Source organism: Antennarius striatus, chromosome 16 (assembly GCF_040054535.1).
Source record: "Antennarius striatus isolate MH-2024 chromosome 16, ASM4005453v1, whole genome shotgun sequence".
NCBI classification, from domain to species: Eukaryota; Metazoa; Chordata; class Actinopteri; order Lophiiformes; family Antennariidae; genus Antennarius; species Antennarius striatus.
In genome coordinates this window covers 4,315,771-4,453,642 of record NC_090791.1, presented here as the reverse complement: position 1 = coordinate 4,453,642, position 137,872 = coordinate 4,315,771, and the positions used below count along the sequence as shown (strand labels likewise).

At 43.7% G+C, this 137,872-nt stretch overlaps 11 protein-coding genes across 26 annotated transcripts in view; 4 read left to right on the top strand and 7 right to left on the bottom strand.

The window, feature by feature from the left end:
• The window catches only part of fmnl1a (formin-like 1a), an 8,753-nt gene extending 4,597 nt beyond the window's left edge, over positions 1-4,156 (bottom strand). For 2 of the 4 annotated variants that reach the window (XM_068336040.1, XM_068336043.1), the window contains exons 1-10: positions 3,777-4,155; positions 1,960-2,043; positions 1,589-1,839; positions 1,420-1,503; positions 1,185-1,334; positions 942-1,047; positions 659-735; positions 494-587; positions 220-294; positions 22-132 (exon numbers count right to left, since the gene is read on the bottom strand). In XM_068336040.1, the coding sequence (XP_068192141.1) occupies positions 22-132; positions 220-294; positions 494-587; positions 659-735; positions 942-1,047; positions 1,185-1,334; positions 1,420-1,503; positions 1,589-1,839; positions 1,960-2,043; positions 3,777-3,962 (1,218 nt within the window). In that variant the 5' untranslated portion in view covers positions 3,963-4,155. Of the gene's footprint in view, positions 1-21; positions 133-219; positions 295-493; positions 588-658; positions 736-941; positions 1,048-1,184; positions 1,335-1,419; positions 1,504-1,588; positions 1,840-1,959; positions 2,044-3,776 lie in introns of all 4 variants that reach the window. The other 2 variants (XM_068336042.1, XM_068336041.1) reach the window with 2 other exon arrangements.
• A 53-nt stretch (positions 4,157-4,209) lies between these two features.
• On the top strand, positions 4,210-8,674 carry mlx (MAX dimerization protein MLX). Of its 3 annotated transcripts, none has more exons than XM_068336045.1 (8): positions 4,210-4,416; positions 6,306-6,345; positions 6,452-6,541; positions 6,720-6,829; positions 6,917-7,019; positions 7,169-7,268; positions 7,357-7,558; positions 7,652-8,674. In XM_068336045.1, exons 1-8 carry the CDS (start codon positions 4,354-4,356, stop codon positions 7,706-7,708), a joined length of 765 nt encoding a protein of 254 aa, XP_068192146.1. In that variant the 5' UTR covers positions 4,210-4,353; the 3' UTR covers positions 7,709-8,674. The 3 variants fall into 3 exon arrangements, with proteins under 3 accessions (XP_068192146.1, XP_068192147.1, XP_068192148.1); XM_068336046.1 differs by lacking the exon at positions 4,210-4,416 and adding an exon at positions 5,083-5,268; XM_068336047.1 differs by lacking the exon at positions 4,210-4,416 and adding an exon at positions 5,086-5,268 and having other exon boundaries at positions 6,309-6,345.
• Positions 8,675-8,776: 102 nt separating this feature from the next.
• Positions 8,777-10,963, bottom strand: psmc3ip (PSMC3 interacting protein). 2 transcript variants are annotated; one of them, XM_068336049.1, is made up of 8 exons: positions 10,845-10,963; positions 10,394-10,494; positions 9,952-10,041; positions 9,721-9,832; positions 9,418-9,563; positions 9,272-9,325; positions 9,116-9,175; positions 8,777-9,027 (listed from the first exon to the last, which is right to left on the bottom strand). In XM_068336049.1, exons 1-8 carry the CDS (start codon positions 10,861-10,863, stop codon positions 8,971-8,973), a joined length of 639 nt encoding a protein of 212 aa, XP_068192150.1. In that variant the 5' UTR covers positions 10,864-10,963; the 3' UTR covers positions 8,777-8,970. The 2 variants fall into 2 exon arrangements, with proteins under 2 accessions (XP_068192150.1, XP_068192149.1); XM_068336048.1 differs by having other exon boundaries at positions 9,418-9,832.
• A 3,446-nt stretch (positions 10,964-14,409) lies between these two features.
• On the bottom strand, positions 14,410-21,111 carry retreg3 (reticulophagy regulator family member 3). Its single transcript, XM_068335939.1, has 10 exons — positions 21,049-21,111; positions 20,553-20,829; positions 18,879-18,985; positions 18,665-18,695; positions 18,432-18,558; positions 18,213-18,297; positions 17,517-17,654; positions 17,349-17,428; positions 16,525-16,657; positions 14,410-16,437 (listed from the first exon to the last, which is right to left on the bottom strand). Exons 2-10 carry the CDS (start codon positions 20,798-20,800, stop codon positions 15,890-15,892), a joined length of 1,497 nt encoding a protein of 498 aa, XP_068192040.1. The 5' UTR covers positions 20,801-20,829; positions 21,049-21,111; the 3' UTR covers positions 14,410-15,889.
• A 1,336-nt stretch (positions 21,112-22,447) lies between these two features.
• On the top strand, positions 22,448-28,906 carry tubg1 (tubulin, gamma 1). The gene is made up of 11 exons (XM_068335940.1): positions 22,448-22,609; positions 22,933-23,045; positions 23,270-23,437; positions 23,536-23,604; positions 24,751-24,830; positions 24,928-25,054; positions 26,070-26,156; positions 26,824-26,973; positions 27,058-27,210; positions 27,290-27,451; positions 27,858-28,906. The coding sequence occupies exons 1-11, from the start codon at positions 22,561-22,563 to the stop codon at positions 28,053-28,055; spliced, it is 1,356 nt and encodes a 451-aa protein (XP_068192041.1). The 5' UTR covers positions 22,448-22,560; the 3' UTR covers positions 28,056-28,906.
• A 283-nt stretch (positions 28,907-29,189) lies between these two features.
• Positions 29,190-58,238, bottom strand: plekhh3 (pleckstrin homology, MyTH4 and FERM domain containing H3). 2 transcript variants are annotated; one of them, XM_068335937.1, is made up of 13 exons: positions 57,619-58,238; positions 53,368-53,423; positions 45,080-45,174; positions 42,119-42,301; positions 40,206-40,363; positions 37,788-37,911; positions 36,619-36,916; positions 34,578-34,785; positions 34,269-34,396; positions 33,604-33,724; positions 32,671-33,159; positions 32,399-32,590; positions 29,190-31,537 (listed from the first exon to the last, which is right to left on the bottom strand). In XM_068335937.1, exons 1-13 carry the CDS (start codon positions 57,751-57,753, stop codon positions 31,361-31,363), a joined length of 2,364 nt encoding a protein of 787 aa, XP_068192038.1. In that variant the 5' UTR covers positions 57,754-58,238; the 3' UTR covers positions 29,190-31,360. The 2 variants fall into 2 exon arrangements, with proteins under 2 accessions (XP_068192038.1, XP_068192039.1); XM_068335938.1 differs by lacking the exons at positions 45,080-45,174; positions 53,368-53,423; positions 57,619-58,238 and having other exon boundaries at positions 42,038-42,152.
• A 16,143-nt stretch (positions 58,239-74,381) lies between these two features.
• On the top strand, positions 74,382-83,456 carry cntnap1 (contactin associated protein 1). Its single transcript, XM_068336317.1, has 24 exons — positions 74,382-74,412; positions 74,469-74,570; positions 74,659-74,852; positions 75,143-75,296; positions 75,575-75,778; positions 76,159-76,343; positions 76,482-76,631; positions 76,741-77,002; positions 77,098-77,247; positions 77,340-77,514; positions 77,876-77,982; positions 78,101-78,223; positions 78,432-78,635; positions 78,747-78,903; positions 78,987-79,114; positions 79,213-79,386; positions 79,462-79,680; positions 79,787-80,026; positions 80,104-80,343; positions 80,461-80,588; positions 80,974-81,067; positions 81,184-81,414; positions 81,501-81,545; positions 83,201-83,456. Exons 1-24 carry the CDS (start codon positions 74,382-74,384, stop codon positions 83,398-83,400), a joined length of 3,897 nt encoding a protein of 1,298 aa, XP_068192418.1. The 3' UTR covers positions 83,401-83,456.
• Positions 83,457-86,301: 2,845 nt separating this feature from the next.
• ezh1 (enhancer of zeste 1 polycomb repressive complex 2 subunit) lies at positions 86,302-96,393 on the bottom strand. Of its 5 annotated transcripts, none has more exons than XM_068337923.1 (20): positions 95,799-96,393; positions 94,497-94,665; positions 94,269-94,394; positions 93,981-94,103; positions 93,733-93,850; positions 93,341-93,562; positions 92,697-92,799; positions 92,331-92,494; positions 92,125-92,216; positions 91,871-92,030; positions 90,770-90,954; positions 90,142-90,233; positions 89,947-89,975; positions 89,731-89,856; positions 88,538-88,716; positions 88,366-88,461; positions 88,196-88,277; positions 88,041-88,121; positions 87,811-87,936; positions 86,302-87,706 (listed from the first exon to the last, which is right to left on the bottom strand). In XM_068337923.1, exons 2-19 carry the CDS (start codon positions 94,659-94,661, stop codon positions 87,848-87,850), a joined length of 2,232 nt encoding a protein of 743 aa, XP_068194024.1. In that variant the 5' UTR covers positions 94,662-94,665; positions 95,799-96,393; the 3' UTR covers positions 86,302-87,706; positions 87,811-87,847. The 5 variants fall into 5 exon arrangements, 4 of the variants coding, with proteins under 4 accessions (XP_068194024.1, XP_068194023.1, XP_068194021.1 ...); XM_068337922.1 differs by having other exon boundaries at positions 87,852-87,936; positions 96,046-96,393; XM_068337920.1 differs by having other exon boundaries at positions 87,852-87,936; positions 95,799-96,392.
• Positions 96,394-99,395: 3,002 nt separating this feature from the next.
• On the top strand, positions 99,396-103,973 carry ramp2 (receptor (G protein-coupled) activity modifying protein 2). 4 transcript variants are annotated; one of them, XM_068336538.1, is made up of 6 exons: positions 99,396-99,529; positions 100,034-100,099; positions 100,172-100,201; positions 102,079-102,111; positions 102,251-102,428; positions 102,539-103,973. In XM_068336538.1, the coding sequence occupies exons 1-6, from the start codon at positions 99,487-99,489 to the stop codon at positions 102,786-102,788; spliced, it is 600 nt and encodes a 199-aa protein (XP_068192639.1). In that variant the 5' UTR covers positions 99,396-99,486; the 3' UTR covers positions 102,789-103,973. The 4 variants fall into 4 exon arrangements, with proteins under 4 accessions (XP_068192639.1, XP_068192640.1, XP_068192638.1 ...); XM_068336539.1 differs by having other exon boundaries at positions 99,433-99,529; positions 100,037-100,099; XM_068336537.1 differs by lacking the exons at positions 99,396-99,529; positions 100,034-100,099; positions 100,172-100,201 and adding an exon at positions 100,814-101,577.
• Positions 103,974-109,968: 5,995 nt separating this feature from the next.
• apnl (actinoporin-like protein) lies at positions 109,969-111,989 on the bottom strand. Of its 2 annotated transcripts, none has more exons than XM_068336797.1 (3): positions 111,482-111,989; positions 110,863-110,993; positions 109,969-110,771 (listed from the first exon to the last, which is right to left on the bottom strand). In XM_068336797.1, exons 2-3 carry the CDS (start codon positions 110,964-110,966, stop codon positions 110,351-110,353), a joined length of 525 nt encoding a protein of 174 aa, XP_068192898.1. In that variant the 5' UTR covers positions 110,967-110,993; positions 111,482-111,989; the 3' UTR covers positions 109,969-110,350. The 2 variants fall into 2 exon arrangements, with proteins under 2 accessions (XP_068192898.1, XP_068192897.1); XM_068336796.1 differs by having other exon boundaries at positions 111,486-111,989.
• A 150-nt stretch (positions 111,990-112,139) lies between these two features.
• On the bottom strand, positions 112,140-114,074 carry LOC137609640 (bryoporin-like). The gene is made up of 3 exons (XM_068336795.1): positions 113,940-114,074; positions 113,583-113,691; positions 112,140-112,823 (listed from the first exon to the last, which is right to left on the bottom strand). The coding sequence occupies exons 2-3, from the start codon at positions 113,684-113,686 to the stop codon at positions 112,388-112,390; spliced, it is 540 nt and encodes a 179-aa protein (XP_068192896.1). The 5' UTR covers positions 113,687-113,691; positions 113,940-114,074; the 3' UTR covers positions 112,140-112,387.
• Between the last annotated feature and the right edge of the window lie 23,798 nt (positions 114,075-137,872).

Below are 137,872 nucleotides of genomic sequence, written 5' to 3'. Positions count from 1 at the left end.
TGTTATTTATTTTACACTCACCTCTAAATACTTGTCTAGGCCAAGGTGGGTGAACTCATACTGCAGGTGAACGCGGAAGTTCATGTTCTCCACTGAATGCACCACGATGTTTATGAACTGCATGCACGCCACCTGGAGGCAAAGAAGGTAACTGAAGCGCATCCATCACAGAAAAGTCGCTTTACTCTTTAAAAAAACAAAAACAAACTGTGAACCTACCATGAAGTCGATGTTGCTGTCATCGTTGATGAAATACTCCATCAGTTTCTCAAAGCGGTTCTTTTCTTTGCTCACCTGGAGAAATAAAAACACGCCAACACACAGTTTAGTCTTAAGAAGGGGGGGGTAAAGGGGATCTAATTCAAACTCACATGAATGGAGTGTTTAGAATGACTGAGTCACGCATGACTAACTTTAATCACTGAGAGGGGGGGGGGGGTTGTCTGTCCGACATGAGATGAGTAATCAAACGGGTTCATAGTTCTCCTCTCACCTCTTTGAAATTGTCAAAAGCAGCCAGGATGATGTTGTGTCCTCCTCTGACGAGACACACGGCCGCCAGCAGCTCTAACACCAGGGCTTTGGTCCTGAGGCGGGAGCAGGAGGTTAGACACGGTTACCGGCGCACGGTTACAGAAACACACCTGAGCCGACTCACCTGGGATTCCTGCTGTTGAGGCCCAGTGTGATTTCATTCACGCAGCGCGGGTGATTCATCACCAGGTTAAAGCCAGACTGAAAGCAGAAGCAGGAATAACAGAAATAAACCCACGTGTTAGTCTAGATACCACCACCACCACCACCACTAACCCCCCCCCTGCAAGAAAAAACTAGTTTGAGGACAATTTGCACAAAAAACAGCAGGAGGAAAAAGCTGAGCGGGGAATAAATCCACCTCCCGTCAGGCTGTTTGTGCATCAGAATGAAAGCGGAGGCTCTACCTGGTAGTTCATGATGGCTCGCAGGCACATTATGCACACGTGCACGTCGTCTCTCTGGGTGGGACTGGACTTCTTGTGCATCCTGTTCACCAGGGTGGAGCTGATTCTGCAGAGAGACGACAAGCGAGTGAACATGTGGAGGAGAGGAGCTGCTAAGAACGCTGATGGTCTGCAGAGGATTTTAAGGAAGGATGGTGAGGAGGAGGAGGAGGAGGAGGAAGATCTCCACGCCTGGTTTCGTACCTGACTGTCAGGGCTCGAGCTGCTCTGGTCACCCCGTGTCCTGGGGAGCCGCCGGAGGTCTTGGTCAGGTCTTCCATGGACCTCACGGCTCCTCCTCCTCCTCCTTTGTCGGACAGGGTGCCGCCATTTTCAACGCTCTCAACGTCAAACCTGAAGAGTTCACACAAAAGAAAAACGATGAATGATTCCATCGGTCTCAGAGGGAGCGCTCCCATCCCATCCCGCCGCTACTCACGGGGCGTCGCTTCGAGCGTGGGACAGGTATTCCACCAGAACGTCCAGACCTTTGTTCTGGTCGTTGAGGAACTCTTGGGCCCATCTGGAAAGGAAATGGGGGAAGCTAAGTTTAACATGAGCGTCACAATTTTAGCATTCAGGATCTCCAGGATTTCTCAGATCCTCACCCGATGTGATTTGTGCGAAGGGATATCTCTAAATCTTTCAGGACCTGCGTGGCATCTTGGATCCGTTTCTTCAGCTGGAAGAAAAAGAGGAGAGAGGAAAGGTGAGAATCATGACATCGTCCTGGGAAGTAAAAAATGAGACAAAGGCGATGTTCGCTGCTGACCCTGCGGGTCACCCCTCCTTGATCCTGGTAGAAGCTCTTGATCTTGGCCAGGTAGGCGGACGGGGGGCTTTTCACCTGGAAACGCTCCTGGGGGAGGAAAGATACACAGAGCATGGATTTAATAAAAAAATTTAAAAAGACAAAGTTGAAGACATCTGAAACTACGTTAACCTGCGCTTGTGAACACAACACGTGATTTAAAAGCACCTGATCGCAGACTAACTCCCACTTCTTCTCGTTGTCGTACTGACTCAGCAGTTCCAGTTTATCTGGAGGCAGGTTCATGTAGCTCTGGAGGAGAAGAAGAAGACACAAGCTGTCATCAATCACCATCTTATCGCCCCCACCCCCCCCACCTCTGTGGACGAGGATGAGTCACGGCTTTATCTGCTCCGCCTAAACGCCAAAACGTTCAAATGTGACAAACCACAAACTGATTCTGAGCCTCAAGCTCCAGGAAGTAAAGATGACTGATGGTGGGCTGTTATTTTTCTGTTGGGGGGGTGGGGGGGGGAAGGAGGCTTTGCTCTCGGAGAGGTTAGAGTGGGGTCAAACTGTCAGTTTAGGTGCGTTTATGGGTAGAAAAACTTAAAACACAAATACTGGGAGGCTGTATATTGTCGGTACAACAAATGACATGAAGGGCGTTCCTCATTCTCTCGTACGAAACAAATGGAAATGTTTCAGCTAAAAGAGGAAGTGAGATCATGTTTCAAATAATGCGGGGGGGTAGTTGGAAAAACCACCTTTTTGTCCTGTGTGTATGATGACGTAATAAAAAAAAGCCTCAGTAGAGTCTCGTGCTTTCTCATATGACAACAAACACTTTAGCAGAAGAAGCTTTGATGATACAGTTATTTTCTTCATGTTTAAGATAAATTTGAAAGGAATATTTGGAGACTTTAGATTAAAAAGCTTCAAAATCTTCTGTCACTGCTATTTTTTTTGTAATTGTTAACAATAAGTCTGGTTTTTTTTTAATCATCCCACATGAACAAATGTTACATTAAACTTAAAGCGTAGCATCTTATAATGAATTAAATCACAAATAAAGTCCGTGTCTAACTTTCTTTCTAAGCACTTTGTGAAGGAAATCTCCCCCAACTTTTAAATCAAACCGAAAAAACTGTTTAAATTTTACCAGACTAAATATTAACATTAATGTTCAGTTAACGCCGCATCTATTGAGCTGCACCTGTTCAATTCTATTTACTTGCTTCTTTTTTTTATTTTAGTTGTTTTAGCCGACGATGTCCATGACATGTAAAAAATATGAAATTACTTTTTAAATTACAATATCTTTTGAATCTTTAATCTTCATTGGGTCTTAAAACACTTGAGCATCTCATCATATTTTTTTCCCCCAACTTGCTGTAACACTTTTGAAAGAGTGGTGAAACCCTTGTTTTCCGGTCTGACGGTGTCATGCGTCTTAAAACTTGTTGCTCAACTTCCCCTGGAGGCCAGCTGCCTCGGCGTGAGCAACGCACCCATTTCTCAGTCTGATATTTTCAGATCTAAGAGGGAAGGATTAGTCTGATGGAGCTGGGAGCCCATTGAAAACTGTGATTGTTTGCTGGTTCGACAGGGTTGCTCAAATATTGATGTACAGATTTACTTGAAACGCAGAGGAAAGATTGGTCTTAAGCCAGAATAAACCCTGTTATATTTTCTTACTGATCCAAATAAAGGATATATATTTTCATTATTTTTCTTTTTAAATTGTGAGATTTTCTTACATGTATGAATCTTGATGGAAGATGAACCGTCACATTTAGGTTTTTAACTTTTTCAACTGCTCTAGAGAAACAGCAGGTATTCCTGTTCCTGTACTGAACTAATATCGTTTTTAAAGTTTATCCATCTGTAAAAATTACATATTTAAATAAGACCAAACAAAACAAAACAAATTTAGTACCAATTGGTCTTTGACAGCAGGAATTCTTCCTCAAATCACGACCCAGAACAAACTGATGCTGCTCTCTATTCCTGATTCAGACAGATCCGTTATCGCAGACACTCACCAGCACCATGTTGAAGCGCTCCTCCAGCTCCTCCTCTGGGGGCATGGGTAGATTGGGGGGAGTCGGCTGCTTTTTCTGTAAAGTTGGAGCGGGGTCGCTCATTCCAGACGCCGCGCCGACCGAGTTCCTGACCTCTCGGCCTCCAGCCGGTTCTGGCTCCAAGCCTCCGGAGGCTGCATTCCCCATCACTAATCTCCACAAGTAATCCAGCAGGAAAGCTTTACGCAAACTATTTTTTCTTGAGAAATCAGTTCACCCGCAAGAAAAGGTGACACAAAGTGAGATCACTCCAAATGAGAAGACCAAAAGCGACCTAAATCTGACTGAGGGGCTATGATGAAAGAAGGGACGTCATCTTCAAGATGGTCCTCACGTCAACTTTACCCCCCAGACTGAAAGTGTCTCAAAAAATAAGGTTACAAGCCTGGTGGGGGGGGCTTGTAAGAAAAACACCCACTTAAAATGACTCTTCTCTGTGCAAGTTGACAGAAACTGTTAAGCGAGCATAGAGGAAGGAGAGGGTGTAGAACAGTCAGAAACCACAGAAACGCAAAAGCAGAACAGTAACTTCCTGTGCATGTCAGCAGCGCTCCTCGGGTGGAAGGTAAACAAGGGAACTGACAGGTCGGCTGTGCGTGCAGTAAGTAGATGGTGGTGAGATCAAAGGATCAAAGGAATCAAAGGATGGGGGGGGGGGGTCAACGGTTAAGGACAGGTAAATGCCTTAACCCAGCCGGTAAACGTTTAAAACTGAAAATGAATGAGGAGAACGTCTAACTTTACCATGAATTCACTCTAACCCTGACTCGCTTCATCTGCGGCCATATTGATGAGGCAGTCAGGTAGTCGTAAGGTGGGGCTAAACGTCCAGTAGCGCCCCGCTGCGTTTGAAAACTGTAACTACCAAAGGGTGCTCCATTAAGGGTCTGCTCGGAAAATAAAAGTCTTAATAGAAAGTAAAATACAGTACTGTTCTGTAGTTTGTTTGTTTGTTTTAGATAATGTAGCCAAAGGACTGATTTTAATGATGAAGCGTACAAGGGTGCAAAATGTTTTCCTTTGAATTTGCTTGTTAGTTAAATATTCTTAATTATACTTACATTTTTTTAAAACTTCAAATTAAATCTTACTTGCAAAACAATAGATATTTGCAACAATGTACAGCTTGGGTGTTATCAACCTTTACAAAAACTGTATGATTTTTTTGTGCTACAATAATACATGAACATTACTTATGAATGTTGTCATAAATATTATTGCTTCTATATTGATTTAATGTCAATTCATTCTTTTTGGACAGCTACTTTATGACTGTAACAATGTAAGAAAGGCCAATTCATAATAATACATTGGTACTCTACCGTTACACTCTATATGGATAGACTTTGAGATATTGTATTTTACGAAAGTACTTGAACGCCACTTAGTGGTAGTGACTGTTTTGCATTCCAAAATGACGGATCCGACTGCGTCTCCAGAGGACTACTGGAAGGTAAATCAAGCGTTTTATCCCGCAAGCACTGCTTTTTCACAAAATTAGTGAACTTTTATGGTCGATACCATGAACTGGTTTGTCAATTCAGTTAGGTAAAGTTTCTAAGAGCCGACGCTCTGATGACAAAAGGCTTTGTTAGCACGACAGCTAACGTTAGCGAACCAGCTTGCTAACTACTTTCGTGAACGTAACGTTTGGCTTTCTATTAAGAAACCGTCATGTTTTTTAAATATCTGTCCATAAATAACATATAAACTCGCTAAAAAAAATAACATTTCTCTCTCGTAGAAATGCAGGAAATGTCACCAGTTTTGACTTTAAGCTTGAAATTTATAGTAAGAGCAGCCCTGCGACAAGTAAATACCACTTGTAAACATTGTGCCCAAAATTGAGCAACTTAAGAAACACACACACACACACACACACACACACACACACACACACACACACACACACACACACACACACTTTATCACGAAGGAAATTGTGTATATTTCCCAGTACAGTAGTGAGGGAATAAATAACAACAACACTTGTCACCGGGAAACGACTTTATCCACTTTTCTTGTGGCCATAAGTACCAACCAAATATAATCCTTGCAGTAAATATAGAAAATTATCTGTTTTTGTAAATTTAAAGTCATGTAAATACACAAGTGTGTTTGATACAGCTGTCTTTAGAAAGGGAGTTCCCAGTCCTAATGTTTGGAGCTTTTACATGAAGCTGTTGATCATTGAAATCTCTTGAGAGGGAATCATTTGTGCGCTGCATATTGTATTCCATTGTGTTACAATGGTGCTCTAAATCAGACAGTAAATATTCTATTAAAGGAGTTATTTGGTGCAGCTCTTTATTATTCTGCACGCTGGAATTGGACAATTCAGGACAAAGCTCAGTGGGGGTTTCGACAGGTTTAGCTACTGGTCTCTTGTTGGTGTATTTTGGGCAACACAATTTCCTCTCGTTATATAGTCCAGCCTCTAAACCTCTATTTTTTCACTCTTCCTTCATGCGTTCTGTGATGATGGCTCAGCAGACCGACGGAGCTTTCAGCGACAGCGGTTTTGACCCTGGTGAGTATTCGGTTCTGTTCATCTCTTCTTTTTCCTTTGACGTTCATGCTATGTGACGGTTGTTTCAGGATCAATCAGGACTCGTGTCTTCTGTCTTGTTCTGTAGGTTTTTTTGCTGAAACGCCCAGAAAAGGAACAGTTGTGTCCAGGGCTAACAGCATCGGCTCGACAAGCGCCTCTTCAGTACCTAATACAGGTATTATGTCTGTTTTGGACTAATTTGTAGCCTCTCTCATGAGGATCTAAAAAGAGAGCATTAAACACATATTGTATGCAGAGCTGTGCTTCATTTTTGCAGCACGGTTCTATTTAGCAATGAGTCTTTTCAGTATTCTGTCATGTTTCGTCATCTGACTGTTTATTTTCTTGAATAGACGACGAAGACAGCGACTACAGACACGAGACGTCGTATAAAGACTCGTATAAAGATCGACGGAGACAAGCACACACACAGGCTGAGCAGAAGCGGAGGGATGCGATCAAGGTGAGGCTGGCCACAGATGCGTCAGACCACACGTCTAAGATCTATAGTCACAATTTCTTTATGAATAGATTCTCTTTGTTACTTTAGAAAGGCTATGATGACCTCCAGTCCATTGTGCCGACCTGCCAGCAGCAATCTGAGTTCGCAGTGGGCGCGCAGAAGATCAGCAAGGCTACAGTCCTGCAGAAAAGTAAGATGGCATTTTATCAAAAAGATGGTTACAAAAATCAGAGTACGCTTAAATATGCGCAACTGCAAGGGAGGAAGAGGAGGAGGGGACTTAAAATATCCAGTCACTGTAGAAATCCCTAACTGGAGCGTTTGTGTTTTGTCTCACAGCGATCGATTACATCCATTTTCTTCATAAAGAAAAGAAGAAGCAGGAGGAGGACGTGTCGGTGCTGAGGAAAGAAGTGCTGGCCCTGAAGATCATGAAAACGTAAGCTGTCGTTTCACCGACATTCTGGCCATTTAATTAAATCTTACGTTTTGCGATGCCAGTTAACAGCGTTCGTCTTTCCTCACAGGAACTACGAGCACATCGTGAGGGCTCACCAGAACAACCCACAGCAGGGAGAGGATCAGGTGTCGGACCAGGTCAAGTTCAACATCTTTCAGAACATCATGGACTCCCTGTTCCAGTCCTTCAGCAATTCTGTTTCAATGAGCAGCTTCCAGGAACTCTCCGCCTGCGTTTTCAGCTGGATCGAGGAGCACTGCAAGCCACAGGTAACCAACTGTTGACGCATTAACGCTCATAAAGGCGGCTCGTGTTGCCTTTGAGGTCGTTGTAGATTGCTGTTTTTTTCTGTTCTTTCCTAGACGCTGAGGGAGTTTGTCGCCGGTGTGCTCCGGCAGCTCAACGGTCAGCTTTACTGATGGAGCCAAACCTCCACACAGAACTCTGATATAAACTTTGGGCTTTCTTTGGCCTCTCAGGGTGGAGTTTAAACTCCAATCAGTCTCACAATAACTTAAACTCATCGGTGACTCCCTGGTTGCAAATTGATAACCTCACCCCTCCCATGTCATAGGATTAAACTGAAATTTCAGTCTAACGGATCTTTCGCAGAGATCACTTCCTGATACGAGAACATTTCCCACTGTTCTTAAAAAAACGGCAGACTTGCTTTGATCGTAGCTGTAGCTCCATTGAGATGTCTCTAAAACCAAGACTGAATTTCATCCTGTTGCATTTGAAACGTAAAAGCCTGACAAAAACAGAAAGGAGGAACGGTGAAGGCGAACGTGTGCGGACACAAGTGCCTTCTCCATTGATGTCAGAGCTCCAACACAAGAGTCACTGTTCCGCTCCGGTGGCAGACGTCCACACTGCTGCAGGGTCCCCGTCGTTCCTCCCGACTACACAACCTGAGGAGCGAGCTCTGTGGCGCTTCAGTATTTAATCAGATTTTATTGACAATTGTGCAATACAGGCAGCACGGTGCCAGACCCGGTGAATGATCGCATTGACTTCTGCAGTAATTCTGCGTTGCCGTATATTGTGTTAAGTGTTAAAATAGTTTAGTAGCAGGTATACGAGATGTTTGCGTGACAAATCTTTTAGTTTATTCTATGCTTGAAGTGAAAAATCAGTGGCTTTTGTCAAGTTTCTTCCAACGATGCAAGTCACCGGATTAAAAACAATGGTCATGTAAAGATTTACATCTGCTGTACTGTATTGTTTTTTTAATATTCAATATGATGTAACTCAGACTTTCATATGGCTGTCTGTTTATGTGGCTAACCTGTTAAGTAAAAGTTCTGTTGCAACTTAGAAAATCTTTTGTTTTCTTGGGATTCTTAAATTTTTCTGCTGTGTCTCGTCACCCAAAGAGCAACAATCATGTCCTGCTTAATTTTCCTCATGGAAAATGTAAATTAAATGTTTAACAACACATTGAAGCTCTAAAGATAGCTGATAGTTGAGGAAAAGTTGACTGAAGATTGCTGTCAAGAACATTTAATAATTTGAAACAGTGAAAACAAAAAGAAAAGATGAGAATACCTGAATGTCATCTGTGCTTTTTAACATTTCAAAAACATTGACAAAGAACTTAAGTAACAGCTATAAATGTATTCTAAACAAAATGCTGTTCTGGTTCACTTTGGTGAATTAGATGAATGATTTTTCCCGTCTTTCAAGTACTTGGGAGAACCGCCTTACAGTCCTCGTCTGTCTCCACTCCAACTTCTTCCTGTGAACAGCAGCAGAGGTTCATTCATCAGTGAAGTGAAACATGAAGAAGCTGGCTGGAAGTTTAGAAAAAGATTTCCTTGGCTCACCAGGAACTCTCTTTTGCTCTTAGGATACCCTTCCAAGATTAGGTTCATCATGTCTGAAGCCTGACAGCAACAAAATGAAAGAGTAGGCAGAAAAATAAGTACAGGTATTTAATTGAAAGTACAAAAAGAGTGTTTCACATCTGTTTAATAAGTTACCAGTCTCTTCCTCTTTCTCCACTCCTTCACGTACAAATCCCTCTCCTTGTAGACCTGTATATCCAAACATGTCATAGTTCCATGCTATCAATAGTCTTGTTTCACTTGGTCAGCAAGGTATTTTTTAGAATAAATAGATTTCCAACCTTCTCCTTCTCCTCTGGTGTGACGTGATTTGTGGCTGACTTTATCTTCTCCAGTCGTGCTATGTGGTCGGCACGAACTGTTTTCAGCTCTTGGATCTGTGAAATGACTTCTTCTGTGGTGAGGGAGCTGGTGAGCTCCTTCATCTCTGTCAGGGCAGATCAAACACAAACTGACAACATTCCTTTTCAAAGGAATGCCATGTGACAGAAGAGGCAGCTTCAGACGTACCACGTAACCCAGCCACGGGGCAACATTTATCTTGGTGCAATATAAACTCACAGCTATCACTGGTTTACCCCCACCTGCCTCCAGCTGTCTGCAGCTCTGGGTGAGGGTCTGCAGCTCGGCTGTGAGCTCTGAGATCTGACCGTCCATGGCCTTCAGGTCTGCATCTTTTACATCTTTGAACTGAGCCTGAGGGAGAAACCACCAGATATCAGACTCAAAACACATGGAGATCATTAAAAGTAAATTTGGGACACTTTCATTCTTACTTTTCACACCAACTCAGTCGTTAGGAGGAGTAGACTAACCTGATCGGCAAAGTAGATCTTCTGCTTTCCATATGTTTTCTCTTTTATCTTCCCCTCCAGTGCCAGCAGCTCCATGGCTTTGACAACAGCCTGGTAAAAATAAAGCAAGCAGTAGGAAATGCAGGAAAAATGAAAAACCATCATGGTAAATAAAAATCTAAATATTACAGATGTTGTGATCAGTAGAGATATAGTGATCTCACTAGATTATACACTATATTACTTGTCAGGTGGTTTCAGCGTAGTTATTTATAGTATTTAGCATAGTTAAATTTAATGTATGAATGTTCAGTTTGAGACACCACCTGCCGAAAACAAATTCCTTGTCTGTTTTTCAACAAACGATGGCCAATAAAACTGATTCTGATTCTGATCTTCTGTTGGTTTACCAACATAATAGAGTATATTCTTCAGTGGCTGTGTGGAGAAGAGTTCGTCTCACCGTTTTTCCCAATCCGTGCTGCTTTTGTAAATTAGTGAAGACATCCTGCGCGCTGTACGGCCGGTTCCTCTCATTCAGGTAGGCGAGAATCAGGGGCGCACCTGAGAATAACAACCGACCGTATGAACTGACGCAAACGTTTATAAATGTTTAATTTAATGAATGACACATTAAATACCCCGAATACAGCTCAATATTTTTGTTAAATGTACTTTAGGGGTACGTAAGTTTAAGAATTCCAAAACTATGCATACAGTATTTTTCCTAGCTTAACCTCGTCCAACAGTTGGAAAGCCGTGAGCTAGCTCACCATACTAGCTACGTAGCTGTAGTTAGCTGATAGCCACTTAGCTAAACCGTTTTGATAACCACATCCTACGAGCATTGTCAGCTCAAGAATGATGTGAGAAACAATACGCAGCTACAAGATAAACCAAAGCTAAAGCCTCACCGTTGTCTTTTTTACTCATTTCGAAAACCTTCGCTTCAACTTTAGCTGCTTGGACCAAGTTTAGCGCGGAAAGTGCGTCACTTCAAAGATCGTTAATGATTAAGCTGTATCACTCGTAACGAATAGTGTGGAAAAAACAGTTTAACTACTGAATACCTCTCACGAGCAACTGCCCTTTGAGTATTCATCTGCAATATTCTTACTTATTTAATTTCCCGAAAATATTTTACTATATTTATAATTAATCCTTGTTTTACGATGTCGGGAATGCTAAAATGAGTGAGACCTCTGTAACTTAGGCTATCTTTGTGATGGTGCATTGTGGGTCCTGGGTTAAACATGTAAACATGTTCGGGAGACAGCTAACTGGTAGCTAACAGATAGCTAACAACAAGTAGCAAACAGCTGTGTGTCCTCTATCAGAACATCCACTCAGAACCGTCCCCTGTCTCTGTTTTGTCCCCGGTTCCAGATGTGGACGTTCCTGAACCCGGATCAATCAAACATCCTCAGGTTCATCGATCAGTTTGAACACAGAGGTAATTCCTATCTAGTGTTTGAGCTGCTGGACAAAACCGCTGTCCTCGAACGAGATCCGGCTGATCGCTCAACAAGTGGGTATTGATACGGAATCAATCATCTATTGACTAGCTTTTCATCCGTAGCGAAACCCCAGTCCTGCCCACAGAACACATAAAACTCAGCCCACCTTTACTGGTCAAACAAGTGTTTGGATCAAAACAAGTGTCAATGGATTCACTGATTGATTAACTGATCGATTCATTGATTGATTTACTGATCGATTGTCATATTTGTTGCAGTCTAATCGCTGCTTGGGCCAGAAACCCCCCCGCCCCAGAAACCCCCCCCCCCGCCCCTTCATAACAGAAGCTCCTCCCACCACCAGGAGCTTCAGGAAACAGACTGGACAATTGATTTTTCTATAAATATTCGACTTGAACTATTTATTATTCTGTTGTGTATTATAAAATATTAATAAAACTCTGTTAGTTAATATTTTTTGGTTCAGTGTTATTTTCTATTTAACCCGAGGACCTCCTGGCTGTGAGGGACCAGCGTCACAGCCCCACCGTGCTGCCCTGATAAGAGGACGCTTCCAACATCATCTAAAATCCAAAACCTTCTTTTGACTCTACTGACTTCTGTTTTATTTGAAATGTTTGGACATTCTTCCTCTCATTGACCAGTAGATTTCACCCACAACTTTAACACTTTTATACAAGAATCTAACAGATTTTGACACTTTAATGAATCTCCTCACTTAAACCTCCCTACGCATCTTTATTTGGACGTTAACAATCGTCACCAGTTTTTGGTCGTAATTTTTTCCTGAAATGAAATGAAATACGATATTTCCTGTTCGTTTGTTACTTTTATTTTGAACGACCACCGGACATGAACACATATTGGTGACACTGCCCTCTTGTGATCAATGGTCGTATTACATATTTTAGTATTATTCGGTCTTCGTGTCCGAACCCAGACGAACAACTTTACCTTTAGGAAACTCTAACGAAAACGGAGAGGGGGTTACTGCTATTTGGTATTTCAAGCAGTTTTACAAATTGCATACATTTCAAATAGTAAGACATGTTAAACTCACTTGCTCGTAAATATTCAGAAGGCTCTTGGTGGTAAATGCGTTTGATTCCCTCTTGTGGCCAAAATGAGAAACTACAAATGCTTCATTTCAGGTTAGGGTATGGTTAGGATTAGGGTTAGGGTTAGGGTAGGGTTAGGGTTAGGGTTAGTGTAGGGTTAGGGTTAGGGTTAGATTAGGGTTAGGTTAGGGGTAGGGTTAGGGTTAGGGCAGGGTAAGGGTTAGGTTAGGGTTAGTGTAGGGTTAGGTTAGGGTTAGGGTTAGATTAGGGTTAGGTTAGGGTTAGGCATTAGGGTTAGGTTAGGGGTAGGGTTAGGGTTAGGCATTAGGGTTAGGGTTAGGGTTTAGGCATTAGGGTTACGGTTAAGGTAAGATTAGGGTTAGGGGTTAGGCGTTAGGGTTAGGGTATGGTTGGGGTTAGGGTAGTGTTAGGGTTTAGGATTAGAGGTTAGGGTTAGGTTTAGGGTTAGAGGTTAAGGGTAGGGTTAGGGTTAGTGTAGGGTTAGGATTAGGGTTAAAAAGGGTTAGGGTTAGGGGGTTAGGGTTAGGGGTTAGAGTTAGTGTTACCATCTTGTGGATATAATGGGTTACTACAAAAACATTGAGATAAAGTTAGACGATGTTGATGATTGTCAATAGCTTCTGGTTGTGACTATCCAAATAATTTTAATCAACGGAACTAATGCATGTTTGCCCACCCCCATGTCACAACACTTCATCTTGATATTTCATGATGATTTCATGATTTTACATTTCCTGTGATATTTCAGCTCACCTTGAATGTAGAATATGTCATAGAACGTTAGTTGTTGTGATTGGGTTTGTTGTTCGTTCATTATTTGTGTTAGAGGGTGCCTGCTATGTTCTATGATCGCCAGAAGATGGCAGCAGAGCATCGCAGTATGGAGTTATGTCGAGCTGGCTGTGGTTTACTAATACATGTGACTGTGAATGTTGAATGTGATGACTGTGTGCGTATAAATATTATTGTAATTAAACACAAACCACGATGCGATCATTGAGGGTGACCAACAGCAGAGAATAGCTGGCATGCTGTGGTGCTGTTGAAGCCTGTGTCCCGACCAACACTCAGTTTATTCCTGTGTGTGGTTGATTGTTCTCAGGAATAAATACACAACTGATCCATCCACCTCGACTCCTGAGCCAGTACTTATCCAACCAGCACACATATATTATAGGTGGTCACACATATATTGTAGGAAATTGATTTATGATCCTTGATCCTTCCATGAAACAATAAAAGATATAGATCACATGTCCATGCATGTATATATAATATAAATACATACATGTGTGTTTGTGTGCGTGAGTTACATACCGATTCCTCTTCCTGGACACGATTTCCGAGCTTCTGTGATCTACCCAATGACTAATAGTTATGTATAGTTATAAATACAAATAAACCCCTTCAGCCAAATTCAATTATTTGCCTATCCTGAGAAGATGCAGCTGGTTCTGGCTGAGCGTCGGTTGACGCCGGCGGCTCCGCTTCTCGGGGTAGTGGCGCAAAAACGCCGCACACTCGGACCTGAAGCGACGCACAGCTGACTCGGCATTTGCAGGATTCTGGAAACCGGAAGTCTTGAACCTGGGATCAAGGAATGAGGCTAACGAAAACCCGCTTGTAGTCTCTATCCTACAGAACTTCATCAAAACTACCCTCTGCGTATTCATCAACAATATTGATACTTATTTAGCATCCCAAAAATACATATTTTTTTTAATCTTTATGAATAATCCTTGTTTGCGATGTCGGGAAAGATCCAATGAGTGAGACCTCTGTAACTGAGGCTATCTTAATGAAGGTGCATTGTGGGTCCTGGGTTACACATGTAAACTTGTTCGGTAGTCACATTTCTAAGGTAATACTAACACGTTTAATGTAAAGATGGGGGGAAAAAAACACGCTCGACAGACTTAATTGCAAACATTTTATTCAAGTCTATCAGCACACCAAAACATATCAAAAGCAGTTACAGAGAAGAATACGCTACTTATACAGATGACGTCATCAAACACGGCCGATCACTCGTACTGAGGAAGTGACGTCATGGTGAACTGAGGCAAAAGAAATGAAACCAATGTCCTCTTTTTATGGACCTGAATCCCAGCAATTTACTATCAGTGCACATTTTTCCTACTTCATCGCCACAAACATGGATCCAGCAGATTTTTACTTAATCTCATGTTATTTATCTTTAGAAATAAAACAATTGAAAGAGCAACAAGGTCTTTCTCTACTTGGAAGTCAGTATCTTTACACTTTCTGATAAAAGGATTTGAATCTCAACTGAGGCTTGTTTGTTTAAAGAGCCACATCCAAAGAAATAACTCCACCCACAAAAAAATCACTTACACACTAACACTAACAGGATACATTGCTATACCCAATTTTTCATGTAAACATGTTTCCCAGTTCGGAAAGTAAATGATCCACACCAAAGGATCCTCTATGAAGTTCAGCATGGCTGTCAGCTACATGAAATACAGAGAAAATAAATGATACACATGTTTGTTGAAATATTACTTTAGAAAAATCACACATAGTTGGTTCAATATATTAAACATGAACATAATGTGCTATAGAACTGTATTAAAGGGCTGGGACATTAAAAATATTCTGATTTCATTCACAGAGAAAAAGGCAAACCTGCAACACAAGTTCTTTAAAACAACAAATGTAACACTTCATTCCTCCAGGTCGAACATCTTAAGACTCAGACGTGACATTCTTTAAACAAATAGCATAGATGAGGATCACTTCCCAAATAAAGATGGAAAAAAGTGCGAAAAAACAACAACTCCTTAACAGATCACAGCCAAGCTACTTGAAAAGACAGCAGAGAATTCTATTCAACAGCTACACAAACAGCTGCTTCTTCGACAAAATGATGGAAAAATTATCGAATCACTGAAGGGAACTTAAATATATTATCAAAGAAACATGGTTAAACCAAAAGGAATGTCATGTTTGGTCCCATGTTAAATAGCCCTCTATGTGTCGACCTCTAGGTAGAAAAGGTTTTACGGGCTCTGTGGTTTATTCATAGTCACTAAGAGGCACCTCTGTAACTTCTAGGTGCTCAATAATGCTGGTTTATTTAATGTCTTGTGTTCTTATTTATGTTGTTGCATCTCCTATTGCTCAGCCTACAAAATAAAAGCTTTTCAGGTGATCGGGGTTTCAAATTGGAGAAGGAAAGAGAAAATACTTCACAGTGATATATTGATATAAATCAGCAGTAGGGCTGCTGGATCTAAAATCATATCTCACACACACACACACACACACACACACACACACACACACACTCACACACAAACACACACATGCAGCTTATCAGCATGTGCACTGCCCATGAAGTTGTGCACACAGACATACAGAAACATAAACACACACAACTTACTGAGGTTTACCCAGCAGATTAGATAAAAAGGTAGATCCCTGGCTCTCTCCACGTCTACTAGCTCCTCCTCCTCCAGTGGGATCCATCTGGTTCAGTTCAGCCTGATCCAGCATTTCAAAGTCCTCTCCATCCAAGTCTGTGTCCAACTCAGAGCTGGACTGCTTGTGGTAGCTGCGGTGGGACGCTGCCCTGGAGGAGCCCTCTTGGCGATGTGAAGCCGGAGGCCGAGGTTGCATCGCTCCGATCAGCGCTGCCTGAATCATGTTGCTTGCGATCACTCCGGCCAAGTTTCCTGTTAATTCAGAGGCGGGTGGCAGGCCGCTGTAAGACAGGTCTGCATCCAGATCCTCCTGGTCTGAGTACACATGAGAATCCACATCCAGCACTGAAGTCCGGTGACTAGTTAGCCCAGATGGACCCAGACTCGGCAGACCGATGCTCGTGTCGTCGTCGTCATCCATCAGCGTGATGTCAGGGTTGATGGAGGGGAAGTCTGCAAGATCTTGAGCGAAGGATTCCTCTGCGTCGCTGTGTCTGTCAAGATCTGCACGAAAACCACACAGCCAGTTGGTAAAAGGTTAAAACATGACAAAAAGAAATGTAAGAAGAAGTGTATCATGTGCACACTGACCCTCAGATCCCTCTGTCAGCGGGGTCTGGCCACGTGATAGGTTGAAGGTTCCATTATCAGTGTAGGACACCTCAGCATCAGAGTGCTCAGAGTCAGTAAGAGCAAGTTCCTTCGCAACAACAGCATCATCAAACTGGAAAACACAGCAGATTGAAAGAGTTCAGTGTTTCTGAAGTTTGTAAAAAAGTTTTTTAACTCATTGGCTGCCAGCACTTTGCATCAATTGATCTCGTTTGGTGGATTTTCTCCGACACTACAGGGATTTATCGGGGTTTTCCTTCTGTTCTTGAGCGATTGCAAGTTTCTTTGCTCAGAGCGACACAGTGTTTGCTCGTGGGGGCACACTGACATACTAAAAATTTGTTGCACTCAGTTAAATTCCATGATTAGAAGCCTGATTTTTACTGACAAACTCCGCCAGACTGACCCCCAGCCCTCCCCGTCAAAAAACGTAACATCTTCAAAGCTCTTCTGTAGCTACAAGATCACTGCAAATTTGATACCAGCAACATGTTTATTTTAAAAAATGATGGAAATATGTTGATTAAAACTGTTATAGTTGTAGAATGCTGAGAAAACACCTGGGACATTCCTCAGTTGGTAGCAGATAATAACATCATATTTGGTTAGAAGCTAGGTTCAGCACTTTGTAGAAAACTGTCATTAAATAGTCCCACAATGAAAAACAAATATGCTCCGAGTTTTACAGCTCTAACATATGAAACCAAATATGAATGACCTGCTGTCCACCATCAACAAGGTAGCCACTTCCAGTTGCAACTGAATAAAAAAACATGTATAAGTCAGAGAGCCTCCAGACTGACCGTTGGACAGAAAGCAGCCAACTCTTCCTCGCTGTCACTGAGTTCGCCTGACGCTGCACCGCGGATGGGCAACCGAAGAACTGCAAAGAAATTGGACAAACTTACTGAGCTGACTGCAGTCAGCTTTTAAGATGGAAGAGAGAAACTGAATTGCTCTGTATTGCTTACACTGATTGTTAATAGGCTTTGACATCATGTATCCACGAAGGCTGAAGTCCAGCCGCTGCAGGGCCGGCTCCATCTTCACGCTCACATGCTGAAAAACCCTGTGATAAGCTCCCAATGGGGCGAGGAGTGTAGCCATCACTAGAGAGAAGGAAAGGAATACAGTTATTAGTGAAGACGCAGAATAATATCTGTTCAGAACACATGATAGAACTAGAAATATCTTCAGCAGTTCCTGGGAAATCCTATTCCAAAAATGAGGCAGACAACACGATAACGTGATACCTCAGGCATGGAGGCATAATCAAAAAAGGATTCATTTGTTTCCTGTTTTGTTTCCTGATTTAGTTGGGAAATGAATTTTAAATCGCTTTTAGTGCAGTCATGCCTGCTTTACTGTGAGTCGAGCTGTAAGGTTAGGGAGCAGCAGGGAGGTGTCGTGTACAGAACGAGCAACAATGGAAGGCTTCAGACGCCCTGCTAGGGGATTAGCTTGCTATCAGGACGGCCTCCTCAGCTTTCTGCCAGGCTCCCCTCACTCCTCCTTAATGCTTGTCATCCTGGCTTTAATCACCTCACAGCGTGTAGACCCCGATACTGGGGCCCCGCAGATCTGGTTTCACCATGAATGCATTTTTAATCAGAACAGTTAGGATGAGGGCTGGGTCTGTATTTAGAACTGGTTCTGCTGGGACTCACCAGCAGAGTAAGACAGGACCAATCCAGGAATGTAGCATCCAATCATAGCCAAACCGGCGAACACGCTGCTGGTCAGGAAGCAAAACTGACAGAAGGAATAAACCACATTAATTAACAATGATCTCTGAGAAGGTGTGTGGGGTTTAGTTTGACAAGAAACAAGGATCACCTTACACAACATATGGATCATGCCTGGTTTTAACAACGTGTGTTCCCCACCTTGCCAGGATTTTGTTGTTTATACTGCAGGGCGCTGGACGCCAGGACTGCGGCGCTGACCCAGGCCTCAGCCATGTGGTGACACAGTTCCGGGACGCTGAGGATGCCAGGCTGCACCAGACCCCAGCTAGACAAATAAAAATTAAAAATACCACCGTTAGCTTACTTCTATTTACACTTCTGCCACTATTAGCATTATATTTGTAGAAATACTGATGTTAATGGACACAAACCTCTCCGATTCTGACTCGTCCAGTTTTTTGACTGAAAAGAGAGCCAAACATCCATCATGTAAAGAAGTACAACATATCATAATGACAAGTAGTATGAGTGTACATGCATGCAAAAACAACCTACAGTTAATGAGGAAGAATCACAACACTTTCCAGAGAGGAATTAAGAGATAAGGTCACAGCAGGACAGAATACAAACAGCCACATTTAGCACCTCTTATGCGTGGCCAGATCTTATTTCTCCAGGTATCGATGCAAACAAGGGCAGCCAGACCCGAAGCCAGCAGGAACAGCAGCCGCAGCGAGGTCAGGGCGAAGAACCTGGAAGGGTTAAAAAAAACAAAACAGCCAATCAGTAAACAGACAGTGACACTACTGCAAACCAAATCAACAGTTAAATGGAGAGCTTCTAACAGCGCATAGCTGGAGAGTGATGCTCTGTTTCCATGGTTACTCCAACCACTGAATGGGCCTGGCAGTCCACCGGGCCAGTGACACCCCCAGCAGGACAAAACATGTTTAATATGGAAAATAACATCAAATATTCACTCATTTGAAAATCCTGATTTGCGTCGGGGAGCCTGTGTGCCGCTGATGGTTGAACAGTGAACTTATCAGTAATCAGCTAACGCTAGCTAGCCAATCAATACTGTATTTGTTACATTTTAATATCAACAGTAAGTGTGTTCTGTACTTTACCCAACTGAGTAGTTTTGACTGTTTGTATAATGTATATAAACTTTCACATTAAACTGATATTTTGACTTGATTTTTATTTATCAAATGCTTGCACAAAGCTTTGAAATACATATTTTCCAATTAACCTCAATATAGCAAATAATTTCTTTTATTTGTGTAAAGTGAAGTGTGGAATAAAGAGTCCTCTCCATGTAATCACTGTATCTGAGGTGGTGACATGGATTTGTGTTCACTTAAATTAGCAACACTCCCATGGACCGGTTCAATGCAGCTCTGCTTTTGCATCACAAGACCTCAAAACTTGTTGACAACAACATTATTACAACATTCCGTCATTCATCCCTTCGAGATTAACCTGGAAAAGAATTTATTAGCTGATGGAGGTGCAATGGTATTTGGGTTAGCAGTGAAATTAAAGCGGGAGAATAAAGACAACCTCTGTGACCAGTTGTCACAGGACTTTCCCATTTTGCCTCCACTTCTCCACGAGACTTGCCAGTGTTACTCACTTCACACATTTAGGTTATGAATTCATCTCCTGAGGCAGAAACAACTCGACCCACTGAGTGTGAGCTGAGGCAGAGTTGAAAGAGAGACAGTGAACGGTCATGAATGTCCCGTAGAGCTGAATGTCTGAACTAGACAAGCAATTCTAGCCCATTTTCTCTGTGACCCGGGTCAGTGATCTGATCCATATAATAACATCTAGATCACCCCAACTCACTCTGATACTAACCTTTATCCTTTTGGATTTCTCTAAGCGCTTTTCAGTGCTTCTGTTTATGCATTCACTAAGTTTAGTTGACCTAATTTTAAAGATAGCACATATATATATGCTTTTCACAGCCACTTGCTTCACATATCACCTCACAGGCCTGCTATACTGTGAATTAACAGATGCGTGAATGCATCTTGACTTGTCAGTTGCAGAATTAATCAGTTTATTGGCACCACACCTTCAAGGAAAGGGTTTAGTCAGGAGGAACATTAGAGCAAAGGTACTGTTGTGTGTGTGTGTCTATAAATAGCTCCACTAGACGGCCATCTGCTGTCTTGATTTGACAGGTGAAACCTTTGCATTGCATTAAACACCACCTGTTTTTCCATGTCAACAAAACAGTCCCCGTGCGTTTTAAAATAAAAGCAAGATAGCAAGTTTGCAATCAAAATGCACAAAGCTGAAACTCACCAGAACACCACGTTGACAGCAGCGTAGAGGAGCAGACACAGGAGGGGTCTCTCCCAGACCAGCACGGACTGGAGGTAGGTCAGGACGGGCTCGTAGGGCCCCAACTTGGACTGAAGCACAGCTTTGACATCCCGCACCCGACCGTCTCTCTCGCTGGAGCATGGTCGACTTCGCAGGCATGCACCAGACCCTCGGTTGACCGAGGAATCGTCCCAGAGTGCGCCTTCCGTTACCCCGCTGTGCGCCATCTTAGCGTCTACCGTCGGTTCAGTAAAGCCTGCAGCGTGTCAACAACAACAGGACTGAGACAGGTAACCCGCTTGACAAGCGTCAGCCACAGGGTTACTTACGCTAACGGATTATCAAACTAGCAGCCACACACGCCAGCGTCGCATTTAGCGAGTTACGTTGAATATCTAATTATACTAGATTAGTATCAAACACGTTAAAAAAACAACAACAACGTGAAAACATTTTAAAGCGAGATGACACTCACCTAATCTGTCATTTTTGTGGGACGTTTCGCTTTCTACGAAAATTGACAATATGGCGTAGCCTGTTTTTCTGAATGTCCAACGGCCCAATCACAATCCACACAGTCGTGACGTCATGCTGCATTCAGGTAATGCAGGAAGTATTTAATAGTACAGTATTGACCGTCAACTCAGAGGGCCAATAAGACTGTTTAGCCGTGAAAACCTCGTTTAGGAAATCGTTTTATCGATATGTAGCTATGCATAATTTTTAATTTCATTTTTGATTACTCTTAAGCTGCTTTTTACAAGACAAATGAAGCTAAAAACTATCCATAGTTTTTTAAGATCAGCGTCCGATTGGTGCTGTCCTTCGGACAGACGACTACTGTACACCAAACGCAACAGTGCGGAAAAGACTCCCACGACTTTACAGCATTAGTTATGTATCTATTTATACTTAAAATTACAAATAGAATCGGGTTTACACGTTGTTGTGCGTTACAAATTAAGTATATGAGTACAAGTACAAAGTACAACAAGAACCAATGCAGTCAGAGACTGCAACATCCGGCGTCACCCCTGATTTCAAAATTTTACCCTTACCTACTTGCAGGATGCAGAAGACAGGGTTAGATGGAGGCAATAGATTCACTATGACGACCCCTGAAGGGAAAAGCCAAAAGGAACAGAAGACTAGACAAAAGAAGACGCTGACCTACTTAAATTGGTCAAAGATCAAAGCTAGTGCTCTGACCTATTTTCATAGATCAAAGCAGTAGCTTAGATCAAAGCAGTAGCTTAGATCAAAGCAGTAGCTTATATCAAAGCAGTAGCTTTGACCAAAGCAGTAGCTTTGATCTATGGTCTTACACTGGCCTTATCCCGCATCTTTCTATCATCCAGTTCCTGAGTGTACAAAAGTTGAAATTTGAACTTGACCTATTTTTCTCAAAGTCAAGGTCATAATCCCATTTTCATCCCCTTTGCCGTCCAAGTAATGTGCTTTTTGTTTCATCTTTCTATGATCTTTTTTTTTCATCTTTCTTTTTGTTTCATCTTTCTATACAATTTCCTCCGGGATTAATAAAGTATCTATCTATCTATCTATCTATCTATCTATCTATCTATCTATCTATCTATCTATCTATCTATCTATCTATCTATCTATCTATCTATCTATCTGCAGTGGTGGCAAAGATATTTGGTGGACTAATGGACGAACGGATGACCAACAACAACAACAATAATAATATACTGATAGTAATAATAATAAAATAATAATAATAATTATTTGCTGTGTCGTTGCGTGTTATGACACTCCATAGCAGTAGGTGGCGGTATAGGTCTTTATCAATGGTTTTGCAATCCACCAAAGACAAACAGAAGAAGTAGTTTTGAGCGTCACATCAGCACCAAGCGGGAAGGAGCGGGCTGGTGGGGATACGGTCTTAGCAGCAGTCCACCGTTCGTGTATCATTAAGCTAGCAAGTAGCTAGCGAGTTAATTGAATAAGGAGCAACAGAGACTCAAACATGCCGCGAGAAATCATAACTCTTCAACTCGGACAGTGTGGAAATCAAAGTAGGTGACAGAAAAGAGTAGTATCGTCTGATGCTATTCAGTGGGTGAACGTTAAGTTAGCTAGTTGAGATGGTCTGTGAAGCTACCGCTCTGTTTAGACGAGACCTAGCTTAACAGCTACAACGAAGTCTAGATAAAGTCAGTATAAATAGTTGCTATTAATTATTTTTAAAACATCCATGCTTTATAAAGCCCAATACGAGTTGACGTTAGCTAGCGCCGCAGGGTCATACAGGTAATGGGGTAATCTGATACAGCAGTAGGGCAACTAGGGGATGTGTATTGATGTTATTGTGTTGCTAATCTGTCCTCTTGGTCAACAGTCGGTTTTGAGTTTTGGAAGCAGCTGTGTGCGGAGCATGGCATCAGCCCGGAGGGGATTGTGGAGGAGTTTGCAACAGAAGGAACCGACAGGAAGGACGTGTTTTTCTACCAGGTATCCGTTTTAAGAACTGAATGCGTCACCTTCTTATTTTTCATACCACGATTTATCTTAGTTGTGCATTTTCTAGGAGATCATTCATTTCAAGTCAGTTTTTAATCCGGTGAGCTAAGAGTGCATCAACATGAAGCGCCACTAGGTGGAGGGATTGTAGTGTAAATTGAGGCTAAACGACACCGAGTCATAAATGACCTGTGGTTATCCATAAAACTCCACAGGCCGATGATGAGCACTACATCCCCCGCGCAGTTCTCCTGGATCTGGAGCCAAGGGTGATCCACTCCATCCTGAACTCGCCATACGCTAACCTGTACAACCCGGAGAACATCTACCTCTCTGAGCACGGTGGTGGTGCCGGCAACAACTGGGCCAGTGGATATTCACAGGTGATCACTTGAAACGATTTTCTGTTACCTCATGTCATTAATACCAGTTAAATTGACAAAGCATCTAAAATTTTCCTCTCAATTTTCTGCCTTTCCAGGGCAAAAAAATCCAAGAAGACATCTTTGACATCATCGACAGGGAGGCAGATGGCAGTGACAGTTTGGAGGCAAGTTTGCCATTTATCAAACACTGTCCCCAGGGCTGAATGTGATAGCTGTTTTAGCTGTGAGGAATTTTTTAAAACCGATTTAAAAGTCATTTGATATTCCTGAGTGTAGAAAAACCACATAGCATTCAACCTACCATCATACACTGCTCAAGAGACACTTGCAACCAAAGCCTGAGCTTTAAACAGCTGAGGGCAAAGTAAAAACAAAAAAAATTGTCGTCAGGGTCGAGTCAAAGAGTTCATTTGCGATAAAATCCATCGAAATAGAATTTTGTGTAAATCATTGACTGAAAGAGACAAAGTGGCCACACTTTATCTTTTTGTGGTCGGCCCGTATCCCTCTTTGGTTTTGTTCCTCCTTGTCATCTTCTGCCCCTTTATGGTTATTTTGCCTTTCATTGAGGTTGCGTTACGTTCCCTCGTGGTGATCGTGCATCACTTTGTGGTGGTTCTGTTCACTTTATGTTCGTTTTGTGGCTGTTTCGGCTGGTGCAGCTCAGGCGGCCTTTGGGTTTGTGCTCAGCTTATTCAGTATCTATAGTGTAAAAAGTATTGGTTCACACTCTTAATGTTTTCTGTGATAAAACTCATTAACATAAGTGAATTGGTTTTTAACATGTTCAAATTCTGTCACTTCCAACTTAAAAACACTTGATGCCCAGCCATGGCTCAGTATTATTCTTAGCTTTTTTTTTTTTAGGCTAAGAGGTGAACTTTCTTGAACTCCAAGCCGCCTGTGAAATAACACTCACATTTCCCCTCAAAGGTCTGCAATTTCTCTCACTCATTCACATTACAACCCCACATTATTATTTAGTGTGTGCATTCATGTGTGCATTGGATAAGAAGGTGGGCCAAGCTGCTGCGACTATGTGTATGTTGGCAGGGTGTGGTGTGTAGCATTTCTGGTGATAATAGCTGGGCGAGCGTAGAAGGCAGGTATTACTGGGCTGTCTTGGGGGGTAAGGAAGTCTATTTGCGAGGTGGGGCTACACTCCCATTTATATAACAGCCCAGAAAGAGCGGCATTTGCTCACCCACACATGCCCGGCTTTCTGCATCAGTAGGTTTTCTACACACGTGGCAGATTCTGTAGCTACAAATTTGAACCACAAGTAATAAGTAACTGTTTCATCTGTGTAGGGATTTGTTCTGTGTCATTCCATCGCTGGGGGGACTGGCTCAGGACTGGGATCTTACTTGCTGGAGAAACTCAACGACAGGTCCACAAACATTTTCATTTAAGCTGAAAGAATGACTGCAAAATGTGTTCACGTAGCATTTTTGACGTGAGTAATCTGTACTTTTCCTGACATCCAGGTACCCGAAGAAGCTGGTGCAGACATACTCGGTTTTTCCAAACCAGGACGAGATGAGCGATGTAGTGGTTCAGCCATACAACTCGCTGCTGACGCTGAAGAGGCTCACCCAGAACGCAGATTGCGTGGTGAGCAGTAGAAGCTCTCCTTCAATGGATGCTGATTAATCTCGTTGCACCTCTTTGAGGCCGCGGCTGAAAATAACCCAACAAAAAACACGCTAAAGGCAAAAAGCAACTCTGTAGAATCACTGTTCCTCCAAAGAGGACACTAAAATTATTTAACAGAAAAAAAAGCATTCAGTGGAATCGCCAGGAAAATTAGGAGATGTTTGTGTTTTTAATAAATTTGTCCTCATGTATTCCTAATGGCAGGGGTCAAAATGAAGCTAGTAAAGAGTAAACTGTTAATTAATTTTAGGTGGCCTCAAACTTGTTTTTTAAACTGTTTAAAGGAATGTTCCACTGGAGAAAATATCACAAATATGAAGACAGATCGTTGCTTCACCCTTTGCTGAAAACTGGTTTTCACTTGCCTTCTAAAGTCATGCCATTGTTAATGCAACAGCTTTTAAGCTTGTAGTTTAAGTTGCAATCGATATAAACTTTTTTGAGCACCCACATTAATAAAAGTGGAAAATAAATTTTTAATCAATTAAATAATCAATCTCTAATTTTGGTTTCCGTGTGATGATAATCTGTCTGCTGCTTCAGGGCATCTAGCAGACTAATGAAGACGTAAATGCTGTTCCGGCATCGCGAATAAGACTTATTAAATGTCTTAAATTGATGATTCTATTAGTCAGAGACGCTCTGATAGTCTAACAGGGTTTCTTCTTTAATAACTACTTCCTCCAGAGTCTTGCTTAAAGTCCACATGTTGATTAAATTAGCTGGAGGGCTAATAGGATCTGCCCAAGAATTGGTTCCCCTGTTGCAACTGTACAGAGTGTCTTTTATGTTCAGCCCTCCTAACAACAGCTCACTGTGTTGCTACTTATGAGGTTCCCTGACTGCATTATTATTGCAATATCCTCTCGCTCCCCCCTTTAACTGTAGCCGTGTGTTAACCTTCCTCGGTCTGTTGTGCTGGGGGGAATCTTCATTGTCCATTGTTCCTCTGTGTGTTTGCGTTGTGCGTCAGGTGGTGCTGGACAACACGGCTCTGAATCGCATCGCCACGGACCGCCTCCACATCCAGAACCCTTCGTTCTCCCAGATCAATCAGCTGGTGAGTGAAAGAGACGTCACGCTGTTTTAACGTCCTTCCTCCGCCTCCTGTTGTTCTCTCAACTCGTCAGTCAGCGGGTTTTATAGCCGCCGATGGCAGACTGCCTGTCTGTATTTAAACAGAGACAAACGTAAAGACAGACTGTACCAGACAAGCGCCAATCACTGCAAAAATGACTAGATTCATTCAAACTAGTTTGGCGAGTCAGTTGCACGTCAAACTGGATTTCAGCTTCCACTGACACGAGTTACACAAGACTGCACGCATTAAACGGTGTGTCGGCTCCCTTTAGGACGGTTACAGGTTTATACTTTACACGTGTTTGGCATAATGTGCGAGTCGGCTGCGTGTACGACATAGCTCAGCTAGGTGGAGAACAGACAACCAGTTTAATAAGCTATAACAGCGGATGAATTCATCTCCCGCCGTTCGTGCTGCTAGATGAGACGTCAGTCTGACAGTTGGGAAACTGCCAAAGAATCTGACAAATGTAAATCAAGAGCTCAGACCAGCGTGCAGAGATGTTTCCCCCTCCCCCCAGTTTCTTAGAAGAATCGTCTGACTTTTTTTGACCGTGTTGTAACGGCGACATTCAAGGATTCATGCAAAGTCACTGAGATGCAGTTGATTGTAATCAGTTTACTCTAAACTGATTTCACACTCGCAGGTTTCCACCATCATGTCTGCAAGCACAACGACCCTGCGCTACCCGGGCTACATGAACAACGACCTCATCGGCCTGATCGCGTCCCTCATCCCAACGCCCCGCCTCCACTTCCTCATGACTGGGTACACGCCACTTACCACCGACCAGTCGGTGAGTTCAGATCAGGGATAAAGCTGACGGAGGGAAAAGAACTGGATGCTAGATTGCCCCTATAGAAAACATTCGCTCTTTCAGGTCGCCAGTGTGAGGAAAACCACCGTGCTGGATGTCATGAGGAGGCTCCTGCAACCCAAGAACGTGATGGTGTCCACGGGAAGAGAGAGGCAGCCGAGCCACTGCTACATCGCCATCCTGAACATCATCCAGGGAGAGGTCGACCCCACGCAGGTGCGAACGCACAACGCCTTTTTCTTTTTTCTTTGTAACACATTTGGAAGGTTTTCACACTCATTTCACGTGACTGTAGGTGCACAAAAGCCTCCAAAGGATCCGGGAGCGTAAACTGGCCAGCTTCATCCCCTGGGGTCCTGCCAGCATCCAGGTGGCTCTGTCCAGGAAGTCCCCGTACCTCCCCTCGGCCCATCGGGTCAGCGGCCTGATGATGGCCAACCACACAAGCATCTCCTCTGTAAGTGCTCGTCTTTACTTTTTCTCCTCCATTGTTTAGCTCCACAGAGACCCGCGTCTGCCTCCTCTGAATTATTACTTGAGGACATATGTTGTCCTAAAAAAGAAGTCGAGCCGCCACAGCAGCAGTTTTGAGGGGAAGCCCACAAAAATGACATTTTGGATCAGCACGCCAAAACGGTTCCAAGAGAAACCAGGACAATTCCTCGAAGCTGTAGATGCTTATTTCCCTTCCTGTTGGTTTAAAATATGAACTGGGAAATTGAGCAAAAGATTTATTCTAAGATGGTTTAGAAAGCTCTCGGTTTTATTAGAATGCCTTAAAAAAAATATTATTCTTGATGCCGGGGGATAAATCATTCAAAGAATCATATCATAGTTTTGCATTTTCGTTTCCTTTTCCACAGCTGTTTGAACGGACGTGTCGGCAATACGACAAACTGCGTAAGCGCGAAGCCTTCTTGGAGCAGTTCCGCAAAGAGGACATATTCAAGGACAACTTCGACGAGCTGGACAACTCTCGTGAGGTGGTCCAGCAGCTGGTGAACGAGTACAGCGCCGCCACGAGGCCCGACTACATATCCTGGGGAACCCAAGAACAATGAACAGACTTTTGGTTTCATCTCTAAACCGCAAACCAATCTGCATACATGTTTATCTAGCTTGTTCCATCCGTTTTCGACATTTTGTCAGATGCAAAAGCCCCAAAATAGACGGGTATTTATTGACTGTTGGTAGCGTTTAATAGTCAAGTATATTTTTTGTCTCAGACGTTAAGAGGGACGAGTTATTACATTAATGAAAAAGCAAAGTGACACCATCTAACAGTACTTACCCACTAGTCCAGTGACGTGAAAGTCAGAGCACTCCTGGGAATCAATGCGTTTAGTACAAAACAATCAACAATGTAAATGTGTGTTAATAGGCCTTTCTTCCTTTTTCCATTACTCAGCTTTTCCCCTTTGTTTTTTTTTTGTCCAATGAAAGAACCTGTTGCTTCGTTTCAGACTATTTTTATACCGAGTAATTTACCTTCTTTTGTGCAGCGGATGGTTAAACAATAAATAGCGATCGCCTTGGATATTTGGATTAGAATGTGTTGCATGTTTAATTGCAGGTTCTTCCATCCCGAACACGTCTTGTCTGTTGCTGCACATCGCTCCTTCTGCCTCCACTGCAATCAAACTAGAATGTTGAGTTGACGTTGGACTGAAGCCAAAAACAATAAAAAAAAGTTATCTGCCGCATGCATGGCATTGATGTTTGAACACTGGCCACCTACAATTCAAAGTTTGCACAGATGAATGTGGTGTGTGTGTGTGTGTGTGCGTGAGGGTAGGTTTGCGTTTACCTCTGCTTGTAAATATACTTTACAGCCGGTTCTCTGTTGTCCCTTTTTGAATATACTGCTTTTGTGTTGCTTTGTTTTGGACCTGTTGGAAATGAATAAAAGACATTTTTCAGTTATTTTTGTATTTATTCTTTAGTTACTTAAAGGTCACTTTACTTCATTATCAAATAAAACCACATCAAAAGATAAAACACTTCTTACTCTACCTGGAGCTCCTGTGCAGCGGCGGCCGATCCGTCTAACCTGGTGAAGCCTCATTACCGCAGGGGAACGTGAAACACTTAGTGACGCTAAGCGCTAGTCACTAGTGAAGGCCCAAGAATGCACTATGATGGTGAAAGAGTGTCGCATGCAGAGTCCAAACAAAAAGAGCAGAGAGGAAATGTGGTAAAATGGTGTTGTTTTTTTATTAATTACGTACAGTATTTATAGTTTTTATTGCACTTCCAAGTTAGTTCATAACAAACAAATAGTGCAATTTACTATACACACATTACATAAAAAGGTACCATGCAGCATACAAACAAGCTTAATACAATGCAACAACATCCGCAGTTTGGTTTTTCTTTTTCTTTTCATGGAGCTCAGAGCTGCCTGCAGCTGCAGTAGAAAAAACAAAGACCTGCTTTTGAACAGGAGACGGCTGACTGTGCAGTGACACGACAAGGCCTTTCACGGTGAGAGATTTTTTAATCTTGAGGCTGGTTATTGCGTGGGGTTGTGTTGCAGACAGTATTCAAACCATATTTACAAGGCCTGTGTTGTGTTGTCAGATTTCCTAAAAAAGGTCATCAACTGCATTAAAGTTGTACATAGGCGAGAGGATGTCTGTGTCTCTGAGACGTATTTCAAGTTTCAAGAAAGATGAATAAACGTTAGAAAAGTCAAATATGAATGGAGGGCGGCGGATGAGAGAGAGAGGAGGAGGGTGGGGGGTATGCTTTGGGATATTTTTCTCATAAAAGCTTATGTTTTTAAAAAAAAACATCTTTGGTCCATGCGCAAAAACCCGTGACTTGGCAAAAACTTTGGCTTTACAAGAATAATGGGAGAAACACAAAGAAGGAGCTACACAGGATTTACACATTTGATCTGCTTTAAGGAGCCGAGCCAAAAGCACTCATGGGTCCCAGGGGGGGGTCATATATATATATATATAAAAAACATAACACCTGGGTCTGCATTTAAGACATAAAGGAAGAGTAAAAAATAGCATAAATAATACTACAAAAGCCTGATCAAAAAGATTTTGGACAGCCGGGGGAACTGCGTTGTGATCCGTGTCTCCTCTGGGGCAGTCGTGTCTACAATAAGTTTAACTTCTATCTATATACAAATACAAAAAGAAAAAAAAAAAAAACTAGATCAGACACGCCCTTTCTATTCAGCGTACAAAGGCTGACTTAGCGTGCTGACATAAGCAAAATGATCAGTCAAGTGTTAACCAAATTTTTTTTTTTTTTTTTTTTCGTGTCGAGGATTACAGCCAAGACGAGCAGCGTGACGGGAGGACGCGTCAGAGCATCAGGTGGAAAACCAAGTAGGAACGGCTCGAACAAAAAAAAAAAAAAAAAAAAATCCTTTATGCGAAACGCAGTCCACTCAAATCCTGAGTGTCAACCAGGAAACGGTTTTTACTCTTGATCAAACAGACACACACACACACACACACACACACACACACACACACACACACACACACACACACACACACAGACGTTCTCATACGGTTAATCCCATAGGTGAGGGTCTATACTGAGCTCGGAGCTCGCCATCTGTTTCCAGTTCCAGGTTCGCAATGCCTCGCTGCATCAACAGTTCCAGGTAATGCAAGCCTGGCAGGGGCCTTAGGAAAACTGACCGTCTCTGAACGTGTCAGCGTAAGGGCACATGAGCGAGTGTGTGTGTGTGTGTGTGTGTGTTTGTGTGTGTTCTCAACACTATTCCAGCCATGTATGAAAAGACAACGGCAACAGAAATATGGCACGCTTGGAGAAAGAGAGTAGTGTTTCACCTCCGTGGAGCGACGACCGCAGCTTATCGTTGCCAAGTCCTAAAGCTTCCGATGTTGCAAGGCCATCGCCAACGTCTCACATTGTCTAGGGGGGGGTGGGGTGGTGGAGTGGGGGGAGAAGGGGTGAGGCGGGTGGTGTTGCCATGTAGGGTAACAGAGGTGGTTGCGAGACAGGATGGGGTGGAGGGTGTGTGACGGCTCATCAGCGACCGCATTGGTTTCTGTGGGTTTCTGGCCTCACTTGCAAAACAGAACCCCTTGCCTTCCCCGTGTTGCTCCAGGCTCTCTTTCCCCCCTCCTGCCACCCCCACCTCACCCCCACCTCCCCTACTCCAGCGCCAGTTCCTTCAGCTGGAAAGCTCAGCGAGGGTTTATTTTCACGGATGGGAGTGAAAACAGCGCTCTCTTTGTTTTGGCTGCCGTGCCATTCCCAGTGGGGGAGGCGTGGTGTCCCGAGGACTTGGGTTGGGCCTCACAGGGGCCACACGGAGGAGGACGTTGGCGGCTGAGGGGGGTGGGGTTGGTTGGGGTGTTGGGAGTCCCTTTCAAACGGGGTGCGAGGGCAGCTCCAGCAGGGCGGGTGTCAGTGTGGAGGTCAGGTGATGGAATCCCACGTCTGTGCTTTCGGCGATGGTGGGATCCGGGACTTCGCCGGCCCCCTTCCCTCGCTGACGATGGATGGCACTGAAGTAGGCGTTCATCAGCTGCATGATCTCAGTCAGCTGTGACAGAAAGGACAGAACCAGTAAGAACAGGAGGTCAAACTGGTGGCAGTCTGAGTGTCGGGCTGGCGCGGTGACAGGAGGGCGGAGAGAGATGATGTCATTCCACTACTAGAAAAACTAGACCCTCCAGAAGTCGACGATGACACACACACACACACACACGCCTCGATCAGAAAAGGCTTTACGTGCGTGTGAAAGCTTTCTCACTTTGACATATTTTGTTCAGCAGCTGCTGCAGGAAAAAAAAAAAAAGGTTCATCTCCTTCCCTATAAAACCCATTTTAACATGGAAACAAACTGGAGAGCTTCGACTTGCACCTCGCAACTTCCTGCTCCGCGGATCAAATCCCTGCAAGGTCTTGTCAGTGCAATACCAGGTCCAGAATTTGTTCTTTAATTTGTGATAACAGAGGGGGTTTTTGTTTCCCTGTGTGGGAAGATGCAAGAAAATCTGCCAACTGAAAGGAAAGATTTGTTCTCTAGTAATAAAAAAAAATACATAAAAAAACTGTTTTGAAAGTACACGTTTCTTAGAAATATCTCCCATTGCTTTAACCAACCATCCATTCATTTCTACGTTAATACGACTCACGCCCAACAACAGTTTAATGCCAGGAAGTTGGACTTTTTGCTGGTTAGGATGGGTCGGACAGTCAGGGCAGGTCGTGTCCTCGCTGTTTAAATTAAATTAATAAATGCTTTTAAAGTGAATCGTAGCGCTGGAGGGAAGGGGGCGGGGGGTTATCATGAGCAGACAGTGTGCTTCTTTCATTGCATGGTGATAAGGCTGCTTGCCCCCCCCCCCCACGCTGGATGCAATCTGCTGTAAACCTGAGCGTGGTGTGTCTGCCGCGGTACCTTGGTGGTTTCAAACAGCAGATCCCGATCTCCAGCTGTGATCTTGAAGGTGTTGCTATCGGAAACGCCGTAGGAACAGATCTGGCCGTAAGGAAAGGACTCCAAGGCCTCGGCCTCCCCCTGCCGATAGAGAGACACGGCCGTAGCAGCGACGCCCAGCCACAACTTCTGGGAAAAGCTTCCTGTCGAACTCTGGATAGGAGGAAAAAAACGAAAAACGTCAGGAATAGGAAGTCATTTTCAGGAAGTTTATATGAAATTCAAACACTCACAATATAAAAATCCACTTCGTAAAGAGTGCATCCGAAGCCCGACCACTGGCGTGCGATGGTGAGGTAGGCGGCCATGCTGTCCCTGCAGCTGTAGCCGGCCAGGCCTTTCCAACGCTCCAGGATGGATCCCATGACGGCCGCCGCCTCCTCCTTCAGGCGGGACCGCAGTCGCAGGTCCTGCTCCACCTTCTGTTTGTGCGCCGCCGTGGCCGTGTGGTTCCACAGCGTCCCCGCCAGGAGCCCCGAGGGGAAGCGCTGCGTGGCCGGGCAGCCCTGAGCCGCCACCGGACACGGAGGTAAGGTTTGGGGTGCGGAGAGGGACACGAGGATGCGAGCCTCTAGCATGTGACCGGGGAAGAGTTCATCCAGAGGAGGGCAGGGGGCGTGCGTGCTGAAGTCCCCCATCAGGCACTGCAGCCTCAGGGCGGCTAGGGCCTGCAGGTCCTCCTCACACGCTGGAAGCTGGCCGCGTACCACCATCTCATGGCACTGCAGATCCAAAACCCGAGCCAGGACAAGCAGGGAGAGACCGAACGAGGAAAGACAAGAAGGTACAACTTGTCAGTAACAGCTTCATTCCTGCCATCAATCCCTTCTTACCCCCGCCCTGTTTTATTTTGTCCCATAACTCTTTTATAGGAATCCTCAGGAAAAATGTTCTAATGAAGCCAGAGCTGGCTGCCTTTTGCCCCCAAAAACACAAGCCAGTGCTCTTACTCATACTTTTTTTTTTTTAATGCAGTGGGTTTTACTACAACCACTGCCCATAGGAGATTATTTATTGTTAAGCAATAACATAATAAACCGATGAAATGTCAGGAATGAATCATTGGAGGATGATAAATGATCTGAATATATATTTTTATTCTTTTTTTCATTACGGGCACTGAAAAGGTCGCTCTTTGAGGAGGACGTACCCTCTGGATGACTTACCTGCTCGAAGAGGAGGAGATACTCAACGCTGTCCACTGATATGCTGTCGGCATCCAACAGGCAGTAGAGTTTGAAGCACAGTTTCCACTGGGATTTAGACTCTGACTCTTTGGCGGAGAAACTGAACAGAAAAGGGAGGGGGGGGGGGGACATATACTAATATTTACAAATGGTATACCGGGAATATTAAGCCTGGATGTTAATATGTTACACGTTTCTGTCTTGATATTGTGGGGGGACACGGACGCCCGCGCTGGTATAAAACAAAAAAACCCCAAAACAGATCCCTTTTTATTTCAGCTTTATCGTTTCAGCCTCCAACGACCCAAATGACATCAGTTTCACCTTGGATACCTCCGTTGACAGGAAATAGAGACACAAAGTCCAGTTTCCCAGCAGGGTGTCGTGTTTGACCAACGAGATGAGGCAAGGTCAACATTTATCAAGGATACTGGATAACATTCAGCATGGGAGTCGGACCGGCGAAGATAAATATACAGTCCGCTGGCTCGGTTCACATTCATCCAACGAGTGACAAATAGCTGCCAGACATAGAGAGGGTGCTGATAGGACGCCCGTCTGCCTGTTTTTTGTTGTGTCTGACTTCCTCCTGGTGTCTGTCTGCTCTGTTTTACGAGGGGAGGGGGGTGAAGACATTCACAAACCTGGTTAAGACGTCTGCTATCAGCGTGCTGCCCGCCACTGGCTGCTCCCACAATGCATTCTGCTGATAGAGGGCAAACGTGTTTTTGCTGTCTTGCAGGCCGAGTTTCTCCTGCATCCTCCTCACCACCTGGGAAGGGGTAAAGAAAAGAGCGTTACTAAGGCACCTGGGTATGTAATATATAATAATAAGAGTGGAAGAACTGATTAGTATGACTTATTAGGACAGGATGGTTTGAACTTTTGAGAAAAGTTGTGCCACAAAGTTGAAGACAGATTTTTTTTTTTTTTCCGTTTGTTTTTGGCCAAACCTCGTTGGCAGTCGTGTGAGAACTGATGTAGAGCTGGCAGGATCCGGGCCCGGGGTAGTGTACGGTACACAACATCTCCTCTCGGTTCATCAGCATCTGGATCTCCTCCCAGGATGGCACACACTCCCTGCACTTGGTTTTCTCCAGTGCCTCGCTGATGAATGACGCATAGTTATCCATCTCAGACTCGGGGCTTTGGCTCTGGATTCTGAATCAAAGGGTGACAGGGAGGAGGGTGGGTATTTACCACATATGCGTGCACACTTTTTAGAATTGTTACGCGTTTGCCAGCAAAATCAGAATGTTAGATGCGTAAGCGGGAGAATTTGTTAATGCTCCCTGATGCGAATTAAAGCTTGAAAAGTGATTACGCTTATGATTACTGTGCGTCACCCCCCCTTTGATTCCAATGGGCTCTTTATTTTCCTTGGGGTTGGCAACGCTTGAAAGTCAATGAGGTGAAGAATGACAAATGTTCTCGCTTTTAGCTCTTCGGCTCTTAAAAGCCTCGACGTCCCTCAATCCTTCAAAGAAAAAGGAAAATGGCAAAGAAAACATGTTTGACTTTGGGTAGAGCACGAAACAGGAAAAGGTGTTTCCGCTCCTGTGAACCAGGGTGACCTGCCACTTCCTCCCGACGGAGTGTCCAGTAGTGTTAGGTGTGTGTGTGTGTGTGTGTGTGTGTGTGTTGTTGTTGTTGTGGTGGAAGTTACACACAAGCGATGGACAACGACGCTCCAGCTGGAGCCTGAAGTTTAAACGCGGACATTTTACAGAGCAGTAAAGGTGTGAAGTACAAATGGGTGGACGTATGAGCTCAGCGTAGAGACACACGGGGAGCGACAGGAAGGAAACGATTATGCTGTAACTTTAAGGCCAAAATATACAGAACATGCGACAGTGAGGCGAATAAGAGAGCCTCAAACGCTCCTCCCGACAGAAAGAGGCCATCTTGTTCCTTGAATGTCTCGCTCTCTCATAAATATACGGCCACGGGGTGGGATTTGTCCCGCTGGAAATTAATTAGGAATGTACCACTGAGTCCGTGTGATCCTTATTTTTTCTCGTCGCCACCCCTCCTCCTCCTCTTCCTCCTGAGTTCTGTCTCCCGGCCTATTCTCTCAGACGGCAGACATTCCCCTCAGGGTCTCTGAGGGCAGCGGGTTGGGGGGGGGGTTACTGGGGGCCACGGGCCAGCTCCAGTCCTCAGCGACTTGATCCAGAGAGCGGGAGAGTGCGTGAGAAGCGATGTGCGACGCGTAACCAAAAAAAAATAAAAAAATAAAACACACGCAAGCGAGTTCCACAGCGTAATTACGAGCTGCCATTGCACGCAACTGTTCCATTAGCGCCGGCGATTCCCAGCGCGGATGTATAGATAGAAAAGTTTAGCGGTTAGACGGCGTGGCGTGACACAAAAAAAATCAAAGGAGGGAGATTAACGCTTCTTCTTCTAACTTAGATTAATATGGCCAACAGAGAGGCTAATTCAGACCAACAGATCCAGGCCTAAACACTGGATCCGCCTGCGGGAACATGCTAACAATGTGAATGCATATCACACTGCTATATCTAAACTGGTGGTCAGTGGTGCTGGCGCCTACCTTTTGTCTGCTGTCTAGACCCATGTGTTTTCCCTGCTACTGGTACCTTCACTTCCCACCATTCAATGTGTGACACCCCCCCCCCGCCCCCCTGTCATCACCAACAACCGACTCCAGGATCGCTGCACCGCTCTCGTGGCGCTGAGATGGCATTTTCATTCAAAATAAACAATAATTTTGGTTTCTATAACCTCAAAACAAAGATGGATTTGTTGTCGGTTTTTACGACCTGTCTTCCATAAGTAACTGGAGTAAGAGAAAGAAAAACGCTAATAAAACCTCATGTTTTCCATTTGCATATGCAAATACGTGAGTTACTGGCATTTCTACAATCTGTAGGAAATTTTCCGTTAAAACAAATAAAGTTGGGGTTTTTTTTTTTTTATTCGCAGCCTAGCATTTGATATTAATCAACACTTGACTTGATTAAGTCTCACCTCTTGAGGTGGAAGCGCAGGTACTTCAGGACGGTGGGTCCGGGCAGGAAGGTGCAGCTCATGCAGGTGAGCAGCTGCCAGTAGCGGAGGTGTGCAGCGGTGTACGGGGCGGGGGTGTAGCTGGTCTGCTTCACCAGCTGGCAGTAGACCTCGTCGCGAAGGGGCCGCAGGTCCAAGCAGGTCTGCAACACCCCCTGGATGATGGGGACCGGGTCCCGAGCCGACTCCAGCTGCTGCAGACAGTTGAAGAGCTTCACGGCCTCGTCGCGTATGGAGCCGTAGCCTTTCCCGCTGTGGTCTGAGAGGAGGAAGAGGAGGAGGAAGAGCACTTGAGCACTACTTTCCTTTAACCCTTTAGTTTCCTAGTTTAAGCAGCAATAGCAAGAAAAGACATCTTCAAGTGACTTAAATGAAGTCTGATTAATTCAAAATAGCCTATTTGAGAGAGATTGTTTGTTCTTTCCCATTAGTAACAAGCATGAAAGAGTCATGACCTCGACCTTTATGTTTACACTGTTTACACTGTTCATAACACACATAATGCTGCCCAATATGAAGCGTTTCTAACAGATATCTTTATAGTTTTACTTTTTTTAAAACAGTATATTTATTAGCTCATTGCAAACACCTGTTTACATTGCACATTTCTGTTTATCGTGTATTTTAGTGTTAGTGTTGGTTTTCTGTGTATTGAGTCTGGTTTTTGTTCTTTGCACTCTGCATTTCTTTTCGTGCACCAATCCTGTCTTTGTACCAACAATGCTTTATGTGCTTTCAATCGCCCCTTGGGGACAAAAAAGGTTGTTTTTTTAAATTGAATAAGATGCAATTCACTGAAAGACAGCCAGAAAGAAGTTATTTAAGTTGTTATTAGCAGTTATTTTTAATTTTAATATGTGTAAGGAATTTCAATTTACACGAAAACCTAGCTAGAGAGATTGATAGATTGATATATCAATCGATAGATATAGATACCATGGATAGCTGCAGAGATAATTATGGAATAGGTGGTCAAATAGACAGATTTCCAGATAGTTATTCTGCAGACAGCTAACCAGACAATGAGATAGACTTCTGGTTATATACAGTAGATAGCTAGCTGGTAGCTAAATAGACACAGGTAGATCCTCTCTCTGATAATTAATGACATGTACATGTTAAATGCTTACATGTGTGCTCCAGGCTGCCGTAGGGGAAGGGCAGCAGCGGAGCGTACAGGGGGCTCTGGGTGTACTTCAGGATGGGGTTGTGTTGGTAGATGTGCTCCACTACCTCAGGGTGGAACTTATTCTCCTACAGAACAAAAGTGGAGGGGGGGGGGGTCACAATGACATCAGTGGACACAGAAAAACAGAAAATATGCTTTAAATATGCAAACATGGAGCGCAGAAAGTGAGTGGGTGATTGATTGTGTCTGCTTGTCTGGCAGGGGTCGCCGGGGTCGAATTGACTCGGGGTCACGACTCAGCTCTGGCAACTTTCAAAGCAGCAGGAAGGTCAAGTGATGACCCAGCAAAGTGCACCAGCGTGACTGACACGTTGTATTTTATCCACTGGTGTCAATGAGTTGAGTGTGTGTATGTGTGTGTGTGTGTGTGTATGTGTGTGTGTGTGTGTGTGTGTGTGTGTGTGTCCTCTGCTCATCTGAGGATTGATGCCTTCCAGCGGTACAGATGGCTTCCTGCCCCTTGAGCACCTGTTGTTCATTAGAGATGTTGCCCCTGCTCTGGTTCAATTCTTGCACCCTCATCCCTCCTGCCACCCTTCCTCACTGGTTTTAAGCCCCTCTCTTACCCCTCCTCAGTGGGGCAAAGTTGACACATTCTTATGGGGAGATCGGTGCACACTGGTGACAGGCTTGTCTGTTCGAGAAATGTGGGAATTAGATCTGTGGAGATCACGTGCAGCAGGATGCGACATCCAGCACTGATGTGTCTATACTGTGTATACTCGGTTCGGCTATTATATTCTAGCATTTCCTTCGTTTTTCTCCTCAAGTGAGCAGCAGTTCAACATTTTGGAATTTAAACAGCATGACTTCTAGACTTCTATTCTGCAGAGTTTGCGTTTGAATTTTTGTGTGTGTTCATTTACGTTTCTTTACAGCAACAGATAACATCTAGCAAATTTTTGCCTGTCAAAATGCAAAATACCAGGAGTATCTGGATGGCATGGCGGTACTTAAAACGCCAGAAAGGTTGAGTGCGGAACAATAGGCACTTTACACCCTCAACATCCCTCGCCATCTTTGGTTATGTAGCACAAAGGGGAGGGGCTTAGGAGACTAAGTTTGTGAAAATGTCAGCCAAGGAACAGCAACATATAAACTTTAGTACCAATGAAGTACCATTTCCATGAAATGGGGAGCACATTAAAACGTTTGGCAGTTATTTCTGAAAGTGACGTGATATTCATGAACTACACAAGTCAGTGTACATGTGATCAAATTAACTGAAGTATGCAATTGCAATTTCCCCCATAATTCAGTTTCATTTGAGCTGTTTTTAAGTGACAATGGCAATAATTTGTAGGTTTCAGTGCTGCTGCTTCAGACACAGCAGAACGGATCCAGACTAGCGCATTCCCAGTGGCATAAAACCGTTTCCAAGTCTCAGCATTCACGTGAACAAGTGTATGTCCAAGAACATCAGATTTTAGTCTTTCAGAATAAATCATTCCCAGCAATGTGCTGAGCACAGAAATTGCCAGAGGTATAGAATTTTTACAACATCGACCGACGAAGAGTGTATGGAAACTTACATACTGTTAGCATAATGCATGGCTGATTTATGACTCGAGTTGTTCACCCATCTGTTCACAAATCTTGCCAGTCTATCCCTGTCACACACAGTCTCTGGTTGACAGTAAAAGCATAAAACTGCAATCCCTGTATGAATCCTTAAAGGTAAAATGGAATACCCCGTTCACACAAAGCTGTACAGCTCGTTCTCTGTTTCGTTTGCAAAAGCAGTCCTAAGGTAACGCTCAGGAAAGAAAAGACCTGGTCTATTCCAGTGTGTAAAAGTGGACAGACAAAAAGAGAAGATGAGGCTTTGTAGGGAAAAAGCAAAATATTAAATACCGATAAGTTCCCCTTCTGTTCCTCCAGAAGGTATGCCCGGCCCCTCCTGGGGAAGCAGACAGGGGCAAGTAGATTAACCACTCTCTTCCGAGATTAGAGACTCTCATTGAGAGATTATGGAGGCCAAAAGCCAGGGGAAGGACCGCTTATCTGGCCCTGCCGCTTCACGCCAAGCCCTCTTCTGCCAAGACGGCCCCTCTCTCTTCACCCCAGGGGCAGACTGATGCAAGATGAGTCGTCTGTCTGCTCAATAAGATTCCAGCATGTGGGCTCTATAGCAACCCCTGGTCTAAAAATAAGACTGTCTCTTATAAATGCACTCCAGACTAGTTCCACGTGAGAGGGTAGACACAAATCCAACTTTTCCAAGCACCACAGAACTTGAAATACATTTATTTAGGAAAATACTTGAGACCTTTTAAAAGTGAAAGACGGGAAGAGAAGGTTTGGAATGAAACCTGTTTGGTAACAGGGCAAGGGGGAGAGTGTGTGATGTATGATCTACCTCGATGTCCCGAATCAGGAGCTGCGTTGGCGTTTCCACTGGTGCTTTGGTATCAATGATTTTTTGGATGGCACACGCCCAGTGCACAGCCTCGTTGAAGTGCTTGGTGTATAACCTGTAGCAGTGCTTCCGTCCATATACTGTGATGCCCCAGTAACCTGAAAGAAATGCACAAAAAACAAAACCTTAAATATGACTACCACTTGTAATTCAAACAGCACTGCCTCATCGGACAGTGTAATTCTAGTAAAAAGGGGAAGCACTGGACAGCCCACATATCTGGTGTGATTCCCTTTCCCCAACTTCCTTTTTCAGTTTCTCTGAGGATCAAAAGCTGGCCCGAGAGGAACCTCAGACCATGCCGAAACCAAACAAGAACAGTTTCTCTGCAGATAAGCCAGGACAAGAGTCATAACCCTCAGTGGATTTCCTCTCTAGCAACCCTCAACAAAAATGGACACAAAATGAGGGTAAAAAAATTTAAAAACAAAAGTACAGTTGGATCGCATTTGGTGAACGTGCAAAAATGTGTCATTACAGGGGTCAGTGGTAGAGTCTATGAGGTGGATTCTGGGTACAATATGTGTTGTTCTTATTGTGTCTTGAAGTACCAGATTATGTTCACCGGAAAAGGACAACTTGACAATCATTACTTTAACATCTGTTTGTAATATACATATTATAATTATACCAATTCGAGTAATCCGTCAACCCATCCAAGACTCTCATCTGTGGATGTCTTACAATTTCAAGCGTCCCTCTGTATTTAGCATTTTGCCAGAATGATAGTTATTTGAGGCGCTTCCAACCTTTGTCTTAAGAGCTACTTTTTCTCTTACTGCGTCAGAACGAAGGCAAGCTTTTGCATTAACATTAACAAAAGGGCAGTAACCGATGGGGAAACACCAAGACACGGCCAGCTGGACCAAGTGGGTAACTTCATCACTCAGTTGCTCTCACAGTTTTGTCCGCATCTGTCAAGCTGGTCCCGGAGACCCAGCCAAAAGGGCGTTCTTCCTCCCTGTACAGGGGAAGTACTAGACATACCCCAGGCAGCTTGGCCTGAGCTGCTGCCCCATGCCTGTTATCAGACTTTCCTGCTACGTGACTTGGCACCACGTCTCTCTTTGTTTAGGTTCAAATCCTAAACCTAACAGGTTTTACACTGAGATTATGATATGCTGTTACAGCCGCTTCCATCCAGTTTGGTGTATCAACTTTAACTCTGACCACAGAGAGTTGGTGAAGCCAAAGATGGGAGAGGGGAAACAACCAAAAAAATACAGAGGAAGTAAATATTCCGTGCAGCTCTTATTTCTCAGTAGATTAGGAGGAACACAAAGTTGTTAAGTAGTGAAACAGCCAATAATCACAAATTCACTTCTGTCCAGAAAAATCCCCCGCCATACTGAGTTACTAAGCACTTTGGTAAGGTTCATAGATTGATTTCAATGTTATAAATGGTTTCTGGAAGTCACCAGGACTTAATACCTACCACAGGCAGACAGATATTCATAGAGGCCAACATTTTTTTAAACAATACAGGAGGATGTAAACCCTTTGTCTTTGTTTCAAAGGCTTCCCTTTTAATTCTTTAGAACTTTTGCTTCTTACATTGCAGATAAGAAAGGGAGATGCCACCGCTGTGACTTGAATTAACCGTTTTTGTTTTTTTAACTAAATACAACTGGGACTTCCCAAACTTACTCAGAACTTCAGCATTTATGGGAAAGGAAAGAGGATCCAGACGTCATTGTCCACATGAAAACACCTAGAACAACTTTGCAGGCAATTTGGAAAATGCCTCCAAACTACACTGCACTGGGAATTACCTAAATTCTTTCTGGACTCTACAGAGATTACAGACATGAGGGTGAGTCAGCCATGCATCAGCCCGTCTGTGTGCCCCTCACCAGTCTCCTTGTATGTCTGCTTATCTGGCCAGATGACGGAGCAGAGGTTTGTGAGGACCAGCATTCCCAGTCTGCGAGCCCCTTTTTCTGGTCCGCTGTAGTAGTCCAGGGAGTCCTGGCTCAGGACGAACCAGTACCGACGCTGCTTGATCCAGTTGCCTCGCACCTCCCGCAACAGCCACCCTTAAAATAAGATACGCACGTGTCATATGACAACTAAAAACAATCAATCATGTAAATGTAGGGTTAGGGTTCTACCAACAGTAACCCTGTAGGTGTACAGCACCTACAAAAACAAGATGGGCCACAGGTGAGGTTGTTATGTAGCTACTAACCCATATTGCTGCACCATGTCTTCACCAAGAATAATCTACAAGGCATGTGATTGTCCATAAAGTTTGTTGCAGTCTGTATAGGACTGCCTCGATGGGTTAAATAGTAGGGGATAAAAATACAGCCAGCTAATGGCATAGGCATTAAAGCCTGCATGCAGCCAACATAATTACCACTTTAGAGGCTGAGACAGAGAGAGAGAGAGAGAGACAGAGAGACAGAGAGACAGACGGAGAGAGAAAGACAGAGAGAGACAGAGACAGAGAGAGAGAGAGAAACAGTGAGAGAGCAACACACAGCAGCTCATAGCCTTGTTCAATAGTCTTGCCAGGCCTGGCTTGGGTATGTAAGACTTTTGTGTTCTCTGAAGGTCTTGGAAAGGCAGGAACAGCACAGATCTACTGTTCCCAAACCACAGTGACCTTCTTCTCCCCCCTCAGCTATGTGTGCAAAATTTTCCTAATAAATATTTAATCTCAGGATAAATAAACTAGTTTGGCAGAATTCTGTCCTGATGTTGCCTGGAGCGAAAGACAGAAGGATTGAAGAGTCGTTGTAGTGGTGGGGGGAGGTCAGAGTTCATCCAGATGGCTGATGGAGAGGCTGGCAACGTGTCACCTGGACTAGTAGTAAAGGATGGGACCATCTGTGGGGGGCAGGGTACCCCTGTGGAAGTGTGCCACTTGTGGCGTGGCTGTGCTTGTGTGTTCCTATGGCTTGTGCATACACATTTTATTGTGGTTTTAAAGGAACAATTAGGCAATGTCTCTACCCTGTGAAAACGCTAATGACGCCACACTAGCATCACAGTTTCCTCTGTGGTTAGCAAGCTGCTCGCCACCTGTTCGACGACACTCGCTTCGCCTTGCTTTTCCTCCCCGTACTCGCACACTCTATCTACTTTAATCTCCTGTGTTTCTCTTCCCTCCCTGTTTTTATTCTCGCTTCAAAGTGGGGTGAAGCTTAAACTGCTCGACTTAGACTTCAAAATAAAACTAAAGCGACAGGAGGGGTCTGAGGGCTCAGCCTCTCAGGCGGTGCTTCCCTTTTGAGATTGCCTCTGTGTGATATACGTGAAAATGCCTCTATAGGATCTCAATGGTAGGTCTGACCCCGTCATAAACCCACCCAATATAGCCTAAAGCAAAAGCCCTGGATGTACTTAACACCACATCAGAGGGAGGCTGCATCAAAACCCGCTGTGGATATATAAAAACCACGAGGTAAGTCAGGCAGAGGTTGCTGACAGACCGAGCGTGGGACGGCTGAGACACGCTGACCGGGCCAGACGTCGCCTAGAAGGGCATTCCTTGTACATTGACTATGTCTCAGGCATGAGACGCCTCGCAGTGGCTTCTATTTTTTGGGGGGAACTGTGACCAGTGTGATAAGGACAGGAAAAAAGTCCCGAGACTCCCTGTACACCAGCCCCATGGTACCCCATCTGGATCCCATCTCTGTAGCCAGCTAATGCCTCCCCTGGGGGCCATGGCCGGCCCTTAATTTGTTTCATTCGTGACCCCTTGACCCCACAATGCCCTGCCCCCCTAAAACACATTGAGCAAACAATCTCCCTGTGTATTTACATCTCTAAACTGTAAGAGTCTTGTCATTGTCTGAGCACTAAATGAAATTGAAATTGAACTGCTCCATGAGCCTTACCTCAACATCAACATTAATTTTTTTTACCTTTCAATGTTGCCAGTTGAATTAAAATTTTCAATTTAACATTGATTTTATATACAGGGAACCTCCGATTGAACTTTTAACCAACTTCGGAACAAACCATTGGTGGTCTACCTCAGATACCAAGGCAAATCAATATAACCTGAGGATGTCCTGCTGAAAATTCAAATGTACATAATGAGAATTGGAGGGACAATGAAAAGATACTCTTATGTGAAACATATAGGAGTAAATGTAAGGGATTATCCAACACCTGAAGTGTGTAACTGTCCAAGTGAAGGGTGCCGACAAAAACCTGAAAACCCAAATAATGACCTAAGGAAAGTAGCTGTCCTCAGTTTTGGAGGGAAACTCGTTTGACAGCAAGACCAGTGCTGAAAGGGTCCAGCTGTAGTCAGTGACAGGGGGTGGGGGTGGGGGTGAGGGGGAGCCACCAGCCTGAGGCAAATATGCTGTCAGAATTAGAATTGGAGTTCTGGGATTTTATTGCTCCCTATCAGTAACACGCCACGAATAAATAAATAAAACCCTGAAATATCTCATGAGGTCATTTCTGGAAGCATCAGACACCTCTGATAGCGCTCCCGGTGCCAGTAGCCATGGTTTTCATGAGGTGGGAGCAGAGAGGGGGTGGAAGCAGCTGTGGGCCACTTGTGGACAGAGCGTGGCCGGCCGTGGAGACGATAGCGCTACAGCTGTCTTAGGGTTATTATAAGTACTGTTTAATGTATGGGCAGTTCTGAATGGTGTTTTTGTATTAATATAAAGCGAGTGAACGCTTTGGATCCAGAACCTGACTCACTGAATGGGTTAGGATGTTTGCATGCTGTTCAAAAACACCTCTGCGTTCAAAATGTTCCACAGTGTTCCCCCCCCCCCAACGAAAGAACACATGCATTTAGTCAAGAGGAAGACCAGATGGCGTCTGGGGGCCGGGCTCACCTTTGACCAGCAGCTCGGGCTCTTCCTCCAAACCGTTCTTATTCTTCTCGATGATGAGGCTCTTCATCTCTTCAGGCGCTCCGGACACAGTGTGCCTACGAGGGGGGGGGGGGGGGACAGAGGAGCAGAATGTAAATAACTCCCCCAGTCTTCCCCTGACTACTCCATCTCATTGGATGGCTAATTGGCACAGCTGACTGTGACCCCCCCCCATCCTCATCCTCTAAAGTGACATCGTGCCAACTACCAGCCTGTCTGACACTCTAGGGAGTGATGGGGGGGGGGGGTCACACTTTCTCTAGCAGCACACAGATTGTCCTCACACTGATACACGCATACCGCGCCACTGCGGACAGCTCGGCTCTCTTTTATCGCTTCGGCCGCAGAGCCACTGAAAATAAACGTGACAGAACGACGCCGACCGGCGAGCCGGCTCACGCTGGTCAGAGGGAGAGCGGGGGCCCTCAGGAGGTCACGGCATCGGAGAGTTAAAACCAACATCAAAAACATCTGTAAATCTGCTGAACCGCTGTTCGCTCTTTGCCTCCTGAACGCCTCGTGATCGTGTCTACAGCTACCGCAGTCCTGACAGGCAACTCCAAACTTTGTTATCTTAGGCTAAGGCCCATTTCCAGTCTATTAGATTGTTTGGACGGATTATCTCTCCTCATTTGTTTATCTAATTACTAGTTTATTTTCTCTATTTCCAGGGTCGATTTAGCACGTAAGCTACAAACCCCTTCTTCCTTCCTTCCTGTCCTCCTCCTCCTCCAGGGTTTACAGCACAGGAAATGAACAAAGCCCTCCATCCAAGGGATATTTGGCCTCTAGTTACCAACTCCTCCACCTCTGATTTATGTTGGCACTGATGTGATAATTCCTGAGAGCTCATCCTCACGGAAGGAAGAAATAATCAATGGAACTCTTATCTACTTTGACTCAGCTTACACGACTGCAGAAGTCCTTTCCCATTCTTTCTTTTTTTGAGCTCTCTGACCTGATTCTGTTTCATATGGTGGTTGATCAGGTTGACCTTTATGGCATACAGCGCTGCCACTAACATTTATCTTATTGATCGCTTAATCAAACAGTCTAAAAAAAAATGTCCCAAAGCCAAAGAGTGACCTCTTACAGTGTTTAAAACAATCCAGAATCTGAAAAGGCTGTTCATTTATTATCATTAATGACAAAGAAAAGCAAGAAATCCTTACATTTAAAGAGTTGTAATTTGGGATATACGTATGCAGATGACATCATCGATTATGTGACTCACTTCTCAAAAACACAGGAGTCCATAGATTTGTTACTTCAAGTGCATGCAGTGTATCCGAGGAGGGAGGTCATTACACCACAGAGTCAGGTCATCCTCACTTACATGAAAAGGTTTAAAAAAAAAGACGGATGTTGCTCAGAAGAAAGCCTCTCCAAAAACTCGTTTCACCATCTCTGAACAAACTATTCTTCAAAATAAGGATGTGAAAAGCTTCAGAAGTCAAGTTGTTCCTGTCAGACCTAAACCATCATGGTAACACCCAGCAAAAAGGTGCAGAAGGTTCACAGGCTACATGTTCATCTTAAAAATCTAATTCAATCAAAATCTTTGGATCAACCAACCGATTTAAATCAACCAATCACGGCTGCTCTGCCGACACGGCCGTCATACAGAGTCCATTACATCTCAATGCACACAATTTGCTTGCCTTATAAAATATACCCGCGGTGGTTTATCGTGACTGACTGGCATCTAATTTAAGCCCAAGTTCAGATGCAGTGAAACTCTATATTGTGGGCATGTTTGTCTGCATGCTTGTGTGTGTGTGTGTGTGTGTGTGTGTGTGTGTGTGTGTGTGTGTGTGTGTGTGTGTGTGTCTGTGTCTGCTGGTTCAGGGGCATCATCGGAAAACAGAAATGAGAAGGAGCGAGAGTCGGGATCCTGTCACGTTATCCTCACCAGGCCATAATACTTGGGTCGGACTGCCGGCTGCAGCGGCAGCCCTCGGGGACTTCTGATAGTCCCTGGATATACAGATCCCACGTATAGGCATTAAAATAAACGCAGGAATGTGACAACATCCCTTATTTTAGGGATGTTAATAACCCCTGCTGCATAACCCAGATATGCATGCAGACAGAACGTTGGTCAGTATGTGGCCAGGATGATAGACGGATCTGGCTCAGCTGGAGAATATGGACCTCCGTGCACAGCAGGAGTGTCAATATTATCGTTCACTATTGTTTGCTGGATTGTTTTTTTTTAGTTTTTTTTAATCCACATCTTGATTATTTATTCTATATATTTCAATGCATTTCAACATTTCCCAAAGGAACAGTCAGAAAAATCAAACAGTATCAGCTTTAGCTTCAAGGCTGCAGGAGAAACACAAAAACACGACTCCATGCACTTCCAGTAAAACTCTCTCGTGTGTCCTGAGCTTCAAACGCACTCAGAGCCTCGTGGAATAACATCGGCATGACATAAATAACCTTCTACTTTCTTTGGTGTGGAATGCTTATTGTGGAATAAAACCTCCACCTGTTTGGAATATTCTACAGGTAAACAGGTTAAAATGATAGCAGGTGACAGAAATGTGACGTGGCATCAAACGTGTCGTTTGTCGGCGAGAAAGGGGGAGGTGGGGGCGGCAAGATCCTCTGCACGACTGTAGAAAGTACATCGCTTCATTAGCTTTGGGATGCATAATAAAAAGATTATCTTTCATGCACTTCCTGAGGAAATTATTCCACTCAGTTTTTCAGTTTGGTGCCAACTTCTCTGGGATCAGGGTTGTAAAAAGATGGCTGACGAATAAAGAGAACTCCATGTGACGCAGCTCGGGGGCGAGCGTTTAAGCGCTGTTGATGTGGGGATTTTGGGCTCGCTGTACAGCTGTACAGCAGCACTACAACCCCCACCTTCCCACAAACCCCCCCCCCCCATACACCTCCTCCTCCCATCACATATTCCCAGAAGTCCCAGCAGAAGGCGTGACAGTGGGGCTTTCAGTGGGCAACTTCCTGTAGAGCGCAGGAAGCAATTTGACATGGGGATTAGACAGCATGGAGAACAGCCCGAGTGAACATCTTCAGACGTCTGCGCCCGCCCCCCCCCCAATGCGCCCCCCCCCCTCCAGGAATGGGCATCAGGGATGACAAAGGAGGAGGAACATCCTTTAAATGTCACACAACTCAAACATAGGAGCATGAAATGTGTTGGAAAAATCAGATGAATTACTTTCACGCCGTGTTTTTTTGGGGTCCTGTGCGAGACGCCGACGCCGAGCAGAAAGTTTCTGTTCCACAAAGGAGTTGGCAAAAGAAAAGGGGGGATACGTGCTGCACGACAAAGACGGATAGCGCCTTCATAAATGTGCGTAAACGAGATCCAAAAAGCTTAAACACGAGCCGCCTGGATCGCAGCTGCCCCACAGAGCAGCAGAAAAGAAAGTCATGACATCAAAAGTCAAAAGAGGAAACATGATTTGAGGAAGGGGATTATTTCCCTGTTCATGAAACCACAAATATGATTCTATAATCAAGCACATATTTACATCCTGCGCATGAAAGTCCGTTACTGGCCGTCACCGCCGCTAGTTTGCGTGCAAACTATTTTCTCAAATGTCACGCAACAAAGAGCGTATGGCAGTAAAAACACGGCTTATCAGGTTTAACAGATTAAAAGTGTAATTGGGATTGGACAACATACTTGATAAAGGTGCTCATCTGGATGCAAAACTATTTAACCCCCATTGTATGGTTTGGTTTATTGTCAAAACAGACTCTTATGAGGGATGCTATTGTGGCGGGTGTAATAATTTAGAGTTTAAGTTTGATTAAAAGCAATGTTTTGTGCTGCAAGTGAAAAAATCTGCTGTATTGAGCCGATTAATCTCTTCCAGTATGATGTAGTTAGTGACAACACCTGATGAAAACTATTTTGACATAAAACTGGATAAGCTTTTTTTTTTTTTTTTTTTTTTAAGGTGCAACAACACAGCCGAGTCAAGGAGAGACGAGTCACATCCAGTGTAAATCGGCCTCATTCGTGAGGTAGCAGCGAGTGGAGGAAATGAATTTACTTCATCTTAAAGCCGTTGAACTCAAAGTTGTTGGATTTTAGCCACCTGACGGCAAACTTTTGACTCTGTTTGGTCTACCGGGATTAAGAGATTAGTAAAAGAACAGCATTTATTGTTCAAAGTCCAAAATAATTCATCAATGAATAGCGCTGCTCTGCCAAATTTAAAAAAAAAAGATATCAGCTTGCGTGAAATGAGGTCACCCCAGCAGCTTTTCTCTGGCGCTGACAGTGACGGTGACACATAAATCCAGCAAGACTTAAGCAGAACAATAACTTGATTAGTTTATCTGTCTGGAAGGGGGGGAATGGGGGTGTAATTGATTTTCAGTCTGGGGTCGAATCAAAATGGCGACACACTAATTAAAGTCAGAAAAGCAGCGTCCTTGCTCCCGGGTTGCTTTGACCGCAGTGGACACAGTGGAAATGCATTCCGGCGCACAAAGCGGGTCCTTGTGACCGCAAGAAAAAAAAAGTCGCAAACAAATGATTGTGGTGCAGATGTGACTTCAAACGGGGGCCGCCTGTTTGTTGTTGTCCAGCCTGGAACTCTGTACATAAATCACAGCCGTGTACATAAACAGTTCAGCATCAGATGCTATGAATAAGTAACCCCAGGGGGGGTGATGTGGGGGGGGGATCCGCCACTTAAATAACTTAGTGAACTATAAATCTTAATTCTTTTTCATCATGGGGAAATCCACTAAAATACAGCATTTCTTGAGTCAAGCTCCTCATCCTCCATGATGATGATGATGATGGCGTTCACTCATATTAGTCTGTTTAGATATCACCAAAGGAAGTGATGTCATTCCTCTGAAGCCAATGAGGTTAATTGTACTTGGAAGCAGAAGAAAGAGGACATTAAAATTTAGCGATACGAAAAATTAAGATAACAGACAAATCAATTACCGATTCTAATCTAAAATCTTCAGATTAACCTGTATTAAAAAAGTAAATCTGTCGACGTATTTAATTAAAATACACCGTGCTGATGTGGAGCATTAAATAAGTGGCTCCTCTCTGGATCCTCTCTGCTGTGCACAGACCGGCTGCAGGGCCTCTGGCTGAGGCTGAGCTGGTGGGAAAATGGGAATGTGGTGATTAAGACTGGGCCTATATGACCTCCTAGCTAAAAATACGCTGTTTACGCAAGACCACTGCCAAGAAACTCTGGAGTCGGCAGAGGGGAGAGAGGAAAAAGTCATGTTTTCAGAAAGGATGACGGGGGGGGGGTGGGATGGAGTCTTTGAGTGAGGATGCTTTATGACACACTGTAAATGACTCCCCCAAGTTTAAACCAAGTCACCCAATTATCACTTCTAAAACACCTTTGCGTTTCATGCGTGAGAGCACATTTGCAAAATCACGTGCAAAAAAACCCAAAAAAAACGCTTTTGGAACGCCGGTCCAGTGAGACGGCAGAGAGGAAAGAGAGGATGGAGAAATCTTTGCTTGTCGCTTCTGGTACAGTTTGTACTTTACTCTGGCTCCTCTATAAGAAGAAGTCAAAGCAGGGGGATGAAAAAACAGTGATGATGTAAGCCAGATCTGTGTGTGTGTGTGTGTGTGCGCGCGCGCACAGCAGGAGCCAGCCAGCTGCTTGGCACCTTACACCGGGATAGACAGGCGGTGGAAAACTTGCAGAGATCCGTCCATCATCCGCTCCCCCCTCCGTCAGCTCTAACCTGCACCGGACGGAGGTCTGCGCGCAGAAAAATCCACGACTGCATTCCAGAAATAGCCCAAACTAATATTATCCTTTTAAACCTCTGGTCTCGTCACTTTCTCCGCCACACATCAGCAGGCATAGATGTTGGGGTTTTGTTTTGTTTTTTTCCTCTTCAACCACGAGTTTAAAACATAATAATCTGCTGTTACCATAGTGTGTTTGATGCACTGCAGAATTATGGGAAGTCCAAACTTCATTTTCTTGATTCATAGTTGAGGAAAAGGTGCACAAGTTCTGGTTACGAATGTGTGATAATCACACGAGTCATGAATCTGTGCTTCACTGTCGACTTTATAAGCTCTTGATTCTCTTCTTGGCTCAGCCAGCGACCTCGGCTATATCCTGGGTTTTTTTTATATGATTTATTTCTAGGTAATTTTAAACCATGAATTATTATTTTTTGTCTCCGGGCAGGAGATGAGCCACCAGACACTCCCAGAGGCGTGTTATGAAAATAATTTTAAACGACAGGAGATTTTTTTTTTTTGATTGTGTCAGTGTTTAAAAAAAAAAGAAAAAAAGTGTTGCTTTATGGGAAACCATGCCCAATCCTGAGCGAATGTGACTGCCGTTGCTGTTTGTTTAATCTAAATCACGTCAGGTGACTCAAAAGGGAATAATCCAATAATGACTCTGACAACTTTTTGATTGTGAAGTAGAGTAAATACTGCCACTGAGGCCAAACCATCCTACTTTAGTTTGACCTGCGCCTCACCCCGACGCAAAGTTCACTCGTTTGTGTGTGTGAGTGTGTGTGTGTGTGTGTGTGTGTGTGTGTGTGTGTGTGTGTGTGTGTGTGTGTGTTTGTGTGTGCTGTAATTATATATTAAAACACCTTATCTGTAAATGTAAACTTGGATCTGCTCCAAAATAAAGGCGTTCTCCTTTTGGCCCAACCCTGCCACCACATTCAGTCACTGGGTAAGTTCCCTGTAACAAGCCATCCTACTACCTGAGGTTAAGATAATACGCAATTGTATGTATGAATTCTGGGAGTTGGTGTTTACCCACCGGGCTATTTTTAACACAGCTGGGCCTCCTTAATCGTGTCACGCCTCGCCGTCAGATGAATTATCTGAGCGTCACCATGTTAACCTCCTTCTGGTGAGACAAAACAGGAATCTCCAACGTGATTCGAACTAACAGTCGAGATCAACGCTTGGGTCTTGACGCTCCCTGCTTGTAACATGAGACGGATGATGAATTGATATGTCACTAGTGGCTGCATCACAATGGCCTTACTTATCAGAACCTGGCTCTCCGCTTTACGGCTGAAGGTCTGGGTGTGTCCCCACCGCCGCCGCCGCCGCCGTCGGCCGGGCGCTGCCTTCTGTAATCTCTGCGCTGACCGTGAAGATTACAGCCGCGCTTGTTAACTCACTCCTTTCAAAATCGGTGGCTAATCACGGCGTGTGGCCTGAAGCCGATTCCACTATACTGTAAAGGTGACACACATACTGCACCTACACACACACACAGGAGTCACACCTATTATAGGAGTGCTGCTGAGGTAAGACTGAGTCACCAACTCCAGATAGCCAGCCTGCCTTCCCCCCCCCCTACAAACTTCACCTCCTACACTTCCTGGAGCGGCTCTTGTCTCTGTCGAGAATTGTCGCAGCCCTTTGCCAATTCATTCTCGCCTCGGACGGTCCTGCACGTCGACCGTCGTGACTCATGAGCCAGCAAAACTAAAAACTACAGTAGAGATTGTGTGTGAGGAACAGAGGTGGGGGGAGAAGTGTGTGTGTGTGTGTGTGTGTGTTGAGAGTGATAAGGGCACAATGCCAGAGGGAGACAGGAGCAGAGCCTGCCTACATCACTGTCTGAGATCACAGCCCTGCACTAATCGTCTGGATCAAGCCCCTCATGAATCGACCCTTTTCATTGGCTCTGGCATTCACTTATTAACCACATGACTGTTTGAATTTCATTATCCATGAGCAGCATAATGGCTCCTTGTAATCCTTTGTGTGTGTGTGTGTGTGTGTGTGTGTGTGTGTGTGTGTGTGTGAGTGTGTGTGTGTGTGTGTGTGTGTGTAAGTGTGTGTGAACCCATCAAACTAACAACGTGAGTGGATTTGCTGGCGTTCACCTGACTTCTCGCCTGAAGATCGACGTATTATTGGACGAGAGCCGATGCCAAACTTCCAACGTCAAAAAATGTGAAGTTAATGAGTGAAAACTGACAGATGTGGACGATACAAAACGTGTCCGCAACGCTCGCCTGAGCTCACATGTGATCAGGTGTGTGTGTGTGTGTGGATGTGGGATTCGACACGTGTGTGTCGGTCGGACACATGAGCGCAGCCCCATGAGATAACATGAGGTTTGGAAGCAGGGAAAGATCAAGTGAATGACCTTTTGCTTTTACAGAGAAGTAACGTATAGATTCCCAGCGGTCAGAGGAAGTAGAAAAGTAAAATACGGAACTACAACTTCCCCAAATTTTAATTTGGGTTTTTTTTTAACTTTCCTTACCCGTTTGTTCCATTGGCTGTACGAGTTGGTTGAGAAACAGTGACTTCAGTGGGGCTCTGTAAGAGAGAGAGAATATGTCAAATATATAATAATGCAACACAAACAACAGCCTGTCCTTACAGCTAATCGACATATTGGAGTGACCCCTCAATAATTCGCCTTCAAAGGCGGTATTACTGTACTGCATGCGGCCGATCCTGGCAGTCGGGGCACATAGCTGATCTGTTCCTGTAACGCTTGGCTTTCACATTGTAAGGGGGTGGGCTGGTGGACAGAAAAATGGCATGCAAAACAGCCCCATTTAAAATAAGAGTGGGGAGCAGAGGAATGGTTGCGTGCACCCCAACCAGCAGGCCTAAAGCTACTTAAACTACCTTTTCAGTGCACATTTCTTACAGCGTGACAAGTCGTACAGCAGAATGATGTGGACTTATGTTGATTATCTCGTGAAAACATTCGCAAATCTTGCACAAATTACTAACTAAATGTTTGAGAAGCAATCTGGACTCCAAGCCAGCTAAGTCCTATCAGATTGCATTACCTTTTTTCTGCAAGTTTTGGGGTTTTTTTTCTTTTGCATGGAAACTTGTGCAAGTGCTTCTCCTGATTAGGAGTGGGGGCTGCCACTGAAAGACGTAAAATCTAATTTTACGGGTGGAACAATGAACTTTTCATTCCCGGGGACTCTCCTGTTGAGCAGAAGATGGGAAAGGATGTTTTCTTTCACGGCCGTTCGGGGGCCCCTAGATTTTTCAACCTGACCTTGGAAAACCCCATCAGACATCAGAGCTCGCCTGTGTGCGATTTGGAGCGGTTCCCCGGCGTGCGGGGCAACGCTGTGTGTCCCCGTGGCCTGATTTGTTGTCTCTGCGAGCCGCATCCTTGAGCCAGCTCCTGTGGCGGCCACAGCCCAGCTTAGGGGATGTTGGCCCACCTGAAACACTATCCAGGTCAGGTCTGGGCGCCTCACAGTTCACACACCACACTTTACTACTGGGCAAACTGACCTAAGTATAGCCCTGCAAAAAAAAAAAAAAGCCTACTGCTTCTTTTTGGATGAATCAAAAATAACAAAGCATATTTATAAGGTTGCATTGAGTCTGGATTATATTTATGAGGTAGACAGACAAGGAAGTAATTAAGATAAATTAGATATAAGTCAACGATAACTGGATGGTGAAAACAGCTTGTGATGGTGATTTTGGGTTTATGGTCATATGGCCTGTCTGTTGGCCATAAATTATTAATTACAGACTGGACTGGAAGTGACGCATCAATCTGACTGTCATATAAACAAATCGGAATCTACATGAGCTAATGAGTCAGGTAGATCAAGAAAGAATATTTGGAGTAATTTATAATATACGGAAAATTAGCTTTCCGATGGATTTAACGACCTGTGGGATGAGGAAGGATAGCGTGCGCTGCACAGCCCTGGCAGAGACTCTTCCCCTTTGGATGGGCAAAGGATGAGTCACTCCAGACCAGGGAAGAGGAGGGAAAGCGGGAACGATGCCGTGATGAGTTCGTTCCGTGGCTGCCATAGCCCCCCCACCCATCCACCTCCCCTCACACCCCCACCTCCAAAGTCTTCTCTCTCGCTCCCTTCAGCTCTCCTGGGAGGCTGAGTAACCAGAAGGAAATGCTTGGGCTCAGCCAGTGTCGGCCTGAAGACCAGATGTGTGGCCTGGAGGTGGTGAGGCAGAGACGCAACGGAAACCAAACAGAAACCGGCGTACCGTCACGTCTGTGAAGACAGAGGGCGCTAGCGGCAGTCGACAGGGTCCCGCTGGACGGCGTCCTGTTCGGTTCGAGTGACGCGACTTGGCTTACGACTAAATGAGGTGGTTGACGGTGACTTGACGATTCACAGAAACTGAATGAAGTTTCAGTGGAACCACAGAGAGAATGACAGATGTCCCGTCCTAAAATTAGTGCCTTGCTGTCCCAACACTGGAGGCATTCAGCTCGGTGTGACTGTTTGGGCAGCTGTTGGGGAGCAGTTTCTTTGAATGGGGACTGTAAACACACGGGGAAACGCTTCGGACACGGCCCCTGTGGACTCATGGGTAAACCTACACAAGAACCAACACTGACTCATCACCCCGACCTCAGCAAAGGGAGTCCTGGCAAAGACGAGTCAGTCGCCTATGGTTTTGGTTCGGTGGATGAGTCGCGTAGTGGCGCCCCTCTGGCAGACGGTTGAAAAGCGAAGCGGGGAGATCAGGGTGTTGTTAGACGGTGACTCCCCCAGACCCTGTGGGTTAAGTGTAGTCATCCCTGGCAGGAATTGGATGGAGGTCTACTAAATGGAGCGATTCAGTGTTACGTACACCCAGTGAAGTCTGACCTGCTGTGTGAACATGTGGCTTGTCAAGCTGTGGACAAAATTAAGCTCTTTGGGTAAATGATGGCGCGAAGCCCTGTGGGGTTTTCCCTGGGAACCGCTGTGGACCGTCCTACAACCCTACACCCCCACCCCACCCATGTGTGGACGTCACAGAAAGCCAAACAGCACCAGTTAGATCTCTATGTTCTCAGAGGAGGGGCTCTGGGGAGCCGGGTGAATTTCATTGGCTGAGAGTAGGTCAACTGATGGTATTGGCTTACAATGCTTCAGCTGTGGGGTTAATTATTGGCTCAGTGAACTATTGACAAACAGAATAAACAAATACAAAATAAAACAAAAAAGTAATAGGATTTGTGGAAGTGGATCGATGGGGAATCAATAAGGATGAACTCACCACAAAGTCCCAGAAAAAAGCTTTTCGCCTTTAGTAACTGAAATTTCTAAGCATAAATTCATGAATCTTGATGGATCACTTGTTTTACTTTGTTACTGCTCCAGATTTGCCGCATTTAAATACGTTTTCAGAGCGGACAGATCGGCTTGTAAATTCTGCTTCCAGGGTTACGAGTTTGATTTTGGGCCTTGGGGGTTCCTCTCTCTACTGGTTCCCATTCTAGTTTTAACAAGGGATCCAACAAAAGTTACTGCATCTCACTGAAAAAGGCCACCAGAAATCTCCTTTGGGACATGTTACAATGATCTTGTATAGATCCTGAATGCGGAGCACAGTTGGGCTCCTTTAGACCCCCGATGGCCGAGCAGATGGCACATTATGTCCAGGACAGCGATGTTTGCCATGATGAATAGTACAACACCTCCACGGATACCCCTGAGCGACAGATGTTGCTCTTATCTGGCGGCTGCTGGCGCGGTTAAATTTCTGTTGAGGCAATAACTGGTAAAACTTTATCTGTTCCCAACGTTAATATGCAAATCGTTGTAGTGTGGCACTGGTTGTTTGCAAGCAGACAGATAGGCTAATAAATAAATGAACAGTCCATGCAAGGATTGGCTCCTGGGGGTGTTTCTTTCATGATCGTGTCTCAGCAGCAAAGAACACCTAGCCACAGTCGAAGGGTAAAAGATATTTCTCCTCCAAACGGATATTCAAGGGTGGACTTTTCTAAGAGACTGTAAGTAAAGAGCTGTATGTTGGGTCATACAGATACAGCCTACCTCAATTCAAGGCAACAATGCCCGCTCACAAGTGGGTGGACAATGCTGAACTCTCTGTGCCTGATCAGATGACTGACATTACAGAGAAGACAAGGCCACAGTCTTATTTGCGATTGAGGGAAACGGAGGCCAAACACACAGGATCACTTCAACGCACTGTGTTTTACTGCTTGCATCAGAATGAGTGTGTGTGTGTGTGTGTGTGTGTGTGTGTGTGTGTGTGTGTGTGTGTGTGTGTGTGTGTGTGTGTGTGTGTGTGTGTGTGTGAGTGATTGCTCAATGTTGCCCGAGCTGCCTAAACAGTGTAAACCTGAACTTCAAACCGGCCAGTGCTAGTAGGGCATTCTCTCCAAGAGCGTAAAAGGAGGCTTGCTGCACAGAACAGGTTGATGATTCCTGCAGATGGTAAAACCTGCAGGTTCCATCTGAATTGGCCACCTCGCAGTATAAACGTCTAGTGCATATTTGCACATTTCAAACCACCATATTTATTTTTTCTAGTACAGCATCCATTTAGGTGTGCACGAAATTGAAGCTATATGCCAAAGTTCACGTTATATAACGTGCAAGACCATTTAGACGGGTTTTCCCAACTCTTTCAATGCAAATAATTCTTGTGAAATTGTGCAAGATGTTGTGAATGCAAAGTGAACAACTCGTGCACATGAGTCGCTGTTGAGTGCAGGTGGAGGATTTTTTTTTTTTTTTTTTTTTTTTTTTTTTACCCGTCCGTTGGGAGTCAAGTCCTCCTTGTTGCGCAATTCAAAAGACTCTTCCTCCTCTTTCTCCCCATAGTCCCGTCCGAGCAAACTGAAGCCCTGCCTGCAGCACAGAAACCAGCAAAGTCCTTGCAACGGCATTCAAATGAGGTTAAGAGAGTCCTCTTCTGCAATCCAGGTCGCGTAAAACACCACTAGACGTGTTTCCTCGGGCCGCCGCGAGTAAGTCCCACAGATGTTCGAGGGCATATGGGACACCCTCTCCATAGGTATCCAGCAGGGAGGATGAAGCCTATCATAGGCGGAATCTCTTCCTTCTGCCCAGGATCATTGGGAAAGTCACCTAATTGTACATGACAGCAGTCACGCTCCAACAAAACCGAAAGAATATCGGTTCAAGCCAAATCCTCTCCTCTCCGGGACTCCCAGGTGATTTGTTAGCGAGGAAAAGTTACGAAAAAAAGAAAGAAAAAAGTCGACACGTTTAGTTTATGAATCTGACGCTTCACTCTCAAAGAACAACGAACCGAACTTTCACGATGAAAGCGTCTCTGTTTCTGTCGGCGTTCGCGTACAAACGATTGATATCGGACGCGACAGCGGAGCTCCGTCGCTGTCGTGACCGTCTGTCGCTGGAGTTTGAACAAAAGCGTGCTGCAGCTGAGAGGGCATAGAGTGGGACGGGAGGACACGCCCATTACAGCGCGGCTGCACTCTGATTGGCTCAAGGCAGACACTCCCCGGATTGACACGCCTACGGTGCACGCCCCTCCGCACTGACAAAGCCCCATACATCGACTGATAACAGGACCATGATGTCTCTGTAGTAATCGTTTGTAAGGTTTTTTTTTTTTAAAACGCCATGTTTACAGCTGTGGGACTTATAATATTTTTATATTACAAAAATATATGAAAATAAGAATATATGTGTAATTAATGCAGTAATGAATGTCTCAACTGCAGTCATGCAACCAACCTGCTGAATCTAATGAGTAAAAGAACACCTTAGGTTTTCAAAACATGCCATCAAATTCTATCATAGTGTTGGAACTGCTAAAAAATTATGAATTTCGGGGAAACGATCCCAAATACTCTGTGGGTGTATATACAAGGTCTTTATCAGGTTAGACAAACCTGTAGGGTGCAACATCATTTAACAATCTATTTTATTTTTGAAATTAGATTAAGATTACTGCAGTTTTAAGAATTCATTGGGAGTATAACATAAGGGTAAGCATGTTCCATATGGATTTGACATCTTATTGTGAATCCAGTTTGTAGCAAGTTCCAAAATCCCTGGAAATGTGTTCTATACTAAAAAGAACTCAAATGAATAGTGAAGTCATTTAACTTTATGAACGAATAGTCCAATCACAATCTAATGCTGTGGCTAGAAAAAAAACAACTAATGAGCTTCATGAAGTCATGTGCCTCCATAAGGTTTAAATTTAGTACAACTCCTAAAAGTGAGATTCAGAATTTTAGACATGCTGAAAAGAAAGAGCACTTAGCTTCTAGAAGTGGATAGCCACACAATAAAAGGATGAAAGGTCCTAAATAAAAGAATGGGAACAGCTTGTTGTGACTCAAGGATGAGACCGCTGGTGCTTACATCCTAAAACAACTCTTACACCTAAACTTTATAATAACACAGTCAGGTTCACTGAACTGAGGAAAAAAGTGGGACAAATCTTGGATCAGATTAAGAAATAGTGGCAAGAAACAGCAAAGCTAACAGAACATGAAATCAATGAAAATCTGTCAAGGGACCCTGTTGAAATGTCTAAGCCTCTCATCCACCCATTACTGCCCTTTTCTCTGAGAGTCAAAAGGACTTGACTTCATTGGACGTTGTCTGCTTGCAGCCATTATCCCTCTTCTGCCACCATTCTACAAAAGAGACATCCCTGAGGCGGAAGTACTGAGAATAATCAATGCTCTTAAAGCATCGGAAGCAAAGGATGTGTATGAGATGGATGAGGTTCTCTGTAAAGGCCTGAACACATGAGTCTCAGACATATTCAGCCCAGCAAGTATTCTTTAGTGCTTGAAAAAAGCTTTGGTGACACAGAAAAACGTTGGCATCTCACATTTATAGAGATGATAGTATCTAATGATCAGATTCCGCCAGAACAAAACCTTCTCCCTGAATGTGATGTCATTACAAACTGATATGATTTAAAACTGTTAATCAATCCATTTCATCTTTAAAGTCTTCTTTTCTCAATTTCTTGCCTTTTCAGATCTGCTACTTGCTAACCCCTCTGCTAAACAAGCCAATCACAGGCTAATAGTTCAAGCTTGTGGCCGCAAGAATCAACAAATGAAAAATATTCTTGACAACAAAAACCTAGCATATTGGGGGGAAAAAATAATCTGGGTCAAATTCAGTCTGATTCTGCAGATTGATTGAGACGAAACTACATTATAGGGGGAAAGATCTGCTGTTTGTCATCTAACATGTTCAGTTAACAGCCCGTGAATGCGATACTTCACCATTCCATGTCACTCACTGCTAACAGTCTGCTTGTACAAACTGAAGATTGTGGTTCATAAACCACCAGATCTGTCAGTACTAGTTTAGATTAAAGGAGAGTAATTATAAGCACATCATTTAGATGCAAGTCTATAAATGCCTGCACTCATTCCATGCCACAAAACCAGATCTAGATCAGACGCCTCCATCATTTGGGGAATTTCAATTTACAACTGTTGCCTGTCCTATACTCTATTGCTGCTGTTGCTCATGTCTGTTTTGCTCTTATCTCTCTTATCTTACGTCTGTTCAGTCCTTGCTTATTTGTTGTTGTGCCGTTTTGTTTACTGTAGTTGCCATAAAACACAATTTATATTTTTTACTTCTTTTACTTGCAAACAACAGCTAATAAAAGGTCATATTGAATAATATTCACTCCCCAAGGATAAATACTTTTTAAATGTCTAAATGATCTTTCCGTCTGAAGGAGAGCTTCACAACAGATACTGCTGAGATCTGATGATTCTATTGATTCCACTCCATTTTTTCTCTCGACTGTACCTTATTGTTTTTCTTACTTTACCCTCTTTCTCTTGCGTTGCACACACACTCTCACCTCCCCCACTTCTTCCCTCCTTTACTTTGCTGAGCGCTCTGCAAAGATCCAGCAGTAGGAGGTAGGAGGACTGGTGCTAAATCCAGACACGTGATATATTCAGCCCCCTCGGCGCTCATGCTCATTTCTCCCTTAATATCCCTTCATTTCCCATTCCCTGCTCCTTGCCAGCTCCCCCTACACATCCCAGTCAGCTGGTTTTAACCCATTCCTCACCAAAAAAAGAGCTCCTGGCTAGTCTGATTTGGCTTTTTTGAACTCCTTCGAGTCCACAACACACACACACACACACACACACACACACACACACACACATGCATTGTGTATTCATACACGAGCGCTCTGACCCTTCAGATACTTTTAACCCTTGTCATTGCTGGATCCCTCGGGGTTTTCTGCATCAATTAGAAGGCTGGTGGGGATGCAGTCTTTATGCAGGGGTGCACTCTGCATTATAGACGCTAATTCAGACCATCCCTCACACCACCCCCCCCCCCGTCTCCCACGCAGACACACAAACACACTGCCCCACATTGATTGCCGAAAAGAGGAAGTGGCAATTTACACAATTTTAAATAGCAAAAAAACGCAAACGTAATTGTACATTATGAAAGAATTTGCAAATAAACCCATGCAAGAAGAGTTCCTCAACTCCTTTCCTGAAAGTACAGCAACCCTGGCCCTCCCCACCACCACCACCACCACCACCACTCCTCACACCCTCCCTCAATCTCTATCTACTCTGCAGTATCGCTCTCTAGGCCAGATCCTCCCCGTCCTCCCACGTATCCCAAAACAATACGCTGGGGGCCCCTGTTCTCACAGACCTGGAGGAACATGTGTTTTATTTTTAGAGCTCACTCACTCGGGGCCCACGCTATTAAAGTTTAAAAGAAAAAATAAAAAGAGAGAAAAGCCCTCTGTCTGTGGGGTTTCTGAAAGAGCAGGAGTCCCAAAAAAACCATTTAGTTTATCAGAATAATCCTCCAGATATCAGTTTAGGCTACTGAATATTATTTTTTATTAAAGAAACAACTGGAGAATAGACGGTAATATCCCTTCTTCTTCTTCTTCTTCTTCTTCTTCCACTGCATTCCTCTGCTCCCTCTTCTCGCTTATCCCAACTTTAACTGTGGCGTTGATAAAAGCCTGCTCTTCATCTCTTTTTATATTTTTTGGCTGGTCTCACCGACTTCCTGCGTGCGTGCCACACCCCAAGACACCGTTTGTTGAAATTGGCGCGTGGGGTTTCCAGCGGCGACACAGTCACAAGTCACACATGTCAAGTTGATTGGAGACAGAGCGTCGAAGCTCTCTCTCTCCCTCTCTTTCTGTCTCTCCCACTCCTTCCCCTTTGAGTTTCTGCCTGCAGGATCCTGTTTCAGCTCAACCCGCATCGCAGCCAGACTCGTATGTTGGTGAACCAGATTGATTGTCAACAAAACGGGATGTGAAATGTTGTCCGCCGTGGAGCCTCATGTCTTTATTTTTGGTCGGGTGGCCACATGTAATGTTTTTTCTTTCAATGGGTTGATCGTGTCCTTTTGATATTTTTGTGCGGTGCTGTGGTAATTTCTCCTTTTATGCTTTCAGTAAACTGAGATTATAATGCGGTTCATGATTCAATAAGGAGTTCCATGTCTGTTCAAGGCAGCTGCTCCATCTTTGGTGAGCCAAATGGATTTTTCTTCATAATAGCGGGGCTAAGGTCAGAGTTTATCTGACAAAACCCCAAACTGGAGGATTTAGGATAGGAACAGACCTCCGGTGACCTTTCACCTATGACTCGGACAGGATTTCCTCCCTGCTGCGTCCAGCATTGAACTTCACCATCATCCCGCCCTGCCACCACCCTCCTCCATCACCAGCCCTGTGTGTTTAGGTGCAGCAGCTATGGGTTGGTGAACAGAGGGCTGCTGTTTGTGGACTGTTGCCCCATGTAATGGGATAGGACTTCTGTGGAGGCCTTTAACTATTGCACCACTTGACCTAAAGTTCCTACTGTGAAACATCCAGCTGTGCGTGCGGATCGTTTGTGACAGATAGGCTTTACATGTGGAAAATGGGATAACGTGATGATGGAAGATAGTTGATTAAATGAACAAAGAATAAATTGGAAAGGTCTGCTTCCAACTGCACACAACAGCCCGCCATGGAGAGCCCAGTTTTTTGGCGGGAAGAAGCAGCAGAATTCTTCCACACGCAGCTGGAATCCCATCAATACTATCTCCAGTGCCTTCAGCCTTCCTTCCCATTCCATTTTAACACACTCCAGGAACACTGTTTACCAGTATTGGGGATACCACAGGGAGGGGAGGTGTCTCTAACCCAAGGGTGCATTTTTTTGGGACTGCATGGCACATGCAGGCTCGTGTCAATGGAAGGCCAGGCAGGGGAAAAAAACATTCCCCGCTTCAACTTCTGACCTTCTCGCCCGAGTTAACCCCTCATATTTTCCCTTTTCCCTCCCAGCCTGGGTTCATAACAGTAACCCTGAGCAGCGAGCGCTCCAGACTCGCTCAGCCTGTCGACACATAAACTGCTTGAAAAACTTGTGCAATGCATGAATAATTGTGTTGCAAGGAGGCTTCTCCAGTTTTAAGAGGCAGGGTGACATTCTATGCCTGAGACATCTGTCTCGGGCACCGCTATACTACACATCCATTATTTCAGCAGCCAGCTATTTTTCTACCGCAGTCCAAAAAAAAAAAAAACCCAACACACACAAGATCTTGCTATGGATTTTTTTTCTTTTCTGTTTTTGAAGAAATGTAATCTGTAACCTATTCAACGCAATGGCTTGGTGTGTGTGGGCAGCAACTTGTCAAAGAAACATAATATTATCACTCTTTCAAAATCATCTGTAAGTATTTAGACATGCCGCTGCCATAATTCATGCTATCCATGAAATTCTTGCATATACATGATTCCGTTTTGTTTGTTTTTAGCTCTGTAGCACCATTAACCCACAGCGGAGAGAAAATAAAGTGAATCACAATAACATAGGCCCTGTTATCGCTGTAGTTTTACTGGTGTTGCACTGGAATCAGAAGGAAGATGGAGGAAAAGAGGTGGATGGTCAACCAGACCATCCTTATTTTGTCTTATATTTCACACCAAAATAAAATGAAAACACACAGTTCCTGCAGGCCCATAGTTTAAAAGGCATCAACCAATCAAGCTACCCATTGTGTTCCTAAATAGAGCAGTCCAAATCAGACAAGTACACAATTACCTTGTGGTGAAGAAGGCTGTGCAGTTAATGGTTGTTGTACTGGTTTGTGTGAGAGGAGGAGATAACTTATTGACAGTTAGGGAGGCTAGGCAGGGAGCCAAAGACCTTCAGCTATTTTTAGGAAGCTGACTGGGTAAAACGTTCGCTGAATACAAGATCGAGGACGCATTTCCCAGACCTGAACCCTGGCCAGATTCGTGGTCTCTCCGTGTGCGTGGATTCGTGCACGCGTGCATGCAGGGGCGTGCTTTTTTTTTTTTTTTTTTTCCAGAGAATTACAAAGATGTGCAGCCAGTGCAAAGGATGCAGAGCGGAGTAGTTCGTATACTTGTGTGCAAATTAAACACGGATGTCGTTTGCTGAACTGCGCGCACTGGAATGGTGCGCTATTTGGGAAGTACGGCCATGTGCGTCTCAGCTCGGTCGCGCTCTTGTTTCCTGTGTTTAGATATCAGCTTTGAGAGTGGCTTTTAGCATTACGAGCAGTATAATTACTGAATATGGAAAAAGCGCCCACTGTTTTACCTCAGTCTGGGCAGCAGGCCTTTGCGGAACCAATGCGTAAACTCCCAGTCCTTCGCAAGTGATGATCCCGGGTGTCCACAGGTAGACCCACGCTAAAACCCAGCTGCGCGCTCTTCTACAATTAAAAAACAAGCAACCGTGCAAGACTCCAGAAAAACAAAGACCACCAGCGACTGTGATAATCAATGCAAAGCAAATTAAATTGCAGTATTGTTGCATTTTTACGTTGCAATTGGTTGAATATTAAATGCAATAAAACATACAGCATTTATATCAGCTGGAAATGATGCAACACAGAGTGACACTTGTACACAGAGTCTGCTATTAATGATTTGATTGACTTCAGATAATATAACGAGGTACTTTTTCTAACTTTATGAGACAGTTCAAAGTATAGAAGCAGAATAGATAACTAACCAGGTACTGTTGCAGATACTATAAAATGAAAACGCGCACCAGGTAGGAATCATAACGCAAACAAATGCGCCAGAAACGACAGTGTAACACGCATGTGCTGAGGAAAATGCGTGCCACTATACAAACTGTGTGCATGTGAGCGCCTCCCTGTGTGTCGTCTCATGTTTCCTCCAGGACTCGATCCAGGCTGTTGCTAGGGTGCCGTGACCTCCAAGAGCAACACGCATGGATGCGGAGGGTGAACTCTGCAAGGAGCGGGGCTGTATTTTATTTCGGCACCCTCCCTGCAGCCCAAGCACACACACACACACACACACACACACACACACACACACAACCTCACTTACACACTGTATACCGCAAACTCCCATGTGGTTGGATTGTGTCGACACTCTTTCTCTCGTGGTTTATCTTTACGTGCAAAACGCGCCTCAGGATGCTTCCTGATCTTCAGAGGAGACGGATGGGTTTCTTGTTATAAAAAAGGATATTTCAGGCTTTTTGACCTGTGAATAATTATCTCATCGTGCATCAGGCCTTCTCTTAATAAATTGATTAGTGCCCTCGAAATGGCTCCACATCGTGCGCCTGTGGACAGGAGCGGGGCCCCGGTATTGACAGGACAAGCTGTTCGGTGGCTTTGCTGCCAAAGGTGCTTTTACTGGAGCTCAACTTCTAGGAACTGATCTGGGGAGGGGAAGGACACAGTTTGCATATCTGGCCGGATAATCTGTGTGTTTGCGTACGTGTGTATGTGTGCATACGCTGCAAAAAATCCGACTAATAAAACGGAGCTACTGATCTAATTGTCGCGTTTTGAACACAAACAAACACACTGGTGTTTAACCTGACCACCTTCATCTGGCACAGCGCTTTCAGTCGTCACTCATCATCCTCCCAGCTGCAACTGTCGCTCCATACAGTGTCAAACAAAGCCCAAGGCAGGACAACAAAGCAGAGAGGACGGTGGGCAAACAAACTGGGGAGGCAGACTAAATAACTGCGGCTTGTCTGCTGCGTGAGGGAAACACAATCCACTGCTCTGTGTGTGTATGTGTGTGTGTGTGTGTCACTCCATCTGTGTGTGCTCATGTTGGCAGCAAACATGAGAAACAAAAGTGTCTCAGCTCCACGCTTCACCACTGGGCTGCAGCTGTTGCTGGTGTTAGAGCTGGTTTCAGTGGGGCGTTTGTCACCTAGGCCTCCTCAGCAGACAAGCAAACACTGAACCTGCATGAAATAGAGCATGCATTCATTAATATGATTCTGCATGTATGTGAAAAGGATGGTTGCTTCCCATTAGCGTCATGCTTTTTAAGCGGAATCTGATCAGAGCTTATGGATCTGGTATATTGAGCCTTCTGACATAAGAGGGAGTGACCTTTTACGACGGAGAGGAGGACGGTGATTAGAACCAGGTCGCAAAGCAGCAGCGGCCTGTTTTTGCTACATATATTAAACATGTTTTTATATTTTTATTTGACATAGAGAAGGTTTTACATTAAAACACTACGACAAAAAGGATTATGGAAGAGCAAATGAGGGAATCAGGGGACAACAACAAACTGCGCTGAAGTTATATGATTATAACATAAATATTATTTATAGATGAGAGAATTCAAGGGTTAAAAACTGCAACTTAAAGAGTTCACTGATTGGTTGATTGGGTGTTGTTTGGATGATCGGTGCAAAAGATTAAATCTAAACTCCAAATAAAATTAGGTGAATGTTGGTTTTTTGAGACTGGTTTTTGTACAAAAAAATCAGGTAATTAATTATTAATTGTTGAGTATTAGACATGTTAGCCATGTATAGTCAGAGTAACAGAGGAGTTTCTGCACCGATCAGCCAGTCAAGTCAAATCAAGTCGTGTTATTTTTATTTATATAGAGCCAAGTCAAAGCAGAAGTTATCTACAGACACCTTCCTAGAGAGTGGGTCTACTCAACTATTCCAGACCCAACATCCTCACATGATGGAGCACCTGGACTGCTTTTAACAGGAGGAAACCTTGCAGAGGACTGGGCCAAGCGGGCTTCTTCATGCATTCATTGGTTGGCACTTGAGTTTCCATAGCTGGCTAAACTGTGGGGTTTATGTAAAAGGAAAGTATCTAACCTACTCTTTAATGTGGATGGAGTATCTGCCTCCTGGACAGAGACTGAAAATCCCATTTAGTGTGGGGGGGCCAGAAGTAAACTTGCATCCTGGGACTGTAAAGTTCTCATGGGGTCTGAGGACACTATAGGAGCTCTTTAAATGTGTCCTTACCGTGGCCATCGGGGGCTCTGTGTGCGAGGAGAGGGATTTTAGATTCTATTCTGGATTTTACAAGGAAGCAAGTGCACATTAGAATCTAACATGGGCGAGATATGATCTCTTTTACTGGTTCTGGTCAATAACAACACAGGCAGCAGCATTCTGGATGGAGCGGCTGTACGGTTTCATGAGGACAACCTGATCATGGAGAATTGCCAAAAAAATGCACCAGGAAAGTAAGAGAAGCGTGGACTACAGTCTTGGACTTGTCTTGCGGAACCTCTTGACTAACTTTGTCAGGCAATAACCAGCATTAAGGTGTAAAAACTGATGAATCAAATAAAGAGGATGTAAGGCAGTTTAACTCAGTTCCTCTGAAGGCTAACGCAGCGCTAAGATCAGACGGGGAAAGAACAGAGAGAAGTTCCTCATCTGAAGCATTTAAAGGGTAATTTGTGATTTTGATCAGTCCTCCAATAAATTTTAGTTATGTAGAAAGTCACATGAATTATTGTGATTGCTTCCTCAAGAATTAATTACAACAACCTTAAAGAACGGTGATCATAATAATGGATTGATTATAACACTTTTTACTCCTACCCTTCAAAGGGATTGACAACAAAAGTGGAAACTTTCAGCGGTGGGATCTCTTTCTGTGCAATCCCTGCTTATTTGACTTTAAACTGGGATAGACCCTCACAAGGAGGTCATATGCACGCCAGAGAAGAAGCTTTTGGTTAGCTTTATTTATAGCAGCTCACCTGCCATCGTATGGGGATGCTGGGTTCCTGTAGGCAGCAACTAAAACGAACACCTGTCCACCAATGACAGTAAAATCTTGCTGAATACCCCGGTTTCAGACACACATTGTAAAATCAGCATTTCTCTGTATTGTTTTGTGTCTTGCATATCAGATTCCATCAAGTGTTCTTCACTTTAAACCTTCAAGATTCCGTCATCCATCACCATGACAAGTAGCACTCAAGCATGATGACAGATCAGCAGCATTATCTCTCGGAAACATTTGGGCACATGACTGCTGTTTGGGAAGAGTTTGTGTGCCCATGCTTGTGGGTTTTTATGGTTGATGAGTGGTTTCTCATACTCGTACTGCTCAGTACGTTTTCTCTGACACCCCTATGGAAAATAATTACAGTGTTCATGGGGGCAGAACAAAGTATAATCTGATTGAAAAAAGAAAGAAAAACAAATTCCTTTGGGAACCAAGGCCATCATGGGTCTCCACCACCTGTAGCGTATCATACAGAAAGAATGACCATTTTTATGGTACTATTTTATTAATTTCAATTAAGATTTCTGGATTTGTCTGCTTACCGGCCCACAAATAATCCGATTCACTGTACGGGCAGACATGTTTAATTACCTTAAAAATAATTTATTTTTATTATGCAGTTTATGTACTTTTTCACTGTATTAGGTATACATGAAGTGTCATTAAAACATGCCTAATAAGGTTTAAGTGATGCAATGATGGGTCATAAATTATGGGTCAAATTGTGAAATCTGACGTCATATGTGGCAAATTCAAGTCTGAGTTTATTCTGACATCTAGCGGTCAGATATGGTATAACTTCGAAAGGGCTGCAATGTAATACGTGTGTGTGTGCGTGTGTGTGTGTGTGTGTAGGTGCGTGCGTGTGTGTGTAAATAACCCAGTTGTGTTATTATTACAGATGAAATACCTTTCTTTGTCCCTTATTATGAAATCTGACCTCATTTTAAGTTATGACAACCTTAGTTCCGGTTTTGTATCGCCGTGCTTTTATTTTGATACAAACTCTAATCAACACGGAAGTCCTCCGTCATCGAGTTTTAACTTTGTGCCAGAGGCAAAAGGTTAACGTTCGTAGTACAACAGTGATGTTAAGACGTGGACACGTGGTTTATATGTAGTGTATATTGTTTGTTCCAGATGATGCTAGTATAATTTAATTTGTATAATATAATTAGTCAATAGCAAAGCGTTACAGCTGTCTGGAAACTGACCTTATATGAAATATTTGTCTGTGTTTCATACTCAGCTCTTCTCTGAAATAAATACGAATATGTCAGCTGACGCGTCTGACCATTCCACCTTATCAATATAAACTAATAAACTAGTTAAAATTCCATTAAAAAAAGAAAAAAGTGAATCTATTTTGCTTCCATATTTAAAGATATTTTAGAGACATTATATTTTATTTTGCATCGAATCAAATCTGCTTTCATTGTGAATATTGGAGCTCATTTTTAGAAGTAGTCAGTCAAATAAAATAAGAGGATTGTAGGATTGATTTGTTGGCATATTGTGCAGGAAACATTGGGTGATTGAGGTCGACCATTGGAAAGCCTGAATTCAGTATGCTGGAATATTTCCCTCTGATTGCTATTGATAATCAGTCTATTGCTTGAGCACATGGGCTGAGGAGTTAAACCCAAAGCAGACCGGGTCGGGTACGTCTGACCCAGGATCTGTCGTCACCATGAGGTCAAATGTCAAAGGTCAGGAAAGAAACAGATGGCAGCTCAGGTTTTCTGCAACCCTCACTGGTCTTTGAGTGTTATCTGAAGACATCAGAATGGTCTTTGAGCTTTACAAACAGTGATATCCCAATGAAGAAATAAATAATATGATTTGTCTGCTGTTAATGTAAAATTAATGTATGATTAAGACTTAAACAAGCTGCTGCTTGGATAATTACGTGCGTTACATAAATGATATTGACGCCTCGTCAGTGTCTGGACTGCATCTGTTGCTAGATGATCCTCCTGATTTAAGGTCCTACTTCAGACTCATGAAATTTGTCGTTTTTTTCTCTGCATGTTTGAATTCATTCTTCTTTGCTATTCAGGAGATAAAAAAACAAAAACAAGCGACAGGAAGCTTACAAACTGACAATCTGATTTGATTGAAAACACGGTAAATCCCACGCTGGCCCAGGCATTCAATCTCAAATCATCGCTGGCGCACAGCCGCCCCATAAACCCACTTCTTAATCCTAAAGCCTTTTTTTTTTCCATGGTCAGTGTGCCACCCATTGCCACAAATCCCCCTCTGCCTTAGTGTCATCCTGCCCCCATCCCCCTCTGTTTGTGTGTGTGGGTGCACAGGGATGAGTCTGAGTTCAGGCACAGCTGCGTAATCATCCTGTAACCTGTTCTGGTCTGGCACATTTTTGGATGCACTCCCATAAAACTACCTGAGAAGGTCAGACGATGTCTGTGCAGCCTCCCTGTCTGCTGCTTGGCCATCGCCAGTCTCATCGGTTCTGCAGCCGACAGGGAATATAAAGGACGTCCAGCCTATTTTGGGATTGAAGTGCAGATCGGCGTTCCTGGAAAGATAGACTCCTTAACCATCTCCTTCCTCTTCCAGGCCAGTTGGCAAATATAGGGTGCACGACAGGATGAGACGCCAGGAGGAATACACTTTAATGCATCTGTGATATAATTCACACTCGGGTGGAAAATTGCTGTTTTGATTCAGAGATTGAAGACAGATTTCTGTTTTTGTTTTTTTTATTCTTCTGGGAAAAAATATTATCAATATTCTGCACACTGAAAAAGTTTTGGATGCTTCTACCCTCCCAGTCTCCACTTCATCTCCTCCGGACGGGACCAACACAATCCACTCCCATCTGGTTTACAAGCTCTCTGATTTTTTCTTGCAAATCGGACCACAAGGATCCCAAATTGCACTTGCGGGTCATGTGAATAAAAAAAAAAACGACGAAAAAGAAATTAACGAAGTGCGCGCTCTCGGCGAAGCGCAGCATCAGCACCAGCATCCGATGCGCGTCCCCGCTCGGAGGCTGTCCGAGATCCCGGGAAGAAGAGTTGGACCTGCGCTAGTTTAAGTTGGGCTAAAGGGGGTGAGAGGATGCTGCAGAGAAATCCACGGTCTAATTAACGTTGCCTATGCGGAGAAACGTGTTCTAAGTGAAGGATGACTTGCAAAGTACTGAGCATATGCCTCTTATTTTTGGGTTTTCAACATTGCTCATCACGTAAGTCCTGTGAAACATCAATTGTTCATCTGTTATCGAATGCTAGAATATTGATTAAAACATTTCCAAACGTATTTACGTGCGTTTTAATTATATTGTTTAGCTTCTGGATTGCTTGAGATAAAAGTTGGGGGATAACATTTGATATTAACAAGAGGAAAATACCACTGGGGGCTAAATTTAGCCAGGGGTGTCGGGATCTTTTGAAGGGCAACACACGTTGACATAAAAACCAGACAAGACTAAATCACGGACAATCAGATTCCTCTGCGTCTCTATCTCGGTTGTTGTTATGGCAATAAAGCATCGCTATGTGGGACCGCGCAAAAAAAAAAAAAAAAAGTAGAAGCCAAACGCATCCGTCCTGCGGAAGGTGCGCACGGCTCTCCCCATCGCGCTGAACTGTCTGCATTGCAGTACTTTCTCTCAGCCTGCACGCAAGTTTCTGCACCGTCTGCCACTCGAGAATCTATTTTCTTTATTCCACGGGAATAATCTCCACCCCGCGTCCAGCGGTTGCTGAAAACCCGCTTTTCAAAGTAGCGTTTCAGAACAGCGGGGTTCGCCGGGACCAGCCCACTGCAGTGGTTTTTTTTTTGGTTTTTTTTTTAGGGAAGCCTGCACCTGACACCCCCCCCCCCCAAAACAAAAAAAAAAAAGCCCCATGCAAGGGCGTGAATTCACCTCGCAATGTGATGGACAGATGTGGGGGCCAAAGGTGGGGGCCAAAGTTGGTTTAGGCTAAATAGACTCAACTTCCATCTATTTCAGCGGCCGCATACCAATTAGTTAAAGGCGTTATTCCAGCGTCAGGATGACACCAGAGACTCTTAAATGACCATTAACCCCATGTTACCTTTCACGTGACTCATTAGTTTTCATATGGGGTGGTGGGGGGGGGGAGCAGGGGTGGGGGTGAGTTCTTGATGTGAAATTTGGAAATAGAAGAAACAGCTACGCCTTAAAGTCACTATAGAGCACGTTTTACCTGCAGTTAGGTGACACAGAAAATGCTCTGACATTGTGTTCTCAGAAATATGTTTCTAGTGGTGCTGCTGTTGATGTGAAGTTTTGTTGCATGCTGTGATAGACAGGGAATGATGTGATCTTGCTTTTTCAATATACAGTAACCGGATCAATGAATGCTGTACAGTAAAGTGAGGGCGTGTGGTTTGAAGTATAAGCTGTAGGTTTAAGCTAACTGCAGATGTGCTGTGTGGAACCTTGCCAGACTAAAATGGAGTGGTGTTGTGTTTATTAGGAGAGCGCATAAATCTAAAGCTTATCATTTTAGGCTCCTGTCATGGTCAGGAAACCCAGGAGACTCGCTGTTGGTGAGGAGGAATGATATCTAAATTGTGGAGCGTGTGATTCTGTGAGGAAAGCAGCTGTTTGCAAACAGATTTTTTTAATGTACTGCACTGATATGGAGTTACCACCCACTGTGATGCCCGCCTGAGTATAAATGATTTATTTAAACCCCTCTACTACCCCTGTGTGCTGGTTTGTTGCAGTATTTTTTGACGTAATGTTGTTGGACATCTGCATTAGATTGAGCTTGCTGTCAGAATTCTCAGCTGCCGCGCATCGCATGCATGTGACAGCGAGGAGAGGCTCCTCTCTGCATGCTTTATGCAACCAGCAGGGATGACGTGTCAGACCGGACAGGGTTGTCTATACTTACAGCACACTGATGATTCAGCAAGTGTGGCGCTGGAGCTCTGCCACCCCATGGCTCCTTTATGATAAATGGAGAAAGAGCCTATTGTGTGTGGTGCAGTGGAGGGAGGGGGCGATGCAGAATCACAAGCAGAGGGGTGACTCTGCACAGCCACCAGGCTGTAGCTATTACATCATAGCAACACCCACTTTGGTATACAGAGAGAGACAGAAAGGTAAAAGGTGATAATTTGATGGTGTGAAAGGTAACGGAACTCTAGGAGGGTAAGAAATACTTTATGGAGGTGAGATGGAGGTGAAGGAGGTGGATAGGTGGGGTCGCACGACGTGAGATCGTGTCGCCGTGAGGAGGCGCAGAGGAGCTGAGCAGCGTGGGTTAACGTCCTGCAGCGTAAGATGTAGACGATAAGAAGTAATGGTGTTTGAGCCATAAGCATAAAGCTTCTAAATGTTTATATTTCCTGAGATGCCTCTGCAGTGAGGAGATGTTGCACCGGATATCGGTTATCGATCGACCGCGGATTAATGTGGAGTTTGTGCGTGATGGAGATGGTGAGAGGAAGCCAAGGTCACATTTCCCATCTCTCAGCAAGTTTCCTCAAACTGGATGTCCTTGCATGAAAGGTGACAGAACCTGTGACCACCTCACTGTTACCAGATGAGGTAGAAAATAGAGTTGTAATGCGAACAATGTCTCAGGTGTGTTCCATGTGTCCTTCCTGGGGGTGAAAGTTATTTAAATCATGAGTATATGCAGCATCCTTCCTCCTTGTGCTCCATTTACAGCCTGCATAACAATTCTCCCAACATCTCCTGTTTCCAGCTGATTATTACAAATCCAGATCTCCTACTCGACAGTAAATGCCTACCGATGATTGCAATGACAGAAAGAGAAAGAGGAAGGTCACACTGGGAGCTTCTATCATTAAAATAATTTCTATTTTAGTCAGTCTTGAATGCAGTCAAAAGAAATGAGGATAATATGTTGTGTCAGGATAGCTATTTTCAAATAAAGCCCAACTTTGGTACTCGATGACACAGCGCTTCTCTTGCAGCTTGTGGGTAGGCTTTTATTTACCATGAGACTGCATTATTTCAAGACTGCATACAGAAACGAGACAGAGACACACCCATGAAGATACACATGTGGTGCTGCATCATTTGAATTCATCTCTGCATCACTGCAACACGAGATTCACTTAATTTCAAATACTAAGACAGGGATGCATTTCTGCTAGACATTTATATCAGTTGATCTCAGATGTAACGCGCATTATCAGCAGACGTTCGTCTCGTGTTTCTCCATTCAAAGGGAAGATGATTCTTAGAGAAAATGCCGGTTCGATTTCTACATCGTGGGCAGACTCCTTGTGTGGAAGCTCTTGATGGTCTTTGCTTTGATGAAAAGTATGCAACTTCACTCGGCAGGCTTGACACCTTTAAGAACATAAAGACCACATTTTCACTTTGTGTTGAATTCAACTGGACTGACCTAGCAAAGCCCCAGCCTCTAATTAAATTCCACATGGTTTTATCCTAGGAGACTGTCTAGTCATGCCAGTTCATGACATATGTGAGCACCACGGTACGAGAACTTCATCATAACTCCTGACCCTGGTGTCTTCCTCATTATCTCTGCAGGAGAATGTGTTGATCCGCTGGTCTCTGGTCTCTATGCCTCCTCCTTCCTGGCCTCTTCCAGATATAACTTTCTTTATTCTGCCAACTTTGCCAAATTGTACGGTAAGTACCTCCCAAAGCAAAGATCTAGCAAAGGAAACAACAAAGCTGGAAATGCTTTAGTTGTGATAGTCCTCTTCTCTCCATTCAGGCAGCAGTGGATGGTCGCCATCTCTCAGAGACAGACAGCCATGGCTGCAGGTAGACCTGGGCAGGAAGTACCGACTGGTGGCCATCGCCACACAGGGGACCTTCAACTCATATGACTGGATCTCCAAATACACCCTACTCTACGGAGACAGACCAGACTCCTGGACGCCTTACATCATGAATGGAGGAAACTCTGTAGGTGATCCATCCGGCAGGGCTGGGGTGGGATGAAGGCCATAACAGGGATGAGATGAGGATTAACTAGTCAAATGTAATCTTTACAGCCGATTTTCCCAGTCGATGGATGTTCCATTATGTTGTGTGTCACTGGCACAGAAACAAAGACAGCATGGCATATTATCTCTCTCAATACTGACAAAGCTAATCTCATCTTCAGTTCATCTTCAGGCTCTTAATAAGGCTTTAATACCATTGCGGTGGCTCAATGACTCCTGACACTCTTTTCCGGTCCAATCTGTTCACAGACAATGCCTGGGAATTGGAATTACTATCAGGTGAAGAGGAATGTCTTCCATTATGCCTTTACTGCAAAACACATTCGTCTGCTTCCTCTGGCGTGGAACACGGAGAACGGAGGGAAGATCGGCGTCAGGCTGGAGCTGTTTGGCTGCTCCTATGGTAAAAAATGACTAATGGACGCCACACAGGGATTTGCTGCCTCTGATTCAGATCCAAGGACATTTTCCTGGTGCTAAATATGCTTTAATATGTTCCGAGTAATAAATGGTTTCACTCAGTGTCAACTGATCCAAACTCAGGAGCCTTGAAGTAAACATCACATTTGAAAAGCTCTAGGAAGAATGCCACATAGCATTTACTTCTTCAACAATCAAAATAGTGAACAAGAAGGTGAACTATGTATGTAAAAATATTAAATTTTGAGGTTTTTTCTGCAGATTCCTATGTGTTGCAGTACAATGGGGATGACACTGTTGTCTACATGTACCCGGGAAAGAGATCTCGTACGCTGCAGGACCACATTGCTATAAACTTCAAGACTCTGGAGCAGGATGGGCTGCTGCTACACAGCGAGGGGATCCAAGGAGACCTCTTCACCCTGGAGCTCAAGAGAGGGCGACTTTATCTGCACATCAGTCTAGGTATAGCCTCGTAAATAAATGTTTAAATTGTGTTGGGTATTTGTTTATTATGCAGACAAGATACCGATGTCTTGTGCCAGTGTCGCAGCAGAGCTGAAAGCCATATAATTATGAATATATTGTAAATAGTGGGGATATTCTAATAGAGGCGATACATAACTCAAAGAACTTGTAAGGTACTCCAAACTATGAGTCGTAAATCTCAATTAACCAATCAACATTCAAAGTGCTAGAAATTGGTAGGCAAAGTCGCCCCCTTTGTGTCTAGGAATAGGTGAAAACTGATTTTATCCACTTAGCTCCTTTCACTCACATTCATTCGATTGAGAAAGGTTTACGTATAGTAATAGTAGTATGTTAGCATTTGCTCTATTTTACAGGAAGCAGCGTAGTACACCAAGTTGATGGTCGAACCACGCTGACTGCTGGCAGTCTTCTTGATAATTTACACTGGCATTACGTCACCATCAAGCGCTACGGTCGACAGGTGAACTTCACCGTCGACAGTCAGACGGTGACGGCCATCTGCAATGGAGACTTTACACACCTGGATCTGGACACACAGGTAATCCGTGAATAGGTCACATCAATTCGAAGGTCATTACGAGATAAGGTTAAGGACGAGTAAAGAATGAATGAAACTGATGATTGGACTTTCTCTCTAATGGTAACGAATGAGACTCTGTATATACTTTTCTAACAGTTGTATGTAGGAGGTGTCATAGAACCAAATATGCCTCATCTGCCCACCACACCTAATTTCCGAGGTTGCCTCGAAAATGTCTTCATCAATGGTGTCAACATCATCAACAAGGCTCAACAGGAAGAATCTGATATCCGTATCCCGCGAAAGGTACGGCAATTGCAGTGTCTGATAATTACATCAATTGTGATTGAGCATTATTTTACTTCTCCACACTCCCTGTACAATTTGAATAAATAAAAATGATTTCTTCCCGCAGAAAAAGATGCATTTTGGCTGCAGGGACATCCTACTCAAACCAATGACTTTTGCCGGACCCAACAACTACCTGCAAGTGCCGGGCTTCTTCAGGAGGCCCCGTATGTTTGTTAAGTTTAAGTTCCGATCGTGGGATTACACAGGCCTGTTGATGTTCACGCGGTTTGCTGATGACCTGGGCGCCCTAGAGTTGGGCCTGAGCGAGGGACAGATCAATGTCACTATATTCCAGCCTGGCAAGAAGAAACTCCAGTTCGCTGCAGGTAGGTATACATTCAGGTGAAATGAAATTGCTCTTTTGAAACCCTTTTAGTTCGTATCTTCAGTCACATTTGAAAACTGATCCTCTGGTCTGTAGGATACAGGTTAAATGACGGTTACTGGCATTCGGTGGACCTGGCAGCCAGAGACAACCTGCTGACCCTCACGATAGATGAGGAAGAAGGGTCTCCACTGAAGATCACCAACCCTTTCACGATTCGTACAGGGGACCGCTACTTTTTCGGGGGTGAGGCCTTAATATCGAACAGCTGCTAACAACTCCTGAAACAGACTCACTGAACTGTTTTGCTTGACTCGTGTTCGCTCTCGTGACCTCAGGTTGTCCGCAAACCAACAACACTATCAGGAAGTGTGAGACCAAGCTCAACCGCTTCCATGGTTGCATGCAACACATATTCATAGACAATGAACAACTTGACATCGACATAATTCTGCAGCGACAATGGGGGCGTTATGCTGAGCTGCTATTGGGCACATGTGGCATCACAGACAGGTAAGTAAAGTCAGTTACTTACACAGCAATTTAAAAAAAGATTAACCCAAATTACTTTTCAGTTGGGGCAGATGGTTAGAATTAATCCCCCAGAGCTCATACCACTAACTATTGGCATTTGAAGGTGGGGACAGTATCTATTGAGAGTCCACAAATGCGCAATATAAATCTAATCCATTACTATTATTTTCTTCATCCTGTTTCAATCCTTTTTGTATCAAGATAAAAGTACTGTGTGTTTTATCTGGTGAATCTAATGACTCAACAAGAATAGACGCCATAGTGGACAGAATGAGTTTTGCTCTTCTGTAAGAGCATTCAGTATTAGTATGTTTTATGTTTTTTTGGGGGTTTTTTACAGATGCACTCCAAACCCATGCGAACATGAAGGCAGATGCATCCAATCGTGGGACGACTTCATCTGCGTGTGTGAGAACACAGGCTATAAAGGAGAAGTGTGTCACATGTGTAAGTACCAGCTGGGAGCCTTATCATTATAACAAGTGCATCTCTCAGTGAGTCACACTCACTGTGTCGTATTTTTACTCCTGATTCTAACAAATTGATCATCTCGCTTGTTGATCAGCTGTTTATAAAGAGTCGTGTGAGGCGTACAGACTCAGTGGCAAGTACTGGTCTGGAAATTACACCATCGATCCCGATCTCAGTGGACCACTGAAGCCGTTTGAAGTGTACTGCAAAATGAAATGTGAGTCATCTTCGCCAATGAAGTACAACTTCAAAAATGGCACCTTCAAAGTTAGTTGGACCATCTGTGGGTTTAGTAAAAAAAAAAAAGGAAATTCACTGTCAAATGACCATTACAAGCATTGGAAACTGAGAAATAAAGGGTTTATACTGTATATACTGTATATTACATCTCCTTCTTGAATATTTTATCAATTTATCCTCCACAGCTTATAAAGCTTGGACGGTAATTTTAAACGACCGTGTGGATGGGACCAAGGTAACTGGGAGTTCAACAGATCGGCCCTATATCGGCAACGTCAACTACTGGAACGCCTCCTGGGATGAGGTCACTGCTCTTGCTAACACTTCCATGTACTGCGAGCAGTGGATAGACTACTCTTGCTACAAGTCTCGTCTCCTCAACACCCCTAGTAAGAGGGTTTAGTTGCTTTATTAAACTGCAATGGTGTTTGTGGTAAACCAAAAGGATAGGAAGTTACATTGACAATTGGTAATAACGCAATTTTTTTTTGTGAAAATAGATGGACGACCCTTCAGTTACTGGATAGGTCGTAACAACGTGAGCCATTTTTATTGGGGAGGAACATTCCGAGAGGTTCAGATGTGTGGCTGTGCTATTAACCAAACCTGCGTCGATCCTAAGTTTAAATGCAACTGTGATGCCGACTATAGACAATGGTGAGAGGAGTATGAGTTGAGCAGTCTTACTCAATGTGTGATGATGTTGCTGAAGTCTTTGAATCCCCTCTGTGGTTTTTCAGGTTCTCAGATAAGGGGTATTTGGACTTCAGAGACCATCTACCTGTCAGAAAGGTTATAGTCGGAGACACCAACAGAACCGGCTCAGAAGCGCAGTTCACTGTCGGGCCACTTCGCTGCCACGGCGACAGTGAGTTTAAATGTCATAGATTGTGCTCTTCCTCTGTTTGGTATTTTTGAAGCTTTCTAGGTTCTTTTTATCTATACATTCATTATTTTTTTTAACAGGAAACATCTGGAACACCATAGCCTTCACCAAGCCCACGTACATTACCTTCCCCACCTTCAGACCTGGCTCCAGTGCAGACATCTCTTTCCACTTCAAAACCTATCGAGACCACGGAGTCTTTTTAGAGAACTCGGATGATCAACTTCGAAACTTCATACGGATAGAGTTGAACAGTGAGTTGTATTAGGCTTCAGGTAACATTTATACAGTTGAGAAAGTTACTGAACTTGTCTTTTTTCCTCTTCCAGCCACCCATAACCTTGTGTTTCTATTCATGGTTGGTGATGGCATCATTAATGTGACACTACGCTCTCCTGTACCTCTCAACGACAATGAGTGGCACTTTGTTCAGGCTGAGATTAATGTGAAACTGGCCCGCATTAAGGTTGACTATCAGCCCTGGGCTGTTAAACGTTTCCCAGGTCAGACCTTTGTCACCATGAAGTTTACACATCCTATTCTAGTCGGTAGGTTGCTTGAAGCTTACAAAATGTGCACTGGCCCATGCATTATGCCCTGTCTAATGTTTGAATGAAGAAGACCAACCATTAATGGATGTCTTACTTCTAACAGGGGCCGCCAACCGCACCCTGAGACCTTTCTTGGGGTGTCTTCGTGGGCTACGAATGAACGGTGTTCCTCTTGACCTTGAGGGGAAAGTAAACGAAGAACAAGGCATAAGAAGGAACTGTACGGGACAATGTCTCAATGCTACCATTCCCTGCCGGAACAGTGGCCAGTGCATCGAGGGGTATGCGTCGTACACTTGTGATTGCAACAACACAGCGTTCGATGGGTTCTATTGCCATAAAGGTTAGTCCATACATGTTTAGAGAGAAAAAGGCTTCACATTGAAACGAACACTAACTGAAATCATTTTGTTTTCCAAGACATTGGAGCGCACTTTGAGATAGGCTCGTGGCTGAAGTACAACATACGAAAAAAGCCAGTGTCTGACGAAGCAGCGTGGGCCAACTGGATTGATCCGCACTACGACAATTTCAGCCTCGGGTACAACGACACAGCAGATGACATAGAGTTCAGCTTCAGCACTATTCACACGCCAGCTGTGTTGCTGTACATCAGCTCCTTTGTCCAGGACTATATCGCCATCATCCTCAATAACGATGGTATGGGAAGCTCAGAAACGTGTCCAAGAATGTGAAACCTTGACATTGTGAAGCAGATTTAAATTCCTTAGACGCCACTGCTGGACCAATTAGAAAAATGTGTTTTCGTTCACGCAGGTAGCGTAGATCTGAGGTATAAACTAGGACTCATAACACACAAGTTCCAGCTGGCTCACCGAAACCTGGCAGATGGGTACCCTCACTACGTCAACATAACCAGACACAACAGGACCATCAAGACACAGGTTTGTTATCTCACTTCATCTTAAAGGAAATGATCATGCTTATTTGTAGTGAATTTAGACGATTGAGTCATTCAGTTTAGCTTAGCATGAGGACTCAAAACAGCTAGCCCAATGACAACAGTAAAAAAAGTCTTCCCACTGGCTTCTTCAAATGCAAAGGGTGACTTTTATGAACTTTGCAACTGCAAGTTGTTTATCTTTAGCCTTCAGGCTAAGCCAACCAGCTGCTACTTGTGGCTTGATAATGACCATACAGACTGAAGGGTTGTATAAATCTGATTATTTGGTCCAAACGTTGTATGTACATGTGGTATTATGACCATTTCCATACTTTCTTTTCATGAATAATTTACTTTCCTGTAACAATAAATTATTCAACTTGCAGGTGGACTACATGGAGCCCATAGTGGAAAAGATAACCCTGGTGGAGGATGCCAGGTTTGATTCTCCAAAGTCCATGTTCATGGGCAGAGTGATGGGTGAATATCTAATTTAATCTTGACGAGAAATTTCTTTCCAATGTAGTTACTTTGCTTTATCTCCACTGTAAGTGGGGGCTCTTTTGATGTTATGGCTTTTCTGTTTGTCCTAACAGAGGTTGGTGATATTGACTATGACATCCAGAAGCATAACGCCCCAGGCTTCATTGGTTGCATATCTGGGGTGAGATACAACGTTTACGCCCCTTTGAAAGCCTTTTTCCGGCCAAACGAAACAGACCCTCCCGTGACGACACAGGGCAACATCGCCGAATCCAACTGTGGTGCTTTCCCTCCTGTCCTGGGTTACGTGCCCTGGGAAGCAGACCCCTGGTTTACCGGCATCGGTGAATTTTTGATTATATCATATACATGCATAAAACGGAATAAATAAAATATTTTCATTGTCTTTTCTCTTTACCGTCCCTTTCAGAGTATTTTTATATCCACGACGACCTTGGACTAGTTTGGATAATAGGTAAGAATAAATGTTTGTCTCCTCTCTTTTAAAAGTCTAACATTGTCTCTTGTCTTCTACCCATCTGATTTGTTTCTGAATCACCGCAGTCGAACTAATATAACATTAAGCAGTTTGAGCTCCCTCGTTTCTGCATTGCACAGTATTTTTAATGTATTTTAATGACACAAAACATTCATTTGAAATTGTCTTTTTCCTCTAAAATCCTATAATCCTAAATTAGAACAGGCTAGTTAGATAGCGATGTGGGTTTTATTCAAGCTTCCGACTGACAACATTTAATATATTTCATCAGCTTAAATCCCAGCAGTAACTCTCTACCTTATTACTAGAGTTCAAGTTGGAAGCTGAGTCTAGACCAGAGGTCTGCAGCACAGTATTACAGATGAAATAAATTAGAGTAGGTCCCTGGATGTGCAGGAGAGGCTGGATTCTCAGGATTTAACAGCAGAATGGAAACTCAGTGCCACATTCCTGTCCTTTACCGGATCAGCTATGTTTAGTCTGCACCGGCGCAGCTGATAGATGCTTCACCATAAGAGAACATTCAGATCCAAAGGAATTATGCTCATCAGGATGTCACATGAAATTGTTGCGCCATTCAGGCGTCCAAACAAAGGTCCCTCCAGACTGTTTGACATCATTCATGTCTGATATACTACTCAGGATAAAACGGTTAGGACTGGGAAACAGCACAAATTATTAAATTATGCTGCACTAATGAAGATTTAAGATGCATTTCCTTTCATGCATCCTGAGATAACATTATACTTTAGATAAAACATTTGGATGGATTCATTTTCTGCCCTCATTCACTGAAGCTGTGATCGTGAGAGGCTGACTTCTTGTGTAACCTTCACCGGCTGTTAAACAGTGAACAAACCAGCAAACACACACACACACACACACACACACACACACACACACAGCTACAGGCTATTTAATATCTTCAAGTCACCTGACCTCCAGTCGTTGGAGTGTGACTAGAAAACAAGTAAATGGGGGACCATTTAGAAATACACCCACAAAAGACAAGGACTGAGGGCTGAACTTTAGGAGTGAGGCAACCAGGAAATGGTTTTGATTCCAGGCGCTAAAACTCAGAGGCAGCCGGGCTGTGCATAGTTTTTCTTTTTGTATTTTAAAACATGTCACTATATTATAAATGTGGCTATTTGGAAAGAAACTGAACCCTTTTAAAAAATCACTCTGGCCTTCTTTTTACCATCTGAGAAGTCGTTCCATTTTTATTCTAAACATAACAAATACATGCTAAGAATTCTTCTTGTCCTGCCAGTCTGCTATGAGTCTCATGAGAAACATGAAATATCTGAGATTTCCTTTCATGCTTGAATTGCGAAATGTGAAGTGGAAGTAATAACAAATTCAAATCCAAAATTCAAACACAGTCACAGTCACAGTGGACATCTGCGATCTCACTGTTCTGTGTCCAATATGGACCAACTATTTATTAGAAATATTACTTGGACATTAGAGAGAGAATGTCTGGCTTATCTTACAGATACTATCAGACCCGCATTCATATGATCTAATATCATCAAACAGCGCCTGTTTCTCATTAGAATCTCTCTCAGTGTCTCTTATCTTATTGAGTGGCATATTTAACCCTTGCTGTGCTGTTTTCACTTCCATAGTCATCGCCATCCTGGCATTGCTGCTGCTCTTGATCGGCCTCTACACCATCTACGTGTTCGCCTATCAGCAGAAGGGCAGCTACCGCACCAACGAACCCAAACACCTGGAGTCCCCCAGCAGCGCCAGACCGCTAACCGAGACCCTGAGGAGAGAAAAGAGGAACCTCCCAGAAATTGAGGAGGAGTTCAGAAGCGGCTAGCATCACAGGACATTTGGGTGGGTGGGGGGTGTGGACTGAGGGTTGGGGAGAGGGAAGTAGCACATAAAATAACCACAGATACCTATATTCAGTTTTATAGCTCTTTTCTTTCCTCATACTTGTTTTTGATGGTGTTTCTTTCTCCAGTTGGGCGGCATCTGATGCCCGGTGCTCTACATAGTTAGTATTTTAGTTAGAGTTAAAAGTTCACATCGCACCCCATGTTGTGTGAAAAGCAAACACGTCTCACGCTGGATTGCAGGGTGAAAATACTGAAGTGCCTCATCTGAGCAAGCTTGACCTGAAGCAAACACAATAGCTTATTCAGAGAGGGTTTGGAATAGACGCAGTGGGAACAGGATTTCAAGGGAACTTTCATTATAGTTTGATAATCGGTTTGCAGATTAAGATTTTTTTTTTCTTCTCAGAACCCAATTTTATGATCACTTAAAGCCATCAACAGCTTTTGTCGCAATCTAGTACTTTTCCAGGACAATCTATCACAAAGCCTTTTTTTTTTTTTAAACTCATCATTTGCCTCGGGTTTTAGAAGCGATCAACAGTGCAACCAAAGTCGAGAAATTAAACTATAATGAAAATGGTGTTCATTAACAAAACTACATAGGGAACAAACTAACAAGCATGGAGCTTTGAGATGCTTACAAAGACTGTTAAAGGTATAAATGCTTGTATTTCTTATGAAGCAGAATTCAGTCGATAATAGCTGTTCTGGCCACAGTATGGAATAGAACAGTTATGGCGGCAGAAAACTATCTGAAACGTGATGGCCTGAAGTTGAGTTGGTGACCCTTACCTGGGAGAAGTTGACCTTAATAACCAAGTCGTCCTTCCTGTTTTACTTCCAGTTGCTTGTATTTAATTGAAGCTTCCAGTAGCTCGGTGTTGAAGTGTTTTTGTCATCTCTAATGACCTCTTCACAAGAGGACCAGTCTTCTCACGATCAGTCCCTATAATAAGTTTATTTCAGGAGGCGGTGGCTCCACGCAGGAAATCACACCTGAGGAACGCACGTACGCGCGCACAGCAACAGCGTGATTATTATTATTATTATTATTATTTTCTTCCAACGCTTCATGCTTCACCATTTTAGGCTTAACGACAGCCGACAGCTGTCTTTTGCGCTTTAGGTGGAAGAAATTCAAATTTCCGCACTCAGTCCAATGAAATTTCAACTCTCGCGAGATGATAGTTTATTCTCTGTGTGACGTCATCGACGCTTCTGCCCACCTGTCACCGCAACACGTGCGCGCTTTAGCTGTAAACATGCGATAATAGGAGCTTCTGTGACTCACCTGTGATGTTTATGTCGCGGATTTATTTGCGTGGCGCACATCATGTAGGATGTGACGAGTGTGTACGTGAATATGCGTGAAAAGAAGCTCTTTTTTTTTTCTCGTGGTTCAAATCAAAACAAATCATTAAAAAAAAACAGTTACTTAATACTTTTGAGTGTAAAGCCTCTAACTAACGTACAAGCAGATATAAAACAGTTTCACGACAACAGTTTAGGTTTAGTTTTCTTTTCACCTGTGTGGAATTGCGCAGTAGAGGGATGTACAGTAGATTTAAAAAATAAATAAATAAAATAAAATAAAATAGTTACTGTATAGATATAATTTGCTAATAATGTTTGAAAATGTACAGATTTGGCATTTTACAGGTTATATTTTTAAGTGAAAAGTGAGCGCGAAGGGTGAAACTGAAAGAGCCGTTTGTATTTTTGTTAAAAGAACAATCACACGACAGAGGAGCGTCAATAGACGTGTCCTATAAACACAGACATAAAGTTAATTAATTCAGACTAGAATCATCCAGCCGGTTGTTTAGATGTTCGTATATCCATAGATTTCCCACCAAGAAAGAATCTACTGGTGTTAATTTAAGAACTCATTCAAACAGACTAACATGTGCATTAAAGTAAACTGAACATTTCAGTTCTGCAACAACAGGAAGGAGGCCTGAATGTGACGTCATCAAATTACCTGCGCCCATAATTAGAGGGAGAAGGCGTAACAAGGAGTGGCTAACATGAAACGGCCAGTAGGGGGCAGTAGGGCAGCAGGACGTTACTGATTTAGACTGGGGTATCTTTTGACGTCACAAGCTGACAAGTGGATGAAACACTTTAAAATTAACGTATTTAAATTATTCTTTTTGCAATTCTGCTCTGAGTTCTTTTTTTTAAAAAAAAGAAAAAAGAGAAGAATAGCCCAGATGGTTATGAAAAGTCTGCTCCTAGATAATTAGAAACCTGCACTCCCTCTGGGAGAAATAAGTGGTGCTGAAAGCAAAATGAATTACAATCCGACCCAATCATGCTTTGCCCACGAAATTCATCATAACGCCCTCAGGCTGGTGTTCTTGGGTCCATTTGCAGCACAAACTGAATTTATACCCCTCAGAGATGTTTTTTTTCTTCTCTTGCTCAGACAGGATTGAGTGCAGATGAATTCTTCCCTCTTGGGATCAGTATCTGAACATTTAACAGAGATGACTTTATACATTTCACAGAGATTACTTTATTTTGAAGGCCTACTTTTCTTTTTTTTAATCATGAAGTCTCTAATGTTCCATTGACAATGATGATGTGACACCTGAGTGAGGGGTGGGCAGATTATTCCAGGTTAAATCCTCTCTGCATCACCAAATCCTCCTGCAACACGTTCCAAAAGTCACCATTACATTTTGTGATCACACTGAAATGGATTTTCTTTGTACTACAGTACGCTTGATTGACTTATAACACGTCCGCTGTAAATGACCATTACTGTGTAAATCAAGGCCAAACTGTCACCTCAATAAAAAGAAGCTTGAAAGAGACGCAAACGGTGCATTTTATTGTTTCAGTCACAAACACACTCAAGGACCAGAACGGCATGGTTTAATGTATAAAGTTAAAGTTTTATTTTTATAGGCATACACTGTACATAGCATAACTCCATTTTGTTCAACTCTGCTGAGAAAGATCTCCTTTCAAAGTGAGCATTTTAATGTTTTATAAATGGAAAACAAAGTGAGTAACAAATCTAGACAGTACAAAGTAAAGAGGATGATAAATGATATTTTACATTCACATGTGGAGGACTTTAATATTTGGTCATAAACTGCTAATTTTGCTTTAATATGGTAATAAATAACCTGGCTAAGGTTACCTTTGACTCAAGTCTGTTAATTATGCAACGCATCCACACTTTTTTTTTAACCGTTTTCTGTGCGGAATCATTTGGCACTTATATTTATTTCTAGAGGAAGACATATACTGTGTGACTACGTGATTTCTTTCCTTCACAAAGGGTGAAGGCGTCAGGATGGGGTAAACTCATGTGCTCAGAGTACCAACGGAACGGCTTAAAAACGTGTGAAAATGAAAAGAGGGATGAGATCTCTTCACCATCATCTACGGGTTACATTCAGTCAGTCGGTTTTTCTCGTCTGGTTGCCTATTTTTTCGTAGAACAATAATATAAATGCACAATAACTTATTTCACCATAGAGATGTGGTGGCGATGCTAACTGCTGACGGGGGTTATTATAATACCAAAGCTGTCTGCGCCGCCGGATCTCCGGGAGAAACGGCGGCAAAAATGACATCACACTACAATACTGAGCGACTGCAGAGAGTAGCATCTGACTGAATCTATGCTGTGGCTAACACGTTTAATGGTGTGTTTAATCCAAGAGATAGCACATGCATTTCACTGACCATCATTAGGTACGATGTAAAAGCTTGCATTACATATTGAGGTCAACCAAAAAGCCAGTCTATAAGTTACAGTAACCGAACAGAGAAGAGAAGTAGCACAATGTTAGACGGGCAATCGCTGCTCCTTTTTTTTTTTTTTGACAAAAAGAAGCAAAAAAAAAAAAAAAAAATCCACCCCCAAAACGTGTGATCCTTTTTGGTGCGGTAAGCGATGCATGTTAGGATTAATAGCATTTTCCTCTTTAAATACACTTTTAATTCTTTACAAGTGTGACGGTATATCTTGCAGGTGGATGTGAGGCAGATGACATCCGTCGCCGGAGGAGGTGGAGTGTTTGCCTGCAGACAGCAAGGGGGAAGGTGTGGGGGGGGGGGTTCTATTTTTGGAAATGCACCAGCGATGGGTAGAGATGGGGGGGGGGACTTGAAAAGCGAGACGTGACACGGCAGAGAAAGACAGAAGCATCGGCGGGCGGTTTGAGGAGCTCTTGATGGTTTATGGAGGTAGGATGTCGGAGTAGTTAAGTCATTTCTACTTCCCTCTCGATCCCGACGTATTTGAGGGCGTCGGCTTGGCTGTATCTGCGGGAAAGGAACCAGATCTAGTCAGTGTGCAGCTTCTGCAGATGTCAGAATTTCGGTCACATTGTGTGGCGGCCCTGGTTTTTTTTATTTTTTTATTTTACTTTGAAGGTGATGTAGAGTCACTAAACGCCTGTGACTCTACCTGTAGTCAAAGAAGAGCTCCTCTCCTTGCAGAATCGCCCGTTTGGCGAAGATCCCGATGCGGTGGTCTCCGTTCACCATAACCACTGCAAACGCACTCGTCAGCATCAGCATCACAAAACTCCATTTTTGAATAAAAGCAAAATGCTCTCTAAACTCACATCGTCACGTCACGCTGGAACAGTCTTACCTTTAGCGTAGCAGTTTGGATTAACTGAGTGATTAGCGAAGCGGATTTTGTTCCCTTTCCGCGTGGCGTCCACGACGAAATCTACAGAGAGACATCGAGATGATCACATTTTCCGCTAAAGACTGCAGCGGCGGAGCGGTCGGGGGCATACTTGCCATTGTTGAGGTTGAAAAGGAAGCTGGACATGTATTTATCGTAGATCCTTCCACGTCTGTCAGCCTCGTCCTGGGAGATCAGCTGCTCGTGCAAACACGGGAAAAATAAATTAAACTCAATCAAGCTGAGATCTTAAAACAAAAATTTTTAAGTGATTGCGAAGTCTTGCCTCTCCGCAGTACTCGGAGATGAACTCATTCTTCTGAACCGGTTCTTTAATGAAGGTGCCCCATCCGGCCACATCCGATGGAGCCAACAACAGGTGCTGCAAGGAGTCAGATTATTGGGTCAGGACACCACAAATATGTGCGATACTTCATTCAAGAAGTTTAAACTTTCACCTTTTTTATGCCTCTCTGGATGCTGCAGTTCTTGCAGGAGACCCCTTTGCTTTCCCAGTGGTCTGCAGCGCCGCAGGTCATGCACAGATCCGGGTCGCACTCCCTTACTGCCAGGTAGCAGGGACACTGTTTGGTGTTGCACTGGGTCTTACACCTGCAGCCCGGGAAGCGGTTCTGGCCTGGAACACACGTGGAGACACGCTGATGAACGTTCAGAACAAACACCGCAAGGCGACGCTTTGCATGACTCTGCAGAACGTGACGCGTTTGTAAGCGATTCCTCGTCAGGAGGATGGGCAACGCCGTCAAAAAGCTCATCTTTCGGGGACCTCTGCTGGCAGATATGCTGAAGTACAATTTTGCAGGTTGTAACACGACACCCTCCTGGCAGATTAAACCGACCCCGTCAGTCCAGCAGCCTCTCCTTGGGGGAACGCTGTCCAGAACCAGAGCTGCAGGCAGCATTCGTCTTCTCCGTCGTGTTGTTTTAACCTCTCGTCTCCAGCCTGTGTGTATGTATATGTGTGTGTGTGTGTGTGTGTGTGGCTTTTTTTTTTTTTGTATCATCAAACGTTGTGCAGCCCTCGCCGTGTGTGAGTCATAGCAATGTTGGAGATGATGCTGTTTACCAGGCACACAGCCCGTCACATCCCTTTGATTCACGTCCAGGTTTTTAAGAGTACAAACATGTGCAACTCGGGGCTGCTTCCTTTTTGGCCCCGCGCTCTCATCTGTTATGGGAAAAGGCGAAGTAATATTGGGCTGGGAGGAGGGTCGACTGAAGGTGAGCAAACCGCAATGAACAAATAGAGCAAAACCACCTCGTCCGAACCGTCATAACATGTTTACTTCCCCCAGAAAAGTGCTCATCTGTGTTTTGGGCATTTTTGGGTCACTGGTGTTGAATCAAAAGCCTGGTATGTGAGCACAGATCTGTATGAAACTCATCCCTGCCAGAGGACAGTCTCTCCTCTGACTGCTGATGGAACGCTGCAGAATCGTTTTACATTCTGCTGCTCTGCTCCGGCTCGGCTCGGCAGAAGAGCCACCGAGAGCATCCAGAGTGGGAAAATGCAGTTGTGACAATTTAAAAAAAAAAAAAAAAAAACCCCGAAAAAAAACTTTTTGAAGAGAGAAAAGAAAGAAAAAGAGGGGAAAAAAAAGAAGAAGAAAGAATGGAAGGTGACACTCACACTCGTTCTCGCACTGGCAGAACTTCTCGCAGAAATTCTGGGTCATCACGCACGGGCAGGAGCTGTCGCACGGGTGGTCGGGGTGATCACACGGCTGGTAGTTGTACACCTGATTGGATGAGTTATCTGGAACAACGGAGGACAGAGCTCTCAGACTTGCGCGGGGGGGGGGGGGGCTTGTATTTCAGAGGGGGGCCGTGATGCTCTGATACGTACCTTTCTTTAGCTGGATCTTTGCCCATAACCTGCAACATTCAACACGACAAAAGCAAAGTTTACTCCTACTCCGATGCGCTGCACACCAGTTTTATCTCATTCACAATTAATGGCAAATTAAGTGACATTTATTTCTTCGTTTATTCGATTTAAGCTTCATCTATTCCACTTCCATTCATGTGCATCACGCCCTGCCTGTGTTTCCTTTTCTTCTTTTGGTGAGAGATTCCTCCATCCACCAGAGGAACGCGATGGATCAGGACCTCCTTCACTGCAAATTCGTACACCTACGGGGAGAGGAAAACCCACACCCACACACACACACACACACACACACACACACACACACACACACGGTCAAATCTGTAAGAAAACCTGAAATTCTGTCCTGAAGTTGTGTAACGCTCGAGCTGAAAGGCACATTGCTGCAGTTACGCCACAGAACATTGTGCACCCTGTGTGTTATCAGAACTCCTCTGCAGAGGCCAAACGGACACGTTCATGTGCGTGTGCAGAAACCCGATCGCTCGCCGCTGCCAAAAAAAAAACAAAAACAAATTTGGCCTCTTCCCATTTCGGATACAGACGCATCGTACAGTTAAAGTTAGTTTGTTTGACGTGATATTTTCATTATAACACTTCCCAGAAGTGTCGGAACGTCGGAAGCAGAATGACCTCGTCGTGACAGGTCACATCTGGCGCTTGTGTTTATGGTACCGCATGCCTCTGCAGTTGACCCCGGTTATCCCCATAAACCCACAGGCGTCGGACGCAGGTGCGACCGCGTCACGTCAAGAGAAAGCCATCGGCTTCGGGATGTCACCTCCTTGCAGTTCTTGGTGCCGATGAGGCGAGCGATGGAGCAGAAGTTGTTGAAGTAGGTCCCGTGGAGAACCCTGAACAGCGACTCCTCGGCCCCGCTCCACTGGACCACACAGCACGCCGGCTCCGGCCCGTCATCGTCTCCGGGACGCAGCTTGATGGGAGTCTGGCAACGCGAGTTCCCCTCTGTTAGAGACACACACACACACACACACACACACACACACACACAAGTTGCCATAATTATCCTTCTGTTACTATTTTCGGTGTGTCACACCACTGCAATCATAAGCTTTGAATTTTTAAAAAAAAATTTTTTTAGGATATTCCAGACTAACGCTCCTATGCCTCCATTGTGCTGAATGTTGCTTGGCAACAGGCTAACTGCAGCATTTCTGCAGCCACATGCTCCGGTGCTAAGTATCTTTATTAATCTGCTTAACAATCTGTTTTTGGGGGGGGGGGTTTTTCCACATTATCTCAACGCGTACAAGACAGTCTGCTGAGTCACCGGCTGAGCGCAACCGCTTCCCAAAAACCAACAGCGACTCGCTGATTGGTGATGAATCACAACCCGAGAGGGGAGAAGAGGAGGAGAATGATGAGGAGGAGGAGGAGGAGGACCTGGAGGAGACAGCTCTCCTTTTGCTCGATGAAAAGATGTTGAGAAAAAAAGAAGAAGAAGAAAAAAAGAACAGAGTGAGGAGAGAGAGAGAGAGATCCAAGCCTTTATGTTGGGGCTGAAGCATGCGAAGCTAACAGCTGGTTTATTTTGCTTGGCGAGGGAGTTGATATTGAAAGGAGGTGGAAGGGAGGAGGGGAGCAGGATATGACTGGAAAGCTATCATCTGCAGCCAAATTTCACTTCGCTGACGGGCCGTCCAGAAAGGGAGGCATGTAGCGGTGAGGTTATGGTAAAAAGAAAACGAAACATTTGCTCATTCCAGCGGTGACATTTAATTACTTTGGAAAATATAAGGGGAAAAACAAAAAAAAATAAAAAAATTAGAATGCTTGATTAGCCTAATCTTTCCCGTAACTCGAATAGTCGTCGTGCCAAGAGTAATAAAAAAAACCCGCCCCCGGGGTCTGATGACATCACCTGACGAGGACGTTGTTTCATCGCTGTCGGCTTGTTTGCCCTCCTCCAACGATCCCGACGTCCCGGGGCAGCTGGAGCTGGCGGGGCGTTGTTGCCTCCGGTGCCTCCGGGAGCGCTGCGATCGTAACATGTTCTGATCCACAAACTCTTTAGCCCCTTTCTTAAGGGGGGGGGGAGGGGTTTGGAAGGAAACAACAACGGGTAAATACTGGGGGTGCATGCATGAAGAGGTTAGAAGCGTGAGCCGGGCGTACCTGTAACAGGAAGCAGTCCACGCCACACGGTTCGGTCTCCATGTGGATCTCTTTACTCTTCCTCTTGTAAACATTGGGGGTTGCATGGAAGGCTTTTGGAAAGCAGACACACACATAATGACGGTTTGCATTCAAACGATCTCATTGGATATCGTCAAACTATGACGCATCAGCAGGAATAAAAGAGAGTAAAGTGGAGACATTACGGTGGAGGAAACAGTCGTATTTGAAGCAACGCCTGCAGAACAGCGTGTGGAAGGAGTGCAGCGACTGCTCCCGCTGTACCGACTTGGCAAAAGGCCCGTCCAGGTTGGGCGTGCAAAGCGGGGGCAGCTTCACCGGGCTGGGGGGCTCCAAGAGGTCCTTGTACCTGAAGAGAGAGTTTGAGTTCAAGCAGGAATATATGACCCTAGTCTCCAGCTGATGAATCTTTTTTTAAGCGAAGCTCTTTCAGAGCCTGATAAATGATTCCTTTGAGCCTGAGCGCCATGCTCATGGCTTTACGTAACCATGGTGATCACCAAGCAAAAGGCCCCGGTGGGCATCGTGCACACGGTTCCCCCTTCTCTTACTTTTCCTTCAGCTCCTCCATGGTGCCCTTGTAAGGGAACATCGAGGCGATGGCCGTGAAGATCTTATCGTTGGGGACCTTCTTGGTGCCGGATGAGTCGCTCACTTTGGGTCCCAACGGAGAAACAGAGGTGGTTCATCAACGAGAAAAAAAAAAAAAAGTTGAAATGTTAGGTTTGATTTTTTTTTAAGCAACACAAACAAATTTAGATGATGCCTGATTATAAAAAAAAAACCCTAACCAACATGTAATTGGTACTCACTGACTGATGTCACAGTAATCTGACCTGAACCCGACTGGAAGCTGGACGACTTTTGTGCTTCCCTTTCACTTTCACTGTGTTTGTGTGTGTGTGTGTGTGTGTGTGTGTGTGTGTGTGTGTGTGTGTGTGTGTGTGTGTGTGTGTGTGTGTGTGTGTGTGTGTGTGGGTGGGTGTGTAAGCCTAGTATGAGAGGTCATTAAGTTCTGTAATTACAGCCAGGCTGTATCAGTGTCATGAACAAACAGGTTCCCTCTCACGTGGCGCCCACGCAGGGATGAGGGGGCGGGACTAAAGTGAGGGATGATGGCGACCTTGCAGCAGCGGTGCTGTGTAATGACAGGAACAGTACCGTCCTTGTCCACCCGGGACAAAGACCCACTCACCCTCGGTGGTGCTCCTCCTCTTCCTCCTGACGAACGCCATGGCGCCAGATTCCGAACTCTCCACTGAGCTCCTCCTCATCGCTCTCTCGTCCTCCTTCTTTACCGGCATCTCTGCCGCCGCCACCGCCGTCATTTCCTCCTCTTCCTCCTCTTCGTGGTCAGAGTACTGGCTCAAGGCTTCCACCAGCTCCATGAAGATCTCGTCACTGATGAACCCCCCCTCTGCAAGGAGGAGCAATAAACCCAACAAGAGCGTTCCATTGGTTACCGGAGATGCTTAAGAATGACATCATCAGCATATTATAGAAGCACGTAATATAAAGTATGGTAAGGATTTAGATTAGGATTAGGATTTCTGAAGACATTTTCACAGCAGAGAAGATGTGACACACCCCTGTCGCCATGGACACCATCATAGTTGTCAATGAGCTCCTCCAGGAAGGCCTCGTCCTGCTCCAGCACCTCATCACCCATGTATGGGATGTTGTGAAGGAACGTCTCATCCTCCACCTAATGGAAAACCAACCCCAGGGAACACCAGGTCAGGTTCTATCGGTCGTATGAAGCATGAGTAGTAAACATCTGAATGAGACAGGAGTGTTTCTACACCATCAGCAACACAGCGTGGTTCGGCTCATACCATGAAATTGTGCTGCAGAGGTGACCAGGAGTACATGAAGGGGATTCCTGCCACCGTGGACAGGGGTCTCATGGCGACGGATTGGGATTTGAAGGTAGGGAAGCCAGACTCCACTGTACACATCTGTAACGGAACCACAGGTTGGACAACAGGACTCAAGACTGACCTCCAGAGCCCAGAGACCGCCTGTCGCCCTGAGACGTTCCACCTGACATCTAGGCTAGAACTCTCTCCTGATGTAACACCAGGACTTTTCTCCCACAATAGAAAGACATCGGACCCACGCACCTTCTTGCCGACATGAGTCCCGCCAGAGTTCGACACAGGGATGGACTGAATCCTGAGCTTGGACCACTCTGCATTCAGAAGGTTAGTTTTGTGCTCAATCCTTTGCCTGTTAGACATGAACAGGGTCTGAAAGCAAAACCAGCAGACCACCCAAAACTATAACTCTCTCACCACAACACGTAGGAAGAGGAAGATAAACCTGAATTCTGAATCATTCGTCGGACCCACCTTCACCTCCTCGGTTTTTTTAAGGCGTTTTAATTGTCGAAGGCGCATGTATTCGGACTTGACCCTCCGTCTCCACTCTAGCAGACCGCGGGAGGGCGCGAAGGAGGAAGGAGGAGGAGGTTTTGGTGTTGGTGGCGCTGCAGCTGCAGCGGCTGTCGGGTCCATGACTCTGTAAAAAAAACACACAAGAGGCAACGGGTGAAGATGTTCTGCAAGGCTGTACAACATACATCAACAGCAGGAGCAGGAGCGTTTGGTGAAACGACTCCATGACCGGCACCACCGTGCACGATGGGTGCCATCAGAACATGTTCCAGAAAAATGTCAACCAGGCTTGCTGGGTCAACCTCCTGCATGCCAATTGGTCATGACGCCCTGGCTGTGGTGCCCTTTCAGATGCCATCTTCTCCCACTCCTTCCTGCTTTTTTTTAATTAATCAATTTTTAGATTTAAAAAAAAAAGGGTTAGTTGAAATGCTGATTTGGGATTAGCTGGGTGAAGGCATCACAGGTATTTGTCTAAAAATTGCCTTATAATAAAAAAACCCTCGGACATTACCCGTTGAGGTTTATCACATCATTAAAGAAATAAATCAATGTTAAAATAAGATTTTCACAAAATAAGGTGTGCATTATTATTTTTTTAAAAATCCCCTCAGTCCAAACCATCGACTTTCCCACAAACATTTAACTTCGCCATTCACTCCACGGTTGGAACCGGCGCCCCCTGCTGGTGGCAAAACAAAACTGACACTAAACACACAAAAATGCCTTCCTTCACTGGGGGGGCTTTAAACTGCTAAGGCGAGCCTGCAGCTCCTCTCCGGGTCCCGGACCGATCCGAATCACATCCAAACAAAACTCCCGACGTGCGCAACGGGAACGTGAAGTGTTTTATTTTAACCCCACGAGGCGTCCACATTGCTGAAGAGTGGGCGTGCCTCCCCAGGAAAAAAAAAAAAAAAAAAACCCATATGAAGCAGAGCTGGAAAGTGCGTAGTACAGTTTTTCTGTGTTTCATAATCGCGCCAGCGAACAACAACTTCCCTCTCCGGGTTTACGCACAATAAAAAATGAAGTAGAAAAGACCAAACTGAGCCAAAACTGCTGTCTCGGTTTTTTTTAAATTTGAGGACTGAGTCGTGCAGCTACGTCCTGTAGCTGCAACCTCGTTTTTAGCACACGCAGCGCCCATTTAAATGTGGAATACTTTCCAAGACGTGCGCCACAATGACCGCGCGTTATTCTAGCGGATGCGTGTGCGCGTCTATCCCCAACGCGAGTGTCGCAGTTATTAAATACCTTCAGATCCGCGTCTTGCGTCCTATCAGTTGCGTCAGGATCCCGCAACGCGATCGAGTCCCTGTCTGTTTTTTTTTTCTGCTTTTTTTTTTTTTTTTTTTTTTAAATAGAGATCCGGAATAATTAAAATGCTGCCTCTGCTATGGATCTGACGCAGATATCGTCTTCGTGCGGCGAGGGAATCTCAGAGAAATCCCTACGTTATCCGTGGGCATGGTGCTGGAGGGTTGTTGTTGTTGTAGCTTACAAATAGCTGCGCACTTGGCTTGGTTGAGCCAAACCGAGCAGGAGGGTGACGTCTTTATTATGATCACAGCATTTCCGAGCAGAGGAGGATGAGTACTCCGCGTCCCGGGAATAAAAAGTAGCGTAGATGATCCACGGCGGTGTACACGCACATCCAGGAACTGATGCAACGGTCCCACAGTGCGATATGCACGCGTAAAAGCATGACGGAATAATTTTTAATCAGGATATTCCCTGAAAAATATAAATGATTTTACACGATGTGTGGGGATTTTATTTTTAATGTCATAAATTCTACAGAACGATAAGTTAAAGTTTCTAAAAAAAGAAAAAAAAAAAGAAAAAAAAAAAGAGTAAAACGACCAATAGGATGACTTGAAACTCGTACGGTGGAGTTTTACGGATGGAAAAAATAACCCAGCTGTTGTTCCGCCTTCCTTCTCCAGGGGGCGCTCCATGCATTTCATCCTGTGTTTAAAATGGAAAGAAATCAGCATAGAACAATTTTGAAATAAATATCAACACAGGTTTTATTTATTTATTTATTTATTTTGGGGTGGGGGGCGGGGATGCAAAGGGAAGAGTTTTTTTATTATAGGTGGATGCAGGAGCTGGTGTGGATTCAGTGGATCAGATGTTCACTTTCTTCAGCATTGCAAAACAGATCCTTTTATGTAATATTTTAACAATAGAATGAAAAACAGACCAAACAAATAAATGAAAAAAACCTGGCAAGAATAAATTTATGATGTTCCACTACAATGTGCAATCGTGGTGGAACATCTAGATCCAGATGAGGAAGAATAAAGCACACACACAAACGCACATACACACACACACACACACACACACGCAGACACACACACACACACACACACACACACACACACACACGCAAACACTTGGAGACACTTTAATATGTCGCTGAGTTGCTTCAGAATATTTAAACAGATTATGGGTGAAAAAGAAGTCTGGATCCATTATAATTTAAATTTACATTTATGTGACACACAATTCCAAACAATAAGATCCAGATGAGTTTGATTGAATCAAGTTGTATTGCATGTGTTCATTCATTCATTCATCTTATCCACTTCTTCCGCTTTTGAGGGTTTTTGAGCCTATTCCAGTGGACATACGGGTAAAAGGCGTGGGACACTCCGGGGGTGACGCCGGTACACCGCAGAGCCACACGAAGGACAAAGACTGAGCTGCATGTGTGTGTATTGTAATTTTTGGTATGAGTCAGAGTGGCGTAGAGTGACATCATCCAGGTGACATCACCGTGACATGTGCTATGTTCAAATAACGCTGTCTTCATTGACTAAATAACGATTCATGTGTTATAGTAGAGACACTTGACACAGCTCATCTCTCAATTGGAAAAATTCTGAATTCCTTAATTATCTGTCAGTGTTTACAACAGCTCAGTTTATTTCTTCGAGGCATTTGTTCAACATGAAATCTTAAAGGATCAATGTTGCTTGCTTGGCACACTAGATGGTAGTGTTCAGCTGCTTCTCACGACACGACACGTGCTCAAACATACCGCACTCTTCTAATCTGGATAAAGAATTATGACTTGGCTCTAATTTCATGCTGTGCTAAAATGACTCCATATAGGTTGCACGTCAGGAGGGACAAAAATATGGTAAATGTCCCTAACTGATATCCATTTTGTGGACAAAATATGCATAAAATATTGGAAAATGCCACTTAAAATGTTTTTCCGTTGGGGAATATGTGGTAAAAACACACATGAGGCTGACTATGTTAGATATAATAGTTTAAAGTGTCTTTATGATGACAAAATCTGATGACATATGAAATCATCAAAGTCATCACTAGGACGGATTTTTTTCTACTATAAGCTGTGTGTCGGTGCCTTTCAATGAGGAACCGATGCCTTTAATGATTTGTGACAAAGCAAGAAGAGGAAGTGTTTGAATAATTATTAAAATTATATTAATTGTAATCTACAGCTGCATCTCTTGTACAAAGCATTTATTCCTGTTAGACCGATGAGGAATAAACTAAAGATCGTCCTCGCAGTGAAATCTCCAGAATTACAGAAGGCTTGATTCAAATGTACTTTAACATGCATTAATGGGATCCTTTAAATCGAGTTGGTTACGTAAAAAAAAACAAGAAAGAGAGAGAGGCCTCCTTAATCTGAAATGAAATATGGAAGTCCCTGAGCTGGCTGGCTCTCCGCCGAATCAAGCAGCTGAGAAAGTGGACTCGTGTGACGTGGATGAAGCGCTTCGGGTTCACGTTGGAGATCCCTGCTGTGTCTGTTTAACCCAAACGCTCAGTGTGACATCGGATCCAGAAGGGTTAGGCTTACGGACACCCTCGCAGCACAAAAAAAAAAAAAAAGAATCCTATATTCCCACCTACCTATATTCCCGTCCTAATTCTGGAAAACTTGATCCAATAATGTGGAATAAAAGCAACCATTTCATGAATAAAAAGTTGTGTAATGTCTTTTGTGGGTCTGGAGGGAGCTGTGTGATCTCTCTGTTGTCTTTTAAAGCCAAGTCTTTGCAGATTCACTGGTTCCACTCTGAGTGTCTGCAGAGTCATCAGCCGCCGCCGCCACCACCGCCGCTGTATTCATACCTATGGGGATAAAGCTCACCGCCCATCAAACGATATCTACCTGAAGAGTCTATAATGTATCAATATGAGCTGAAGCTATGGATATTTAGCCATGTTTAGCTACCTGTTAGACATTAGCTTCTGTTAGCATAACAGATTTAGCACAGTGGAGTTGAATTGCAAGAAAAGGGAAGTGCTAAATTTGGTCCGGGGAAGAAAAAAGTGTAATTCTGAACTTATTTTTTTGAAAGCAGAAATGAAATTACTGGCTATCTTAGATCGACGTCCTTAAAATGAATAGATTTAAAAACCCATCAGTTTGTTTGTGTCGCTTTTTTTGCAGCTTTTGAGTGGAAATTGAACAGAATACTATAAAACCTTTAGATTGTGCAATAGCAAGTTGGCCTCAGAGCTCGTCCGTTATAAATCCTGCTTTTTACACAATCTCGAAGTTCTCTGTCAAGCGAGACATTCAAAACGAATAGTAGATGGAATATCGAAAGGATTTTTCCTTCCAAACTGGTTCTCAATTGTCTTTTGGAGCGCATAAACCCATTACTGATACCTAAATATGTCGATATTAATTCAAGGGATCGTTGGAGATGGAGAGTGGGAGAGAGAGAAGAAAAAAGATGTGTGGCTTCGAGAGAGAGAGAGAGAGATGGTGGTGCACTCATGGACCACAGTAGTTTTTTATCAGAGGCGCCTTGTCCATTGTGTGAATCCGCCCATCCTAGGAAATAAGGACTTCCTGTTGTTTTAAAGACCCTTCCTGCAGAAAAAGGTTGTGATATGTAATCCCTGCCCAGCAGAGGAGACAGACACAACGCCGTCAGGCAGAATGACAACCGCTGCTCTCCCGTCTGTGGCTCTGCTCATCTGGGGTAAGTGGAGGATTTACACTCCCGTTACTTTATTATTCTGATGCAGCTTCTCTGCTCGGCCTCTGTCTTCCTCTCAGGAGGAACGTCTCTGTGACCGAAAAGCCTCGGAGGAAGGAGCTTAAGCCAGACTCATGATTGAGTTTTTGTGCTGCTGACAATTTGTTTTAAGGGTCGTGAAGTGGTTTTAATGAAAGAATGAAAGGATTCCTTTTTTTTTTTTTTTGGTGTTGAGAATGATCAGATTATTCATACTCTAGTCTAATCTTCTGTTATTTATTGAATAAAATATTTTATTCCTTGTGGAAGAGGAATGTATGTGTAAATGTTGATGTAAGATTTCCTTAAAGCGGGGCCAAACAAAGGGAGGATGCACTGACCTGTTCACTCCCTACAGCTATTTCCTTTACCTCCTCTTAGACTCTGGGAATATTACAAGATAATTAAATCACGGCTTTAACGATTCTCATCTCCAATATCCACCTCTACCATCATTCCTTTTTACAGCAGGATGCACGATCGTCGTTTGTACGGTGGACGAAAACGTACGGGCGTATCCCTCCACGACCGTAGGTAAGCGAGAGGAAAAATAGATCTCATGCACGACAACAACGACTTTGATTGACCCGATGCCTTTTTCTGCAGGGTACAACCCGACAGAGATGACCATCGCAAGTAAGTTCGGGGGTTGTTTTCTCTTGTGTACAATCACAAACTTGAAATATCTGCACATAATCAGATCTAAAGAACCTTAGTGGATATATTCAGTAGACCCACACACCCCTTCAGAGGCAGATGCAGTGATTATTTGTGGGTGACAGTTTAGGTTCGATGCCTTTAACTGGTCGTCTCAGAGATAATGGCCTCTGGCCAAAACCTCCTCATGTGCGTCGTCATGAGAACCAAAGACCAACTCCTGGGGAGGTCTCTGCCAGCGAGGGGTCAACAGCAGTAGACACAAGGCCCGTAATGGTTTGAGGTGGAAGGTTAACTCAAACCTTATTACGGAGCGGCCCCCACCTGGCTCGACTTCCTGAATTTGTTCGTCATTGGCCCCCACGCAACGTCTGATCAACGCATGAACTCCCCGAGTTGTGAAACAAACTGGAACTTTGGCGCGGCGCCCCTTTCACTGTTCCTCATCCTGATCCTTTGCTTTTTTTTTTTTTCTTCTTTTCCCCTTTACCGCCCCACCACCACCACCACCCCCAACCTCACCCTTTTCCCCCTCCTTCCATTGCCAACTCCCCCCCCCCCAACTCTGAGCTCCTCCTCTGCCGAAAAGACACATTTCCTGATGTCATGACTAAATCAAAATTCTGCTCAGCAAACAGATGTTGTGAGAGGCCCAACATGTGGATCCAGTGACATAAATTAACAAGCTGGTCGTGAGAAAACATGAACCATACTTTTTAGTTTTTCATTCATTCGGGGGGAACCATTTCTCAAGCCCTTCTTTTAAAGCGCTGAGTGATGACAGCGAGAAACTACCTTACAGATGTAGCGCATTTATGAAACTCGTCATGTCATGGACAAAAACAAGAGTTTCCCAACTCGCGGTGGAAAACATCAGCGCTTCTTTCGTTCTTCAAAGTTATCTTCTTCTAAACAGCTGGGTCGCAAATAAATAAATTATTCCAGATTTGGTCAAATTAACCTAGATATACACAGAACACCATGCAGAGTCACGATTACATCCAACCTCGAAACGCTGAGCCCTAAATGTTTACTTATGTTTCCTATTTGGCAGAGGCGGCCCAAAAGGCAAATAAATCACATGCTGTGAGCTGGCCAGGCCTTCGACTGTGAGAAAACTGAGACTAAAAAGCAGAACAAGAGTTAAAAAGTAAAGGGTTTTCAGATGTGAGTCCAGCCCAGCTTGGGTGTGCTTCCTTTTATTTGGGGGAGAATGGAGAGGACACTCTTTGTTTGCCTCCACCCCTTTAAAAAGGGAAGAAAATCCCAAAGAAACGTGCGTTTGAGAGAAGAAGAAGAGCTGTTGCCAAGGCGCTGGGGCCGTCAGACAGATCTTCGAAGAACATCTGCTAACCGTGGGTAACACTGTTTGGACATCTGGTAACCGAGGGGTTACGCTGCGTCTCTTCCATCCTGTCGGGTTTCCTGTTATGCCTCGCTGTATTCAGGCTCAGAAGTTAAGTTTAGGGTTATTATACATGCTGATCAGCTGGGGGAAACACACCTTTATTCGTGCTTTCTGACATGAAGGGAGCGCTTGGTTTCATTGGGGTCTTCCTCTCCTTCCTCTCCGGTGAGTGTGTGGTCTTCCGACTACAGCTGCAAATGTTTGCCTCAGTGCTTTAACATGTTGAAGGTTCTCACGAGCTGCAACAGACTAAACACTCTGTGCATTGATTTTTTTGCATCATAGCAAAAATCAATGCACACGAGAACTTTGATGTCTAAACCATGCAACTAAATTTGAAAGGGACTGGCACTGCAGATTAGACACATTTGTGGAAAAAAATCAATAGTCTTGATTCCTTTTTGAACCTTTTTAAACTAAAAGTCTTCTCTTTTTTTTTCTGTTTTAGATGCTACTTTGGGAGAACCGACACCACCTTTCGGTTGGTGATACGACATTAACACCGTACATCACGTGAACTTAGATTCTAACGCAGTCTTTTTTTTTTTTTAATCCCATTTTAACTCATCTCTCTTTTATCCTCCTGTCCTCCTTTTTTCCCATTTCTCTAAATCTCGCAGCTTGCGGCAATAATTCTGACCGATGTATGCACTTCTGCAACGCCTGTAACGATTATTTCAGCGCGCCAACAATGGAATGCCTTTCCCAACTGCTTCATCATTTGTGCCTCTCGAATTATGAGAATGACATGGTGTCGTTAAACAGCACCGACTGGTGCAAATGGGGTAACGTGAGCGGGTAAGTGTGTGGCCGTGTTTAGTCTGTAAATTCATGCGGAAATAAAAAAAAAAGTTAGAGCAAATCAATCCTAACGTATTTGTCTCCGTGTCTTCACCTCCACGGTGCAGTTTGTACAGCAAACTGAGTCTCTGCACGGAGGAGATATCCGACTGCCTCCTGATCCCGTGGCCCAACCCGCTGGTGGAACGGGCCTTCGTGGACATCCACACCAAGTTCTTCCAGGATTGTCCCACGGAGGAGCTGAGCGACCCCCCGCCAGAAATCGTCTTCGCCCTGGTGATAACTCCCATATGCCTGATCCCCATCATGGTCGGCCTGGTGGTGCTCAAGACCAAGAACGGCGACGGGAGCTCCTGAGGAATCCTGAGGGGGGTTGGGGGGTTGGGGGGGGGGTTCTCTCCGCTCAAAGACGCCCAAGTTGTTGCAGTTCTGATCTTCCGTCTTCCTCGCATCCCGATCTGGTGACTTAAGCTTCCTAACACATAACGCCGCCGCTGTGCTCATCATCAGAGGACCAAATCTTTTCTTGCTGACCCACATCCCAGGAATTTGTAGCCATGTGGGAACCAGGATGAGACGAAAAACTAAACGCCGTTTTATGGTGGACGTTATATTACTAACAGAGACTGACACGATGTCGCCTTAAACTCCTGTGATAAATGTTTTACTTTCATCCACCTCGACTCCAGATCTGAATTTCCATTGGTCCCATCCAGAATTCACCAACCATTCAGAAAAAAGAGGTTGATCATTACTGTAGGACCCGGCGTTCAGGGTCCAAACAACAAAACTGTGTTTTAAACGACAAAGTAAAGTTTACTGCTAGATTTGTGTTCTTTTGCTGCTGTTTCAACTTAAATCTGTTTTAAAACCACTAATTAAACATTTTAAATTCAAATAACAACTTCAAAAAAATAAATAAATCAGAGCTGGATGCAGATCTGTGACCATTTCCATGTGTTAAAAGACGGCAGGAAAACACTAAGTCTGCATGGAACTGGTTATGTGAGTTATGGCGTATGCTTGGATTTTGGGGTCAGAGGTCACAGATGGGACACAATGAGTGCGTACGCCTAGATAAAAAAAAAGGGAGGTCTGTTTCCTGGTATTGTCTATTTCTGAACTGAAAATCTTTTAACACACCCCCCCCCCAGTGCAAACGATGACAATCCTCATGATCATATGATGAGCTAACTGATGTGAAGTTTATCCACCGTCTCCACCCAGCGACAAAGAGACCCTGGAAGCGTTTCTGCAGCGTTTGGCGGTGGAAACCGAACGACGACAGGAAGATAGGAGTGTTATCTTTTGCCCGATTCATGATAATGTAATAATATATATTGTTTGGTTTTCAATGACGACATAGGCGCCGTGAGCGTGTCCACAATTACATCAAATTTTGTATTTATATTCTTTTTTTTTTTTAATTCTGTCTTGTCAGGACTGAATGGATTTACTGTATGGTCTGAGGGAACTCATTCCGCCATGTATTGTATTATTCTTTAAAATTCTATACCAATAAAGCTACAGTTGGATTATTAATGAACTGTTGCCTATCCTTAAGCTCATGTCGGGTAAATGAAAACCATGTTCTGCGGCGTTATTCTGTCAGAAGTGACCTTTAACCTTTGTCAGTATTTGATTAAACGCTCCTTTCGTTGGGCTGCAGCACAGATGGCCCTGTTTTGTGCCTCAGGTAGTATTTCACACAATCCTCTGCGAGCAGCGGCGCGCTGTGGTGTGGTTGCTATGCTGATGTAGTGATGGAAGCAGTGACAGCAGTCATGGATCACACCCTCTTCTGGCAAGAGCAACCCGGCAGGGTGGATCTGTGTGTGTGTGTGTGTGTGTGTGTGTGTGTGTGTGTGTGTGTGTGTGTGTGTGTGTGTGTTTGGCTGATGGAAAGTGTGTTCTCTGACCCTCTTCCTCTCTGAAAGTAGGGTCATCCTCATCCACACCCTCCCCACCCCCTTCTGAGCTCATCCGTTTGTGTGTTAAGGTGTGCCAACTACCCCCCCTTCCAAAAAAAAAAGAAAAGTGACGTCATAATGCAAGTTGTGACTGTAGATATGTCCCATATGCTAAAAGTCATGTTTCATCAAATGTTTGGCACAATGAAATCAGAAGCGGCACCAGCGCTGAGCTCGTTTTCACCTGGAATTCTGCCCTCTTGTGGATAAATTGGAACATAACACCTACACTGTTCTACCTGCTGACTCCCTCTGCTCTATTGGTTTATTCAGTCCAAGGGCAGGTTGTCTGTGAAATTGCCATAAAAGAAAGGGTTTTTAATGTTTGACATTATTACTGGATTAATTTGAAACCGAACTGACTCTAATTAAAGTTTATAAAACCGTAGCATGGCTGCTAGGGGGCTGGGGCCTATTGTAGCATCAGAAAACTAATGACAAAGTTTACTTCATTTCATCCAAGTTAATGTCTGTCCACCACAAATACTGGCCTCTCAAAATCACTACAAAACCCTTAAATGCACTTAGGTTACTGTTACATGTTACTGTACAATAAATAAGAATAAAAACATGTAATCATATTAAAATATGCACGTACGCTTCCAATGTCTACAGTGAAGTGACACTCGTGATTCATGTGATCATTTTAATTCAGAGTAGGTTACGTTAAACTTTTACTCCTTATAATTTAATCCTTGAGGAAGAGAAGATCAAATTTTTCAAGGAACAGTTTTTAAGCATATCCAACAACAACAGTCAATTTGTCAAGTGAACTTTATACATAAAGCATAGAATCACACCAGTTATGCAGTGAAGTTGGGTTGTGACCGACAGTAGGGTTAAATATCCATTATTTCTATCACTAATGTTTCTCTGTGATTCAGTATGGATCTCCATTGTTTACCTCTTAATGCTATATTAGCATGTAGCATGTAGCTTACCTTTAGAGTGAAGGAAGAGAAGGAGGAGGGAGGAGTTATTGTTGGTCAGAGTCAGAGTTGTCATCAGAGAGATGGTCACCACTACCACCATCTTCACTAGCCTTTGCTTCATTATCCATGATAAACAGCAAAGTATCCAAGGTACGAAGCAGGAAGTTCCTTGAGATGCTGACAAACAACAAGCAACAGGAGGAAGAGATGAGTGTTGGAGCTGTGTGAATGTAGCAATGCTGCCCCCGCAGTGGTTGTGGCAGAAAGCGGAACTGCAGGAAAATATTCAGACACGGCAGCTTGCATTTGTTCGTATCTCCAAATGTTCGTCAGTCAAGTGTTCGTAAGTTGAGGACTACCTACAATACAATTTACTTTAAATAACTTACATCCTCTATATAGTAAATAATAATGACGGTCTGCTGTGATTCCCGATGCAGCGATCCTCGTCTGCAGCCTTCCTTCCCTAGACATTTATTCCAGGGGTTTGTACCTGGGGTCGGGGCCCCCTGGGGTATTTTGGTGTCCGATTTTGCATCTTGTAACTGAGTAGAGAATTATGACTACACATTTTTGCAGTGTTATTTTGTCACCATGTTGTTCCGGAACATAAAAACCCAAAAAACCCACAGTGGAAATGTCACCTTAAAAGCCAGTAATAGTTTTATTGCTTCATTGCTGCATCTTCGCTCCACTGAGAGTGTTGTAATTAGACGCTTTCTAGCATTCCCCAACATTTTCCTCCATTTAATGAGTTTAATTACAGTAGGACAGCTGGTGAGGGCATCTGTACATCAACCGCTGCTCCCTGGACGACTTGCCAGCGTGACTGCGACTGGTGGCCATAATGACTGGGAAGTTGAAATAATTGCTGTAGCTGACAGCCAGGCAACCTCCACACCTGGGTACCTGAAGTCAGCAGGGTTATTGACAACTTATTGATCTCCCATCAGACTCTCACGTGTCCTTACACATCCATCGGTTTATTGGTCTTTGACAACTGGAGCTTTGCCACTCTTGATGGAAATTAAAAGACTGCACCGAGTGATGCGAGTCATTGACTGTGACATGAGTAATTACTTTGTTGTGCGAGCTCCAGGAAGCTGGCAGAGCGATGTCGGACTTGACCTTTCGGCTGGATGACACCAAGCTGGCGGCGGATGACCGTTCCAAGCGGGTACGGCGTCCAAACTGGTGCTGGATCCTTCAAAATCCACTCAAAGCGACAAACAAAGTGGTTTTGCAGGCTTCCCCAAAGCATAAATCTCTACAGAAATTTCACTCAAATCATTTAAGGGATGTTTAAATAGGTGATAGAAAATTTTGTCACCACTAGGGGGCAGTAGAAACTAATTATGGATGAACTGTTATTTCGACCAACACCTGAAAGACTGACTCTTCATTGGTTAAAGGCACCACTATATTCACCAACAAACTATATGCTGTAGGAAAATTGATCAAAAGTGTTTGTTTTGTGGCTGAAAAAGAAGGGAAAAAAACCTGGAACCAAACCTTGACGTTTTAGGCCAGAATATGGAAACAATGAGCTGGAAGCTGCTCAGGAAAGAAGAGTCAATTGTCTCCAAAACAAAAAGCCCAAATAATCCAGAATAACTTGGTTGCTATGAAAAATAACATGATGAGTGTGGCTTGTTTTCTTTTCCTTTTCACGGTTTAACAGGATAGATACAGTAGAGATCATGTTGAACATCCTCCCTCAAGACAATCAAATCTCCCGTATCATACTGCATGGTGAGAAGTTCCAAAACAACAAACTAACATGAGGAGACACTGAGACAATTTCCAGCTCCTTTGAGGGATAACATGACCTTTGACCCTCATATCTCATCCAAAGGAAGAGTCTATGAAATGTGACCTACAGCAGTTTTTAAAAACAAAACAAACATGCATGACAGTGTAACTCCAGCTTGATTTAAATACATTTGACATTATTGCTGCACCCTTCCAGACTCACCAGAGGGGAACCTATTCGCGTTCCAGTCCCAGGACCCGAGCGTCGATGACGTGGCTGCAGGCGTCGGCTGCCAGGCTGATGCACATCTGGGCAGACAGAGCGAACTGTTTGGGAGGACCGAGCCCTACTGGATGTCAAGACGTGTCAGAACAGCAGCAGATACAGGGTTTGGCACATTGATTGCACCGTCGCTTAAAAATGATGAGGATCTCCTCGACTGAAAACTAGTCTGGTCCCCATCCTTGAACACTTTGTTTACAGCATTTTATTTTACTTTGTTTTGTTTATCTTGGTTTTTATGTTTTTTTAATATTTATTTTATAGTGATTTGTGTTGTTTCAATTCGTTTTATTTCTTTTCATTTTGTGTTGTTTTATTTTTATTTGGTCTTATTTAATTAATTTCATTTTTATTATATATTTTTAACTTTTATTTGTATTAATTTATTTTGTATTTATTTTTTATTTTTACTTTGTATATATGTTAATTTTATTTTTGTTTTATTTTGACATGCCTTAATTAATTTTATTTTGGTCAACTTATTTTATTTTATTCGAAGGAGTGCATGTGATACCACCAGTGGCCTCTAGATGGCAGTGTTAGAGAACATATTTAGCAGTTGAATGCATAAACTTCTTTCGTGCATGTTTTAATCTCCATGTGATCTTGTTGACTGTATGTTCGGTCACGTGATTTGCTGCATCAGACTATTGAGATGCTGCAGCTCACACTCAAACCTCAGTTCTTTGAAATTAATAAATTTTAAGCCTCTGCTTGGACACTCCCAGTTTGGGTCAATACACACAGAAGTTCTCAAGTCCTTTTGGTTGAGTTTCAAAGCAAACAGAATGATTGAAATTCAAACTCTTTATGCAAATACATTTAATGATCCGACTCTCCCAGTTAATTCCCTCTGAGCCTCGTGTTGATCAGCCTGTGTGAAAAATCTAAATGGATAAATAAACTTTTTTTCTGATTTTTCTAGGACACACAATCGTGTGTTTAGAACACGCCATCTCGAAATCCTGACTGCTACAGAATCAACTGAACAGTAAAAATAGAAACAGTAAAATATTTGTGAGGTTAAAGGTCAGACAATGTGAAACAAGAATGCTAAGTGTCATTTATCCAGGTTTTCCAGTTTTTCCAGTAATTATCTTGCGGCGGATGCGCTTCCAGCCTCACTGTTGTCTTAGTATGATTGTCTGCTGTTTAATGACGGCTATGCCAACATGCTAACCTCTGTTCTTCACCTGCCCTCATCCTCCTAACATCCTGGAAGGTATTTTGACAGAAGCTTTTTACCACGACGAGCATCTGGATTCACTCCCAGTCGGTAAACAGTTTCAATCCACAAACGTTGAGCTTCTTAAGTTTATCTACACCTGAAAATAAATGTTGGGCATATCTTTTGTTTCCTGCTAAAGAAGTTTAATCCCAGTCTTTTCCTGAAAGGCTTCTTTTTTGCAGCCTATCTGAACACACAAAGGAAGGTATTTGATATGAAACATCCCTCTCTGCACGCGCAGTCGGAGATGCTGCATCACAAAAGCAAAGGCCGACACATTTCCCGCACAAACATGCACGCAGATACGCACACAAAAGCCCTCTTTTACAAATGCAGGCAGTAAATACAATAACACAAAACATAAAAGAAGCCTGATATGCAGGTGTGTGATCACTGAGGCGCGATTTAAAAAGGAAAATATGAAAGGAATCTGTGGGAACGTAGTCCCCGTTTAAAGCGACGACAGACAGAAGTTTCTGCTTAATGTCTCCATGCATTTATACGTAATGTGTATTTCCCCCCATGTTGTAGTTCTCAACAATGCTTCAATGACAAGGCCTCGATTACACCGATCTATTATGTGCGGAATTTATGCAAATGTGATGTGATGGGAGCATCTTTGATCCGGAGCGGTTAATGCAGCAAATACATCGTGGATCTAACGGGAAAAAAAACCAACATAATCACGAATGTCATGTTGAGATTACAAATATAAATAAGAGCCTCCTGCCTGGGGACTTGGGTCCCAGCAGTCAAAACTGTCCCAGTTGTTGTAAAGTTATTGTAAAGCAGACAAGATGGCCGAAACAGGAACAGCAGATCTGTTTTCTCATTTCATTTACCTCACCTTTAAAAATGAACTGTTGACGCTTTTGGAACAGAAACCTGCACAAGTGGAAATGTTTTAGCGTGCAGATGTGTTTTTAAACGGAAGAACGGCTCTAATATTGACATGCCGAGTCCATTTGACACAGAAGTTTCATTTTGTTAGGGATTAACTGTTAATTTGAGCTCAGCTGGAGACTTTATTGAATGTATTTGCAGCAAAAAAATCGATGAGTTTTCACACATTTTTGTAGCTTAGCTGTAGAGGTGCACAAAACCAAAGAACAGATGATGAGTAGTTTGTTCACTTTGACCACAATAACCCTGCAAATCTTCACTTTTTGCATTGAAAAACAAGAAAAATCCTTGATCATCTTCTCAAGAAATATTTCCTTTGCTGTAAACAACAAAGGGTGTGGCCCACCGTTGCTCGCAGCTCTTCTCTTTGTGTATATTTTTGCATTCAAAACTTTAATCTCCTTTCTTTTTAAGCATTTTTCCAAACTTAATTCAAGAGTCGCACACAAATAGCGTTGGCAAAAAAGAAAAAGAAAAGAAGAAGCTTTATTTCATTCGTCAGACCTCACTGTCAAGGCGATACAAGACGAGCTCTCGGTGTGTTACATTAAGCAACGTGCCCTCGTGCTCGGGTGACTCATCCTTTGATTTTGATTTTCTAAAGATGTCGTTTTAAAAAACGGTTGCCATTGAGGCAGACGAGGGCCTTTAAGCATAAAGGGTTTTATTTATTTATTTGTTTTATTCATGTCTGGATTTATAAAGATTCTCAAGTCTGATCTGGAGGAGATTGGCTGAAGGGAAATACCCGGGTATAGAGAGACATGGCAGCCACAATACGTCGCACACTTGACTACATCAAAACCATGAGATGGAGGGATGACGGGTGTTTAGTTGTACTGTTGTGACATCTAGTCTTCCCACACTTCCACCTTCATGATAGCGTTGGAAAGCGGATTCATGGTGGCCCTGACGTCTAGACCGCCATCGACATGCTTGATTCCTGACCCTGAAGCCTCTTCCCTGGTGAAGTGTTGCTGGTTCTTTTCGTAGTACATTTCTTTATACAGATCTTTATCGGTGTTCCTTGACTTGTCGTAGATGCCCACAGCAAACCAGTTCTTGTACAGGTTGTAGTCCCAGGGGACGGAGAACATGATGGCCAGGACCTTGTGGTGGGCGTTGTACGACCTCTCGAAGAGGTCGTACGTCAGCACGCCGACGCTGCCCGTAGCTTTGCTGCCGGACTTGCTGAATGTGCAGACCTCCACCTTTAGAGGGCGCACCGTTGGTTGAGGGGGGTTGTAAGTCTCCCCATTTTCAAGATGTACCCTAAAGAACAGACAAGAAAAACGCTGGTTAAGTTTATTTCTTTTGCACACCCTTCAAACGAGTTTGAAACCCCCAAACCGTCGGGGCTCACTTGGGGCTGACGAGGCAGTAGTTCCCGGTGAAATTTGAGATTTCTATGGTGATGCTCCTCTTGGATTCGATGTCGGCGGCGACGGCTTCTGCTGACTCGGTCATTTTTGGAACCGGCGGGTAGAGTTCTGCCTGCAAAAACAAAAAGGCATTCAAAGAGTTAACCAAGCTGAAACCACGGCTAAGACCTGCTGTCAAACGGTGGGAACCGCAGGAAGAAATACCCCCCTGACCCACGCTCTGCTGAAACGCTGCATTAACATTACGCCAACCTTCAGGGGTCACACACACACACACACACACACACTACAAAACACACGGATCCAAGAACCGGCATTTCAAACATGAATGATCAGAGAGAAGCTGCACACTTTCATCTCCACATTAGACAACTAGAGCACTAAGTAGTCAGCAATGATGAAGTTAGACTAAAAAAAACCCCAACACAATCACCCGTTTGATCAATGCTGAAGATACAAATCAAACAAATGTCCCCATCAGGCTTCTGGATGCCTCAACAAATTCTAGCGACGAGCTAACGAGCCATTCCGTAACGGTGCTTCTGATAAATTAATTTTATTCTCATAAGTCTTCTTTTGAAAAGAATCCAAGCGACTTACTTACCTGCTGAGGTCGTCTCCTGCTGCACCTGAATTCCAAAATGAGGAAAAACTCACCTGGAAGGGAGGAACCGCTTGTTTAAAAAAAAAAAAAAAAAAAAAAATTCCATCATGCAGGACCCTCCCACTCAACACACAATCCAAGTCAGACAGAAAACGCCTTCAGTCAACATGTTCTTTTTTTCCTGCATAGTACATCTATAAGGAGGTAAACACCTCTGTATATCGACCACACCCTAATCGGTGTGTGTGTGTGTGTGTGTGTGTGTGTGTTTGCTATGGTTTCCCAATGGATCTGAACCCGTATGAGAGTCTCCTTCTTGCTGAGGTGGGAATCCTGACTGTCGTATTGTGCAACAAAGGAAACAAGTTAACACAAGCATTTCTGGAGTTAACTTCATCTTTTGTTAAACATCTTGCATCGCAAATTTAAAAAAACAAAAACAAAAAAAAAACGCCACAAAAATACAGCGTTCTCACAGACGGCGAAGAGCGATGTTGTCATGGGGGCTGATTTAAAAAAAAAAACCATCTATGCAGATATTCCATCTGTTGCTGCTCCTTTGAATTGGATGAAAACTAGCAAAGAGACTAAAAAGGATTAGTGTTCATGGGTAATAATGAAAGTGTAATGAGTGAAAACACATCCACACAAAAACACTGCTCTGAATGTTTTATTGGCACCATGAAAAAAACAAAAAAAAAAGGGAGTGCACAATAAGTACGAGCCGCGTGGAATGAGCTAATGGAGAATCAATGAGCTAGCTGTCAGATATTGATATCTTTCAGTTGACACAGAATACATTTGACAGGAAAATCAGTCTTCCTCTTCTCTGGTTGTTGATTTTGAAGACAAACTGCAATCAGATTAAATTAACTTTACTCTGTTGGGTACAAAAGCAACAACTAGCGACCCATTTTATCGTAGACCTCCACTTTCACGATGGCTTTCCCGATGCTGGACATGGTGGCCCTCACATCCACGTAGCTGCTTTTATACAGCAGCCCGGTGCCGCTCTTCCCATTCTCGGAGCGGGTGAATTTGGACGTGTCTTTCCCGTCGTACATCTGGTTGTACAGAGTTTTGTCGCAGGCGTGGGAGTCATCGAACACACCCACGGCCAGGCGGTTCTCGTACAGGTTGCGGTCGAAGGGCACGGAGAACATGATGGCCAATCGCTCAATGGTTTGCCGTCTCTGCACGTGGTGCAAGTCGTAGGTCAGCAGGCCCACGGCGCCCGTCGCCGTGTTGTCATCCTTGGTGAAGGTGCACACCTCGGTGGTGTTGCTGCGAACCGTGGGCTGGGGCGGGTGTTGGCTGAAGCCACTTGACATGTACACCCTACGTAAAAGACATCAACCATCATCGTCAGTATCACTTTGATTGAAAACCAGAAAAACAAGATTTATGGAGGTTGTCAGGGTAGGTTTTTTTTTTTTTCTGAGGCGTCGGAGGATGCCTGAAATGCGTCACGCTGATGGATGGAATCTGACTGGACAAGTACTTATGTGGACTTCTAAGCAACAGTGGGTTGCATACGATGTGCAATGAGGCGGTGTTGTGTCGCCGCGTGATAGATCGGTGGATCTATCAGCAAAGTGATGTCACACATCCGGAGGTGATTGTGAGCCGCTTCCTTTTTTTAAAAAAAAAAAATCAATAGTGGGAGAAACATATTGTGTTGTTAAGAAATAGTCGCAAAACAAATGTTTGATTTGGAGCAGTAATAAAAAGCTACTAATAATAAAACACCAGCTGATGCTATGCTGCTCCTAAAAATGATGTTTATTGAGTCAACTGAAAGACTTCCTCTACTCTCATTTTTTCCACGCATTTATTGCATGAAATTGACGATTCATTTGTATTTTTCTTTCTATGTTCTGCTTATATGTCAAGTTTTCTACCCCTTTACTGTATACTGTATATATACTGTATATATACTATATATATATATATATATATATATATATATATATATATATATATATATATATATATATATATATATAAAATTTATTTTTATTTTTTTATTTTTTAAATTTAATATAATTTAATTTTTTTTAATACCCATTCATCCGGTAAACACATTTCCTGCCTTACTTGGGGTTGATGAGGATCAAGCTCCCGCTGAGATTGGTTACTTCTACAGTGCAGTTCCTGTTGGTGGTGAGAGTGGCTGAGATGGATTCTGCTGTTTCTGGCATCTTGGCTGTAAGAAGAACAGGACAGAAGGTTTAGAGATGTTATATTTGCTAATGGGCCACAATTCATACATACTGTAGAGCAAGAACTTTAAAGTTAAACATATGAGACTTTATCATCAGACTGGAGGAAAAGAAATTCACTTCTGACAGGGTTTTCTAACTAAACACTGTTTAAATGCAAGAAAAGAGAGTTCTGGGAAAAAGCCCCAACACTAATTATAATCCGGCTTTAAATAGAAGTATTTATAATCACCTTTCGGAGTGTGCTAGACGGCAGCGTCGAGTTCCTCTTCCTCGGTTCCTGCAGAGGAGTGGAGGGAGTCTCCTGTGGTGTGATTACACCTCAACAATCCAGTTACAAAGCAAGCATGGGTGTGTCCACACTGACATGAAGCAGCACTATTATGCATGGAGAGAACCCAAGCTGAAAAGTTAGCATTAGCGCTTGGGCCGCCTGATACCTCACAAGACGCATGAGCATCATTAATGTGAATTCCTGTTATTATTATAAGTGTTTTCTGTATTTTTAGACTGAATATTGAACGCGTGCAGCAGACACCGGCGGTGATGACACCATCCTTTTATTCTGAAAGGTTGAGGTTGTCATGGCAATCTTATTACAGTTTTTTTTTTTTTTTTTTTTTCAGTTTATTTCACTCATTTAAGTGATTTCATTTCAACCTTCCGCTCTTACGGGACCCCTTGGCGGCTCAGTTAATTATGGGGGTCGGACTATTTAAAGATCCTGATGAAACATGTCATGCTCTGACTTGCTCAGAATGAAACGCAGGCTTCCAGACATTGCTTCACACTTTGCTTGCTGTCGCTTACAGGTGAAGGCTTGCAGCAGAATCCCATTGGGGGGTTCTTTTTCAGTGCAGACGACCCCCACTAGAATGCAGACTGGGATGGGTGGAACGCCTTTTTTTTACGGTGCAGACATGATGCCTTAAAACAATGTACTGTATTACACAACAGATCTATATTTACCCATAAGCACACAGGACCCAAGGGTCTTCCCAATTAAGTGTGTTTTGCAAACTCGGTGTGTTTTGGAGACGTGTTCATTATCCCACCGAACCAATTTTAAGCTATTTTGTGGCAGCTGTTCTTTTCCATACATCAGGCGCCTGGAATTGATTTAAATCCTTCAGTGCTTGAAGTCACCAGATGGCACCAAACACGCATTTGCAAAAAAAAAAAGAACAAAAAAATACATTTACACTACACAGATTTTTTTGTCAGTTTATGTTTTCCATCTGATGGCTTTCCAGTGTCCACGGTAGAAAACCTCAGATGAACAAACACATGAAGCGTGCCCTTGGTTATGTCCCATGAAAAAAAAGGACAGAACACATTTATTTTATAGTTATAGATGGGTGTCATCATGAATAAACCAGAACATCTTAAAAGGCTCCTCCAAATAAATAAATTAAAAAAAAAAAAAAAAAAAAATCCAGATAGTTTTAATTTTCCTTGAAAGTGAAATTGAATGTAAAAAAAACAACAAAAAAACAAACAAAAGCGGAACAAAGAGCTGTTAACCTTCTGTTTTGAAGAAGTAATGGATATTCTCTAACCCAGCAGCACACAAGATAACCATCACCAACTGATTTATGTTGGAGGGAGTTCAAGTTTCACTCATATTCCTGAGCACGTCGGATAAATTCAATCTCCCTGAAGAGTGATCCCAGAACAGTAAGAGGCAATTAAAGAGGTGACAAAAAAAAGACGGCGTGTCAGTAATATCCATTCAGAGGTTGCCTGGGCTCTTAAAGTGTTATCATGACAAAGATAAATGTGTGCTAAAGATAAACCCATATTTAATTATAGTTTGCGTCTGAGTGCGCCGCCGGTACCTTAACCTCGTGACACCTTCGCTGACACCCACTTCTCAGGTAGTTTTAAATGTAAAAAGTGTGCGTCAGGTTAATGGTTTGTTGAAACTAACGTTATAAATGATTGTTCATGTCATCACTAACCTGAAAGCAGAGCTGAACAAATATTATATCGCCTGAATATGAAGGCGCTCGAATCTAGTTCACCTGCACGTCTTTTCAGTCTTGATTTAAACGTTCAGTCCTTCCTCTCTTACGGCTCGATAATCACCGTTAATGCTTAAGTCCAAGTCAGTCACGGCTTCTCATTGCACACAAATACACAGTTATTCGCGGCTATAGCTTGTTAGTTAGCTGTGTTGTATTTTCACTCTAACAGAGGAGGTTACAGAGCAGCCTTTTCTAATTAGCTAAGTTTCCCGCTTCTCGTTCTCCCGAAGCGCTGTCAAAACAGCTTGCTAACAATTTGCGTGTCGAGGTTCACTAAAGTTGAACTTTACAGGCTGTGATTTATAGGATGAAGACATACAGCAGCTCCGGAACATATAAAAAGAATGCTTATGTTGGTGTGCTATTTTTGCAATGCATTAGAAAAAGTTATGAGGTGATGCAAAAAGGGTCCCGTCAAGACTTTTTGGGGGGTTTGGATATCCTTATTTGAACCGTCCACCGTCTGAATGAATGAATAAATCAACCGCTTTGCATTCAGCATATCAAATAGAGAATATAGCTGAGCAGCAGTAGTGAGTTCGGGTCAGCAATTTATTTTATTTTTTGTTAGTTGGAGAAGGAAGAAGGAAGAAGAGGAGGCAGGTTCCATCAGCAGAACCGTTTGGATTTCCTTTAAACCTAAAGTCACTTCTCTGATTCAAGCAAAAAGACTTAAGTTATAAGATGCTAATTATGCAGGGTTTTTTTTTGCAATCAAAAGCTTTACCTTCAGTGACTTGTTCTGAGAAACCAGGGTCGTATTTATTTAAACTTTTAAAATATTTTTTCAATGTCTTTGCAGTCTTTCTGGCCCTGGGGTTCCCTCACGCGACAGGCTTCAGATATTTCCTCGCTCCAATACATCTGATTCAAACAAAAAGGTCATAATGAGGCTCCTGCAGAGCCAGATAATGGGTTGATAATTACCATCAGCTTTATAAATTGATTTATTATTTATCTGTCATTTTTCGGCATAAATTTTCGTAAAAGTCAAACTTTCAGAGAACATTAGCATAAAAATAATTATTTTCCTCTTACGATAAATCTTTTGGAGTAAATTTTAAATGTTGTGATCAATGATTAAGAGCAAAATAATATGTGTTTAGAGGGAATTATAAGGAATACCAGGTGTGCAGACAGGGAGGCTTATCAGTCGATGGACTAGAGACACCTAGTGGTCAGGTGTGGAATGGCATGTAAACAAATAACTTGGTATACAAAAAAATTAAGCACAGAGTAAAATACAATGAAAGGGGTTATATTGGAGCAACTGTCACCATGACAACATCAGTTATTCATTGACAAAGAGTTGTGATTGGGTGTTACAATTCGATGAGTCACAGGCTCTCTAATCCGTATTATTTACGGATTTCTGCACAAAGAATTATATTGAGCATTTTTAAAAATAAAAAGCATTTCACATAATAAAACACCCACAAATAGAAAGACATACAAACATTTATATTTCAGCACATCAACAAGAATTCCCTGCAATTTCTCGAGTAAAAAGTCCGATTGTTCCCAAAATGAAAAATAAGAACTTTGGTAAAATGATTGGAAAGTATAACAAAACTGACAATTACATCTATTTTTTCATCCCTGCATTGATCCCTCTGCTATCAGCCTGCCTATTATCAACCACACTATCCAACCTTGTCAGTTTGCGCTTGAAGTATGAGTTTGTTCTGACCTTTTCCAGGACTCATTCTTTCCATATCAGATGCGGTATCGACAATAAAAAGCTACACAAGGCAGATCTGGTCACCTAGAATGAGTGAAAATGACCTTGAAGGATAAATCGCTCCTCCAATGCCAGATTTTGCGAATTATCCTTGATATAAAAAATGCTCTTAACAAGACACACTTTTAAGATTGTGCGTCCCTTGGCCTGACGGCCGTGAGAGGGATTAAAGTAGCGCTGAATGAAACCGAGACAAAGGCGATGTGTGTGTCTACACACTACAGCACGTCTGCCGTCGGCCTGTCAGCAGGCAGTTAAAGAAGCTTTACTCTTGTTTCTCAGATTTGATTACTGGAAGCTGCCACAGCCCCAGGGTTTAGTCTCAGGCTTCTGTTAACCCTCCTCTGGCATCTGGAAGCATCCGCCGAGATCGGTGAGCGGTTTCCCCGTCGCTTCATAGATCAAATAAACCACATTAGCCTTCATATCACACCTGTGACCGGAAATCTGCTCATCCGCCCTGAACCGTCTGCCAGCTACCCAACGGCTTCGAGCGAGAATTAGCGCAAAAATGACCGAAGTCCGTCTTCAGTTCAAACTTTAACACATGTCAGACTGACCAAAAGACATATTTTAAACAGTTGGCACACAGCTACTGCCCTACTTAAAAGTTTCTGCCTCATTTTACACCTTCTTCACCCTTTTTCTAGGAAGAAATTTCTAATGGAAAGTATCAGGATTCAGCACAGCAACAGATCTTACAGGGGTTACAGATGATTTACCGCTGCGTAATCTTTTGTGTTTGATCACAACATCCAATAAATCATCAGGTTTTTAAGAAAGGAAGTCATCAAAAGGAGATAAATTCATTCTCATCACAAATTGTACGTTCTTGCCAGCTTTATTTAGGTGATCCGGTGGACATGGTGGTTGGGTAACTTTGATAATAGCCCAGAGTTTATAGAAGTGGACAACTGGACTGGACCAAAACCTAATCCACTACAGGAATTAGGAGCATCCTGACCAAAGGACTAAATATTCAATGTGAATTTCCCAATTTGGGATCAATAAAGTACATCTATCTGTCATCTTGAAGAGGTTTGCGTCAGATCTTTCTATGTACAGTATTTCCTATAAGAAGAGCAGGTGAGTGACTTTGGAGGTGGGTTTTCAGATGCCCCTCCAATCAGGAGTCAGGAATGATGCTGGTTGATTGGTTCCTTCCATCCATCCATCCATCCATCCATCCATCCATCCATCCATCCATCCATCCATCCATCCATCCATCCATCCTCTTGTAGACGAGGTGACTGTAATCACCTGATCTACATCCACCTGTCCACCTTATGAGTTGTCGGAGTCCATCCCAGATTGCTACAGGTGAGAAGCGGGGTACACCCTGAATGCATTGCCAGCACATTTCCCAGCTCCTATTGTATTTTTGGGGTTGATGGGAAAGATACAAACCCCGGGTATCTCCCAACTGATTTCTTCTGGTTGTGTGATAAAAGTGTTGATCGGCAACTTGCGACATCTGGCTTTGCACAACATCTCAAAAGTAGAAATGTAAAATCCAGTTATCACGTATAAATACCCCCACCCCCACCCCCACCCCCACCCCACTTCTTCAGACATTGTATTCCCGCTGATTGAAGTCTTACAATGTCCCGAGCTTCTAGGAGGGGAGCTTCTGATTCATTCTTTTAGTCATCAAAACAGTCTTCAAAGGTAAAGATTTTCAAATGTGGGGTAATGGGTGATGGTGGTGGTGGTGGGGGGGAGTAGGAGGGGATTACACCCACCTTACGGTGATTAATTTCGGCCTGAGACGTATCACCGCTGATAGTAGCTGGAGGAGAGAGGAGCGTATTGATTGATTGCAGCGGGGGAACGCGGGGTTCTGCACATTTACGTTTTGATGAATCGGCTGTCAGGCTCACGAACAACCAAATACGACTCCGTAAATGAATGTTTAAGCGATTATGGTATAAGCGTAAATATTACACATCCATTAAGGAGGAGGTGGGGGTGGGGGGGTGGGGATTACACTCGGTGCCACTTTGAAGAAGCGAGGAAATAAAAGGGACAAGTCCGAAGAATATCCGAAGAGCGTAGAGAGTAGGTGCGTGGAGGCGATGTGCTTTTAATCTGCATGTAAAATGTTTTTAGAATCCTTAAAGAGGGAAGTCCTTGACATTAATCTGTGTGTGTGTGTGTGTGTGTGTGGGTTGGTATGCGTTCTCAAGAGGGCAAAGACTGAAGAAGGACTTTGAGTTGACAGAGCATGCCAGCGCATCCACCTCCTTGAATTACCTGGCGATAAAATGCATCCGGGGGTGTCGCACTAGAGGTGAAGAGTGGGAATAAACGCCCGCTTCACAAAGATGATTTGTGTTCAGCATGGATTAATTCTCCCACACCTGGGGGGGGAAAAAAAAAAAATCAATAGCATCCTTCGGCGCAATAGGAATACATTTGTCACCTGATGTGGACAAGAAGGTGAGAACAGTTCAGAAACCGGATTAGACAATACGCATCAAAGGGGCTCAAACTCAGCCGACGAAACTCTCAGGATGACTCATTCTGGATTCCGCCAGTAATTAAAGATTGTCTCTCTTTGCCTCTCGTTATCCTTCTCCATCCCGATGTAAATTAAATACTTTTTTTTTTTTCTTCTGCAAACTACAGCTCCAGCATTTGATCACTCAAAATATGGAAATATATTCACCGCATTCATCATTTCGTCATCCAAAGAAACGACTTTTTTTTTTTTCTCCATTCGCAAACGTGATTGGCACTCCGTCGGATTCAACTCTTGTACGGGTAATGGAGTTAAAATAGGAGGCAGGTTATTTAGTTTGATTCATAATTGTTGGGGGAGCATGATTTAAGTGCATCAACTGACACGGGAAGGTGTGTATATACGAGTTGTTGTTGTTGTTGTTTGGAGGGCAGGCCAAATGGAAAGCACACACACAAATCAGCGACACAAAAGAGACCGTTTTTCAAACGTCGAGGGGAAACCACAGCGAATAAAATATATATTTTTTTAAAAAAAGCATGTCAGAAGTCTAAAACAAACGCAAAATCTGTTGTCCTCGTCGCGGGCTCGTTCTGCCAAAACTCTGCTAATTAACAACTGTGAATACTTAATGCTTCTTCCGTTCCTTTGTGAAAATCATGTCAACTTCGGCCCTTCATCGGCCAGATTTTCCCTCAAAGATGGGGGGAGGACAATATTTGGATGGTGCAAACACGTCGGCGTATTGAAGAGTTTGCTATACATTTCCATATCCCGTCCTCGTCCTCACATTGACTGCATGATCAACATCGGGGGGGGGGGGCTCCGATCGCGTCCGATCGCCTCTGATCCTCCAAAGAGGAGACGGACGGGAGATCGATAAACCCCCCCAACCTTGCGTCCCATCCATAAGCATTGGTTTTACTTCTCCCTCTTTGCAAAAAAAATGTCATTCTGTCATCACATTCTCCAGCAGCCCTTTGTGCAACCCCCACCACCCCCCACCACACCCCCATCCAACAACCACCCTACCCTCCCTCCTCCTTTCTTGCTTTATAGGAAATATAATCCCATTGATCCGAAACCCGATGGGAAGCGTTGATCTGTAAACAGACGAGTGCCCAATAAACGCCGTCCAATCCTCTAGTGAGGAGATGGAAGGATGGGGGTGGGGGGGTGTTGAGGATGAAAGGTGGAGGTGGGTGGGTTGGTGGGGGGGGGGGGTTCATGTGCAGGTTGTGCTGGCTGCAGTGAGATGGAAGAAGATGGGGCCGGTGGTGGAGTCCTAGCATCAGTGTGTATTGGCATCATTTATCAGATTTATTGCTTTTCTTGTCGTACCACTGGCTGTCGTCACCCCTCACCTGGCGCTCCGGCTCAGGGTAGACCTCGATCCCATCTGTGCTGCAGCCTCGCAATGATAAAACTATGTTCTACCGATGCAATTAAAAGTCCACAGCTCAGGGTGAGGCGATGAAAGGTGTGACATTTTACCTTTTGACTGACGATGAATTGGGAGTGACGGGCCGGACGGACGCATATGGGGCATATGGATTTTTTTTTTTTTTTTTTTACGTCACGTTCCCACATCATCCCGGCTCCTCCTCAACCCCTCCGAGGTGATGGGGGGGGCCCCCCAGCTGTAAAGGAGTGCGCCCCCACACCCCACCTCATCCTAAATCATCACTTGACAGTTTAAAAGGGCACAAAGCAATGGATGAGCTTTTTTTTTCTTTCTCCCTCTGTGTTACCATGGTTATTTTCTACCTCTTAACCCTTTCTCTTTTGTGTTTTTGATGAAGCGAGCGTGTCTGTCTGTACTTACACCGCGTCTGCTTCAAGGTTATTTGTCTCTAGGTGAGACGAGGCGCAGACTCTCCATCCAGATGGGGTGTTTTTACACCGACTGATGTGAGACTTGCAGGATTAGAAATTCAACTTACATTTTTAGAACCGAGCCAGAGGTGCCATTCGAGTGCCTCCATCCTCCAAAAACAGGATTTAACTCTTCCATTTAGACTCAACTGGAGTTCCCCCCGCTCCTATCTCCAGCCACAGGTGGGAGACACGCATCCGGTAATGGCTTTTCGCGGTCAGACTATTGATCCAGAGCATCTCCAGCTGAAGAGGAGGCAGCGAAAATGTTACTTGCATGCTTTGGGTCAAAGATTTAAAACATGAAATGACCATAAAAATTGGAGGACAAGAAGTCTGACGTCTTTTCACACCTGCAAGTAAAAATGTCACGGAGACCTCGCAAAGTATGAAACCTCGCGACACATTACAGATGGCTGGACCGGATATGCAAAATGTATTTTTATTTCAAGAGTCATCAATCATATAACTCATTGTTTACCTCGGTAACATTCGTCGATGATCGGCGCAACTGAGAAGATGTAAAGAAAAAACACACGCATTGAATTTTCTTGCTTAGGTAGGGGTGTAACCGCAACAACGACTATTTTGATGGACAATCTAGAGAATGCATTTTGATGAACTGGGCCCTGGAAATCCACAAGAAAAAAAAAAAGAAGTGTTTGCTGACAACATTAATTTCTACTCAATCACTGGCACATTCACGCCCACAGTATTGATCGGAACAGTCCGGAGAATCGGCGGCGGAATCGCAGCCAAAGGCACATCGTTGCTAACGACCCGCCAAGCAAGCGTTCGGTTAAAAGGTGGCGTCGATTCTGACACCTCCAACCCCTAAAAACTCAGGTCGCTAACGCGCCGCCTGCTTAAAATTGTCTCCGCTGAGACAGAAAATGTTCTTTTCTGTCTGGATTCTTCAATCAGAATCTCAGAATATGCTGCGTGGTTAAAAAATGTCTTCATAAAAGTATTAATGCGTGGAGACAAGATGCACAAGAGACGCTTATATATTTAGCTTTATTGCTGTTTAAACTGTGACACTGGCGTTTTTACTTCAACAGCCAATGAACAAATCTGTCTATTTTTCATCCCACGTCTTGAAATTTAGCAAATTTAGCAGGTCCCTTTGAAATTAAATTAATACGTGGCGGAGAATTGTGCAAAAAATATTTTTAACAACCGCAATGGCCAGAAATGCAGGAGCTCATTCCAAGACGTTCTGGCAAATAAGCAAACCTGACTCATCTGACAAATGTGCAAGACTATTATAATCTAATTAGAACAAGAAAAAGATTATCGCTTAAAACGTGTGAGGCTTACAAAACATGTGTTTTGTTTGGTTTGAGATTTACAAGAGTTTTCCAAAAAAAAAAAATTTTAGCTCACACAAGAGAGGACGCCAAAAAAAAAAAAAAATTTAATACAAGGATTTTCTCCCAAAACCAATCTGAGGTTGGATATTTCATTATTATGAGTGTTGAGCCAGCTGTAACCTGCCTTTATTGCTGTTTTATTGTGTTGTCTTAGTCACCCTACTTTTACCATTTTATAAATTGATCGGTTTTGTCCAGCCTGGGCTTGTTTCATACTTCTGTGTCAGTGCTTCATCATCCTGATCATCGATTGATCGGATCAATTAAACGTCGCGTCTCATTTACGTCACCGCCTGCACTCGGGCGGATTCTTGCAGCAGCACGCACGCAAAAGGCGAAGGTTAGTTAGTTCATGAGGCGGATGTTAGGATGAGTCAGAAAGCAGGAAGAAGGAAATGTGTGCGATTGATATACGTCTAATTTTAAAATGGGAAAAATGCTAATAATATAGCTCATGCACCACTTATTTTTACCAAAATTATTATATATCAGGGCTCCGTTCCTCAGTGCTATGCTATAATGTTGTCAGTCTGATAACATGCATTCCTCAAACCTGTGACACGTGTAAATTACAGACCATCGCTTCTCCTAAAAGGTGGCAGATGGTTGATTTATCGATGCATTTAGTCACAAAAAAAATTTTTTCTCGCTGTTTAAATTAGGTGATGTGAGCTTGTTGGGTGTCTGAGCTGTACAGAATTTGAAAACCAGGAGGTTCTGATATCGAACAGATTTATAAGAAAGATGCTGTTCTGGTGGTTTTGAAAACAGCAGCGCTAAAAATCTACAATCCCCCTAGATGATCAGAGCGAATGCCGAGGTGCTTTAAAACCGAGCAAACACGAAATCCCCATCACAAACAAATATTTAGCTTCTGGTAATCCCTCAAAATCAACAGGGGGAGGGATGTAAAAACAGCTGTTCTCTCTCTCTCTCTCTCTCGCTCGCTCTTGCTCTAGCTCTCATTTCTCCTCAGCCAAACCGGTATATTACAGCAGGAATGGAAAACAGAACAAGGAACTGCAGTGGAAGTGACGCTTGTTTGAACTAAGACACCTCATCAGATATTTTGAGTTAATGAAACGTAAATATGCTGAACGTAAAAATTTGGATTCCTTCAAATCGGATCGATCCACTTTTGTGCGATCCTGAAAAATCACGGGACGTTAAATGAATATCTGCAGCTCCCAAACCTGATAGGGCCGGATTAAAAGCAGGATTAAAAAGTTAGCGTCTGGAATTGATGTTTAGACAGCTGTGGTTGAGCTCATGGGTTTATCCGTTGGAGGTGATCTTTCAGGACGTAAAGGAGAACACGAAGCATTTATTGACATTAGAACCTGACCTCTCCTGTCAGCGACAAGGAGAATTAAGCAAACATTAAATTTGAATTGAATCCCTGCTTCTTAATCCAGAAGCAACTCACAGCTTCCCCGCTGCTGATCTGCAGGTAACGTAATTAATATTTCCTCATTAGAGATGAGTTATATCACCCACCCGCACCCTATCCGTTATTAATCAGGGGGATCATTGTTATTGCCCAAACCGAGGATTATTGATCACAGACAGATGGCTGAGACGGAAAAAAAACCCCCCCACAGCTCTGACATTATTCACACGTGTAAATTGGTTTATATTTGAACTACATGTGCTCTTCTCATACATTCAGCGGTGAACCAACCCATGCGATGGCTGCGAGCCTCATTTTCAACTCTGTGTGTTTCCCGACAAATCCCTGCAGGATAAAGCCGATATGAGTTTGGTGAGAGACCCAATTTAAATCTAGACCAGTCCAGCACACATTCCCATGGAAACCATTTCTGCCTTTGACAAACTTCTGCAGCAGTTCTACTGCAAGAATTTCCAATCCGAGTGTTTCCACAAGGAAGCTGAGTGGATGGCGAGCTCGCGGTTTCGTTCTGATGTTGTCAATGAAGCGTATTTACAAAGAGATGTTTTTTGGGTGATGATGGAAATTAATGGTTTTCTACTTTTCAAAGCTGGTTCTTCTTCTACCTGATAACAAAGGTGTTGAACAAAGAACCCGAGATGCGACCTCGACACAAATGCCTGAGGGATGACAACAAACACTCAGTGCCTAACTTTTAATTTTTCTGATTGTTCTCCAAACCTCCCTGCAGCCGTTCTTATCTGTAAATGAAGACTTTGATGCTTCAAGCTTTACTTAATTGGTTCCAACATTTCAGTCAAAGGAACATGGGGGTGGGGTGGGTGGGGGGAATTTTAACTTGATCAATACGCATCCAGTAGAACGCTCGGGCTGTTTTTGGTTCATGTGCAGATGGTAGATCTTAAAATATCTGTCTCTTCTCAGAGGTGAGAGCTTGAGAATCTGAAGCATCAGGCTTCATGATAAAACTCACACCAACATGCTGTCACAAGAAAGTGAGAAGAATGGAAGATGTGTATGTAGCTCTGACATTGTGGAACATCAGCTGTTCTTCCTATTGATAAAGAAAATGATATATGAGAGCTGAAAAATGGAAATGGAGTAAAGTTTCTTTCTACGTACTGTATGTAGATCAAGAGCGTTGAAAATGCACCTGTACTTGGGTAGTTTGTGTAGTTTAAAATAATTTTATTTTATTTTATTTTGTCTCATATGTGTCATAATTTAACCGGTGGTGAGAAATATCAGATTTCAGCCTCTTTTGTTTTTTAAATTTGTGACTATTATAGGTTGAAAACATCCTATATTAATTTGATCAACTAACTAATGCAATGCTGAGACTTGAACTTCCTAGGTAGTTTTGAATGTTTATTTTTTTAATTATTAAGTGCATTTTTAAATATGCAGTTCAAAGCTACATATGATAATGCTAAAGCACTGAGGCTAAGCTATGAGAAGCAACGATGAGGATTAAAATTGTTTCCAAACCATGAAGTTACAGAATGATTATTAGTGAGCAAATTAATTGTTTATTCAGAGATCAGAAATTATATTGTAGAAAAGTAAGCATTACGTGGAAGACAGATGTTCCCTCCATGTCTATTAAAAAGGGTATGTAATGGCTTTAATCAGTTTGTGTTGATCAGTGGCTCAAAGTTAATCATGAATGACTCCTAATTTTGATTTATAGATATTAATCACGAAGCTCCGTCTGTCATTGGTGGAGCTAATGGATAACAGCGTGGCGCTCCTGATGTTCAAGTCCTGATTAGAAACCCGTCTTTACCACAAGTAGTTTTAAGTATTAATTACATTTAACAAAGGTAGTTTGTCCACGTGAAGCAGATTCATCTGGAGGAGATGGTGTCGTCGCCGCGGTGATGCATCGTCCCGACTTGGCACCGACTCCATTCCTCCTGTCTGAGAGTTCCATTTGTTGGTTGTGAACGTTTTCAGCCTCGTGATGGGCGGTTAATTATTTCTCATCCAATAGTACTTTATTAACCTTCAACTCTTTTATGCACATTGTTGTTTTAGCCACATACAGTAATCCCTCGTTACTCGCAGTTTATGTGTTCCAGGACCACCCGTGAAAAACAAAATTCCGTGATCAAGCGACAAACTGTTTATTTAATTATTTACGGTAATTTAAACGTTTATAAACCCTCCCCATACGGATATTAAACCACCTTCTATCTATTTTACCTTTTTCTCACACTCTTATCGACTATTTAAAGCACTTTTGTGTTTTACGGAAACACGGACGCTGTCAGCCAATAGAATGAGCGTACGGTGTCACATGACTACCTACTAAAAATCCTTAATGTAGCAAAACTAGAGATCTTGAAGCGCGAAAAAGCATGGGATTACTGTATACAATATCTGTTCTATTAAGATCTTCTCATTTTACATCTTTAATGACTGCATCAGGTAATAAACGTGTATAATGCTATTAGCGATAATGCTAACAGCAACAGTACAATCACTGCAATACCCATGTTTCAAAGGGATGCCTGAGCAGGATTGTCAACGCATAAATATCCATGAAAAATATGTTAAACATGTCACATGACATATCCACCAATGACGTGACGGGTACCATCCCATTTCCTGTAAAAAGGTTTTGTGGCCACTGCACCTCATAAGCTCTTATTTGAGGGGGATGTCAAAAAGCAAAGTGGGATTGGGAGTGGGAAAACAATGAGTTTGCATGAATATATCAACAACGTATGGCCTCAGGAACGTGATTGGTCAGCAGAGATAATAGGCTGTGAGTCACCAGGTGCTTTCTGTCCAATAGTGTTTCATTAAAAAACACCTGATTGAGACGTGACGGCGAGTCGTGAGTTAAGTGAAGGTGACACAGGACAGACAGCTTGTGAGAAAGAAGTATAAAGGAAGAGCATGTCAAGAACCAGAATATAGGAGAGAAAGTGGGCGGCAGATGGAGGCAGGGAAAGAAAAAAGATGGGTAGATGAAATTACACCTGCAGGTCTGTTAGCTTTAGCAGCCGGAGTCTAGTGGTGTGATGTCCCGTATCACGCCCCAAGGGTACGCAGGGAATAAAGCGTGAGTAAACCTCAAATATCAAAGTTTCTTTTCTCTCACAGTCCTGTTATTGCTCCTGTGCCTCTCCTTGACAGCTCAGTGATTCATTTCCTCCCACCTGAAAGACGGGAAATGAATAGAAAAGCTTGGATATTGTCAGGCGCTAAATGGGAAAGCAGTCGCTCTGGAGACACAATGCAGGTGCAGGTAGGAAACAGCCAGGTTCAGGTGGAAAATGCCACTCAGTCCCACGGCGGAGCGCTCAGCAGCACCTGTCTCACACGGCGGGGGGGGGGAAGGGGGCAGGAAGGGGCGTCTGATTGGGCGTCTAACACTGACACATCAGCATTGTTTATGTTTGAGTGGGATATTCATCTCTGTGCTGTCAGCCTGCAGGATCGTGACACTCTGTTATACACCTGCACCACGGGAATGAGATGACCCCCCCCCCCCCACCAACCACCACCACTCAGTCCTGCCCCCCAACCGTTTGCAAACTTTGACGTCTTTTGATATAAAACCTTTTCGACCGGTCGAGTCTGCATCGCCTGACTGATGAATTTGAGTTTCAAATGATCATTTCAAACACTGCTTTGTTTGATGCGCTTTTGTCAATTCATCTATTTTTCTATTTTGTCTTTTTTTCTATTTTTTTCTATTTTCTTTTCTATTTTTTTCTTTTTTGTATTTTTTCGTTTTTTTCTATTTTTTCTAATTATTTATTTTTTTCTGTTTTGTCTTTTTTAACTTGATTTAATTTGAATCTATTTGTCTTTTAATTTATCTTTTAATTTTAATATTACCTGACATAGTAAAAGGTGTTTATTACATGAGAAGAATGAATGTATGATGTATCAGTGTGGCTCTAAGCTCTCAATAGCTCAAGGTTTCCTACACACTTGAAAGCGAGCCCTACTTGAGCCTTGAGATGAGTCTGCAAAGGAATCAGTTCCAAGACAATCAGGATTAACATATCAAATCCAGATTAAAAAAAACTCGGAAAAATATGGATGAATGCTCGCAGGAAACGTTAGAAAAATAGATGTTATGTGACTTAAATGCCTCCATGCATTTTCATTAGGGCAAGCTTACAGCCACACAGCGCTACCATGACAGTAACACGCCCCGACAGGCCACCGGGGGCCGTCCAGAGTCTGATCAAGGGGGCCGCTCTGATGACGCCGGTTGTCGGTCTGTTCGGTTCGGTCGGTGACCTTCTCTCCACATGTGGGCTCCGTGGGGCCTTAGCTTTTGTTTGCTATGGCATCGCTCTGCTGAGGCGCGTCGCTCAGCGCGACCGGGGGCCCCGAGGTGGTTCCCCACTGGGATGTAGCCTCTTCCAGATGTGAGGGGGGGGGGGAGGAATGTTTTGTGTGTCTAAAAACGACTCCAGCTCTCTTTATCCCATCACACTCCGTCGTCGCCGCAGCGTGAGCGGCGGAATGACATCATTATGTGTCATTTAAAGAAATTTTTTAAAAAAATTTCATTGAAATTGTAGATTGCATAGATCGAACATCTCAAAACACCAGATCTAGTGTCGCGTACTGGACATGGAATGCAGCAAAATTTTTATTCATAAACTGTGCAGAGATTCCAGTATACTGGCCTCCAGTGTGCAACGCTTCTGTCAAACTCCAGCACCACACTGGGACAGAATGTGCACATTATTTCGTGCAGCGCTGGGGATTACAAGTTGGTTTTTTGTCGGTGCCAGAGCCTGCTGCTGCAGAGCCAGGCCGACGTTGAGATTTAAAAGTCTTCTGGCCGCGATGTTGAATTAAACATTTCGTGCTCGCCATCCTCAATCTGTGCTCCTTCAAACATTCCAAGAGTGTGTAATTAGTCACAGAGCGCTGTCTTCCCCCGTTGGAAATGTGACACGCTAAACTCACGGAGGGGGGGGGTGGATGGGATTACCACATATGGACAAAATGTCCCACAAAGAGGAGGGACAATTATGACAGCTTAAATCCCCATGGCGTGTCTCCAGGCGCCTTTTTTTATTTTTTATTTTTTTTTGACAATCGCATCACCTGTCGGTTACCGTAACGACACTGGCTGGGAAGATGACAGAGCACCCCGGAGGAGAGAGTTATTCCCTTTCAAACCGCGATGCATGATGGGATGGATTCGCAGCATCCTTCTGAAGAAGAGAGCTGGAGATCAGCGTTTCCGCGCTGGAGTAAGGAGAGTCAAGCACCCCCCACCCACCACCCCCCCCTGCAGACGAGCCATATGGTCTAGAAAGAAGTTCATGGGTGAATATGTGTGGCTGCAAGCGCCCTGCCAGCCCCTCTGCTGATTTCTCATTATCGAGGAATAAATAGAACAAGGCAACAAAGCGGTGGCCCTGTTGTGTCATGCTCATTCTGACATTGGTTTAAGGCAGATGGCACCAACGAAATGGCGAGATTTGAACAGTTCGGGACACAATGGGCAGGGGCGCCAAGTGTGACAAACAACAAACGGTGATGAAGAGAGCATCCCCTGCTCCTCCTCCTCCTCCTCTTCCCTCCACATTTGGTGAATAGCGCTGTAATTTCTCTCTTTCGGCGACCTGTTTTCGCTTTGAGCGGCGTTCACAATGACTGAGTGGTTCTGGCTGCGTTTTTCCTCCTCCAGCTCCGGCTCCAAGTGTTCTTCTGGTGGCGGTGGCGGTGGCGGCGGCGGCGGCGTGGGAGGCTTGCAGGGCGGGGGAGTCAAGCAGCAGATGCCAGTCTCCTCCGAGGTGGCTGACAGGCGGTCAGGCAAGTGCAAAAAAAAAAAAAGTACAGAAAAACAGTTGAGGCAGAGAAGGCTACCTGTAAATATAGCAGGGTGACTGGAAAGCGTGGGTTTCCATTAAAAAAGCTGTGTATTTCTGTAGATCCTGACTTTATTGCACCGCTGCTGCGGGAGAGGGAGCCCAGGAGGCTCTTCAGCATTATTAGCAGCTCACAGTACATAATCCCACAGAAGAGTCTTGGCTATGTTCAGACCAGCCGGAGATATATACAGCATATACATTGGTACCTCTACTTACAAAATTAGCTGGTTCTGGAAGAAATTTTGTAAGTAGAGACACGTTATCAATGCAAATGCCCTAATCCGTTCCAAGCCCCCCCCAAAATTCAGACATAAATGTTTTATAAAGCATAAAAATGCATCGAAACGTGAAACAAACACATGTTACGATTAGATTATAACACAATAAATGAGAGTTGTGCATAACGTAAAAAACAGAATAGACTAAAGAATAAAAATGACGGTCATTTACCTTTTAGCTGCTGTCCCCATTGTTTCTTGCCCTCTCTGGTTCATACGCTCTTATCTCACCATGAACAACAGAGTGAATTCCAGTCCTCCTTCTGAACTTCTCCAACCACCCACACGATGCTTTAAACTCTTTAAACTTCCTTTTGTTTTAATAACATGGTGATTGTAGATGCATTACGGCCATATTCTTTGGCGAGATCAACCAAACGCATCCCTTTGTCACGCTTTTCTATGATCTCTTGCTTTGTTTGTACGGACAAAAAAACTCTTTTCTTCGTCTTTTCTTTTCCTCTTTTCTCCGTCACTTTCTTGGACTCCATAGTTAATACTCTAAAAGTTAATATATTTACAAAAAACTATCAGAACACCTCACGGGTCGAGGGCCAAATGACGAGGATGCTGCATAGACACCGATCTAACTACACGCAGAGATCCCTCTTAGCCAATGGGATGCCAGGAAGATACTAGGTAATAGCCAATGGCAGAGCAGCTAAAAGAATGCTGCGTTCAGGGACCTTGGGGAGCTGAGAGTAGCAGCCCATACTGTATTTTTACTTTTCGTAACTCGAAATTTCTTTCGTAACTAGAGGCAATATTTTCCTCTTGAGGCGTTTCGTAAGTAGAGGTATCACTGTATATAGAGACACCAGAACGGGAACGGAGAGCCGGAGAAGATTTTTTGGAATTTGCCTTTGATGCAACGAGGCCGAAAGAGATGCAGACATTGCAAAGTCCCTGTTTTTCATTACGGCGTCAAGCACTTAACAAAACACCAGATGGTGTCCTGCCTTCAGAGGTCCCATGTGTTGCTCCTCGTTGGGGCCACACGCCATGCCCTCCCTCGGCCGTTTCCTTCAGAAGGAGGCGAAGCCACTCGTACTCGTACCTCCCAGATGTCTGGTTCCACTTCAGACGCCGGCTGGATCGTCTCAGATGCAAGTTGAGACATTCAAACGGGTGAAAATGGGTAGATGCACTGAGTTTAAAAAAGCTAAAATATCACTTCCTGTTCATGAGTGAGGGGGGGAAACATTGCTTCAGCTCCTTAGAAAAATGCTGCATCTCCATGTCAAGAAAGTGTAATGGCTTAAATTCATCACGCTCACGGTGAATTTCTCCTTGGATACCAAACACTGACTAATCAAGATTACGCAACATGGTAGAAACACTACCTGCTCAGAGAAAAACAAGAACGCTGATTCCTATACGGAGCATCATCCGCAGCTGTTTATTTATTCTCACACAAGCCGGCAGACTGAAAGAGAATAAATGTGTTATATCTAGAAAGACGCGTGAGTCACAAAGAAGTGTTGAGGTTTGTTTTTTGTTGTTTAAATCCTTGCATATCTTTCATAGATGCTGTAAAAAAATAATAATTTTTTTTAAAGTTTTAAAACGCTGTTATCACGCTGAAAGCAAAGACAGGTAAAAAAGAAGCCATCGTACGACTACGTGATCTGTTCCTCAAATAGAACAGCCATCAGGATGCCGGCGCGTCGCCCGCTGTGTGGTTGACATCCTGAGTCACGGGGTGAAGATACGATCTCAGTATCCTTCAGCGAAATGCCTCATTAACATTGTTAACTTATATGGTTGTCAGGATGCGCGGCACAAGCTGTTATTAGATAATCACCAGATTAGAGAAGGCGAGGGACGAGACGCCTGAGCACAAACACGTCGTCGGAGCAGCCGCTACAATGACGGCGGAGGAGTCGGTTGCCATGGCGCAAAAAGTACGTCTTCACTCAGGCAGGATCATCCTGATTGTATGCTAGCTTGTTAGCCTGTTATAATAAATAATTTTAAATAATAATAATAATAAAATGGGGCTGCAAAGAATGGGGAAGAAGAAGAATTTATTAAAGTTGTGTTTTTCATTTCTTGTTTCATTTGCCTATCATGAATCATAACCGCAGTTTTTAGTTTCCAATCTGTGAGATTAATCACTTTATCAAGCCAACAGAGAGACAGTGAGGAAACCTAACATTATCTCATCGTCTTGAAGTACAGCTTGTATGGATGTTGGATAAATGACGCCTCCTCAAACCTTTGCTATTAAACTCCGCTATTCCTCTCGGCGTGATCATCCTCCCGCCAGTAGCACCTCATCAGCATTTAAACGTCTTCCCCACTTATCCACTTTCCCCTCCCATCCCCGCCCCGTCGCCCTCCCCCCTTTGCTCCCTCGCTTGCCCTTTCCCCGCTCTCTGCCGCGGCCTCTCTGTGACATTTGCCATTTAAATGAGGGAAGACGGACAAACCCCTTATCCCATCTCTGACCTTTTTCACCCTCGTCTCCATCGCTGGTGTCACTGATGCATTCGCTGCCAATTAATTTTGCAGACGGGCGTTGAGAGATAGCCATTGGTTGCGTATTTTGCATGTGATGCTCGGCTGTTTTGGGTTGGTTGACGCCGGGTTTCGCATTGGGCCAGATAATCTGAACACAGCACCTGATTAACTTTATGCAGGTAACTCCTGCAGCAGCAGTAAAGGTTAATGAATGCTTCATTGAATGCCACATGCCATGGGTTGATTTGACACATTATGCATTCAGCTATCTTTGTGGTTTACCTACTGATGACCTAACGTATATCTCCCACAGAAATCTTCTTCTTGAGAGTGTAAAAACATCTCATTATATCCAGACTACCTGCGAAAAACTTAAAGTTCAACCTCTTGTCGGATCCCTTTTTATTATTTAAACAACCGTAATAATCAGTTACACAACAGGTTCCCGTGAATCCGAGAGCGAGAAGGGCTCGAAGATTCGCCGAGTGTGTTTTCCGTCATAAGGTTCCCCCCGACATGTTGAAGCAAGAGCCTTGTCAAAGCTGTGATCTTCTTTTCTTCTCCTCCAGCAGGGCGCCGGTGACACGTACGGCCAATTATAGGTGGAAGTGGAAAAAGATGATGCGAGCTGAAAGCTTGTTCACAAGTCGCGGGTGTTCAGAGGAGCCCGGAGGCTGGATGGCAGCGCGAGAAACTCATCAATAGTTGAGCTCCAGTCCTCCTTTTCTCCTCCTTTCTCCTCCTCTCCTGGTCAATAATGGTCTCTTACTGTAACTTCCCTTTATTACTCTAAAGCCAGAATAAGGGTTAGAGACCGAGATGCAATATTCAGTTCATAAATCATGCGGTAAAAAAATGTCAGGGGGGTAATTGTGGTTTTTCTAACACCCTTTAAAGGCAGGCAGATTTTATTAGCGGGTTAACGTCGCTGGGCGACCCTCATTCCTTCTCATTATGTGCTCATGGAGGCATCATCAAACTTTAAACGCTGGGAATCCTTCTCAGCGGATGCCCGGCCTCATTTCACGGAGACGTTCCGCCGCTGCCGCCGCCGCCGCATGTACACGCAGATACAACAACGTCAACGACGCCAAACAAGGATGTGATCGCACTGGATATCCCGTGTTTTGTTTGCGGTACATGACAGCGTCGTCTCGCTCAAAAAAAACCAACAAACAATCGACCCGTGCTTCTTTATTCTTAATCATTAATCTGTTTGTGTAACCAATGCAAAGCGTCTCCTCTGTGTGCAAACACATAGCAAATAGCTGGAATGATTGCCTCATTAAGGTACCACAGAGCGCTGTTTTTCTACAAGCCATATTAGTTCCTCTTCCCTCTCTTCTTCAATGAATTTCGATTGGCCAATAATTTCCCACCCATATCCTGGAGTTACAGCGTTTTTGTCATATCTGTTAGTGATTAAACGGATAGCTTTCTGTTCTCTGTGGGTGATTAATCCCATAAGGTTTGAGAGATTACACCGCCAGAGCCACAAGGAAGCCTTCTTAATGGATTCACACTGAGAGACTTTCATTCATAGGCCTAATGAGATTGGATTATGGGATGGAGGCCTCGGCGAGGAGAGGAGAGGGAAAACTCACACGAGGAGATTCATGTCCAGGGAGATAAAGTACAGAGAGGAAAAAATAAAAAGGGGGAGAGGTTTTTTCTTTAATGATCGGAAGCGTCTTTGTGCATCAAATCACGTGCAAAGAAAGACCTCACAGGAATAGCGAAGCAGCGTTAGCACGCGCCTGTTTGAGGTGGTCTTGGGTTGGATTCCCACCCATACCTTCACTATAGTGACAGGAAAATGTGTGTGTGTGTGTGTGTGTGTGTGGTTCATACCTCATCGCCTATCTATGATTGATTATTATCATTATCAGAGGGACAGCTGAGCAGTTCTCCGCGGTGGCCGCTGTAGGTGTTGCGGTGTTGGTGGCTGGAATCCATCCTGGTATCGAGCTCGGGAGCTTCTGGACCCGAACAGGAAACAGCTGCTGTTTCCATCACACACACACTTCAGAAGGTGGGAGGGGTTGGGGGCGGACCACAGGGAAAGAAAGTGTGTCATTAAGTAATATGAGTCACAGGGGAGGGGGAATCAGAGTCCGCAATTACAACATATTTGGGCATTTTTCTTTGAGAAATTGATAAGAAGGAAAGGGTGGAACAATGCCACAGGAAATGGTCAAGGGGCAGCGCGGCTGCAGTTCAAACAAGACGTGACAAAATACGAACACAACGAAGAAGAAAAGTGTAGGGAGGAGGAAAAATTCTACATCCTCAAGTGTAGATTTATCTGATGACGGCAGCCGCCCTCCTGCGATTGCATTGATGTCAAGGACGCGGCGTGTAGGTGTTAATGGATAGACCATTTAGAGACGGATTGAACTATCTCTAATGCAAGAGTCTAAATCCCCACAAATAGTCAGACTGAGTTGTAAAGTGGAAAAACTCTTGAATCTTCCTCTGAAGCTTCAGCTACTGGACTCAATCTATACTAACGGACCTGTAAAAATCTGCACTAATGAACCAGCGACCCGCCTTCAAGCAGAAACGACCAACTTCATGCATTACATTAAACTGGACTGACAGAAGTGAGAACTGAGACCGAGCTTTGCAGAACTCTCCAAGGGGCTGATCCTGCTGCTTTTTTTAAACTTTTTCTTTCCTTTTTCCTCCCCACAAACAGCAGAAGGTTCAATATCCAAGCAAATCGCTCCAATGTGGAGTAGCTGTAACACAAGTGAGCCTTCATTAAGGATTTGAGTTACCTTTGTTCGGTGTCGAGGGGCTAATACCCACCATACCCAGGTTAGGGGTGTAGGGTGTTGGGTTTTTTGGGTCCAGGATTGTTATTTATGGACAGATGCACAAACTGTATGAGGCATGATTTATACAGTATATGTGTGAATGTAATATCTAATATCCTCTAATAAAATTATTATCTAAGCGTGCATATTTGATATTTGTCGCGCCGCTAATGGGTAGCGACAGATGATGAGGGGGCAAAGATGATGCAAACAGGAAACTGAAGGAACATGTCTCAGCGGGGCAAAGGGCATCGACGCTTTGCTGTGGCTGTTTTAATTTCAGAGTGACTTAGACTTTCCAAGGATTTAATTATCTTGGCTGTCAATCGTGAAGTTAAGCTTCATAAGCAGGCTTAGTGATTATCATACACTTCTTCCCCTCTGAACAGGAACCAGACGCATTGTTTTGCTTTAGCGCGCATGCTAATGCTCAACATTCGTCCACAGGGATGTGAGACATCCACACACTTATTTATTCTGTGTTATTGCACTTAAAGGCCCCAGAAAAACACTTCATGTCTGGCAACGTGTGCGGAGCATCTCGACGCATCTCGCCCCGTGAAACCGCTGGGATGGGCTTCCAGCAACCCTCGTGACCCGCGAAAGTGGAGGAAGCGGTAAGGAAAATGAATGAATGAATGTTATTTTTGCTATTTTTGATCATTATATCCCAAAAAAAAAAAAAAAGGCAGCAATAAAAAAGAAAAAAAAGAAAATCAACACATTACGGAATTAAAAATATTCTGAATATTCTGAATTTTCCAGTTTGGGATCATTGAAGTTTATCTTATTTTATCTTATCCCCTATGATTTGTCAGAGCTGTTCTGGTGTGGTTTCATCACATTTGATTGACAGAGACAACATTTGAATCACATTCTTGATTCAAATGTTGGCACACAGGTGAGTCTAACTGCTCAAAAGTAAGAAAGATAGTTACTTATGAGAACAAATAAAGATGAAAGTGCATTTCTATGAAGGAAAAGAAGACACAGCGTGTTCTCAGTGACTTTAAATGTAAATAGTAGTTTATAATAATGATACGCTCCAAGTATTTCTGTAAATATCACAAGTGACTGCTGCTTTCATCATTTCTTAGGAGTTTACAGAAAGCTCTATGACTCATAGATCTGTGCCTGTTTTCGGCCCATGGAGGGGTTTTTTTTTCTGGTTTTTTTTTTTGGAGTCCAGTCCAAGGTCAGTTTGGTGTCACACACTTCTGACGTCAGGCAGTTGCAGTTATGGGGGCTAATTATGGAGCAGCACAGGGGGATTCTGCCTCCAGTGGAAGCTGCTCACGTGGAGGGGGTGAGTTGTGCTGCTGACTCCTTCAAAAAGTGTGTGAGTGAAGCACTGGTGTATATACACTACACACATATAGCTTCACACCCCCATGCACACAAACACACAAACCCAGTGTAGCCTGTTTTATTTCTTATATTTTTTGCAGTGCAGAATCTCTCCAGGTAGAGAGGCGAGAGTTTTCCCTCAGTTGCAGAAGCCATTAGTCAGAATGGAGGTGATTTATGGGTTGTCTCCTTGCAGAATTTAAATTAACTGCCATGCTGTATAGAGGGAGGGAGAAGGGAAGGTGGCACGGTTTTTTTTTTTGGGGTGTGGGGGTAGAGCGGGTGCTCCCCTTTGCACTCCACCTTTCTCTTCCTCTCTGTATTCTTAGGGGAGAAATTTGGACAGTTTTTTTTTTTTCCCCAGATCCAGGTGTGTTGTCAGGTGGACAGCTCACCCATGGAAGGTTTCACTAAAACGTGCTCAAGCTCGGCCAAATTTTCTTTTTTTCTTTTTTAAATTGAGAAACACAAAAAGACAGAAACAAAGTCAAGGTCAGCCGACTGCTTGTGCA

What these genes read in the sequence shown, in the direction of transcription:
- LOC137609640 (XM_068336795.1), bottom strand. Translation starts at nt 113,686, where the DNA reads ATGCCAGAAACAGCAGAATCCATCTCAGCCACTCTCACCACCAACAGG. An exon ending in TTGATCCTCATCAACCCCAA is followed by an intron (nt 112,824 to 113,582) that starts GTAAGGCAGGAA and finishes TCTTTTACGTAG; the next exon opens with GGTGTACATGTCAAGTGGCT.
- cntnap1 (XM_068336317.1), top strand. Translation starts at nt 74,382, where the DNA reads ATGCCAGTTCATGACATATGTGAGCACCACG. An exon ending in GGACCGCTACTTTTTCGGGG is followed by an intron (nt 77,248 to 77,339) that starts GTGAGGCCTTAA and finishes TCGTGACCTCAG; the next exon opens with GTTGTCCGCAAACCAACAAC. An exon ending in AGGAGAAGTGTGTCACATGT is followed by an intron (nt 77,983 to 78,100) that starts GTAAGTACCAGC and finishes CTTGTTGATCAG; the next exon opens with CTGTTTATAAAGAGTCGTGT.
- plekhh3 (XM_068335937.1), bottom strand. Translation starts at nt 57,753, where the DNA reads ATGCCGTTGCAAGGACTTTGCTGGTTTCTGTGCTGCAGGCAGGGCTTC. An exon ending in ACTTGACTCCCAACGGACGG is followed by an intron (nt 53,424 to 57,618) that starts GTAAAAAAAAAA and finishes TCTCTCTTACAG; the next exon opens with AGCCCCACTGAAGTCACTGT. An exon ending in ACGAAGTGGATTTTTATATT is followed by an intron (nt 32,591 to 32,670) that starts GTGAGTGTTTGA and finishes CCTCCTATCCAG; the next exon opens with AGTTCGACAGGAAGCTTTTC.
- retreg3 (XM_068335939.1), bottom strand. Translation starts at nt 20,800, where the DNA reads ATGGCGCACAGCGGGGTAACGGAAGGCGCACTCTGGGACGATTCCTCG. An exon ending in GATCTGGCCACGCATAAGAG is followed by an intron (nt 18,696 to 18,878) that starts GTGCTAAATGTG and finishes CTCTCTTTTCAG; the next exon opens with TCAAAAAACTGGACGAGTCA. An exon ending in AACAACAAAATCCTGGCAAG is followed by an intron (nt 18,298 to 18,431) that starts GTGGGGAACACA and finishes TCCTTCTGTCAG; the next exon opens with TTTTGCTTCCTGACCAGCAG.
- ezh1 (XM_068337922.1), bottom strand. Translation starts at nt 94,661, where the DNA reads ATGGACCCGACAGCCGCTGCAGCTGCAGCGCCACCAACACCAAAACCT. An exon ending in GGACTCATGTCGGCAAGAAG is followed by an intron (nt 94,104 to 94,268) that starts GTGCGTGGGTCC and finishes GTTCCGTTACAG; the next exon opens with ATGTGTACAGTGGAGTCTGG. An exon ending in GAGCTCTTCTTTGACTACAG is followed by an intron (nt 87,707 to 87,851) that starts GTAGAGTCACAG and finishes CCTTTCCCGCAG; the next exon opens with ATACAGCCAAGCCGACGCCC.
- ramp2 (XM_068336537.1), top strand. Translation starts at nt 101,436, where the DNA reads ATGGAGAGGACACTCTTTGTTTGCCTCCACCCCTTTAAAAAGGGAAGA. An exon ending in AGAACCGACACCACCTTTCG is followed by an intron (nt 102,112 to 102,250) that starts GTTGGTGATACG and finishes TAAATCTCGCAG; the next exon opens with CTTGCGGCAATAATTCTGAC. An exon ending in AAATGGGGTAACGTGAGCGG is followed by an intron (nt 102,429 to 102,538) that starts GTAAGTGTGTGG and finishes TCCACGGTGCAG; the next exon opens with TTTGTACAGCAAACTGAGTC.
- tubg1 (XM_068335940.1), top strand. Translation starts at nt 22,561, where the DNA reads ATGCCGCGAGAAATCATAACTCTTCAACTCGGACAGTGTGGAAATCAA. An exon ending in GAGAGGTCGACCCCACGCAG is followed by an intron (nt 27,211 to 27,289) that starts GTGCGAACGCAC and finishes ACGTGACTGTAG; the next exon opens with GTGCACAAAAGCCTCCAAAG. An exon ending in ACCACACAAGCATCTCCTCT is followed by an intron (nt 27,452 to 27,857) that starts GTAAGTGCTCGT and finishes CCTTTTCCACAG; the next exon opens with CTGTTTGAACGGACGTGTCG.
- psmc3ip (XM_068336048.1), bottom strand. An exon ending in AGATCTACTTTGCCGATCAG is followed by an intron (nt 9,833 to 9,951) that starts GTTAGTCTACTC and finishes TTTCTCCCTCAG; the next exon opens with GCTCAGTTCAAAGATGTAAA. An exon ending in GGAGAAAGAGGAAGAGACTG is followed by an intron (nt 9,176 to 9,271) that starts GTAACTTATTAA and finishes TGTTGCTGTCAG; the next exon opens with GCTTCAGACATGATGAACCT.
- apnl (XM_068336797.1), bottom strand. Translation starts at nt 110,966, where the DNA reads ATGACCGAGTCAGCAGAAGCCGTCGCCGCCGACATCGAATCCAAGAGG. An exon ending in TACTGCCTCGTCAGCCCCAA is followed by an intron (nt 110,772 to 110,862) that starts GTGAGCCCCGAC and finishes TCTGTTCTTTAG; the next exon opens with GGTACATCTTGAAAATGGGG.
- mlx (XM_068336045.1), top strand. Translation starts at nt 4,354, where the DNA reads ATGTCAGCAGCGCTCCTCGGGTGGAAGGTAAACAAGGGAACTGACAGG. An exon ending in CGACAGCGGTTTTGACCCTG is followed by an intron (nt 6,346 to 6,451) that starts GTGAGTATTCGG and finishes CTTGTTCTGTAG; the next exon opens with GTTTTTTTGCTGAAACGCCC. An exon ending in GCCCTGAAGATCATGAAAAC is followed by an intron (nt 7,269 to 7,356) that starts GTAAGCTGTCGT and finishes CTTTCCTCACAG; the next exon opens with GAACTACGAGCACATCGTGA.